The sequence below is a fragment of the Amphiura filiformis genome, chromosome 5 (assembly GCF_039555335.1).
Source record: "Amphiura filiformis chromosome 5, Afil_fr2py, whole genome shotgun sequence".
Classification (NCBI taxonomy): domain Eukaryota; kingdom Metazoa; phylum Echinodermata; class Ophiuroidea; order Amphilepidida; family Amphiuridae; genus Amphiura; species Amphiura filiformis.
Genome location: NC_092632.1, coordinates 33,349,712 through 33,469,315, shown reverse-complemented (window position 1 = coordinate 33,469,315; position 119,604 = coordinate 33,349,712). Strand labels below are relative to the sequence as shown.

The window sequence follows — 119,604 nt, the reverse complement described above, 5'->3', positions numbered from 1 at the left end:
AACTAATGTATAACTTATGTCAAATGTATTTACAAGAATCTACTTAGATTGTCGCAAATATCTGGCAGGAGAATCTTTGTGAGAAGGGATTCTTGGACTCTCATCGAATTTCTGACCTTGGAAATCACTAGCACTTGTCAGTTTTTCTATTTACTGATCTGTACATATCCTTTTTTGTTCAAATCAGATTATTATGGCAAAGGAGCTTCTTACAATGCATTGGCTGGCAAGGATTGTACCAGAGCAGTGGCTAAATGGTCATTGAAGGAAGAAGACATGACATCAGATGTGGTAAGGAACTGTTCCTAAAGTGATGTCAGTTCACAATGTGAAGTGGTCGCACTTGAACTCAGAACCAAGCTAAGAAATTGAGGGAATTGGGGCCAGGATAAAATGTGACACTGATTCACTAAATCTTTTTTTACTCTAACCAAGATATTTCTAATGTTCATTGGCTAACAAAAGGCTTTAAATAATTGTCCTCCTCCTTCTGATCAGTGTACTGCAAAACAAGTATAACTATTGAGTTCATCAACAGGGTTAACAAATGCAAAGGGTCATTTGTGAGATTGAACATGATAATCTAACAGGTTTTTGCCTTCATACCAATTTATGTCAACCCCAGAATGTGGCAATTGCAGTCCAAATTGAGATGTGGAAACCATGGAATTGCTTGATCTGATTCACTCATATCAAAGAAGGACAATGTTTTGAAAATGGAGTATTATTATTATTACTGGCTTTCTCAGTACCTTACTTGTTCACAAGGTCTGTAGGGGTACTAGTATTTAACTATTTTACTATCGGCGTGACCTTAACCTCAATGCATTAAGGTAGCTTTTAGCGTCCACAACCCTGGGGTCCATAACTATGCAGCATCTACAAGTGTTCTGATGCCTCTGACTCACCAAGAGTAAATGTCACATGGTTTGATCCAATCAGATCAAAGTCAGCAATTATGAAATAGCGATACAAATGAGCAAAAATAAGGGGCAAAAAAACAATAAAAAACATAAGAAAATGGACATATAAAAAGTTCATAACTTTGCAACCAAGTATGCTAGGGATAAATTCAACATCAGTAATTAAGCCCATATATCAAATCATATGTATCATTTGTCTCATTTAAATTTCACTCTCAACATGTCTGGTATATTGAATACAGTTTAAAACTTTGCAATCATTGTGTCTTGTTATCTTTATCTCTTTTACAGACTGGATTAACAGATGCAGATGTAAAAAGTCTAGACGAAATCTTTAATGATGTCTACAAAGCAAAATATCCAATTGTTGGACACATGGCTTTCAGTATAGTGCTGTGATGATGCTATTCCTTTACATAGAGATGGTGAACTATGACCTCCAGTAGCACATTCTCTTGAGTTGCCAAATATGATATGGGAACAAGCTTTGATGCACTCACCCCTTGCCTATGAAGGCCACTCAAAGATATTAGGCCCAAAGAATGACAAATTGCCCTGTGTGTATGATTCTATGGCAACTCCACCATCTTGGTTTGTCATACATGGAGACCGAAATAGTGTACCTCCTGCATTTATCAGCAGCACAAGCCTGATATGGAGCCATTACTTTTGTCTTTAAGCTTGAGCATTACAAAGGGTTGCGTGCATACAGTCTTTGGCACATGTTACACACAGATCACAAAATGAGCACACTACTTAAATCTACATTTACCAGGCAAATGGCTAAATAATCTGGAGGTGTATTATTTTAACCTCCATGAGCGACATGCAAATATGGCAGAGTTAGACTCTTTGGAGCTAATTTCTTTGAGGTCAATACATCTCGTCGATACCCTTTTTAGTTCTCAGTATATAAAAGTTATTTTATGTTTTTATACTGTACAGGTTGTATCAAAATGATTTGTTACCCATTAAGTTGTGATATTTATTGAAAAGCCTGCTTCTCCAAATGCAATATTTATAGATCATCATAAAATGACCTGTCATAATATTAATCTACAAATTAGGTGGGTGCATTATGTTGCATAAGCACTAGAAATTTTTGGGTAGCAATCATTTTGATACAGCCTGTGGTGGAGGTCGGCTATCTTAGTTTTAATTATAATATTTGAATCTGATGACTTTTTAAAGCAAGATGATTATTACATGTATTTGAAGCTCTGTTTTGCATCCTTTCACTGCCAATATTTGATGTTAGGCTTTAAAAAAAAACAAGTTTGTTTCCTGCAGGTGGCCTGAAAACCAAAATGCAAAATTCACTGTTTTCTTTTTTTTTTTTTCAAAGTCAGGATTTATGGTATGCCTCAAATCACAATAATATTTAATGTTAAATCAGTGCAGAGTATGAAAATAAAAGTTTTAGGAAAACTATAGATTAATTTTCGTGTTGTATTTATTGATTTCATATAGGTTGTAAAAAGGAAATGTACAAGAAAATTGTTGGCATTCATTTTTTTGCATGAAGATATAATTTTTTACAGGATTTCTCAAATAAAAAACAAAACAAAATAGGAAATACTAGTGGCCTAAGGGAAACAGTCTTGTCTTGTTTTTTTAAGCCTATACAGTATTTATGATCGGTTTGATAATTTGAAAGATAACCAATGAATATAATTTTTATTTCTCATTGTTTTTATACCAATCAAATTGTATTCCCAATGGCATTTTGTTATTACAATAATTATGCCATGCCATTAAAATTAACCATTTAAGTTATTAAGTAGGTGGAATGTTCAAATATTCTAGTTTGACTCTCCCCTAGATTCAATGTAATGTAATCTGATTAATATCGGAATGGTGCAATGAAAACCCTGATACACATGTATATGTCTGGTTCTGTCACACATGTATGAATGAGGGTAGCAGGGCTCAAAGAATATGTTACGATTTCTACTGGTTTTGTCTAAACTACCCCCGTAAAATTTGCAACACTCAATGGATGGGGCGATCTTTCCTAAGAAAAGTGGATAAAATAGCTCCCATGAAAATATGAATTCTTTGAGGCTTGGACAGTAGCACTAACACAGTAAATACTGTATGCGCTAAACTGAGGTCAACGTCTTGGTGCGCTGCGCAAACATTATTAATGAAACGATTATGGGGACACATGGGAAATTTATGCACTCAATTATGACATGATCTTGCTATGAACTGGCCTAGTGATGTTGTAATTCACAGTTGATGGCATGGTTATATTAAATATGCAGATGACATGGAGCAGACAAATGCTACACATGTTGTAATGTGATTTTAATGCAATCATAATTGACCAGTCCAGGGGTATCGCTTGTGTGATCCTAGTCACAGTGACTATAAGTCACAGACTTGTAATGCCTGATGATAAAAAGTATCTTAAGTATAAAATTAATGATATTGGTAGTATTTTAAATTGGAAAGTAGAGAGAGAGAATATACACCAATCCGATTTACGCCATTACTGCGGTGTCCCCGACGTAAAACTGTGGTGTCACAAGGTCGGGGTTTTTGTACATTGTACACAACAGTGATTTTCAATACGAACATGATATGATTGAACAAATTATATCTCCGCACTGGTACATCGGTGGTTCCGTCAATAGAGGGCCAAATACAGTGGCGCTTCTCGGATTGGTGTATAGGGAAAAGAACATTGTATGAAATACATGTATCAAGTTCGTAACATTCATAAGGTATTCAAGATAATAGTGATAGTCTTTCATTAAATTAGGAAGCCAGTTGTGTCTTATATTTTTAATATTAATAGCTTGTAATACGCGGAGTTAGGGTTTCTCTACCGGAAGTCAATTTGTGCCGAAATTCCTTCCCACAATGCAATATGCGTGTTGCATAACAAAGAATATTGATTAACCTCTGAACTGTATCTATTGTTATGCAAAATGCTTATTGCATTGTGGGAAGGAATTTCGGCACAAATTGACTTCCGGTAGAGAAACTCTAAATCCGCAATCCGCATATAAAATTACTTATAAGAGAAGATTTCTGTTCTGAATTGCCCTAGTGTGTTTACAAGGACCCTGTTTACACTCATTTGATTTTGACTACTTGGCTATCGAATTCAGTGAAATTCAGTACCAATAGTGGCAGGTATTTGATTACAACTTTCAAAGTTGCTATCATATGTTACTAATGAGCATCATTAGAATGACCCTCTTTTCAAATCTTTCTTTTAACGGAAAGACATTTGAGAGTAAGGTAGGCACATATCTGTTCCTGTATATGGTAGTGCCTCCAATTTGAATAGGACACATTAAGCCCCAATCCTTTAAAAGGATCAGTGTCAGACCAGTCCACAGAATAGAAATCTTTGCTCTCCAGATCACATGGCTTCAAGTGATTATGATGTATTATGCACAGTACTAATTCATAGATTAAATATTCATGTTTTATAAATGTATTTTTACAGTCATATTCCTCACAATTATATTTGTATTGTTGTATGTTTTACATGTACATGTATCTAAAGCAGGGTTTTAACCATTTAGTAAACACAACCCTATTTACTCCATTTTTCAAATCACTATCGTAAAGAAATTGTTTTGTACTTGCAAATTGCAATCATGCAAAATCTTGTCCGGCATGTTGAGCTTGTGACTCACATTTTGAGCTTGCCCCTCATTTTGAGTTTTTGACCCCATATTTTGAGTTTTCGACCCCATATTTTGAGTTTTCGACCCCATATTTTGAGTTTTTGACCCCATATTTTGAGTTTTTGACCCCATATTTTGAGCTTGTGATTCCATTTGGGATTATGACCAGGTTAGGAACTCCTGTTTTAGAGCATTTAGATGTTGTTGTTTTTGTTTGTTGTTGTTTTGTTTTTTATCAATTTCAGAACAAAATTGAAAATAATAAACATATTGCAATTTACTCTTATGTTTGACACACATGCTTTTTGAAGTCAATAATTTTGTTTTACATAATGAAAATTCAGTTTGTGTTTACAATTTAAGGTACAGGTGATTTTCAGGGTATTTCAGTATTTTTATGTCTCCACTGTGAGGCAAACTCTGGCTACTTTTTTTTGGTGTAATTGGGTAGCATTTTGGCCTTTTGGTATATCAATAACCCATTTTTCTAGGCCAATTTTGGTATATGGATGGGTGCTTTTTTCAAAATAATTTTGGAAAATATCCCAATTTTGCCTCAATCTAGTCAAAATTTATGAAATGTGCCCAAAATTGGGGGAACAATTTGTAAAAACTTGGATAGTTTGGGTTAAATTTGGCCAAACATTTGGACTTTTAGTATATTGATGGGTCTACTTTCAAATTCTTCAGCAGCACACCCTGAAACCAAATTTGAGTAACCAATGGGTGAAGGGGTGGAGGAAAGGGTCATGAATATGTCAAGTGACCAGAGTCAATTTTATAATCCCCATCTTGGGTTGAAAGGTTTTATGACCCCCTGAAACTGAAATTTAAACATATTTTCCTGCAGTGAAATAAAATTGTGGCAAATTATAGATTGCAGAGCTAAGAAAATTGTCAAAATGTGAGCTAAAGAGCTGCAATTTTTGGAGTGAAGCAAAAAAGAACTGCATGGAGCATTCCAAATCTGCAGGTCTTTGGCGAACCTTAAATCGCTGCACATACCAGTACCGGGGATACCAGTGCCACTTTTACAGGTAAGTTGCCCCACAGCCCCCATATCGTTCCCACATTGGAAGACCCAAAAACAAATACCCAAGCGGTCAAGAAATGTGTTATATACTATATATGGGCTAAAACTGAAAGAAAAAGCTAAAAAAGAGGAATTCAGCTTAAAAGAGTACACCCTGAATTTACCAGAATGTAATTTAAATTTCACTAAACGTTTTGCTAGGAAAGTTTTTGTACATAAACATTGTAGCCAGAGGTTTCCAGTGGTATAAAAATCTCAAATTTTTTTGCAGAAAAGTGCGGGGGGATGATGCTGTGGATTACAAAATGCCTGGGGGGGCACTTAACACAAATGACCATACGGGTATGCACCCCCGGAAAGACCCCCCTTTTTAAATTTCGCAGCTCTGAAAGACCCCCTATATTCGACCAAAATAGAGCTCCGAAAGACCCTTGATTTTGATCATTTCAGCCCTAAAGACCCCAAAATTGCTCATTCCTCATATTTCTGTTTTTTCAGGCGCTTTTCAACCAAAAATCCAAGAAAGGCCCTGAGAGAAAGACCCTTGATTTTGACTGTTCGCAGTTCCAAAAGTCCCCATTTTACTTGTTTGCAGCCCGGTTCGCAGCATCACCCCCTTTTAGGGGCTGTGTAATAAATTATGAGCCCTGGGGGCGGGTAAAATCTGGGGGGGCAAGCAAAGTTTGGCAAGGCGAGAGGGGGGCAAGCGGCTTCTGGTTTAGGAAAAATGGAAACGCTTAAATATTAAATTTTCCTGCTCGCTGCGCTCGCAACATGTAGGCCTAGGCTTATATAGACCATTTAAAGATTTTTGGCGAGCTATCTAGAAATTTTAACCCGGGGGGGGGGGGAGGCTCATAATTATTGCACAGCCCCTTACCCCGTCCTCTCCCCCCACTCCGGCCCAAAGGCCCACCCCCTCAAAATTCCGGGAACATACCCACCAAAAATTTTGATGTGCCCCCGGAAATGCCATTTGAAGCAATAACAAAAAAAAACTCCCTATCTCCTCAAAGTTTTAGGCCTACTCCCCATTCCAGAAAAATACAACTAATTTTTTTGGTTTAAAAAAATATTATCCTGTTTTGCAAGATGAAACATGTATACGGTAAAATCCTAATCCTTTAGTTAGTCCTAACTGGCAATGAAAATAAAGTTTCAATAACAGTGGTCAATTTTTGGAAATAAGGGCCAAAAACATGCATTTTGACGGCGTTTTCGACCTTTTTCGTATCATGCCCCAAGACTAATTTCAAGTTATGCATTCTAATTTTTGGAAAACACATTTTACAATATTTTTCATAACCAATTAGCAAAAACAACATATAATATTAAAATTATGAGCTAACTCAAGATTTTGAATGCTTAGACTTGTGTCAAGTCTTACAATTTTGTGACTACAAATTAGTCCTGTATTTTGTTTCTGGAATGGGCCCGGGGAATGGGGCCGGGGTGGGGAGTAGGCCTATATATGTGGCCTCGATTTTTGTGGTGAACTTTTTAAATATTGTATAAAAAGCTGAAAGTTGTAGGCCTATTACAATGTGGCAAAATAATAATATGCCTAATAATAACTAACAATAAAACAAAAAACATTGTTGCCTGAAAACCAAAATACCAAAGTTAAATTGCCGTAAAAAATTGGCTAGAAAATGTTTTTCCTGGTTTTCTCACCCCGCCCCCCAAAAAAAAAAACCCAAGTGCGGTAAAATTGCTCAAGAAATCATGCTATAAAATATTCTGTGATTTTAATATTTTTGATTACCAGGCCATTTGCAAATGGTGTCATGTCAGTGCGAAGTATAGCTAAGTATACACAATTCTGTACACGTGTGATTTTAATGCATGTGTGGCACAAACTTTGCAGCAGGTTGAGCATGTTGAGTTAGTAGCAGCAGCAGGTTAACACGAACAGAATTGTTTCCGGTTTTTGCCATGCTGGCACTTGGCAATTACGTCTTGCGCGATACCTCCCTCTGCATGGTGAGCGCATAGCGTGCACAACAAAATTGCAGAAATCACCGAACTGTTGCCATTTGGCGTAAAAGGGACAGGAAAAGGGAGTGTTCAGAAATAACTTGGTTGGGGCTGGCTAGGAGTCATAAAATTTCTGAATAGGGAGGGTGGTTAAAGATACTCCACACTGTCAGAGATATAATTATGTAGTGCTAATAATGGTCTTGCTTGTCTTGAGCTATGTGTCAGTAACTTCTGGTCTGATCACTAAAATCTTCAATATTTTTGTTCTTCTCTACTGTTACATTTTACAATGATACATGTACAGATTATTATCACTATGTTGTCACCATTTAAATTATGCTAGGGTCGGTCAATAAGTTTGTAGAACAAGGTAGGGCCTACTTAAAAGAGTACTTACCAAATTCTTTTGATCTCACTCCTGAACTCGCTCTTGATATTATGAAGGCATGACTTAAAATTCTGAAATAGGTTTCGCTATTAATTGGAAGCCATGCCTGGCCCACAATAAGCCAAATCGGCATTGGAAGTTTGCAATGCATTGTAGGACAGTTTTTGCAGTTTTGGGACACTTTGTCCTTTGACCTTTCAGAAAATTCTGAAATATTGGGTTTTTGTATATATGTACAAAATATAAGCTAAAATGTTCTACAATAATTAAAACAAATATAAACAATATAAGTATTTTATAAAATAATTATTTAGTATTTTTATTGATCAACATTACGACAATAATAAGAAAATTAATAATAATTATGTCAATATTCCCGATATGTCAGAGGTCAAAGTGTCCCAAAACTGCTCTCAAAAACTGGAAGTTAGAATGGCGATTGGGCTTATGGTTATCTGACCCCTCTGTCGTGAATGGCATCATGACAAACCGTATAAGAATAGAGTAGGCCTACATGACACAATCCGTGAACAGTCCCATGCATTTCTACCACCAACCTTCTTCATTTGATGGCTTGCCTCTGATTTAGTGACCCGAGTGCTAGTGATGATCTTCTTAAGGGTGGGAGATCCAGGTGTATGGACTCATAGTAATGTATGTCTTATCACCTTTTGCTACTATACAGATGAAAATTGTCTCAGGTCCTCCTAGAGGTGTGGACTGTGGACCTGATTTAATGCATGGACCCCCATTCCAAATGTTAATGGATATGTTGAAAACACTTAACATCGGAGATGTCATATTTTGTGATCTTTTTATGGCTATCTCATCTTTCTATTTGGTTCTTTATGCCTACCAGCAAGTCTCATTTGGACGTTGATCTTCAAGGACTCATTCCATCCTCGAACTCGAAGGACCATTTTGTTGCTGTTGAATTGCAATGACTTCATCACCATTTACAGGCAGCATGTACTAGTACATTGAGTTATTACCTCCGTCGGGTCTAGTACTGGTATATTCAAGGAGGTTGGGCTTCATCCACAGGGTGTCCTATAGGGCCTATATGCAAAAATCGAATATTTTTTGCAGTAATGTTTTGAAGGAACAAATTTTTAAATTAGATCAAATTCATTACATGTAGGGCCTATAAGTAACATGTTGTTCTACGAACTTTTTGACCGTACGATTTCATTGCACATGAATACAAGTTTTAGTATGTTTCCTATGGTCCTGATGTAGAATGCATGGTAGGCCTACGCGGTACATTGTAATGGGCATGTGGGGGGGGGGTCAAAATAGTTTTGTACCTCATAGGCCTATGAAGCTGAAAGGGGTCAAAAAGTTTTAGGTCCATTAAGAGGGTGGTCAAAAATGGTTTGGGCCCGGGGGGTTCTTCGAAAAATTTTGTACGGGGGTGTGCCACGCAGACTTTCGGGTGCTGACTTTCTCTATACCTACTTTTTGCTGTTTTTGCTTCCCATCAGTATACCAATTTTCAAGAAAAAACACCCAAAAAGCACCCAAATTTGCCATAATTGGGCGTTTTAAGGGCACTTTTGCCAAAATGCGCCCAATTAGGCGCATTGGTCTCCACTGAAAACCCACCCATCGATATACCAAAATCGCTGAAAAGGTAGGCCCTACCCCAAAACCGTGGCACATCCCCGTATACCTTCAACCAGGAAGAACCCCCCGGGGGTTTGGGGTTCACGAAGGGGGTTAAAAAAATTGAACCTGAAAAATATATTTTCCAGTCGCCACCAAAATATTTCTACTCCCTAAACTGCAACTTGACAAGGTTGCTAATTAATAAGGGAGTTTGAATACTTTTTGTTCAATTAGGGTAGCTGCAGGTAATATGGGACAGCAGGTAATATGGGACACCTGTTTTCATTTTAACAAAAAGTAGCTTAGAGAAGGTACACACTTTAAGTTGATTTGTTAAGTGTTTAGAGACATCAATTGTGCTTCTAGAAATGCAGTTTTGGAGTCTGTGTATCAAACTCTTGGAAATCAATGCCAAAAAGAGTGAAATTGCCCAAAAATTTACGTCGTTTTTTTGGCCTGATATAATCAATGACGCCACATTTTATGATTGTGTATCCAAATAGGCTACTCTGGTACTGAGGGTGCATTTGTCACTTTTTATGATCTTTAGGTGACGGGTTAAGCTTATCAGCAGGTAAAATTCCACTGAAAAGTGGCACTTTCCTTTTATAAATGATTATTTTCTCTGATTTTCAGCTGAATGGGTGCAGGTAATATGGGACACATAGGAAATGGTGTGCATTGTCAATGCGAAAAGCAAAACTATTTAGAAAATTGAATTTTCTTGTTGAAATTTGCATTTAACATTCAAAATCATGTAACAAAAATGTTTTTAGAACAAAAGAGTGATTTTCTGAACATTTTGATTTTCACCATAGAGATAACACAGTGTCCCATATTACCTGCACATGCAGGTAATATGGGACACTTGACGATGACGTCATTTTGACGTCATAGCGTCCAAACAAACATAAAAACAAGATAACTTTGCCTGTTTTATTAATCTTAAAGGACAGGTTGTTCATCATAACAATCTCTTTTGGGCACTGATGATATCTTCTATAGTTTTTATGCACATAAGCTAAACGTCCTTAATGGTCCCATATTACCTGCAGGTACCCTATTTTAAAGAAGCTTTGCCAGAGCCCGAGAAGACAGGTTAATATTTTTTTTCTTCAACCTATTTAAACCCCAAAGAGTGTTAAATTGAAATTGGACTACGCAGGGGGCCCGGGCAGGGGGAGCCCCCGTAAAAGTTTGCAGTGTCGAGTTTTATCGTGCTTGTGTACTTTCGGTAACAAATTAAATTTCAGAGGGAGTAGTGGATGCTAATAGCAAAGCTAACTTCGACCTTACAGAAATTCCCGACCAATCACGTTGGCCGTCTTTTAGCATAGTAGGCGTGTGCAAGTGTTTTGCTTCGGGTAAGTGAATGTCAGATTTTCTGGAAATTTGTATATCTTTTAAGAATTAAAAGCGTTTTTAATAACATAAAATAACCGTGTAATATTCACACATAATTTATTTTATTCCTACGTTGTTTCACAATTTACGAAGGATCCCGTACGCGAGCCACCAGTTTATGTGTCGGGTTACGTACTGTATGTCGACTGTGCTGTGTATTGCATTTGCATGTATTGCGAGACTGAACAGCAGTGTAGTAATTCAGTCACTGTCTCAATGCCAATGGTCTAGCATGATAGTTCTATGTACATCATAGACATCGCTGACATGACATGTACGTATGCATCTAAAACATGCACTGCTACTAGTCGATAATCTTGTCATGTACATACGTCATGTACGTACAGTCAGTTTGTTTAAAAATCATACACAATACAGTTATTAAAACAGGTGCACAACTGCCACAAGTTATAGTATTTTTACTCAAAAACTATACTCAGTAGTGTCTGTAATTTATAGCAAAACCTTACCATTTCTCACCCTGGCTGTCCCTGATGTGGCAGATGAGATGGTAGTGACATCAATGCGTATCGCGTTGATGCGTATCGCTAGTACAAGGAACTTATACGATGTCCTCATTCACAAACTGATACTATCTGTCCATCGTATAAGGTTATTACCGCACGGCAACTCGTTGAAGGAATATTACACAGTCAAGAATAGGCTCCATAATTTTTTTGTTCTGATCTCTCCCAGTCTCCCAAAACATCAAAACATCAAAAGCATTGTTTTTTTGTACAGTTACTTACTTAAGACTGTCCTTTTTCATATAACGCAGACAAAGTAGGGCCAACTTGCCTAGAAATGGTCAAATTTTGGCAAGAAATATCTCTGTGTAATCCTATGTAAGTCCCATATCACATCGTTAATATCGGCGATCGAGGTTTTTTTTCTTCTGAAGTTTGGTTGGTACCCACCAGCGCGTCATGCATGTGACGTGACACAGCTAAAATAATCGACCGGGAATCAGGGATCGTTAAACGTCAACGAATTTCAAAACAGAGAAAGCAGTAAACTTACTGGCGAGCGGTCCGAATTTTGAGCCATACAAGTTTACGTGGTGAACTAGCGTATCGCGTTGAAGCAGTTGTTTAGCGTGCACATCTAATCTATACCGTACGATATACGGTGCCTTTGTTTGTTACCCAGGTTGGTCTGTGAGGAACACATGCTAATCCATGGAAAACCATGGACCGTTCCAAGCTCATACAAATGCACAACAAGCCTGAATAGCCAGTGTAGGCTAATATATGCATGATGGCCTACAATGGCCTAGATAGCTTTGATAAACAAAGCAAGAAATGGAAGAAAATAGCTAGGAAAAATAGAAAAGAAAGAAGGCCACTCCCAAACACAATTGTACAATTTTACTCTTAGCCCTTACTTCGTGAGAAAGGAAACTGGAATTCCAATCTCAGGCCCCGATGCAAAGGCTTAATTTGAATGAACACAAGCGATTTGAAGATGCACCAAATGAAATGCGCACAGACGGACGCGGACTGACTGGGTGAAAGATGGTCTATAGACTAGATTTGTTTAGTAATCCGAATAAGCAGTCCCAGAACAAATTATTCATTTGCTGCGACATGATCGTGTTCTCGGCCTAAACCAGTTGCAGTCTAATTCTACCTAAAAGCGGGCCATGTTATTTCTATAGATCTGCTGCGCATTCAAATTGCATTGTATTGCATCGTAATTTCATTTGTGTCCATGCTTATTATGTTTACACAACATGAACTCACATGTTTTCAAGCAAATTCGCCGATAATAGACAATCAAAAGCGATCGGAATGTTACAAAAGTACAGATCGCGTTCAGCTTACTTCATATGAGATGATCTTTGGAAATATACGGCATAAATTTGTCATGGTGCTTGCCATGCAGTAAAATACTAAAATGTTGCGGCAATTCATGATTGACAACTAAAAATCGGCGTGTCGTTCGTATCCTCGGCTGTCAATTTCTTATCCACTCACTAGTCCTCACAAAAGCTTTGTGTTGATTACGTAATGTATGGCAAATTGCAATAAGTACAATGAAATAATGAGTAGGGCGGGCTCCGGGGCGGGTTTCTTCTTCGTCTTACGTAACAGTATTGTTCTCCAAAAAAACCGGAAGCTTGTTGTCTGGCGCTCTAGCTGAAATACAGCAAGATATTAATGTACATAGTAAATGTAAACCTGTATTTTAGCTAGAGTAGCTCGAGCTAGCTTAAACTGTTTCTGTTTGTAATTTTGATGGCAAACTGGACAACAGACACATGGAAACACTTCACAGCTTTTTAATCCCCTGTTCATCATGTTCATGCGCGTGAATCACTCTATGAGCTATGTGGACCATCCTTCTGATACTTGAGTGGAACTTTGGATAACTGGAACTGTTTTGACAGGTCTTTTGTCTACATCTCAGTTTGTAAACAGACAAGGAATAAGATTGACAAAATTGTCATCGCAAAATAGGAAAGTAACAGGGGTTATATATACTTGGTCTAGTAGTTTTAAGTTAATTGTTTACTTTATTACTTCCGTGGTCCATGTATGCGCTGGTGATCGGCAGTCGCGTAGAAGTGACAAGATCTCAGAACTGCCCTTTTATGCGTCGACGACCTATGGATCAACTGTCTTGTTGTCAAGACCGTTGATCAGCCAATCCGCTTGATTGTTAGTCTCCTCTGTGTTTACGCTTATGTACCGTACGCTGCCGTGGCACTCCACTTTAATACCACCTTTTTCTTCATTGAGTAAACTTAACCCTAACCGAACCAAAAAACCTCAATTTAAAAAGCATCTGCAAGTGCGGGTATCCCCCACGTCATCATGCGAACAGTCATATGGGCACAGAAAGCTTGGCCGGCCAAGGTAGACACCTGCGCAGGGTTATAGCTAGCCCAAGTTGAGTGCCGGCTAATTTTACTATCTAATTAGAGGGCTGGCTTGGGGCACAATCTTTTTAGCGAACACAAGGGATCGGGGAATAGGCTAGGGCCCCCCAAATTTTTTTTGGTTTTTTACTCTTTTTATGATGAATAAAACATTTGTGGCTATAACCCTACACCTGCGGCAAGGTATGGCCGTGCACATGTCTGGTATCCGAGGAATGCCTGTAAGTTTGTCTAACTTGAAACAGTAGCTTGCCCGCTTGTCACAGGCTATCAAAGGTGGTGTATCTGTAGCGTGCGATCCAGTGTGAAATGACTGCAGTCACTGCACCCTACTGAAAAGTTAACCAAATTGTAAAACCTAATTACCATGTGTTTGTCATTGGATTTATGTGTTGCAGAAATCAAATTAGTGTGTTGTTGTCAAATAAAAATGTCCCTTTCTCATTTCTGTCATTGCAGGTTCTGGAACTAACAACTGAATCATCATGGTTGCGGGAGTCGATCTATACGAGCCCCAATTTTTGGCTCTCTTTGTTTTTGGTGGATTTGTCATCTTATCTACCATAGTGTACCTTGTATCTGCATTTAGCATGCAGGAAAAATCATACGAAGATGCTATAGCAGAGCAACGGGCCCGTATGGAGAAAGAACAACAGCTTAATGTCAAGGATGGCTCTAAACCAAGGAAGAAGTACCCTAGAAAAAAGAAAGATCGTGAGAGGACTGAGAACCATCAAGCCCATGCTCCACCACCACCAGAGGAGATATTGCCACCAGAAAAAGTTGAGGAAGAGGTACATGTAGAGGAAGCCCCACCAGCTCGTCCGCCACCTAAGGCAAAATCGCCAAAATCCAAGAAGGAGAAAAAGAAGGAGAACAAAGAGGCTGCTGCCGCAAACAAAGCCCAGGAGTCACCAAAGGCACCACCGCCAGTGGAAGAGGTGATAGTACCCAAAGTACAGCAGGAGGTAAAGTCGGCACCACCACCCAAACCAGCCAAAGAGAAGCGTCAGAAGGTTGTGGAGGAGCCAATTCTGATCCAGAAAGAGATGACATCTCATGCCGCACCCCCACCCCGTGTAGAGCAGGTACACCATCAGAAAGAGGAGCCAACATCATCGCCTAATAAGGCCAAGAAGAACAAAGGCACTGCATCTGGTGACACAGGTGAGTATCTTCATTATGATGAGTAAATTATTATTCCATTCTTCATGTTTATGGTCATTGGTGCAGCCAGCTTTTGAGACTGAGATTTAAAAAAAAAAGTTGCCTCAAAAAAAAAAAATTAAAATGATTTTGGGAAAAAAACTTACATATGACATGTCAGTAAAGCAAAAAAGACCCCCCAAAAGTGCTTTTTTTAGGTCACAAGCATAATCTTAATAAAATACCAATTCTTAGTTCAATAAATTTTGTGATGCCAAGTATTATTTGGAATTATACCAAACCTCTTTGAGCTAGTAATCTGGTTAAACGGGTTGTTTTGTCCTCATAGGCTGTTTCTATGGGGTTACAAGCTGTCCTCATTTTGCGACATTTCTACATATCGTCAGCCTGCTACGCTAAATGCCTAAGTCATTCTTACATGTTTCTCATTATTTGCAATTTTGATTTTCTGAGTAATAAACCCATAATTCATCAAATTTCAAATTCCAGCCGCATTTTTCATTAACTTGTGGAATACATCTCTCTTGATGTATTCCATGAAGAATGCGGCTGGAAATTGGATGAATTATGGGTTCATTACTCAGAAAATTTAAATTGCAAATGAGAAACATGTAAAAATGACTTAGCAGGCTGACAATATGTTTCAGTAGAAGAGTTATCAAGTTTCAAATGGTGATCTGATATATACATAAAATGTGTATGTATGTCTTGTGGATACTGAATAAAGCCTTAATAAAGCCCTAAGGCTTCACACTTGATTCTAAGCTTCCAATTGCCCACATTTGATATTCACAGTTTCACACCCATGTTTGAATTACTTTTTCATAAATTAAAATGAAAACATGTTTTTGTGGTTAAAATAAAACACCCAAATTTGTGCATTTTTAAAACATTTTACACCCACTGGAACAATACATGCCTCCTTTCTGTATCGGCTAATTTGTCATAAGACTGCTTTTAATTCCGCATTTTGACTATAATGAGAACTTGGGAAATTGATGAATAGATCCATTGAAAAATTAACTTGTTTGTTTTCTGAAAAAAATTGTATAAATTATGGGAAACCACTATGTTCAGTATTCCAAATTTAATAACTACAATGTTGTAAGCTTTAGTAACAAAATGAGGGGGTCAACTGAATTCCTGATAAAAAGGGTGTCTGGCTAAAAAGCATAGGGGAAAATAAACAGGGTGGGGGTTTGACCCCGACAAACAGTGCTAAAACTCTGAATCAATCACAATGTGCTTTGACCCCTGCCATCTATCTGCCATTCTTAGTCAGTGGGAGTGGTCTAGTTCGTAGACACATTTCTGATTGGACAATCGCATGATTTGGGTGCCGTCTATCAGGCCGTAGAGCGACCCCACGTCATCATGCGTCTTGATAATGCGTAACACAGCGTGTAGGTGTGTGCGTATGTATCGCGCTGGATGCGTAGACTAGTGCGAAATCTGTGAGCGCTTAGCAATCTGCGCAACAGAATACGTGAAGTTGTAAACAAGTTTCGTTCATTTATAATGAGGGAGTTTTATGACGGTAACTTAATTTTTGCTTTAAAAAATTGTTTATAGTTATTAAAATAATATTTAACTGACTAAGAATGAGAATAAGCGATAGAATTTTATTTTGCCTATCCTCTACCTATGATAGGCGACAGGCAGGTCCAATATTTTTATCGTAGTGGATACTGGCTACGCCGGCATCCCATACTCAAAATTTTGGACCTGCCTGTCGTCTATCACACGGTAGAGGATAGGCAAAATAAAAATTCCTATCGCTTATTCTCTAACTATGTGATGCGACCAACGATAGGTGTACTGAAGACTCTATGAGAGATGCATTTATGTGTGAGAGGATCTGCATGAGAGGCATGAAAATGTGATAAAATTGCAACCAAAAATAACGTGCGCACAGCCGCACACACCCTGCAGGAACCAGCTTGTTATCAGATTCTGGTAAAATGTCATAAATACAGCAAATTCAGAATATATTAATTATTATATGATATTGATAATCCAGCAAAAAGCCCTTGATACATGAATCCTATTATTTTATTGCAACAAAAACAAAACATTTACCATTACCAATTAATTTCTTAACTCATTTTACAAATCATAATGTGAATGAAGGATGATTCATTGCTTTTGAAGCCCGATATAGATCATTCACAACCACCGTTTACGTCAGCAAACAAGTTTGTGTTGTTTTGTCTCGACTACCACTTCCCATTGACTCTATCCTGCTTGCGGTTTTACCCCCTACATGTACATGTATACCCATATGAGGAAAATCCCTTTTTAGATTTATAACAAGTGCATTCATTGATGCGTCATTACTACATGGCAGGGAAACACTAGCCACACACATGTGGGATGACTGGCCAAGTACAAGTTAGTGAATATAGTATCTCCACTTACAGTTTCATATCTAATTATCGCGGATTCTAATGATTTCCTGATTACTTCCCAAACACTGTAAAAACAAATTATTTTTGTCAATATACAGGTAGGCAGAAGTCCACTGTTTTACATGGTATTTTGAATAGCATGTACACCTGTAAACAACAGGTTAAGATTGGAGTGTTGTCACAAGAGTTGTCATAATACTTGTGACTTGTGACCCACATGAGTGATATTCAGTGACTTGACCCCATTGAATATAAAAATGACTTGAGTGAGTTGACTTCACTTTCAGAGCTAAAAATCAGGCCAAATGACTCAACATGAATTTTTGGTGATTTGTTACAACCCTACAACCCTGGGTGCTGAAGGGTAAAAATTAACCTTTCGAATACGGGTGCATCTTCTGTATCCTGCAGTCAAAGGTCATTTGGTGTCATCGATACACTTGTGGGGTTCTTTATCAATGTAAATTATCTTATTTTAGGTCAAACATGCTTAAAAATAAAAAAGAGTGTTGCCAAAATGAAAGCAGGCAACACTTGCGAATGCGACCTGCAGATCTCCTTGTCTCACAACTATTGTGAACTTCAATTGATAGTTTCTTTGAAATTGTAAAGTACATGCCAAGTGCAATATTAATTCAAGATTGCATCACCTAAATATGAAGACATTCAGTGTTGAATTAGTTTTATCTTGCTGAACTACAAACTGTGTTACATACATGTATACAACTTTATACAATGGAAGCGTACAATCCGTACGTACGATGATCATGTCCATGTTATTCATCATCACTAATTTACATGTACTTTTTATTTGAACAATTGTTCAAATAAAATAGTACATGTAAATTAGTGATGATTATAAAATGCATTTAGCAATATTACCATATGTGACCATCCACCACGAAATGGTAGTAAAGTCGGCTGTGAGTCATTTTCTGTGATTATTGCAGATTTTGAAAGAATGCACTTTCAGCTTTAAAATGACACCTCAACCAGCTTCATCCGACATCTGGAAGTGAAGTTATGGTTCATCAAAGGTCAAATTCCTACTATATTTTACATAGAAATCCACATACTGTTTTTGATTGTATCTCAAAATGGAAAATGCCGACTTTACGACCAGTTTGTGGTGGATGGGCACATATTTATTTTGCTGCCTTTGTGAAGGAAAAAGAGATTGATTTTAAATTGTCTTTTTTGTTCCTGTTTTGTTTTGTGTTGTTTCGTTTCCTTCTTTTTGGACACAACATTTTATCATAGGTTATACATAGCCCGGGATACATAGTGCCTATGTACACTGTGCAAAATGTGTGTTGATGCATACATTTAGGCCTACATGTACATGTACAAACACACACAAAAATGTCTCTATGTATATCAAGCAGTGTCTCTATGTATAAATGAAAGTGAATTCACCATGGCAAAAAGGGAAGTATGTTATTAGGCAGTATTATCTAGTACAACTTTGAAAGGAAGTGCAAGTTGCCTGCTTGGCCAACCTTCCGACCAACTGACTGAGTTCCACTCATGTGGAACCAGCACCAAGTCATCAAGAAAGTGGTTCATGGGATAACACATGCTGTAGTTATTTTTTAGGGACTGACTAGTTTAAATTACGGTGAAAGGAATTCTAAATATTTCAGGCACACAAATTTTGAAAAGTTTTGTGGTCCAGCATTTTCCTCAATTTATATATTTTTGATAAAAAATTTCATGCTCCCCTTTATCCTGAAAAAAACAATCATGAATTCACCTTCCCAATGAATTTCCCCATAGTATTGATGGATTCCTTTAATATAAGACAAGCCAATGATTTATTTTGAATTTATGAACCTTTTTAAATTTTAATCATGATTCTGCATTTAACAACATTTGCATATAATGTAGGTACATGTAGACGATATAGGCCTGTACTTTACCAAATGGGTGTACAAGACAAATTCATCGTTGGAAACAATGTTTGTATGATGTTGTTAACTTCCTACAAGATTATAACTTCCTTTATATTCAGTAATACAATGCGGTAGGTGTCCTAAAGGTCATGAAGAGGCCAGGCTATTTCCACCAGGAAAGTTAATGCTAATTATTGCAGACATAATTAGGCTTTGTAGGCTTACTCTGTCTCGCCATGCAAATTTGTCTGTTTAAAATAAATGAACAATAAATAAATTATAAGAAAAGTACTAGGTGTTATGATGTTTTTATGTATTGAAAAATATCAGTGTTTTTCCAACATTGATTTATCAATGTTTTTAATCTATTACATTGACAACATTGAAATCATCAACTTGCCAATATTCTCAACATAATATAAGAAGGGAATTAAATAGTACTTCATACTTAAAACAAATGTTATGGGTAACGGTATGTAATTGCTAAAAGTGACTGGTGGTACATGATTGGTATAGCTTCTAAGTTAAGATTTCAAATAATTTTATATTTCAAAAAGTTGACTTTGCTCTTTAATTAGTCAATGGTAATGGCCAATGTTTTTGTTGAATATACCTTGCATGTACACTACAGTATTTATCAAAGAGTTCTTAAATTTGGTGCATTATCTTAGAAATGTGAGATTTATCCCTGTCCTATGTAGGGGGGTCACACTATTTTGTAATCAATGCTTTATCTCCTTGGTTTAAAGCTTTTCTGAAAGTGCTTACAAAACTAAACTCATAGCAATTTAAATGGTGAAAATCGGTCAAAGCGTTTTTAAGTTATTACAGTTTTAAGGTTCCCAAAAATGCCGATTTTCTGCCCAAATCGGTGAAAAACACCCAAATTTAACGAAGTGGCAACTTTGATATAGAATAAAAACTTAAATATGAGTTTCTAAGATCCAAATTCAGTATAATTATACTGTATCCATTAATATTAAAGAATTAAAATAATAACAGGCATGATATATTATGGCCCATTCCATGTCAACTCCAGGGATGTGCACCGCAGCACCTCTTCAATTTTTTTCTTTTTCTGTGTGGTGGTAGATATTGATGAGAAAGTAAAATCCTGAAAATTTGAACTTCATACTCCATTTCGTTTTCCCTTGGCATCAATTTGAAATTTAGGGGTCAGCGTAAAAATGTGTCATAGCCTTGAAAAGCAGCGTTGGAGGTCCATAAATGTATAAAGGAACCCTTTAAAACTTTGAAAAGTATGTATCCTGGGGTACTTTTTGGTGTAGAATTCAAATCTGCTATCAGAAAACTTGTAACTCCTTTACTTTAAAAGATATAGGGACTTGATGGCTTCAACACATTAGTAAGGTTTGCCTTCTCCATAGAGTTGTACATGAAATCATTATACATGCAAAATCAAAAATGTGTACAACTCTATGGAGAAGGCAAACCTTACTAATGTGTTGAAGCCATCAAGAACTCAAAGCCAATATCTCTCAGAAATGTTGTCCAAGAACATATCTTCAACATACCTGAAGTTGATGGTGGGGCAAATTGTCTGACATTGGTTTTCAGGGGGGTAAAAATGTAAAAAAGTGGTTTTGCATGGGTAATATCTCAGCTAAATGTATTCTAATATGCTCAATATTGGATAAGAGTAATGTCCTACCAAAGGGCTCTGACTGGCCAAAAATTGACGCTAAAATTATTTTTACTTTTGGAGTTCTGACCCCCCAAAGTTGGTCCTGGTTGGACGAAGTTGCATTTTGAGGGCCCTATATCTTTTTAAGTAAAGGAGTTACAAGTTTTCTGATAGCAGATTTGAATTCTACACCAAAAAGTACCCCAGGATACATACTTTTCACAGTTTTAAAGGGTTCCTTTATACATTTATGGACCTCCAAACATCGTCTTTTCGCGTTGACACACATTTTTTACGCTGACCCCCTAAATTTCAAATTGATGCCACGGGAAAACGAAATGGAGTATGAAGCTCAAATTTTCAGGATTTTACTTTCTCATCAATATCTACCACCACACAGAAAAAGACAAAAATTGAAGAGGTGCTGCGGTGCACATCCCTGGAGTTGACATGGAATGGGCCTTATGCAGTTTCTGAAATAAGACCTGGAAAATGGGCAAAATGGCAAAAATCGAGGACCGTCGAAAAGTAGCATGCCATAGAGATATTCCCCATAGAAAACACACACGTTTTTACAGGCAAATTGATAAAAAACCACAATATTCAATTTGTTATAACTTCGGAACGGTTTAAAAAAAAAAAAAGAAAGTTATATCCAAAGAAAGCATTTTTATTCAATATCTAGAAATACCACCTAAGAAATTGATAGCATACTTTCCTCATTGTAGGGTAACTTGATTTTCCTAATGACCAAAATGAAAATTTCAATTTTGGTAGGATTTTCCCCATAGAAAACACACACGTTTTTATCTAGGGAAATCGACCAAAAAAAAGGTACCATTTTCAATTTGTTATAACTTTTGAGCCATTTATTGTAGAAAAGAGAAAGTTATATCCCAGGAAAGCAATTGTATTCAATATTAAGAAAAAGCATGCAAGAAATTCATTGCATATGTTCCTCACTATAGGGTAACTTGATTTCCCAACAACTAAACTAAAATATTTTCTGCGGATATGACATTTCACCAAACAAAACACAACAGAAGCAAAAATGTGTCAAAAGCCATTGCAGAAAAAATACATTTCAAAACTTTCCATGACTGTAAAAAACAAGATTTAACATGTTTGTACATTGGTGAGTTGAAATAGGAAAGAAGGGCCTTTTAGAATGAATAAAATCAGTAATTCTGATCAATTCAAAATCAGCACTTTTGGGCTCCGAGTCAAATTTCTGTGCTGTGACGACACAAATTAGGCTAAAGTGTGACCTCCCTACGTATAAGTATGGAACTTTAATTATCAACTGATATTCTTTTATATAAATTTGTTGTTCTTAAATGTGAGAAATACTTACAATACAGTTAAAATTACAACTGGGCTTATACCCGAGTGCACCCTTGTGCCCAGAATGTTTTGAAAAATAGGGGAGTGGTTAGGGGTGGTGCAATAATTATGTGTACCCCGGGTGGTGAATTATAGGGGGGCAAAGATTTTTGGCAGGCCAAAAGGGGGGCAAGCATTTTTGGCAAGTCAAAGGGGGTCAAGCAATTTTGGCAGGTCGAAAGGGGGGCAAGCAATTTTTGGCACAGATATTTTGGGTACCATTTTATATTACGCCCTAAAAAGGCGTATAAAAACGTTAGGAACATGTTCAAATATGCAAAATTTCCTGCTCGCTGCGCTAGCATTTATATGATAAGACAATTTAAGGTTTTAAATTCGGGTTCCCCAAAATCTTGCATGTGTAAGGGGGGCAAAGATTTTTGGCACATCAAAGGGGGGGTGCAAAGGTTTTTGGCACATCGAAGGGGGGGCAAGATTTTTGGCACGGCCAAAGGGAGGCAAGCGATTTTGGCAGACCATTTTGAGAATTCACCACCCGGGGTACACATAATTATTGCACCACCCCTTACGGTATGTCTTGACAATTTGAAATGTATGACTAAAAAGTAAAAATGTTATTTTTTTTAGGTATTTGGAATATGATCAAATCATAACACCCAAAAGCATGGGAAACTTTGACAAAAATAGGATTTTATAGCACCAAACAAGAACATAATTTGTAAACACTGACCTCTCGCATCCTGTTATTGTAAAATAATGAAATAGTCAAATACAAATTTGTTTCCTGAAAAATTGAAATTTTATCACAAATTTAAAAGATATACAGTAACTCAAGTTTTCTTCATTTAATTTGAATTGCCCATGTGTGCACTGTGCAGGAAATTGTAATTTCTTCTTGTGTGTGGTCGCGTATTGATGAAATTGCTATCATTTAATTGTAAACAAGACCAAAAGTAAACAATAAAATTTCACATGTACACTGTTGGGAAAAGTACCCAAATGATGTCTCAGGAGAAATGTATTTTTTTTTAAAATTCAATTGATGTTCAGAAATTTCCAGTGTCTCAATCAGTATAGCGGCGCGCTTAGCGAGGGGAATCCTGCCTTCTTTCTGTGTGAAAACATGGTAGGGTATTTCAATATGAGCCCTTTAGTACATTTTAGCTAGCTATGAGATGATCAGGGATAATAGTGCCCCTTTTAGTATATGTACTTAGGTGATTGCACTAAATTGATTATGATTAAGACCCTGGTCAGATCCCGGGGGTCAGATGTACATAATTGCATCATCCTACCATCGTTTTCTTTACCATGGTCCGACTATAGTTGACTAAACTATGTACGGTCAAACGACAGTGTACTATAGTCGGGTAGTGGTTACTAAGAGCTTGTTTCACAATGAAATGCATGATCGGATGACGTATTGGGAGGGTCACACGGTTGGTTGGTTTGTACTAACTATAATCCGACCACAGTGTTACGAGTCGTACTTGACTCAAGGCCAAAATCACCTTTTACCCGAACTCACACGAATGCACAACACAAATACACTGTTTATTTAAGCTAACAAAATCTAAGTCTTTAATTGAAAACAGGGTATGATTGGTACATATAATAACAATATCGCATATACAATAAAATCACACAATGACAGTTTTACTCTATGACTACTTAACCAGCTGTCTTCTTGTTGGTGATCCTAGAGTTCTTGCAATGTTCTGGACGACTGATGTAATATATCCTTATTCGCTTGTCCTCACGAAGTCCAGTGTACACTTGCGCTTATAAATCCTTATGTATAAAATCCTCATACTGAAAATGATGATGCTTTCTCCAATCTCCTTTGCGCTGTTATCTCCACAAATATATCTCCTTGCGCTGCTTTCTCCAAAAATGGTGTTTCTTTCACCAATCACTCTTTCTCCAGGGAACAGGTTTCTTTAACACAGCTCCACTGTTTTTTGACAGATGCGTGGCCTTCACAAACCCAGCAAACTCCAGCAATTTGACAGAAGAACTTTTAATCCTTTGATGAGGAAGAGCACTTTTGTGTGCTCGCTGTATTCTTCGTTGCTGTATTAAAATTAGCTCAATTATTGGCTATATAAACTGGTTAAAATGTACTTCCTTTTTGAAGCACGAAGACCATCACACACATGTGGAGTTTTCAATCTCCCATGGCATTCTGTAAAGTCCCAACAAAAGCCTTCAGCATTTTATATCAGTACTCATGCAAAAAACCCATCATCTATTAATAAACCATTACTTCAATCACATTTTCACAACATTGCTGCAATCTTGGGATTTCCCAAGATTAATTATACACATTCACATTACATCACTTCCTGGGGGTTTTTCCTGATGGTGCAACAATGAACTGGGGCTTTCCAAGTTCCAAACATAGATCTGACTTTGTTTACAATAATTTGGGGGAATTCCAAAATACAAGGGGGTTTCCCATCTCATGAAATACTTTCAGCTTGTAAACAAAGTTAGATAATTAAATTAAATCAAATTACTCAGGGCACATCACAACAGTAACTTGGACCCCGACTTGGACACTAACGCTAATTTAAATTAGCATCATTAGGGAAAGATGGTTGGACTATAGTCTACACTAGCCTACCTGTACCATGGTCTGACTAGATTCTGACCATCTTTACTTGGTAAAAACATGCACGTCTGACCGGGGTCTTAATTACTAGCAAGTAGCAAGTCAGTCCCAATCTGAATTTTTTTTCTTCTAAATTGTATAAGAAAATGGAAAAATAAACAGCCAAGACAGCTCATAATATAAAAAGTAACCCTTGCTTGACGAATTATTCACGAAGCATAGATCCCAGACAGAAATATCTTGCTTTTACATGTTTGATACGACCATGCTTTGAAAAAGGCTAATACTACCACCAAGGATCCCTACAACAGTCTCTTGCACAGTCTACATCAGCGAGAATCCATGCTTCCTGAGCAGTGATAAGAGTATATGGTGGATAAGAGGTTGATTTCCCTCGATATTATCTAGCAAGTTGCTCAAGGCATCATCAGGGCTGTCTCTTTGGCACCTCGATGTATGTACATGTATGTATAGAAGATTTAAAGGGAAGATGCTACATTGTACATACGTAGTATTATACTCTATGTAATATTGTGGTTATTGCCTCTATCGTGTGAGCTTGAAATTGCAACACTAGGTCAGGATGACAATTCTTTGGTAAATTGAAATATTGATCCATCATATAAATGTGTACTATATATCAATATACCAGTTGTGATACAACCTTCATGACAATTATGATACTGTATCTTTAGATTAATAGTTTTGATCTTTTTAGGTGTCAGTTTTGTACAATTGTTTATTAATTAATGCTTGTCTATATATATTTCAAAAGAAAATCCATGCAAACAACTCCATCAAATAATAACAAAAATCCCGACTGTACTTTTACTGTATAAACAAACATCTAATGTCTCATATATTTGATTGCTTGCTGTCATGAGATCCTTGTTGAGTGGGCGACGAGGAAACTTATTTCAGCATGAGGAGGAGGAGAAAAAAATGCAGATGTTTAATTTGATCTAGAATCTAATCGTTTGACTGAAGAACATACAAGCATGACATTTAACTAGTTATACATGTAGATGCCATTTGATAAATAAGATCTGGGACAACGATATATGATGCACCATACTATTTTTTATCAAAATACTTTAGAAATTAGCAAAAATGTGTGGCAGCATTCTGCTTCTTGTGTTATTGCATCATACCTGAGTCTGTGGTTAAATGCCATATTCACCTGTGACCTGCATATTTTTGGGAAATCAAGGACAAGGTGCATGTTTTGGCTTCCAAAATCATGTTTTGGCTTACAAAATCATGTTTTCCTCCTGTGCTTACCATAATGTATGATTTCTGTCAAATTTTTATTTTGTTATTCCCAATATCTGCTAGCGATTTTAAGCCAAAATAATGAGGTAAATTGAAAGAGACTCCACTGGCTAATTTGGGAGTTTAACATGAAGTTCTAATAGTAGGCATGTCCACTAAAAATTGAAGTACTTTTAAATTGATTCAGACCTAACTTATTGGATGGGAATTGATGAAAGAAACATTTTGGCGTTTAAATAATCTTAATCGGACGTTTCATTCCAGAGATATGGCCTTTCGAGTGTCACGGTTTTATATAGGACTGCTAGAACATGTTAAAAAGTTAAAGTCCAAAAAGGAATACTAACAGAAAGTGCAACTTTAAGGTACTTTTTCTTAATGTATTTATTAACTATCTTATCTGGAACATTATATTTGCTTATAACAACATGAAAATAAGATCATCCTGAAAATTTAATCGATTTTGTTGACATACAACAAAACTATAAGACCTCAAAACCCATGGTTTGTTTGTTGAAACCTCAAGCATGATCATAGATGGCACCATGGAAAATATCTCCATAGAGGAGATGAACAATAAGTGCATTATTTCAAATGAAAAGCGGTAGTCTTAAACATTGTTCAATCTTTTAAGGTCAGCACATTTTATCTTCAAAAATTATTATATTTCATCATGGCATAAGTTTGGTAACATTAATCACTACCAATTTTGAGAAATTTGCTCCAACTCAAAGGTTATCTTTACTACATTGAGCAATACACTGTGTGCATGGAAGCCATGATGGTCCCCGGTTTTTATACTCCCTATGAAATGGACATGGTAGTGAGAAGTGCACGGGAAGTGCATGATTTGAGATGGGCATGTAGGCTTAAATATTCTTAAATTTCTTAACATCCTACACATTTTGTCTTCATAAATAGTTAAATTTTATGAGTATGTAAGTTTGCTTGTCTGATTCACTCCAAATTCGGAGATAATTGCGTTTGAACACCTGATGCACGGAATGGTGTCACTTCAACCTGTTGTAGTTCTCATCTCATTAAATTTTTCATTAAAAAAGTTGATCTCTTCATGCAGGAAGGTCCTCTCTATTTACTGACCAAACAGGAAAAAGTTTGGTGAATGTTTTCTGGTGGAATCAGGAATTTCTTGAAACACCCTGATATAGGCCTACATTTGGATCAAAACAAGTATGTACGCCATTTAACATGCCTGGGATTTCTTGTATCGATCAGTTTCTCCATAGACAATACGTGTGTGAGTGCACGCACACAGTAAATGAAAAATCGTTCTAGTGGAAACTGTATTGAGAGTGGGCATCCCTACTAATAGGGATTTAATGTCAAAGTAAGAATATTATGGTCAAAAATGCTCTTTTATCCTACAAACACAACACATTTGGCTGACTCCATCAAGTAGAAGTTAGCATGGTTAGGACATATCATGAAATCATGTATAAACGTAAATATTCCAAAAATCATGTATGAAAATTAAAAAGAACAAAAAACAAATTCACTAGATTCAAAAGATCATACATTGTGGGAAATATGCGAAAGTATTTGAAAGATGGTTCCACCTGCCCAGGAAACAATCCAAATGTATTCATTCAAGTCTGTAGGCTTATTGTCCTATGGAAGCATGGTGGCCCAATGGTTAGGGTGCGAGATTCATAATCGAAAGGTTGCGGGTTCGAGCCCCCCTTGAGCAAGATAGCTTAATTCCCAATTGCTTCACTCCACCCAGGTGTCAAATGGGGAGCTGCTGGGGGTAATCACAATCTAAGTCGCTGAGAGTACCTGCGCATCAGTTGCGGACTTGGTGAAGCGGAAATGATTCTGAGATATCCTAAGTGTGCTGATAATTAGGTCATGCCTAGCTGAAGCGCACATTAAATCAAACAACATTTATTTTGTAATTTTTTTGTCCCAACTCCCAACATACCTGACAAAAAAAACACCTTTTAAGCCCTTATTTTAAAAAGATGACCAAATTTTAAAATAGGAGTTTAGGATAGAGCTGTTTCATTTGGCAAAACAGACTAATATTTTTCTTAATCCCAAAAACTGGAATTGGGTATTTACTGTGGCAACGCTGACCAATGCGAGTGTATAGCACGTGGTGACCACCTCGACTTGCCTATTAATGGAAGAATATATTTCACCTCATGAAAATATTCTTTCCATTGTACTCATTAACATTCAATATTTGTATACTAAGTTGATCAATATGCCCCACATGTTCTCTGAAGTCGACCTGTTTGATGTGTGCATGGATCATTGAACTCTTTCAATCATACCTAGGATAAATTTGACCAAGGCCACCTAAAATCTCTTCAAAAGCATTCATGCACAGGTACTTGAACTATATTGAAAATGCATACCATCCCACGCAAAATCAATGCGATGACCTCACCGCAGTTACCTTGTGAACTCTAATTCGCAGTTACGACAATGGAGAGCGATTAGATACTTTGTATTTATGTATCATTGGAGCATAAATTTGTGACTTCAGTGATTACTTCAGTAACGATCAACTATGCAAACTTGTGGAACAAGCCTCTGCTCTGAACAAGGCCATAAGATCTGTTTTGCCAATGTGTCCTAGCTGCCTACTCACATTTTTTATGATAAAAGTTCACATCTTTGCACTTTGCTTGAACATGCATTTTTTATACATACTTCTGCCTTGAAAGTTAATGCACAGCCCACACATTTATCCAATCTTAAATGTTCACCAACTGGTACATATGTGTATCAAAGTTTACGCATGGCCCACACATAAATTTCAAAATATCTTAAATATTCAGCAGACGATTGTACATACCAAACAGTATTATTGTAAAGTGTATAATACATGTAACCACTTGACTTGACACAAAATAAGTAGTGTATGTGTGTAATTTTAATAGTTAAGTTTTAACTATTTTTTCCCCATTTTCTGGTGGAAGACGCAACTTGATAGAACTTTTTAAATAAATATTCTACACATTCTGATGGAAATCAAGGAAAATGAGCAAGGATTTCAACAAAATTATCAACTGATTCAATTTTAATTTAGTTTCAACAAGATGAAGCATACATTGCATTTTGTACATTATAAAAAAGAAATTAAAATGAAATGAAACCCACTCATTACTGTTGCATGTTACTTGTATGTCTCAATTCCCCTACATGTATTTGTTTATTAGGTTGCCAGACCAAGTAACTTCATATTGTTTTGGGGCCACTATCTGCACATAGTCCCCATGTACCCCACTATCCACTTTGTCTTCTACATGTATGATCTGTTGACCATCTACACATATGTGATGTCAGACAAATAGAAAAGTTTCAGGTGTCAAGTTCATTATATGTGCCATTTATTTTGTACCTTTCAGATGGAACAAGTGTTCGCAGTCTAATTGCTGGATTGAGATCTGCCAAGCTGAGTGACGGAGATGTACAGAAAATTGTGGAGATACTTCATCAAAAACACCCAGGAAGTACGCAGGCTGAGGATTGGATTAAGGTACTTACTGAATTTTATTTACCAACTTACGTACATTTAAAAAAAAGCATAGAGAATTTTAGAGAAACAGAGACAGTATGCGCTTAATCGAAAATACTGCGGATAATGTGATTCAAATCAATGCAGGAAATGCAACTGAACACAATTTCCATCCCACATTTCCCTGTTAAAGTTACAGCATATATGTTTATGCTGCTGAAATTAATGAACCAACGCTGCTGAAATTGACGAACCAATTGCAGAAATCGAATTGCGAGTACCGCAACCACTCCGGTATAAGCCCACCCCCCTAGATGGCAGATTTCACTTCAAAAATGGGGGGGGGGGGACTTATAACTGGGGAGGGGCTAGTACTTGAATTTAGAAATAAGAAAAATCATCCCCATTTGTATATGCCCAATGTACCAGTAATTTCTATCATCTATGTTAATTTCTTAAAATTCTAAGTGTGGAATGTTAATTATCAACTGATATTTTTTAATATTTGTTCTGAGAGAAAAGCATTGATTTCATTTAAGGGGTGGGGTATGAACGTTTGGACAGTATTTATTGTGGGACATTAGAGCACATCAGACATATCAAATTGCAATCTGAATACGAAGAATGTCCTTCTGATATCAAATAATTTTGATTTTTTGAAATTCGCAATGTAATACACATTGTATGGCAAATCATTAAAAATTGATATTTTTGATATTTAACAGCACTCGAAGTAAACTTAATAAATCTAATGATTTATACTTAAAGTGTATGTAGGTGGGATGATCAATTGAAAATTTTGACCTTTATATTGAAGATATGGATTTTTTCCCAAAACACCAACAAAAAATTGGGTCTTTTTGGGAAAAAAATCCATATCTTCAATATGAAAGGTTAAAATTTTCAATTGATCGTCGGCTTTTCCTCCCAGCTACATACACTTTAAGAATATATCATTAGATTTATAAAATTTGCTTCGAGGAATGATATATATCAAAAATGTGAAAAATATCAAATTTTAATAATTTGTCATAAAATTTTTATTATATCGTGAATTTCAAAAAATGAAAATTATTTGATATCACAAAGACATTCTTCGTATTCAGAATGCAATTCGATATGTCTGATGTGCTCTCATGTCCCACAAAAAATACTGTAGAAACGCTCATTCCAGATCCCTTAAGAACTTGGCCAAAATTTAGTACTGGGCTTATAGCCGATGCACCAAGGCATTAGCCAGAGGGGTGTCCAGGTGTCATTTGGACGCCCTGTTTTCAATTTGGACACCCTAAAATTCTGATTTTTATAATGGAGTGAATAGGAATTGGACACCCTGATTTTGTAGAATAAGGTATTTTTGACCATTTTGGACACCCTAAAGACGCCCCTCTGGCTAATGCCTTGCTATGCACCCTTGTTCCCAGAATGTTTTGAAAAATAGGGGGTGGGCTTATACCTGAAGGTGGGTTTATACCCGGGTGGTTATGGTAATTGATGATTTTATGCATGTACATGTATACTGCAGTTTAACATAAATAAAAGGCATATTTTGAATATACCAAAATATGACGTTTCCCTATAGTCAAATTTTTTTTTAAAACAGCGACCATGCTTTTTCAGATTTTTGGGTCGGTTGATAAGGGCAAGTCAACTTATTTTTTTAAGCCTTATGATGCATCATGTAATGCCTTGCTTTAATAATGTATCATTTATTATTTTGTGAAGGACTCTGTGGTGCTTTGTAGATCACTATACAATGTCAGCATTTTAAAGCAATAATAACAACAACAATCACTAAGCACTTACTGTCAATTTAACTAATTAACTGTACATTATAACCAGAATAATCATGATAATGGGGATGATACTGCTGTTCAGTCTTAATACGTATGACAATGATCTTTAGGTAACACTGAAGGGCAACTCACATTTCAACTGCTCAGAGCCAGAAGTGGGTAAGTGCAAAGGCAGCTATTGCACGTACCCACTTCGATTTATAAGACTGAAGTTTTGGGATCTTTTAAAAATATTTTTCACCCCTTGCAGACCCCTACCAGCTCAAATCAAGCTTGTCTGACATGTTCACTGTACACAAGTCATATACAATGTATGCATTGATGCACATGTAACAACATTCTTTTCCCCATTGTGATTCTTGGTTATGTTTCTGCACATTAACTTTATAAATGATAGCTCACACTCAATCCCTCTAATAATTAGGCCTATACATGTATCTCACATTTTGTACCTCTCGTGTGAAAAATGCCACGTTACTACTCTAGCACAATATGCAGCTAGCTCTGACAGCCCTGAAGCACCACTTGTGTCTAGTCAATGTTGTGTTGTCTTTGCCATAGATGTTTATACTTACAATGCACAGTACATTGGGATGGCCAGTGACACTTGTTGCCACAGTCTCCAATTCCATCTTTGGTTTCCTCTTCTACATGTAAGCAACATTTTTGATATGAAACATTAGTGATTAGAACAAGGCAATTTTAAACATGTGGGAACATGCAGATCTATAACAGGCTGTTCATGTTCATTTTCTTCAAATTATAACTTAATTATTATAAATTTTGTCTTCATAAAAGACTACTCAATTAACAGAAGCATTATTCTACAAAGTTTCTGCTGTTATTAATCAAACACCTGTTCAGTATCTGAATGAGACTTATTAAAGTCACACAGCTACTACCCCAAAGACCTGCAAATGAGGACAGGCAACTTCTTGCAATCTAATCAAGGACCCACTTGATTTTTTACTATCCAACTGAGAGATGGATGGCCCTGCAACTGCAAATGAGACATGGTCTTATGTAATACGCTGTTTGCAATTGCTGATATGGAAAAGGAACCATGGATATCCATGGTTCATGGGTGTCCTCTGGATAAAACCAAACACCCATTCCTGAGTGTCCCCTGTTATCAAGCCAAATTTTGTGGGTATGTCGGCTGTCCTCGTTTGTGTAGAGCAAAATCAGGTGTATTACCTCGTTTCATAAAATAAACACACACACCTACACAACAAATTCCAGGAAAGAAAGGGTGGCTAACACCTGTATCATTCTTGCTTTGACCTATAACCTACAGCAAAATGTGATACTGTGAGTTGCACATTAATCAGGAAGAGGCCAACTACAGTACACAGAATAAGGCAATAGAAACAAAGCCAAGAGGAGAGGAATACTGACAGCAGTGTGAAAAATAAATTATACCTTGTTTGAAACATCCCATGCATGTCGTGCAAAGGTTCAAACGATTTGTGCATGTAAAAAAAATCCATAGAAACTTAAAATTACAGCCAAGGTATAACACCTGAGCAATAAGTGCTATGCATATTAATGTTGACTAGAATATGCCATTTTTAGACACAAATACCACTGTTTGTCAGGGGGTCAAACCCCCACTCTTTTTATTTTCACCCACGCTTTTTATCAAAAATTGAACCCTCGCCCTTTTGTGACCAAAGCTTATAACATTGTTTATCAAATTCGGAAGACTGAACATCAGCGCTACATGGCAGTTTCATAGTCAATTGAAAACATCAAATTAATTTCTGAAATTTTTATTTGAAATTTATGAACAAAATATAATTTTTTTGAAGAGATCATCAAATTACTTTATTATAATATTTTTTAAATTGGTAGCTTTACCCACATGTTTTATATTGCTCCCACGTTTTTTAAAAACCCACCCTTTATACAGCAAAATTTTAACGCCCACCTTTTTTACCAATTTTTGGAATTCCAATCCCCGGCCCCTCACGATTTAGAAAGCGCGCCGGACAAACAATGCACACACACACACACGCCCCTACATTAGGGAGAGGGGGCAGGGGCAGATAATTATTGCACAGCCTCTTACTATTTGAGAACAAACTACTAAATAAAATAAATGTAGATATTTATATAGCGCTTTTATGCTGTAAACAGCCTCAAAGCGCTTTACATTTATTCCGCCATCATTAGAATATGTCGGAACCACGTTTGCAGCCTACAAGTGGCGCAGGGTCCATCAGTACAACGACTGTGACTACCCTTAACAGCTTCCCATTGCACCTGGGTAGGGTGAGTCAAGCGAGGCAAAGCGCCTTGCCCAAGGGCGCAACACGGTGGTGGGACGGGGAATCAAACCCACGCACGTCGAGCAAGCTCTCGGATTATGAGTCCAAGGCCGTAACCACTGAGCCACCGTGCCCTAAACTGAAAGTGTGTAAATGAAAGTGTGTAAATATTAAATGGGAATCTGAAATATTTTTTGTTTTAGTACATGTTTTGCCACTCCATAGCCCCCACCACAACAAAAAAAACCCCAGACACCACAACAACTTGCCTTTCATCGCGCCTGCCATTGGATATTGTAGGTATGTGGACTCACAGATCCTGGATCTGTGTTGGGTTGGACTTCAAATAGAAAATTTTTTGAAAACCCTTGTCAAGTCTCAAGAGCTAAAATTAAAGTATTGAAACTAGCATAATACCACAGCTACCGAAGAAAACATAGCATGTTCATGTTGCATGATGTGACCTAAAGCCTGATTTCTAACTCAACATGCTGAGTTGGCTTCCTGTTTCAATGAAACGAGCTGTTTCAACTCTGCTGCTGGTCTGCTTCGTAAATGAAATGAGCACACACTCAAAACAAGCTATTTTCGTGACTACCTTGTTTTCCATGAATAGACAAAAATCTATTCATCATAACTTTTATGATTTTTGTTAGGCTACCATGCATACAATGTACATAATACATAGGCCTACATTCATGATCACATAATTTAATTTCACAAAAACTTGGCAGTAAAATTGCTTGCCAAATAGGTTGTTTTTGTTACCTTTCTGAGAATTTTACATTTAGAAAACATAAATCTGTCAAGCTAATGGTACATGTACTTACATTGCATGATCTCATGATATTTTGTACTTTACTGTACCTAAAGTATAAGGGAATTGATTTCTGAATAAATATTATATATTCTAAGTCAAAAAGTAGCACATGGATTTATAAACTAATTATTACATAAAACTAATAAAGAAATTTCAAGTTGCTCTAATATACCAAACAAAAAGCTCAACTTATTCTGCAAATGGGGTTTCTGCAATGCATGCAGTATGTTCTACTGAATGCCTGTGCAGAAGCATCAGTAAATTATAATAATAAATTTATTAAAATGAAGATAAGCTTAAATTCCGGAGCTCATAATCTGAAATATTCTTCTCGAAAGGTTAGGGATTGTAAATTGTACAGCTCTGCACCTCTATGGATGACTGGAATACTTGCCTGTACAAGCTTTCTATTTCCTTCATTCATGCTATAATGGTGGCAATTCCCTCATTTTGAATTTAAGCGTCGTTTGGAAAGGACTTCCCCAGGGACGATATTAAACCATGCCTTTCTATATCTATGGATAATTTTGTACAATATCATAAATTTGATAAAATGTTACCAATTAATTACAGTAAGAATTCTGTACATTAGTGCAAGTACTTGTCAACGTCTTTGATATGACGCTTTATAAAAGTCTTTTTTTATTTAAATTTAAAGAATGAAAACTAATTTATGTGTGTAATCTTGATGCTGTGCATGGTACATACATATTGTAGGCAAATTTTGAAAACCATGTTTGGCTCGCTTCCTGCAACTCCATGATCATGAGACGTCATGATAGCAGTCAATGTAGTCTGTTTCCAGGGTATATGATGCATGCATGAGATTCAAGGATCAATATGATCCATCCATGGATTATTGAAATTGCATCTTCATCACTCAAACACATAAATGTCTCTAGCTTATTTACAATGTATTAAATCCACTGCAGGTCTACATGGTGGATAATAAATGAAAACTTGTTCTCATAGATTTTAACCTTAAAAGAGGAAGTTATTTGGTAGTCTGATAATAATAAGTGGTGGTACAATGTACTAATATGCTTTAAAAATGGATATTTTGGAGCACTACAATGTGCATGTACTACAGAGTTCTGTAAAAATAAAGTTATCTAGGGGAAAATTGTCTTTTGTATAATAAGTGATGCAGCACATCAAGGGGGGGGGGGGCTTTGTAGGTGAAGTCAATTTAGAATTAAGTATTTCTGCTTTGAAATCATTTTCTTAAATTGATCAAGGCATTAATATTCTTTTAGAGAAAAAGCATCCCAAATTCTTATTATTTCCCTATTTTTCTGTTTATTTTAATCTATATCTTGACACTTTGCCGCAAAGTCTCTCCCCTTTTGATGTGCTGCCAGACGTTGTATTCTAGAACCAATGAATGAAGTAATGTCAATTGGGGCATAACCTCGAAAAGGATGTTATTCCCAGCGACTTTTTTAAAACACCTATTTTGACAATTTGAATTGAGCAAGATACTTATGACAAGTTAAGTAGGATAGTAGAACCTTAACTGTTCAAAGTTCCCTGAACTGCCCTGGGTTTCCAGGAACCTAACATGATGTTACTTAACTTGCTCAGTATGTCATCATCGAATATGATCGAGGAACCCAAGGAAGACCTCAGTGTGATTTTTTTTGCTCACAGGCTTCTTTTGCATGTTATACTTTATTGTATTATTAGTAATAGTAGTAGTATCAAAGCACATTAAAGCAAAATGAGTCAACTGTTTTAACAATCATGATATGAAAATTCAGCCACAACCAGGCATGAGAATTTTCAGTTTAAAAACTGAATTCAGTTTTTTTTATAGTCAAAATTTCCGCAACTTTATTTAATTTCAGCCTGTTTTTGGTACTTTTTGCCAAATTTCACGCGCATTTTCAGTTTTTTTGTGGAAAGTGCAGTCTCATGCCTGCACAACCAGGCCTGTACGCAGGGGGGTGCGACGCATAAAAGTATACAAAAAGTCCCAAAATGTCAGAATTTGCGAGCAAAAAAAATCAGGTGTTTTACGCTGTTTTGGACAAAAAAGGTCAAAATTTTGTCAACTTTTCACAAAATCGGGCCCTCCCCCCTGGAAAAAGGTCCACCTTTTCAAAATCAACACCCCCCCAAATGAAATCCTGCATACGAGTTGCACAACAAGTGCAATTTATGCAGTTTCTTTTGTTTTCTATTTTCAACTCTCTGAATCTTCATACAATCATTCATTGACGACTGAAGCCTTATACAACTTCAGAAAGTTGTGTACAGAAAAGTCAACAATCAACATACATGTAGGTGAACAGGTGACATTCAACTTTTGGCCACAAGTCAATTCTTTTAGATACCCCAAAATAATATGCAACTTGTTTTAATTTGTAAAATATGTTATAGTAACACCAAAATAATTTCATTGTAATTATTAAATTATTATTATTTTGTATGTTTTCTATTGTTCAGGCAAACCAGAGGTCAGACCCAATTGCCGGCCTCAAGAAACAATTGCAGGAAAAAGAACAGGCTTTGCACAATGGTAAGTGAAAACAATATCAATGGAAGGTTTTGTAAAAGTTGAAATTTTTTGTGCTACATTTATTTTCAGACATTTTCATTCCAAGCAACTACCATGAAAATAACAATGCCCAATAAATTCTGTTTTGTGTATAGGTCATTGTTAAGAAAATTAATATCACAAATTCAAAAGAGCAACTGAAACTGTTAAATTTAGCAAAGCATGAAAATAATAATTACTGTATTTTGTGAAAGTTCATTTTTGGTAGAAATAAATTCTGATTTGCTTAATTTCCTAATGATTGATAAAACCATGTCAACTGTTAAATATCATCATGTTTTAAATCTCATATAGCTTGCAGCGGGAAGTAAGACCTTTTCAGTGCTTTTAAAAGAGAGCTTCTGAATCGTTCATCTCACACTCGGGAGTATAATTCATAGCCAAGTCTCCTCCATACTGTTAACAGTGCATAATTTGTAATGTATTCCAGACAACTTTCCTTTAAAAAATAACTTAATTTGAAAATAAGCAGGAAAGCATTTGTAGCCCAACTGCTATAATTTGCAAAAAACCAGCTCTTGACTTACACATCTGTGCATGTGATGAATACCAGGCTCACCTTCCCTCCCAATATTAGAGACATTGTATTTTGTTCTCCCAGAAATTCTGTTGGCCCAGTCATCAGCCCAGAAGGTGAAGGAGATTCGTGCCGAGCTGGTCCAGGAGAAGTCGCGTGGCAACCAGATTGAAGACCATTACAAGAAGAAGGTGGAAGCACAACAAAGAGATGTAGATGCGATGCATATTAGGATGAGACAGGTGGGGTATTTGCACTTCTTTCACTAATTATAAGTTCATAAACTCTGTACTAAATATTGTTTTTTAAATTTGAAATTGATCAAATCATTAATTGTAATTTGAAAGAGGAATATTCACACACGTGAGCACATCCCCTGTAAACACTGTCTCAACCGAGGACAATTATTGATCAAGCGCGAATAAAAACACACAGTTCGAGTTTTTTACCAGTTTACCGCCTAACTCTGTGAAAGTTTGACAATTATTGGCCAACCAGGGACATAACCACACAGTTCCAAGTGTTTTACCACCTGATTAGTGACTTTTTGCCAAGTTTGTGTTCACACAGTGACTTTTTGCCAATTAGTAATTTACCCCCTAGAGGTTGTAAAACATTAATTTTGGCATATTTTGAAGGGGTTGTACGCTGTGAAAGTTTACAACTGGGGATGACCCCCGGTTGTCTTGAAGTCATTGAATGCCTCCCATACCCACCCACCGAACACATACAAATTTGGAAGAAATTATAGTCCACATGACACCAACATAGGTAAAGAAAGTGTATAACCTAGTTATCTCCTTTGTTGCAGACCCACGAAGCCCATGCCCATGAAAATCAAGCGCTACAGTCTCGCGTTAAGCAGCTACAAGGCATCAATAATGAAGCTAACATAGAGGCCGTCAAACAGCTCCAAGAGGAAAATGCCAGGCTAAAGACAGAAGCTAATCATGCGGCACAACAGTAAGTATACGTTTGACTTACATGTATTGCCTCAGTAATTAAATGATTTTGCGTAGACAAAACAATTTAGTCATCAGTGATAAGTACTTGGTGAGATAATTTGAGATAATTATTTGGATTAGCTCATTCAGACAGGGAGCACTTTGATTTCTTAAGTGTCTGTCTGGTTGTCGTAATAGTCTATAGTAGGAGGTCTTTATTTAATCCACATTAACATTTGTTGCTGTGTTTATGAACTATGGGGTAGTATACTTGTGCAATAAATATATCTTGCAAGTTAATCAAAAGGCAGCTATCCAAATATTTGTAACAACAAATATAAATAAGTTCATAATTCACACTTGTTGTTTTTCATGTTTCTTATCAATTGCTTAAGGGATCTGGAATGAGCGTTTTGAGCGCTTCGACAGTATTTTTTGACGGACATGAGAGCACATCAGACATATCGAATTGCATTCTGAATACGAAGAATGTCTTTCTGATATCAAATAATTTTCATTTTTGAAATTCACAATATAATACAAATTTTATGACAAATGATTAAAATTTGATATTTTTCACATTTTTGATATATAACAGTCCTCGAAGTAAATTTTATAAATCTAATGATATATTCTTAAAGTGTATGTAGTGGGAGGAAAAGCCGACAATCAATTGAAAATTTTGACCTTTCATATTGAAAATATGGATTTTTTCCCCCAAAAGACCTAATTGTTTTGGGGAAAAATCCATATCTTCAATAATGAAGGTCAAAATTTTCAATTGATCGTCAGCTTTTCATCCCACCTACATACACTTTAAGTATAAATCATCAGATTTATAAAGTTTACTTCGAGTACTGTTAACTATCAAAAATATCAATTTTTAATCATTTGCCATAAAATGTGTATTACATTGCGAATTTCAAAAAATCAAAAATTATTTGATATCAGAAGGACATTCTTCGTATTCAGAATATGTCTGATAATTCGATATGTCTGATAAGCTCTAATGTCCCACAATAAATACTGTCCAAACGTTCATACCCCATCCCTTAAGGTAGTATACTTGTGTTTTAATTTAAACATGTTGTAAACCCAGCAAGCTAAAAAAGATCAAAAGTAAGCTATTCAATTGTTTTTTGTTTACTTTTTTTCTTTTTGAAATTGTATTTATTTCTTATTTCTTCTTGGGAAAAAATATGTAATTATAATTCACACTGGTTTTTTTCTGTTGCAATGCTTGGGGGTAGTATACTTATAATAATAAACATGTTGTATACCTGCCAAGCGAATTCAAATTCTGCAAAAAATGTGTTAATCACAGTTCTTGTGTGTGTTTTTCATATTGAAATTGTGTAATTAATGTCTTATTGGTGGAAAACAATTAACAATTCTACATGAAAATATTCTGAGTGAAGGTGATGTGACAATATTTTAAGCCCCTTTTTGTCCTGTTGTCAATGTGAAACTTGATTCCCAGATGAGTTATCAAATAAAAAACAAAATAATGGTAATGAAAATTATGACAAAAGTGAACTTACCATTTCGCATCACTAGGGTTACAATAAATGTATAGCTTTCAATCTATCTACTCTGACATTAAAATGTTGCAACATTTTGTATGTGAGTGCACATTAGTAAACTCTTATTCTTGATTGATCTGTCAACAGTTTCTCTTCAATCATACTTAAAAATATACCCAGTGGGAAAAAAGACAAGAGGCCTTATCACAGGGATACTTAAACTATAAGATGTAATCATATCTAATGACCAAAGAAAATTAGGTCACTTGCCTTTTTATGTCTGAGATCATCTCACATAATGGGTTTTGACAAGTGATATTTTTACTACACTAATACCAATTTTTCATCACTGCTAATAAATTGAAATTAAATCACCTGCGCATTTGTTAGCTTTTGTTTATATTTCTGGGTACATCTTTGAAAGTGGATAATTTAATTTTGATTAAAATGGTAAAATAAACAAAAAAATGTCTTGTATATTATTAGGAAAGAGCAGATTATGGGTGCTGAGTTGGGACGTTTACAAAATGAACTGCAGAAGATGCAGGGACAAATGGCAGCAAAGGATGCCCACGTGAGACAAAGCGATGAGATACGCCGCAACCTGGAGGCCAAGACAGCACAGTATGAGCAGCAGATCAAACAGGCAGGATCGGTATGTCATTCCACGTCTCTCTCTAATTACACCACTAGTTTAGTCTGGTGTTTCTTTACAACAATCACTGGGAAGGAAATATACATCTAGGTATATAATATTGCAGTTAATTTTAACAAGATTTATGACAAAATTTACTGGGAACAGAATGATGCTTTGCTGTTTCTGTAGCAGTAAGAAATCAATGGTAAGTGATTTTGTTGTGTCTTTGTGGAAATTGAGATAGATTGTGATATACATTGTATGACTGGAGGCCCCACTTTGAAGTCATTTAGTGTAATGTATAGGTATGTATTTGTGCATTATTGTATATATGTATGTGAATCATGAACAAGTGTATATATTATATATGCTTTGAGTTGCTAATCTATTATATGTCAGCTGAGTTATTGCAAGGATGAAATATATGGACTGATATTACTGATGAATTTTTCAGTTATCCTCTAAGAAGTTCGGAGCATATTGTGAACCAAAAATACATTTTTTATAAAATATGATATATGTATGTGCATCATAACAAATATATAATTTTTGTTATTTAATATTCCAGCGTGAAAATGAAAATGCCTTATCCAAGCGTCTGAGTGAAGTGAGTGAAGAGCTTCGTAAGGCGGAATCTCGATCTTTGACATTAGCCCACGATCTGGAGCAGTCCAACAAAACGCTGAGTGCGATTACACAAGAAAGAGATGGCATCACACAACAGATTCAAGAATTTCTTAAAAAGGAGGCACAAAGTAAAAATGCTGTATCCTCATTGGAGGTCAAGTTAAAGGTAATATTTATGTGTGCTCTGTTATTAATCAATTCTTTCATGAACAGCTGAATGTACAAGGGAAATCTAGTCCGAATTGAAGGCAATTTTACAGAGCACTGCGTATTAGTGATTGTTGTAGCAATATATTTGAAGTTTATACTTAGGTGGAAAAGAATGTCTCTATTGGTCAAGCCATCTCGATTCTCAGAACAACTTCATAATTAAGTTTTTCTCTGCAACAAATTATTTTCTTTATAAACAAAATTATTATACTCCTTATGTAGAAAGTGATTTTACCATTTACCTTAAAAATGTGAAGGAAGAAGACATTGTCATTATGATTTTTTAGTGCTATTTTTTATAAACAAGCAGAACTATGCCCAAATCCACTGTTGCTTCTGATCATCAAATATCATCGTCTCCGTCACATACTGCATATCTCCAAAGGCTGCCTTGTATAAATTTTAAGCCTCCACCGCGAGACATACTGTTTTTGCACTCTCTGAGCTTCTGAGCTTCCATACCTCCGGATCCTGTATGCTGTATCTCGTGAATGGATAGGCGGATTGACTTCAAATTTTCAGGATATGTGAGCCATGGTCAGAAACTTTTTTGGATGGTGTTCAAGGTCATATATACTGAGGTCAAAGGTCATTTGAGGTCAATTCCTAGTTTCTAGTTTTTATTAGCTCATTTTTGGCTCTGAGCGGAGCTAGAAGGGCCTACGTCATAGAAAGCATTAGAGAGCTAATTCGGGTGTCGGCTTTTATGCTAAGGATGTTTGTCTGAGTGATATGATGTCTTGAAATTTGTTTCTAAATGTTGCTTATTTATTTTTTAATCGATTGCACTCCAGGTGGATTTCAAATACTTTCGATAAAAGATGATTTTTTGCTAAAAAAGCCACGATGAACGAGTTGTTTTGTGGTACCCCGTGTGTGCTAGAGATTATTTTGGTCTGTGTAATTTAAGTGACGGAAACCAACGGAGGTTAATTTCTTAGGATTCAGTTCAGATTCAGAAGTTATTTACGATTTCATAACTTTTCTTAACTATTTTTTTACAATTTAAATAAAGAAATAGTTGAGGAATGCCAAAAAATGGCCAAGAACATGTCTGAATCTTGAATAAATCTGAACTAATGAGTCGGGTAAATGAATTTCCTAGTGGACTATTTTTCCTTGCGCAAGTGCACATATTTTTGTGACCTCCATTTTTGTGCAAAACACGGACCGAAAGCGGGACCGAAAGTCACGTAGTCATGCAAAATGTTCGTATTTCATCACACTCTTTGTAGTTTTGTTAGAATATAGTTAAAAACAGTCAATTTAATCATATTGTGGACATGATTCTGAGGAAAAATTATATTTTCAATGAGACTTTATTTTACCTCTCTTCGCAAAATTGAATAATTTTCGTATTTTTACATAGCAAAAACAGTCTAAATAAATGATGTTCCACTTTGCACAACAATTTTATACTTTAGAATATCAAAGATTGATATGTTTTCTTCTGAAAAATAACTTGGTTTTTAGGCCAGGCCTTCTTAAGAAATTCAAGACCACGGTTTATTTGATCTATGTTACGTCGATGGACCCGATCTCGCCATGATTTTACTGCAACTTGCTTGTTTACAACCAGGAGGTCATGACCTTTCGGCGTATTGATCGATTCTGATCTGTTCTGATTGGATGGTCTCAACTCTCAAGGTCGTCACAGTTATGAATGAACAATTCACAAAGTCACAGGGGGGGTGACAGTAATAGAAAAGTTCAAATAATGTTAGATAATGAACATAAATAATGTACATAATAATTATTGAATTCAAATGTGACTGAAATTAGTGGTTTCAGAAATCATTGGTTGCAAAGTTTCTTGTGCAATATTAAACATGAGCTAAATTTTGAGAGAAATCAAAAGGAATGGCAAGGGATCAATGACAGCAGGAAATCACTTTCTAATCAGAAAAAAAATACAAAGATCAATTATTTGACCCGATGGCTGCTTTCGAAATTAGTAACAACTGTCGAGGCCTATGGGCAATAAACTTGGTAGGCATGGTAGGTAGAGTCAACATTTGGAGTCAAATTTTTGGAAGGTCATTTCGGGGTCACCAGGGGTCATCTGAGGTCAAATTAGTAAAACCTGTCATTTGGTCTTGAAACTTGGTGGGTACAGTCAACATTTATAGCCAAATTTTAGGAAGGTATTTTCGGCGTCACTAGAGGTCATCTCAGGTCAAGTTAGTAAAAACTATTGGATGGGCGTGAAACTTGGTGGATACAGTCAACATTGAGTCAAATTTTGGAAGGTCATTTCAGGGTCACCAAGGGTCATCTGAGGTCAAATTCGTAAAAACTGTCATATGGGCATGAAACTTGGTAGGTGCAGTCAACATTTATAGCCAAATTTTGGGAAAGTCATTTCGGGGTCACCAGAGGTCATCTGAGGTCAAATTAGTAAAAACTGTCGGATGGGCATGAAACTTAATGGGTATATAGTCAAGTTTTGGAAGGTCATTACGGGATCACCAGGGGTATGAGGTCAAATTAGTAAAAACTGTTGTATGGGCATGAAATTTGGTGGGTACAGGCAACATTTAGAGCCCAATTTTGGAGGGTCATTTCAAGGTCACCTGAGGTCATCCAGGAGTCATTTGAGGTCAAATTAGTAAAAATCTCTTATATGGGCATGAAACTTGGTAGGTACAGTCAACATTTTCCCTTGGGATAGGCCTACTATTTTAGTCCCAAGTTGTAGTGACATCACTCTGTATATTTAACATACCGAATTTTACAAATTACTCTTATCATACAATGTATTCTTCATGCACATTAGTACCCCCCCCCTCCCCCATCATGTGGTCCCCCTCCCACATACCCGAAGGGGGTTATCAAAATTAGATGAATCGCTTTTTATATTATGCATTATATATATCAATTTCAGTCATGTAGGCCATGTTATTAGGCCAAAATAAAACTTTGAAGAATGTCTCTCGTGTACAAAAGTATGGGAAACTGAACATTTAAAACCACCTTTTTAGGATGAAGGAAGCATTTTTTCAAAAAAGTCTAAAACATGTTTTTATGTCAAAAATGGTCTCTTTTGAAATTGGTGGGTACAGTCAACATTTAGAACCTAATTTTGGAGGGTCACCTGAGGTCATCCAGGGGTCATTTGAGGTCAAATTAGTAAAACTCTTATATGGACATGAAACTTGGTAGGTACAGTCAACATTTTCCCTTGGGATAGGCCTACTATTTTAGTCCCAATTTGTAGTGACATCACTCTGCATGTTTAACATATTACTCTTATCAAACAATGTGTTCTTCATGCAAGATTAGTACCCCCTCGCCATGTGGCCCCCTACCACATACCCAAGGGGGGTGGGGTCAAAATGTGAGGAATCATTGTTTTTATATTATGCGCATTATATATATTAATTTCAGTCATGTAGGCCATGTTATTAGGCCAAAATAAAACTATGAAGAATGTCTCTCGTGTACAAAAGTATGGGAAACTGAACATTTAAAACCACCTTTTTAGGATGAAGGAAGCATGTTTTCAAAAAAGTCTAAAACAGGTTTTTAAGTCAAAAATGGTCTCTTTTGCCGTGCTGACCGTCAAGGCACAGGATGTGGTGCTGGTTGGTGGGGTAGTGGAGGCAGTGGATGCCAAGCACAAAAAATTATTGCCTTATTGCTCTGCTTCACATCAACATCAGCCATATTGGTCATGTAATAAAGCCAAAAAAACATTTTTAAGAGTGTCTTTTGTGCATAAAACTAGAAACTTTAAAGCATGTTTTTGAAGAAGGAAGCACTTTTTATTAAAAGTGAAGAACAAGCCAGGAGTTTTGAAATGTTCTTTTACCCTCTGAAATGGCCTTTCCTGTGCTTACATGTAGCAAGTTTTTTGGTCAGCCTGTGACATCTCTGACTGTTGTATAAGTCTGAAACTTGGAGGGTAGTCACCAATTAGAGCCAAAACCTGATTCAGATGAACGCTTTTCTTGACATAGGCCTATTTTGATACATTTGGAATATTTCCAACCCATTTGGACCCTTTTCCATCCAATTCCACCCGTTTCAATCCATGTGGCTAAATAATAATTCCCAAAATTGATTGATGTATCATTGTATGCTCTGCAAATGAGATAGCTACCAACCGACCAGATGTACCCATTGAATGTATGTGATATGTCACATATATGTCACATATACTCGAATGATTTCACCTGTTGCACATTCGACTTTCACTGTCACCAAAAAGCACAGAGCCACAGCGCCATTGGTGCTCTTGTTATTGTCATCTAACTGTGATGAGATACACTGTAAAATTAACTTTTTATATTTGAAGTATTATCACAATATTACAATCTCAGGTCCATTCATAAAAGAAAAAAGCATGCTGAAATATAAAATAAAATGAAATACAACACTGATGATAAAATCACACAAGATATGAAAGTATGTGATGTGACTTTTTTTATGAGTCTTAATGTCAAAAATATTCACATTCATTTTTTTGCATCAGAAATTTTGAAAATTGAACTTCTTTTTTGCAAATAACTCAAAATCAAGACAAAATTGGAAATTTGCGTAATGAGTTGTTATGAATATTAACTCAATACATTCAATTTATTTGAATGATATTTTTTATCTGTTCATTGCAACCACTTACTACAATTTAAAGTTACTAAAATATTTTCTACTCTTGTCAAGGTTGAAAATTGTGTTACCATTATTAATGCTTCGGTAGTTTAATTGCCCATATACATATTGTTATTCTTTCTTTTTTTTTCTTTTTTTCAATAATCTTCTTACAGGAGTCAACTGCTCAAAAGCAAAATCTGGAAGGACGTGTCAGGACTGCGGAAACCAAACTCAGTGAAGAAGAAAAACTTAGATTGAAAAAAGCAGAGGAACTGCAGGTACTTGGTTATATTTTGACATATTAATCACCTTGGACTGAAAAACGAACTAAGCTTGGAATAATAGCCAGTTTAAATTTAATTGTTTTTTGACCATGACCTGGATGTACTCCAAACAATCTGTATTTTAACTGGTGAAAGAGAGACTGTGTGTTTAATCCATAAGATGATGAAATGAGATCTACAACAATGTAATTTGCAACAACAACATAAAATGAAAACACTTCCTGTTGCATTCTTTATTACTCCAATCACAGTGAAATATTTACATTTTCTAACACCAGGTTAAGTTAATATTAAGATCATGTTAACTGTTCTTTTATTAGAGCTATGCAATTCATGAGAATTTACAGATACTGTAAAAATGGTAATTTATGTGCAATTTTTGTGCATTGCCGACTGTGTCACAATGTTTTTTTAGTTTTCTTAGATTGCACATTTTCAATTTCATGGTAGCTGTGTTAGAATTTCAACCTGTTATCTTAGGTCTTTTGCAATGTAGTACTTCTTCCTTGTTCCATCGCTCAGTTGTCGGACTTTGTCTGACGTTATACAGAGTTATATAATATCATGTTATCTATTGTGTGTATCATTTTCTTTGTTGTAGACATTACAAGGTGACAGAGCCAAATTAGAGTCACAAGTACAACAATTAAATAAGAAGGTTGAGGAACAAGTGCAGAAATCCAGCGCTCCTAATGGGGACCTGACAGACCAGGGATCAAAATCAAAAGAAAAGATGATATTAGTAACAGAACATGAACAGATGTAAGTATCCCATTTCAGTTTGCGTGCCACTGGTCCCCACCCATAACCAGGGACAAGCGATTTGCGCGGAACTTTCTTTCCGCGCAATTTAGGAATACATGATTTGCACTGAAAAAAAAAGTTCTGCGCAATTCCGCGCAATTTACTATTTTTTTCCGCGCAAATCGCCTGTCCCTGCCCATAACAGAACTGACAACCAACGACTCTCCACTGCAGAACAAACCTGTGCTCCCATTTCCAGGCAAGGGAGTGGATCGTCGCAATTAAGCTCAACTAGTTATCTTTATTAACCCTAACTGCCCTGATTGCTACATAGCCCTACATGTTGGGTGCCTTCCCTTCAGCGGACGAGGGCAGGCAGCACATTGGGCACCTAGGACCAAACCTGTTTCAGGGTGTTACTGTTGAATATTTCTCCAGCCGTTCATTTATCTGATGGGGAAATAATTAACTGTCATTAGAACAAATAATGTTGAAAGAAAATAAACCAATGTAAGTGATAATAATTAATAATAGTAATCTTAATCATCTAGTTATTTTGATTCAGTGCTTGTAAGACTAATTGTTCATACTAATGTAGTTACTGATGTCACATTTCTCTCTCCACTAGGCTTGGTGATAAAGCAAAAACAATAGATGCACTTCAAAAGCAACTAGAAACTAGCAAATCTGAAGCAGACAAGCTAAAGAAAGATGCAGAAAAGCAGATGAAAAAGAACAATGTAAGTTATCCATTGAAATAAAAATGATCTAAATGAATGAAGGCTTATCAAAGTTGGTACAGTGAATATGTAATCTGTTTCATATAAAATGCATAGAATATGGGTGGTTTGAAAGAACAAAACTAAATGTACTTGAATGATGTGCAAATAGAATATGTACTGTTGTATTTTGTAATCATCTTGCTAATTCCAACGCAATTAAATCACATCCTAGTCATTGTAGTGCATCATGGATCACAAACCACTTATCGTCATGTGACTACAATTTGACATTTCTAGTATTAGCGCTCATTTGTCAGTGGTGGTATAAATATTTCTGTAATTAATCAGTTTTATTAACTAATCCAGGAGAATTATTGACTTGTACAGAAATATATCAATGGCAAATGTTTGCTTTTCTTTCACTTTTATAAGATGTCATCAGTTGAGCCTCAAACAATCAGTCAAACTAGATATGACTGTTTAAATATGTCAAAGTTAATTAAAAGTAGTACCAGTCAACATATTAAGCAAAGTTTCAGGCTGTAAAATAATTGTACCCTACAGTAAATAAATGGAGATATACTTTTGATCATATTCATGTCATTGCTTACCACTTTTTTTAACCCCTCTGTCATTTGTATTGCTGTCTTCATATTGACCATAACAAGACATGTCCCATATATGTCACCTTTTGTCTGTCCCAATCTCTTACTCTAATCTAATGCTACACCCACCTGTTTGCTGTGATTAACCTAGGCACTACTTAATACCCCCCATTTATAGATCTGCATTAGGTTTCCTTAGCTGTAACTGTAGGTGCAACTCTCTAATCTTTAGAAATTCAATCTAATACTGGAGATGGAACTAGAACCACACTTTGCTACCTTGTGCCCGATAATAATATTAATTACCACTACAGTTTGTCCACTTTCCATCAGGGGTCGATGCTTTGCATCTTACGCACTGCGTGTTTAAAAAAATGTGACGCATAAAAAGCGTGGTGCGCTCGGCAAGCACAAATCGCTCAGCAGTTGGCGCGCCAATGAAGAATTTACGCATTGCACTGAACCTCATACCTCCAGTTTCCGAGGTCTATTTACTTTGTACATCTGAGTGGACGAACTATAATCGTCCGAGTATATTGTCGAAAAATTACATTTTTTTTTAATTTTATTTTTCTGATTTGGAGTGTCCCTGGACCTAGTTCCACCCCCTCCCCCCATTTTTTCACCTAAAAAGGGTGGGGCGTTACTTGGATGAATACAGTAATCTGGATTCCAGTATGTGTTTTAATTTCAAAATAATGTTTGTATTACTAGATCAATTACATACATCAAAAACAAGAATTTGTATTTTTTAAGTTAATTCAAAAGTAAAATAGTAAAAGTCTAGCCACTACATTGCACCATTCCACACAAAGTTTGTTGTTTGTTGAACATTGCATGTTACAATGAAAACCACACTCTTCTTGTAACTAGGACTTACGGGAGAAAAAATTGGAAAGCGATGGAAGCACTATCAGCAACGGAAAAAGTGTTATGGACAAAGTTGACAAAGCAGTCAAGAGTGTCAAGGTACTTGTTAAGACTTAGTGAATAACTATATATTTGATATTTGTGTTGTGAAATCCATTTTACTACAATATTTATTTTACCAATATATATATAACATTCTTTTATATACTCTTCAAACCTTTATGTGAGCCCTAGATTTATTATTTGGCATGTAATTATAATGTTGAGTCCAAATTTGTCTATAATTAGAAAGCAATTCAAAAGCATGTCTTTTCCAGATTGAACTTGTCAGTCAACAATACAACAATTCATCCAACCACTGCTGCTTACTGGTTAGTGTCCAACTATGCAAGCATATTGTATACTCAGAACAAGCTATTAAAGTGAGATAGTCTGTAGTACTCAGACCACTTGCTTAAGGAGCAGATTAAAAGGCTATTGAAAATAAATTGTGTTTATTGTCAGAATGTATCACAGCTTAAAAGACATTATATCACTGTGTACAAAATTTCTAATCCTTTATGATTTTATTCTGTCATACATTACTAGTTTAATTTTCCCCCAGTTTTGCTATACCATACACTATAGTTTGTGATTAATTTGCTTGATTGATTTGTATAATTTATCATTTCAATTAATCATTTCAATTATTATTTGCATTAACTAGTGCACCTGCGGCTATGAGAGCCCAGATGCTGTGAGAGCACTGGCATGATAGCGATACTGTTTGACCCCAGATGACCTTTGAACTTGGATGACCTATTTTCATGCTCCCTCAGTCATACAAAGGATTCCACCTATCAAGTTTAAGCCGAATAGGGCAAAGTTAAAATTTAGCCCCTACATGACCTTTGACCTCAATTTTGTTTAGCGCATATAATATTCCCCTCGTATCAAGGATTGCACCCACCAAGTTTGAACCCGATAGGACAAAGTCTGAAATCCATGACCTTTGACCTTTGACCTCGGATGACCTCCATATAATGTTTTTCATGCTCCCCTCATACGAAGGTTTCGACCCACCAAATTTGAGCCAGATCGGGCAAAGTTTGAAATTTGACCCCTCCGTAATGACCTTTGACCTCGATTTTATTTCAACCCATATAATGTTTTTCATGCTCCCCTCATACGGCGGATTCCACCCACCAAGTTTGAGCCCGATCGGACAAAGTTTGAAATTTGACCCCTCAGTAATGACCTTTGACCTCGATCGACCTCGATTTTATTTCGGGCATATCTTCCCCGCGTATCAAGGATCCCACCCACCAAGTTTGGGCTCAATCGGACAAAGTTTGAAATTTTGACCTTTGACCTTGACCTCCGATGACCTTTAAAACCACATGGGCAACATGCTTTTCCCAATACCTATCAATATCCCAAATTTCGGTCGATGCGCGGAAGCCAAGCGATAGCCGGACAGACAGATAGACAGAGACCGCTTATTATTTTAGTAGTACTAGTGCACCTGCAGCTGTGAGAGCCCTGACATGATAGCAATACTGTTTGACCCCAGATGACCTATGACCTGCGTGCAATTTTTTTCATGCTCCCCTCATACGAAGGATTCCACCTATCAAGTTTAAGCCCAATAGGGCAAAGTTGAAATTTAGCCCCTACATGACCTTTGACCTTGGTTGACCTCAATTTTGTTTTGCGCATATATTCCACTCGTATCAAGGATCCCACCCACCAAGTTTGAGCCCGATAGGACAAAGTTTGAAATCCATGACCTTTGACCTCGGATGACCTCCATATAATCTTTTTCATGCTCCCCTCATACAAAGGTTTCGACCCACCAAGTTTGAGCCCGATCGGACAAAGTTTGAAATTTCACCCCTCCGTAATGACCTTTGACCTCGGTCGACCTCGATTTTATTTCGTGCATTATATTCCCCACGTATCAAGGATCCCACCCACCAAGTTTGGGCCCGATCGGACAAAGTTTGAAATTTTGACCTTTGACCTTGACCTCCGATGACCTTTAAAACCACATGGTCAACATGCTTTTCCCAATACCTATCCATATCCGAAATTTCGGCTTGATGCGTCGAAGCGCGACGAAACGCATAACCGGACAGACAGACAGACAGAGACCGCTTATTATTTTAGTAGTACTAGTGCACCTGCGGCTGTGAGAGCGCTGATGCTGTGAGAGCACTGGCATGATAGCGATACTGTTTAACCCCAGATGCCTTATGGCCTCGTGTAATTTTTTTTCATGCTCCCTCATACGAAGGATTCCACCTATCAAGTTTAAGCCCAATAGGGCAAAGTTTAAATTTAGCCCCTACATGACCTTTGACCTCGGTTGACCTCAATTTTGTTTTATGCATATATTCCCCTCGATCAAGGATTCCACTCACCAAGTTTGAGCCCGAAAGGACAAAGTTTGAAATCCATGACCTTTGACCTCGGATGACCTCCATATACCTTTGATAACTGCGTCTAGCACGGGAGAGCGCCGAGCAGGTTTGAGCCCGATTGGACAAAGTTTGAAATTTTACCCCTCCGTAATGACCTTTGACCTCGGTTGACCTCAATTTTGTTTTGCGCATATATTCCCCTCGTATCAAGGATTCCACCCACCAAGTTTGAGCGTGATAGGACAAAGTTTGAAATCCATGACCTTTGACCTTTGACCTCGGATGACCTCCATATAATGTTTTTCATGCTCCCCTCATGCGAAGGTTTCGACCCACCAAGTTTGAGCCCGATCGGGCAAAGTTAGAAATTTGACCCCTCCGTAATGACCTTTGACCTCGGTTGACCTTGATTTTATTTCGCGCATTACATTCCCCTCCTATCAAGGATTCCACCCACCAAGTTTGGGCCCGATCGGAGAAAGTTTGAAATTTTGACCTTTGACCTTGACCTCCGATGACCTTCAAAACCACATGGCCAACATGCTTTTCCCAATACCTATCTATATCCAAAATTTCAGCACGATGCAAGTCAAGTGCGGCGTAAACGCATAGCCGGACAGACAGACAGACAGACAGACAGATAGATACACAGATAGAGACCGCTTATTATTTTATTAGTACTAGTGCACCTGCAGCTGCGAGAGCCCTGATGCTGTGAGAGCATTGGCATGATAGTGATACTGTTTGACCCCAGATGACCTTTGACCTCGGATGACCTCTGTGTAATTTTTTTTCATGCCCCCTCATACAAAGGATTCCACCTATCAAGTTTAAGGCCAATAGGGCAAAGTTTAAATGTAGCCCCTACATGACCTTTGACCTTGGTTGACCTCAATTTTGTTTTATGATATATTCCCTCGTATCAAGGATTCCACCCACCAAGTTTGAGCCCGATCGACAAAGTTTGAAATCCATGACCTTTGACCTCGGATGACCTCCATATAATGTTTTGTATGCTCCCCTCATACAAAGGTTTCGACCCACCAAGTTTGAGCCAGATCGGACAAAGTTTGAAATGTGACCCCTCCGTAATGACCTTTGACCTCGGTTGACCTCGATTTTATTTCGCGTATATATTCCCCTCGTATCAAGGATTCCACCCACCAAGTTTGGGCCCGATCGGACAAAGTTTGAAATTTTGACCTTTGACCTTGACCTCCGATGACCTTCAAAACCACATGGCCAACATGCTTTTCCCAATACCTATCTATATCCAAAATTTCAGCACGATGCGTCAAGTGCGTGCTAAACGCATAGCCGGACAGACAGACAGACAGATAGATAGATAGACAGATAGACAGATAGAGACCGCTTATTATTTTATTAGTATAGAAGATATTTTGCATGCTTGGCATGATGCATTATGTTATTAGTACTAATGATTAAGGCATCTTTCTTGTGTGAATTTGTAATGGTGACCAAAAATTGGGGGTGTTTGTAGAATATTAGGCCTAGGGTTTTGACCTATATAAAAAGTACTCATAAATTTATGGAACCATTTAATTAAAAGATATAATACCATGTACAGACTTCAAAACCTTAGATTAAACTGACTTTTTTATGCCAGTTGATGCATATTTGTTTGTAAACTTTTCAAATTGCTAATTATATCAAAAACCTAATCCAAATTTGGTTGAGAACTTCCCCTGTAAATATGTGTAGTGAAAGTAAGAGTGAACCAACTGGCAATCGGCATCCGTTGGGGTAAACAGAAGGTCGTCACAGCAACATCAACAGTGTAGAAAATGGGGTCAGGTAGACTATGAAACATCCGCAATGAGAACTGCTTGATTGGACTAGAATTATTGTATGAATTTTTGGTCAAGTAACATTTGAATATTAGATTTGTTATTTTGGAATCCAAAATATTAGGTTACAGAATTTAATTCAATATCTATTAACTTCTGACCTGCAAACAGATGCCTTGAATAACAACATACTCATCACACCCTTATGATTAGCTAACATTTTCACCTCTTTCTATAAAACACAAAGAATTTTTTCTATTTCATTCTGTACTTCCCTATTTTATATCATTTTCATAATTTACTTCCTATATAATTTATTCTTCTGTTATTCTACTTTTTTGACTTTGCTATGATATATATATTGTATGTTAATGTTTCATACATATATATTCATCTGTATAAACATATGTTTACCTTATGTCGTGTATGCCTTATGTCGTGTATGCCATATGTTTATGCATAATTATGTTGTGTTGGTATATGCTATAATATACTGGGCTATTCAAAATCCATTTGAAATCTAATACTCCCATTGTGTGAGATTAATGTCATGTCTTCATAGGAGTGTATGGATTTCAACTGGAGTAGCTCTGTGTGTTTGATGTGTATGCTTTGTGTTCTTGTATAATGGCACATGTACAATGTGTTGTGCATATTCTGTGTTGGTACATGTATACATATGTGCTGGTACATGCAAGCTTGCTCAATTTTGCCTGCCATTTATCCAGTCATTTTTTTTCATGCATATTCATCACATTTCTCCCACCTGTTCATTCGTTATCTGTTGCACATAGTGTCTTGACATATAAGTTGTGGCATTTTGTTAGATCCAGTATATACAATCATCATAAATCATCCTAATTTCAATTCAAAGTAAAACGAGATCCACATAGTTTTGTTACATAACAATAAATTGGTTTCCTGTCCTTGTTAGGAACAAGGTAACATTAGGATATAGGTAATAAGCTACAAATTTAGGAATGCCTTCTGTGCTTCACTGGCATATAAATGGAAGTGGGCAATTTAAGAAAAAATGCTGAAGTATAACTTGAGTAAAAAATTTTAACCTGTATAATAACACAAAACTAACTATAAGTTGGCAAGCATGTGTTGTTGTAGTAATGGTTGCAGTGTTCTAAATCTCCCATTCAAGGCCAATATGCTCATATTATAAACATGCCGCATACATTTGCCCATTTATCCATGAAACATACAAACTTTGCCGTAGGAAGTGAGGAGTTACAGGGATATAAGTTAATTAAGCAGTACTAAGATGTACTAAGATATAGTATAGTCATCACGTGTCACGACAAGGTCATATCCAAGAAAGAGTTAGCAAGTAATGTTTAGACCATTTTTAATTTTGGTAAATTTCTAGTGGCAGTTTGCAGAGTAGTTTTACTGTATAAAGTAGTGTGTTTGTTAAAAGGGGTTATGACCCACAACTTTCACTGTCACAATAAGATAATAAAAAGTTTGTCACTGATAAGTGAGTATTTGCATATTTCAAATAAAAAAAAATAAAAAAATAGGTAAAGTGAAAATAAAAGTGTAAATGTTGGTATGATGTAAAGATGAAGTAATGAACACTCATTCTTCAGTTCCTATAGACATGATAAATGGGGGCTGTGTTTGTAATGATGAGTTAGTAAATGGACACCTCATTAGTCATTATGATTGTACATGTGACTTTCAACTGAAGGGTATCCTCTCATTTAGTAGAACAAAGATGTATTTCACATGGCTGCCTTGTGATGGATTACGGTATCACAGATTAAATGTGTGTCTCATGAATCAGTGGGCTTGTGAAGTTATTCATCAGATAACTGTAATAAAATTCAGAGATAAAAAATAGTTTGCATCTGACAATCAACTCTTCAACTTATTGGGCAATTTCTGTTGAAATCCATACACTCCCTATGGAAGATATGACCATATTCTCCCACACAGCCACACAGGGGTGTAGATTTCAAATGGAGTCACTCAGTTGTGTAGTAAGGTAATATTTTCCATAGGTGTATAGATTTCAACTGGAATAGCCTATGTCTGCCAGCCATATAGAAAAAAATGCAGAAAGATTCATAAAAAATACAAATGCTGTCAATTTGGGTTTCTGTTTTCATTTTGATAACAGCAAATGATAATTGTACATGTGATGTAGCTGAACAAGTTTGTTTGTTGTTCTGTGCAGAGGCATGCTTGGGTCCTGATGGGACAACAAAAGAGGATATTCAAATGTTAACCCCCCCCCCCCCAAAATGGGGGAAAATTTATCCATGCACAGAGTGGAAAAGTTAACAATCACATTGTGTATTAAATTTAAACTGGTTTTACTCCCATGGTACTATTGAGGAGATATCAATAAGTAACAACATCCCTCATGTGCTCAGTCATATTTTTTAAAGTTAATTTGAAGGAAGGCTCTCCTAATGGGTAATTATGTACTCGGGTACCCGATTGAATTTCCAAGTGGGAATCTGGGTACCCAAAAAAACACACACACACAAAATAATAAAATTAGAATTATTATTTTTTTATTGTTTTTTTAGGGGGGGGGGGGAGAAAAGAAGTTATAGATCGGTTACTGAAATTCTGACCCATGTAGACCAAGGACGGGTAGGAACTCTGGTAACCGGGAATTGGTGAGAGCCTTAATTTGAAGAGCATTACACTTACAATTTTCTGTTATTCTGTACATAATTATTCTTACAATGGCACCCAGTAATGTTGCAGTGTTTTTGTGCACAATGTTGCCATATTTGATGTTCTGCACCAGGTGCATGTATGTAATCAACAACACTGGCTCCTCATATTTAAACTTGTAAGCATGTTGCAAGGTTGCTTAATATTGATATGTGTTGGTAAGTTGGCTGGATTTGTAATCAACTTGCTATATCATTAACAAACTTTCCATTTGTGCTATTTTTACAGGATGGCATCCAGGCAGATCTGGTACAAGAGCAACAATTAGCAAAGGCATCCTTACAGAGGATATTCCCTGCAGTTCAAATAGATAATAAATTGGTAAGGAAAAAATTTGTCTTCATGTAGGCTAACCCTGCATATATGCTCGTAAATTAAAATTATACTGAATCAGTACTTCGTGTGACTAGTAATATTGATCTAAGATGTGCAATTTTTCAGTTGAACGTAATTAAAAACATGAATCTTGTCAAGATGTCACTGGTATTGCATTGCAACTTTCAAATTCAGGTGCTTGAATATCAGGCCTTCATCTTATTAAAAAAATGACTTGCAATCAAGTTGAGTTATGCCTGAGATCTTAAAACCACCTAGTAAAATCCTGTTATATTTTACCACTTTTCCACAGAGTCACAAAGATTGGGTGGCACAGTTTGAAAAGTCAGCAGCACAAGTTCTTAAAGAAGTATCATCGTCTTCACAAGTAAAGGTAAGGTGGTGTACAGTGAAATATCTTGGTACCTTCAAATGATTGACTACTTACTGTGCTTCAACATGCTGTGCAAATTACTGATGGAGCATCCCATGATGCTTTGCAGTGTATCAGCGTGATCTATAGCAAATGCATACAAAAAATAAGAGCCATTTAAGTATTGAGAGCTATGGACTGTTTCACAATAGTTTAGGATCATACTTTTTCAAACAAAAGTTTAAGCACCCCTGATTTAAGCAAGTAATTGAAAGATGAAGCGATGGATTTTGTGTACACACTATAGTACAATGTAGTTCTATTATGATACAGTAAAGCATGATGGGATAGACCTATCAGCTGCTGTGTTTATTGATCAAAATAATTATGCTGCTATTCTTGTATCAAATCAGGTCAACGAATTGTCTTCCAAACTGTCCACAGTAGAGGAGGAAAAAGAGAAACTTTCAACTCAGTGTCAACATTACCAATCTGTACTTTCTGAAACAGTAAGTGGGAGCATTTATTATTATTTCAGTTACATTATATAGAGTTTACTGTTATTATTTATACGGGTCATAATGGGCGAATATTATTCAGTTTTTGTTATTGTGCTATAAGTAGGGATGACCAATGAACCATCAACTTGATTAGAACACTCCCATAGACATGCAGGGAGCTCAACTGTGCACTGCTTGCACAGACATTTCTAAATTGAGCTCATTCTTTTATTTTTCATAATTTTTCTGTAAAAATTGGAGATGTTAATGCCAATTATGTTTTGTAACTATCCTGCAAATTACAGCATCATAACTTATTTGGTTTTTCTGTAAGTGTGAGTCAAAATTGGTCAATCGCCACAGTGCGCTTAATTGCCAGTGGCCCAGTGCAGCACTGCTCAGAATGGCACAAAATATTCAGATGAAAAAGATCAGGTGAACACCTTGACCTACTGAGCTGTAATTTGGCAGAGTTGTTGTTATTACCTCTATCATACCCTCTGTAAAAAGGAAAAAAAAAATGGACAAGTAGATCTCGAGTTAAAAATTAAATCACCAGCTTCCCTTTGGAATTTCCAAACACCTTTCGAATCATCTTAAATAGACACCTTTCTGAACACAAATGTGAAGTTTCATGCTCATTTGTTGTATTATTCACCTGATCTCAACCCTAAACATTTTCTTATATTTATACCATCTGCACTGACTTGCTGCTATACACGCACAGGAGCTGTACTTTTAAAATACGCGCCTAATCAATAATGAGTCTTTCACTCCATTGTTAAAGTACTGTGCTCTCTGTAGCATATGGGGTGACCAGGCCCTGGATGTGATGGTTTTGTAGCACATGACAGTATTCATTCAAGCCTATCAAGGTCTGTTATTAGCCACTTGCTGAATGGCTGGGCATTATCAGCTATCAAAGAGATACCTTATGCTGCTGCCAATCACAATAGAGGTTAAACATTTTGTTAAAACCCCAGAAGTGATATCAGGACAAAGCTGTGCATGTTGGTACTTGATTGTTTGGATTCCTATGTTGAAAATCCCTTGTAGTACATTAGTATTTTTCTTATGTGTAGTGTATATTGTTGTGGAAAAAGTTCACCTGGACTTTTGATTTTGTGCCACTTTGGCCATTATGGATGATTTTTGGCAAATGTTTTCTAAAAGCATGATTTCAGTGCCTCGGTTTGAAGAAATACTTAATGCTATTGACTAGTAAAGTGCCATTTCATAAGAAACCCTTTGATACTTTCACAATATGCTTGTTTCATGTTTGCATATATATTAAAATAAAGAAATATAAAAGGTAAATATATGCTTATACCAATTTTGCTCACATTGCTATATTTAGACTTTGTCAATTTATTTCGTTCCAATGACCGGTCAGAATGGGAAACTTTGAAAATTCATAATTCGAAAAGTTTTTGACCGATTTTGACCATTTAACCACCAAAATACTTCTGTTGATGAGTTCTTTCCAGAAAACAATCTTTTGTAGCAAAAGGGGCAACATGAAATTATGATGGTCATCCCTACTATAAGTCCCATAAGCTCGCGTAAGTTCACATAAGCATGCGCCAGTTATGCATTCTGTAGAGCTGTATCACTAATGCTGAAATGGTTTGCTGGGTGTCACAAGTTTCTATGATCAGCCTCATGGGTATTGCTCTGTATGTACACAATTTCCCAAATCACATAATGTTACTTTTGTTGCAGGAAGGAGTAATCCCGCAACGTCACATTCCCTTGGGTTGTTTTTTTTTCAAGTTGGGTTGTGTGCCAGTCGGAATTTGTGTTTATTTGTTGTCTTGTTTAATTGTAACACTTAAGGTTGGTTAACTATTCTTTCCTTTCTAATTATTATATTCTGCTACTTATTGTAGAGAGCAATCATTCCCAATTGTGTTTATATGTTGATGTGTTTATATATCCCCATTACTCATGCTTGTATAATGATGGGGAAACAATTAAATAAATATCTCCTGTACTTGGGTACTTGTGGAATATTTGTTTGTGTGATGTGTGATCGACTGCCTACATTAGTACCCAGTTTCAAACACCATTTATCAGTGGGAGCTGGTGGCCTAATGGTGATCAGAAGGTTGTGAGTTTGAATCCTGTAACGGCACATTCCCTTCTTGTTATTTTTTCCAAGTTTGGTTCTGTGCCAGTCGGTATTTGTGTTTGTTTAAATGTAACACTGTGGGTTGGTTTACTGTTCTTTCTTTCTCAGGAAGGAGTACTCAATAAATTACAAAGCAGTGTAGAATCCGAAGCCAAGAAATGGCAGGAGAAATTGAAACTCACAGAAAACAGTTTAGCACAGGTAAAAACCATAAAGCTCTTGCTGGGGTGTATATTATTTAACATTTGTGATGCATCTTAAGTCCTATTTTAAGTCCAAACGCATTGTAAATCTAACATGAAAATCCTATGGAAGATATACCATGTGTTTGGGATCTACGATGTGTTTCTGACTTGTGATGTATTGTAAGTGTTAGTGAAATCCACCCTGATTATTTCAACATGTCTGTGAAATAAGTTATGAAGCAACTAAGAGTATTGCATTGTGTTAAGAGATGAAATATGGCCGTACCTAATAAACTAGGCTCCATTTTAGTCCAGAGACATGCAGGTATATTATGTACAAATTGGTTTACCTAACAGCTCCAAGGGTCACATTGATGAAAGTAGTTTGTGCTTTTTCATTAAATAGCTCATGTAATTTCTGGAAGTGTTCATATTCCTATCATCTGGTTTTCTTGTGTTCTTGTACCTGTGAAATTTGACAAATGTTTGGCCTATACCATGTAAATTCACTTTGCCATTTTTGTTCTTTCGTCTTTCCTCACATGGTCAAAAAGAGAAAATGCTTTTTGTCGTTCAGTTTTGTTCTTATGTTTTTCCTAACACTGTAAAAAAGAGAATATACCTTCTGTCATTCAGTTTCGTTCTTACGTCTTTCCTCACAGTCAAAAAGAGAAAACACTTTTTGTCATTCAGTTTCGTTCATATGTGTTTCCTTACACAGTCAAAAAGAGGCAATACTTTTTGTCGTTCAGTTTTGTTAAATTATGTCTTTCCGCACAGTCAAAAAGAGAAAACACTTTTTGTCATTCAGTTTTGTTCATGTCTTTACACAGTCAAAAAGAGAAAATACCCTTTGTCGTTCAGTTTTGTTAAATTATGTCTTTCCTCACACAGTCAAAAAGAGAAAGTACCTTTTGTCATTCAGTTTTGTTTTGTTCATATGTTTTTCCTCTCATGGTCAAAAAGAAAGAAAAAATACCCGTGGTGATTCAGTTTTGTCTTTCCTTAAACAGTAAAAAAAAACACCTTTTCTCATTCAGTTTTGTTCTTATGTCTTTCCTCACACAGTCAAAAAGAGAAAATGCTACATTAAAAGAAGATTTAAAGAAAAAGGGTGGCAATGAAAAGGTAAGGATTTGAATTATTTTATCAAATAAAAGAACCAGTTCAAAATATATATATAGTGTAATAAGAGAAGTTGTGAATTGTACTGATATTGGAAACAAGCACATGTCCAACAAAATTATTGTATCTGTATTCTGTCGGCCAGACATCTGGGCTATTGCTCCATTTATCACCCTTACTCCCCAGATCTGCAGTGCTGCTGGAGTGAAACTTTGCATTGGAGTGCATATTTTTTGTTCATTCTTTTCGGTTTGATACAAGGGATTAACATTTTTTTGATCAGAAATTATGAGAATATCAAACTATACATTGGTTTGTTTCAAGTTCAGTAGTGACATCAATGCTCGTTTGCAGTTGCACCACAAGCATGCCAACAAACCGCCCTTGTATGCGTGCATGTACACTCTGCATGTTTAACTTTACACCCGCGATTCGATACTGTGGAAAGGGAATTTAACTTTACACCTGCAATTCGATACTGTGGAAAGGGAAATACGCACATACGTCAATGCTGAACTTGAGATGAATCATATTATAGACAATATGTTACAAGTTGGAACTTTTTTAGGACAAGATGAGGTTACTGTTTCAAATTCTGTTCACTTTCCTACTTACAGCAATAGTAATCTTTCACTCCAGTGTCAGAGGGAGGTTGAGGTTGGGTGAATATCCAGGGAGTAGTCAAGCTATGACAACAATCCAACCAATAGAATAGGATTTTACCAATACCATGTTTATTACTCTTCAGTTGCCAAAAACAAACAATAAACAAACCAAAAAAGCTTCCACACTATGTAAAGTCAAAGTATTACCAGCATGTATACTCTCCTGTCAAAAGATAAGCAAAATGTTATTAATTAGCAAAATCATGAAATTTACTTGCAGAAGGTCAATCATTTTATGCATACTTTATTCCCCCAGGCTGTAGAAGAGAATCAAAGACTAACTAAAGAGTTAGCTGCTGCCAAAGCCAGAGCAGTAGAGCAAGAGAAGGCCCATGCAGCTGCCGCCAAGGAATATGACACTTCCTGCAAAGAACTTGCTGGAGTCAAGCAGCAACTAACACAACTACAGAAGGCATTAGAAGCAGCAACTCAGAAAGCTGAGAAAGAAAACAGTGCTGGCAATGCAGAGGTTTTTGTGGTAAGGAGATTTTACGCATAATCAAGAGAAATCTTTGGAGTAATTGTTGTCAACATGGTGAAATAAAAACAAATATTTTATGTTTATATTGAGGAAATAAAGCAACTATTTGGTGCTGGCTGCAGGCCTATCTCCTCTCACCCTCCTGGTTTTGGGTGATAGGCCAGTACCTTGGGGAAAATAATTTGCCTTATTTCCTCTCTAATAATGTACTTATAAATACTGCACAAGAAAATGAACCTATATTAACTGGGAAAGTGAGTTGCTTTCATCTGCTGATGCCCTCCTGATTTTGCAGGTAAACAAGTGATCCCAGGGTCAATTTTCATATCTGGATTTTCTTTTCTTTTCAGCTTAAAAAGCAACTAGTAGCAGAACAAGCAAAAGTGAAACAATTAAGCGGAGATCTTGACAAAGCCAAACAAGCATCTGCAGCAAATGAAAAAGAAGCCAATGCCAAGAAAGGGAAAGAAGCAGAGATCCATAAAGACATGGAGAGTACCAAGAAGGCCTTAGCAGAGACAACGCAGAAGCTAGACAAACTTCAAAATGACATGGGGTCACAAATCAAAGGTCTGCAAAGTGAGCTGGAGAAGACAAAGACAGAGAAAGCAGAACTAGAGAAATCATCAGGGCAACTCAAGGAGAAAGACCAGAAATTGGAGGAGAAAGATAAGGTTGGTTTATGCCAGGGTTGAAAAACTGGTTTTATGTGTACGCCAGATGCAGGTCATATCAGTCACAATGCAGAAAGATAGGTAATCATGGATAAAAAAAAAGATATTGAATCCAAAATTTGAGGACAGTGACTAGTTTTATAATTACACAATTAACTGAAATCAGTTTGTAAATGTACTAGTTACCATGGAAGATAGGCACTTTTTTGCCATGTGTCAGCGTGTACACTGCATAAATGCACAAGTGATTTTATGGATGGCTGTTTGAATGACATGGAAAGCTATGAGACCCTCCTTTTACTAGCCAAGCCACGTAGCGTTTTGTGATGATTCTTTGCTCGTAATATCGCATGTTCTTTGACATGATATACAGCTTGTGCACATCAGCAATTGCCACATTTTGCTGGTAGCAAGTATATATGGAAAAGATATGAACAGTAAATTGGAGATTTGATAGCTAAGAAAAGTGAACCAATTTGCATCATCAATGCTAAATTTATTTTGATCAGTGAGCCGTGTTTGGAGTCAATCTTAACTTATTTTTTCTGGGAAACTTTGAAAGTTTCTTGAAAAATAAGTTGATAGAAAGTTGCCACCACTAGCCTAAACATCTTGTGCTGGCTGGTCACATGGTCCCTTTTCGTCAAGGGTCGCGCTGGTGCGCGTCTGCGCGTCAGGGACGCGCGGAACTGTTGTTGGGACGCAATAAAATTAACCTTAAGCTTACCTAATCGTTAGACAAGAATATCTCAGGCGCACAGAAAATCAGGCATGTAAAACCTTATGGACAGGGCACAAAACAAATGCGATCATTTCAGACAGAATGTCAAAAATAAATGCTCCAAGAACTATATCAGATCGTTCACTCTGAATACCAATCTGTTGAAACATTGTGCAAGTCAAGGCTCTGCGAATGAAATAGTGTGACAATTGACTCCACTTGCGAAAGAATCTCTCCCTTGTATAAACTGTCAGTGGGGGATTTCCCCGATCATGCATTAATGTTTACTACTGATGATCGTTTTATCGGGAGTTTTATACCATAGTAAATCATCATTTAACTAATTTTCATGTCATGCTAAGTAAAAATGGAGTTTCTTCAACAAAAAAAAGTCAACTTTGTATTCTTTATTGATGGCAATATAGGATAAAATTGCAGTGAATTAGCGGCACATGGTAAGATTTGGGGTGTTGAATTCTGCACCTTTTACATTAAAATACACATAAACATAGTCACGTCGTGTGATCATAATTTTTCAGAACTTTGCCAGTTTTGAAGGGGTTGATTCAGGTTTAGGAGGTGAAAGGTCAGAATTAGGGTTAGGACTACGTTTTCGATAATTAAGGGTTGGCGTTCTGACTAAATAAAAAGCTCCACTAACAATAACATTTATACATGATGGACAAATATGACTGGATTGTAAAAAACAACCCCTGAACAAGGACTGGATTGTAAAAAACAACCCCTAGTTTTTGGGTTTGCACTCCCATATTTTGGATTTTCTTGAAGTTCAGAGGTTGTGCAATTATGAGGGTAAAATTGGGGGGGCAAGAATTTGTTGGCAGCCGGGGGGGGGGGGGCAATTTTTGGCAAGTGTTAATGCTCGAAACAAACTTGAGAAATAGTAGGCTTTATATGGAAACTTTTACATTTTCCTGCTTGCGACGAATACAATTTTTAGCAGGCCGGGTGCAAGCAATATTTACCTTTTTTAGCCGTTTGGAAATTTTACCCCTGGGAGGCTCATAATTATTGCACGCTGTATTTTGTTGATGTAAAATGCATAATACAACCCCATGTCCAGCATATCATAACCTCTAATATTAGTGGGTGATGTTTCCATAGTTGGACTCGGACCCCTTAAAATTCCCATTGGACCCCTTAAATTTGACTTTTGGAGGGCTGAATGAGTCCAACAAAAATCACTCGGACCCCTTAAATTTTGAAGCCAGCGCTACCCCTGCTTTTCGTATATATGTTGTGGGAAATTTAAAGTAGAAAACAGTAAGTAAATGTTTATGTCAAGTGAGTTTGATTGGATTCCCTAAACTTTTGTGTAGAAGAAGCAGAGTTTATTTTCCACCTACAATTTTGAAATTCAACTGGCAAAATGCTGAGTGCTAAAATAAAATTTGTGTTGTGTAGAAAAGATGCAAGAAAATATCTGAGATGTCCCCTGTTGATAGCAGTGTGTTTTCAAGTATCAAGTTTCCCCCCTTTTCTCTTCATAGGAGCTGACAACCATGAAGGCGGCACTTGCAAAAGAGAAAGGTCTGACCAAAGACTTGGGTACAGCAGCAGGCAAACTTCAAGCAGCACTCAAGAAAATGCAGCAGGCATTGATGGAAGAGAAACAAACCACTGCCAAACTCAAGGCAGCTCAAGTTGCCCCTAAGGAAGTGGTAGGTGCAACAACTTCATTGTCATTTGTCATGTTATGTTGCTGATTACATATGGCTATTCCAGTTACAATCCATAGCCCCTTAATAGAAGACATGCTCTTAATCTTTCGAACAGGGAGTATGGATTTAAAACGGGGTTACCCGAATAGGTGACTTCATTTGAAATCTACAAACCCTATGTGGGAGATTTAAGGTCATGTCTTCAATACAGGGTGTATGGATTTCAACTGGAATAGCCATTAAAATTGAGGATCCAGATGAAACAAAGTTTGAATAAACAAACAGCCATTGAACTATTTGTTGTTTGTATTGCATAGTTTGTATTGAAAATTAATGCAATATTTGAGGTTACGCCACCCAGCATGATATAAAAGATGCTTTGTGCTTTATCTGCAATAAGATGAAGTTATACTTGTTGTTGTGATTAAGCCTGTAATAATGGAAGCATCATGATAAGCCCAGTGCAGTAGTATGGATGAAAACAGTTCATACGAGGATTGGTCAAAAAGTTTCCGCAGCTATTCTTTGTCTCCACTCAAGCGTGACTTTGATGAAATTATGATAATAACAAGAATATATGCACATTTGTGACGTGTCATGTCAAAAGGAGACACTTTTGGGCAGGATCGTAAATGGAAAAATAGCCAAAAATCTGCCTGGGGGAGATTTTTTCACAATTTGGGTTTGTTGCGAATTTGTGATATTATTAATGTTTAAAATATTGTCTGATAGTTTCAAACCGGAATATAACTGGCATCTTGGATTTTTTGAGACATTTTTCTAGGTAATTCCTATTCTCAACATTGTCGATAATATTTTTAAAGGCCGATATCTCAGTTTCCAATTTTATAATACCATAACTTACGAACTCAATATCTTCGCTTAGAAACAGTGTTTACTCTCTCTGGAAATTGGGTGCGCCAAATGAAACATTTTCTTCCCAAATTGGCCCAATTTTGGCTCAGTAATTCCCCAAATTAACTAATTGTAATACAGCATTGCAAATTTGTGTGCGCCAAAAATTATTTTCACTGTGCCAAAATTGAGACATACGACCTCTGAGTAAACACTGCTTAGGAATGTCCGATTTCATTGGGGGAAACGGTATTGTGGAACAAAATATCTCTATATTTAAGATGTGTAAAAACCTCAAAATTGATAACCTGCCCAAAAGTGTCTCCTTTTGACATGACATGTCACATTTGTCTTTCAAAACACATATACTAGTGATGTTTTATATTTGATTACAAATAGCATTAGCATGTCAATATCCTATGGACACCACCTAATGAAGAAATTTACAAACCAAATTAAGGCTTATATTTCTAAAAAATTCTACATATATCTAAATATATCCAGAATAAAAAGTATAATATGATGCTGTGGTTTACCCTATACTCTTTTATATGGGTAATTTATGAAGCATTTCTAATAGGGATCATGTCAAATGTCTTTTTTTTATTTAAAAGCTTATCACCCATTGTTCTTTAAATAAGAAGAGACAGCAATTATTAATAATAACATGAAATTGAATAAACAGACCTAATAAACACTACCTAATTCTATTCAAAAGGGCAATCCCAAGAATATCTCAAAAATGATTTACCTAATGAACCTTTTACTTCAGATGTTAAGTTTGATTAACAGTATGTAACAACCTATTGTTTTCTTTTCATATATTGGTTAAGATATTTTAGCTTGCTACAAGCAAGTGAAATAAATAAAAAGTGACTCAAGGGTGACACCATTTGAAAAATCTATTTAGTCAATGTAACAGCTGGGAATTGGCCAGCGAAGTGTTACGTGTAATCCGATTATCACTAGGTCAACTGGCTTTTGAGTTAAGGACCATGATCAAAATGATCACAACACAAAGTCTATGGCATGTACTACAAATTCCAAAAGGTGTGTGATCCAGTTACCAGGGAGTTAGTAACCACTTCGCTGGCAAAACAATGACCACTCATGGTTCACACATGCCAGTATGTGAAAATGGCATTTTTAATCATTTCGTACTAAAACAAGACTTCCTGGAAATTTATGGTGAGTTTAAACTTACAGTCATATCTTAAACAATATATGGGACACAAAATCATGATGTTGTTTTCCTTTAACCAGCGTAGACATAGTACCAGTGTATATAGAGAGACCCTGCTTTGAATAAGAAAGTCGTACTTCAAAAGTTTTCCTTAATGGGTAAGGAATTAAGTATAGAAAATAAAACAGGTACACCATCTACGCATGTGCAGATTTTAATTTTGATTTCAACAATTTAATCATTATACTGACTACCAATCATCATATTTTTCTTTGTTTTATTTTGGAGATACTTTCGCTTCTTTTCGATAACAATTGCTCTCATTTCTCATAATTGTCAGACAATTTTTGTTAACCTTCAAGCCCTACTTTTGATGAAATTCAAAGATGGCTTCCCTCCTCAGTGTATGGATACATGTTGTCTAAAAAAAATTCAAAAGTGTAAACTCATTTCTTTATCTAATAAAGTAGACTTGTAAACCTTGTGGATACTACAGGTCTTTACTACAATTCAAATTTTCTGCAAATCTTGTCAATTTGTAGTGTATATATATATATTAAAGGTTTTATGCTTTAATATATCATTACATAATGAAGTGTACTCTGAAATTAATTAATGTCTGCTTTGAAAGACAAAGGTATGTACCTTTATTATCAGAAGCAAATTTCATCAAAGTCACGCTTGAGTGGATATATAAAGAACAGTTCCAGAAACTTTTTGTCCAACCTTTGTATTATGTAAGTAAACAAATCGGGTATTTTGCTGAAAAATCAACAAGCCTAAATACTGATCATTTGAATATAATAGAATCCAAGTAAATGTTTATATTTTTTGCTATGTGCACCTGCTGATGCAAACCCAGCATTTCTGTTTGATCAAATAAATGATTTGCTCGCATATATTACATATCAAAAGAGTCAAAAGAATGATGCTCATTTCTTCAATTTTGGTTTGAAATATTTTCAATTCTTATGTTTGGTTTATATGATACTATAGCCTGCCGTGCCAATGCGTCATAATGTTCCACACTGTTCCTTGATGCTACACACCTTCACAATATTTTCTTTTACACCCATACGTTCATTAATTATTCATTACTAATATTATATATATATACCACTATATGCTACTTAACTATACTATGCATGTCGTGAGTGTTGCTGCAGAATGAAATTGTCACTAAAAGTGTAGTCACCAGGCATCTATAATAGCATGTAGCACTAATCAATGTAAATATTATAACAAAAATCATTACCCAATGCATTTATTTTGTGATATTTTATCCCAATACTATTCCATAATGTGCTGATGGTGGTCTAGACAACTCTGGCATTGTGATGATTGAAACCCAAACAAATAAAAACCCCAGTCGTGTAAAATCAAATTCTTCCTGGGAAGTATACTTGCTATCAGTTTGAAGGGAAATGACTGCAGGCTACATTGCATAATGATTACCAGAAATCAAGTTCTGCAATTGACACCATGTGGACATTGATTACACAAAACCAACTTGTGCAATATGATTATGAAATATGTGGATGTCGCTTTATAGCAAATTTCTTCAAATCTGAATTTCTTATTCTATAACCAGTCATTCTTGAAGGAATTGCACAGAGCATTCGTATTTTATCACAGTGCACAAAAAAATCCTTGCAATGCATGTACACAAATTTCACAATTAAATGGTTAATGGCCTGAGCTGTTAATTTCACAAGTAACAGCTCAGTAGTACACAACACATTTCTAGTTGTATAATATTGATGCTCTAAATATAATTTTGCCATTTCCTTAACATAAAACAACAAGAAATATAGTAACAAGTTGTTGTGTCTCTTGTACCTGATAAAATCATTCATTTCATCCACATAATAGTGGTATAAAGTAAACATCACGTTGCACATTTCTATTCATAAACTCCCTCCTCTCTGTGTGGTGTATAAATGTCAAGATCAGTATGTTGTCTTTGACTAATCGTCTCAAATTAACAAGAGGTAGATTGCACTGTAGTGGGCATCCCTTTAGTGTGGTTCATAGTAACTCATTGGTACAAGCAGTGCTCGTAACACTTGCTAATAAATAGAATACAAATTTCGCATTGGCAGTGTCATTATTTAGAATTTAAATAAATTAGCTTCTCATCCGTTAGATTTTGATGATGTTGACCGTTGACAATTAATTTGGCCTTTGACCCTCCAGCAACAGCCACCAGCAGAGAAAAATTCTTCCCTGACCGATAGTCAAGTTGAGCTGCAACTAGCTGAAGCTGCTGATGAGGAGGTATTGGATTGGATGCTAATACATTCTGTCTTTTGTGTTCTTGCTTTCAATGGCACACATTTGAAATGGGCTATTACATATGAAATCCATACACCCCCTATGGAAGATATGACCTTGATCTATCACACAGGGAGTGTGACTCTCAAATGGGGTTACCTGAATGGGTGACTCCATTCTAAATCTACACTCCCTGTGTGGGAGATTTAAGGTCAGGTCTGCCCTACAGGGTGTGTGGATTTCAACTGGAATAGTCCAACGCGCACACTTGAGTCATGTCTGTGCTATAACATAGTCTAGAGGATATGCTGTAGCCCCAATTTTTTTCTTGTAACTTGTAGTTGAAGAGTATTATATACCTAAATGTTATATTTACATGTTATACTTTCATAAGACACTTGCAAAATCATTTTAATGTAAGATAATGCAAGAAAGAAACAAAAGTATTGTTATAACACAGACATGGCCGACATGGCGTAAAGCACCCCCGCCCCCACTCCTGATTAACATAGCATCATATCAAATGTATCATTAACAGTATAATAATAGGCATAGCATTGAAAAAAAGCTGCAGTGATAAAAATAAAGTTTATAAAAATAAGACTATATAATGTTTGAAATAGCATGACTACTCATTCTGGAAAAGATTGTTTATTGTGTTATTATTCATAATACAGATGTTTTAATTCTAGGGAGAAGAAATGCCAGTTCATTTCTTGACAATTTAGATTATTTATCATGATTTGCATTTTATTTAATTTTACAAATTACTAAGAAATGTTTTTAGCTCACATACAAATCAGCTTTGTTTATCATAATAATCATATTAAAAGCCTGACATTGTAAATTTTTAGACTATTTAAAACATCAGAAGTGTCAATTACCTAAATTTAGCATACTCCAGCTGAATGTATCAGTTCATACTTGTGTCATGTTGTAATTTCTTTTCTTTTTTCATCAGGCATGTTACTGTTTTATCCTCAACTTGCACCCCATCTAGCTTGCTTTGCACATTATATTCTACATGAATTGCTGAAGTTAAAGTAGTTGTATTTGCTTTACAAATATGGTTATGACATGTTACTAATATCCATTAATTTATAGTCATTGTTAAGTGACCTGACAGCAGGCAGGGCCTCAAATTTTGATTCTTTGCACTGAATTTTTTTTAATTAGAAATATATGCGTTTTCTACAGCATTTGTGGAATATAACTTCCAAGAATTAATTTTTCATATTCATTCTCTGTAAATTGTAATCGACATTTCGCTACAAGTTCCGTACTCTTAAAGGGCAGGTCTATAGCAAAAACAAGTTTATCTCTATTCGAAGAGAATAATTATTACATTACAAGTTGACACTTGTTGCAATTTTTGTGTGCGTATTTCTCCTGAAAAAGGAGAAATTGTGTGGGTAAAGTTCAGCCTCGTGCGTGTTCTTCCCCCGTTTGAAGCGTCGTGTTCTCCCCCGTTTGACTGATGACGTAGGTAAATGAAGCGGGCACTTTATCGTGCTCTCATCATACAATCACAATCACTTTGACAAGTTTGACATTAGCAACAATGAGTTGTACTATCACTTACCATAACAATGCTGCATAACAATATGCACGCTATTGTTCTCTTTCGGGAACAAAGCCCACACAGTAATTGTTACTATGTGTTTGCTTTGTAATATTTCATCCAACTGAAACTATAGCATTGCAATATACAGGGAAATCAGATGCATGAGTTTGTGGACTAACACGGTTTATATGCTAGTCTCAGATGAAATTCTAAGCTCAAATTATGTATCTATTTTTTAGGTCTAATATTTCTCATGATATTGATATACATATGAATTGTAATATCACAATTGTCTAATATATAAAAAAGAAGCGACTGGTTTTATCCATATGTTTAAAAACCATGAAATTTGTAATACTTAATTTGGATTTTTTTTCTGCAACAGTATAGGTTCTGTCCATTGCGGCGTTTATAGTCCCTTTTCTCACAGCGGCACATCTCATTTCATGACGTCACCGGTTTTCTAGGCCAAATCTGTCTCGTTCGAACGAACTCACCGCTTAAGTTGGTTTTTGAGGAATATTAATTTTAAACGTCTTATTTTCTCAAAAAAGGAGTCATTTTCATTGTCCTCATAATATTAGCTTGCCAATGATATGATGTTGTTTTCGCTATAGACCTGCCCTTTAAGAGGGAAAATGCTAAATATGTTATACAACTCATGAGAGACCCAGCAAAATGAAGCTCAATGTTGCTATATCACTTACCAATGCTTATGAGCCAAGTCATAACACAAAGCCTTGTGCAGTTATGCTAACAAATGACTAGTTTTTGTATCCTTATGTATGGTTAGTTGTAGGTACATCTGTAGCAAAAGCCATCAAATATATCGTGCACGGTCAATTGGCTTTGATTAATATTTGTGGTGTGCAAGCTTAGCTTATGTGTATTGTTGTATGTTGTCTGAGATAATATTCATCTCATTTTGTACAGTGCAGTAGGTTAAAGGTGGTTGGTCCAAGTAAAAATGTTTATCACAGTGGCCCTAGAACAGCACATGACTTCTGGGATGTGTACCCCCAAACTACCATGTTTTTGCTCATGCTGCCTAAACTAATCATATTTCAGACCTAAACTTGCACTAAGGTTATGAGATAAATATGAGCTTTTGCCAGATACCAAAATCAGCATTTGGAATGGGTTCAAGTGGTGGAATGCGGGCCACCCACCTTTAACTTACATGCCCTGTAACATGCACCCATGTACTAATATATATACTAACACTGTTTTCTAACATTTTTGTACTGACGAGGTGTGTAACTTTTCAACAGAAAGCAATGCTATAATCAATTTTGTCATTTGAATACCTGCTATCAAGGCTCTAAGGCTTTTGGATGCCATAAGAATTCCAAGATCATCTGAAGTATAATTTCTGCAATTATGTATTTTTCTGATCATACATTTTTTTTTTCTTTCTCTTCCCACTAGGCTCCTAAAGCTGAGGTTAAAGCAGAGGTTAAAGCAGAAGCTAAGGCAGAAGAGAAAGCAGAAGTTGGTGGATCAGCAGTATAGCATCCGTCAACCATTACACAGTGACTACCAACCTACATACACACATACATAACCTATACATTGTAACATCAAGAAATTGTAAAAGTATGTAGCTCCCACCTAGCTCTTGTGGCCTACACTTTTTATATTACACATTCCATTCAGAGACTATTTCATCTTTATCATTAATCGTAAATACATATAGGACAGAAATCTGCTTAGGCTAGATGATTCATTTGAAGGTGAAGATATAGGGTTTAAATGTATAATGCAGTGTGTGTTTGCAATTCAAAATCAGCATTGTTTTGTAATCAGGAAAAATGGTACCATTTCTTGAGTTTGGTCACCATGTTACATTACCTCTACAGAGTTTGGGTGTATATTCGTAAGACAGTTTAAGAATTAGCCAAGTGTAGACTTTGTTGAGGTATTATACATCATTTGGAATATAGTTGTATAATCACTCCATGAAGTCTTTCCGCTTGGCTAGACGTGCATGCTTTTATCAGGAAACCAATATTGGTGATTTAAATATCAACTCAAACATGTTAGGTCATACCGTATTCAACCTAATTAGCACCCGGGCGCTTGAGTCCGTCATTTTCAGGGACGCGCAATATTAAACTTACAAAATGAATGTTACAAGTGAATTTGCATGCATAAACATTCAAAATAAAGTGTGTCTGATCAAGTCAAAATCAGCATAATCCTAAACTGGAATGTTAAGAAGGTAATTTTATTTAGATATTTGATGGAATTAAGCTGTACAGGTGCATTGAAAGGGGGCATATAGACAGTCCTATGTCACTTGAAAAAAATTGTAGGGGTGCTTATTAGGGTAGGGACGCAAGTTAGGTTGAATAAGGTACTCAAGAAAGAAATTATCACAATGAATGATGAGTTTATAACAAAGATATTCAGTTTGGAGTGGCAATGGCTAAAAGATCTTTTTGTAATAACACCTGTGCATTTGTACCTATATAAAGTGGTGGCAAGTTTTTTGTTTGTGGAATTGGAAGTGTAAACTGACAACACAAAAAATGCAATTTTGCAAAATTGAACCAATTTTCACTGAAAATATAAAATGCCCAAGCAGACCCCATCATTTATTGATATTTTCTGCAATTCCTTTACTTACTTGGCCATTGGTATTCTTTTGGGCTCAACGATACACAGAAACATCTGCAGAGGTGCCATTTTGTTTGGTTACATCTTGGCGCAGGCATTGCCAGAGGGTTGACAAAATTCTCTAGAATTTAGGAATTTTTTAGAAAACTTGGTGCTCCAACCTGTAGCTTTGTGAAATGATGAACTCTTAATGACTTACATAGGCTGAGTGTTTTACATGTATTTTGTACTTTCTTTCAAATAAGGATCTGGTAAACCTGTAATGTACTTATTGAAATATTGTGAAACACTCTCAGAGAAACATTTGCTATATATACGTCACATTGGATGTCCTATGCCAGTCATATACTTGTGTGAAATTGCAGTAACACTTACTCCAACTAAATGAGTCTGAACCTGAAACTTTCATGTCCCTCACATAGTATTGAGTGAAATTTTCAAATAATTTTTGCTACATCATAGTAATATAGAGTTGATCAATAATAAAAAATATGTTGGTGTGAAACATCACATAGAATAATACTTTTTTTCAATGAATTGTTGCCTGCATGCGAAACTGAAATTGATTTCGGTTCCTGCATATGCAACCAAAGGTTACATTTTTTTAATGAATTTTGTGTCGTACACATCCCGACCTAACCATCAGCAGATGTCAGTAAGACAGACAATATGGGACCATTCCAATTGAAATCCTTACATCCCCTATGAAAGACATTACCTTAATTTCCCACATAGGGAGTGTACATTTCAAATGTAGTCGCCCATTCAGGTAACCCCTTTTGACTTTCACACTCCCTGTGTGGGAGATTAAGGTAATGTCTTCCATATGGGGTGTGTGGATTTCAGACAGAATATCCCATTATTGATATACAACTTGCTCTATTCCAAAATAGTAATTGGTATGTTAGTCTCTTCCTCCATCCAAGTCATTTTCTTTTTTCCTTTAATATGACTATTACAGTATGTTTATGATGTATAATCTTTTCAAATTACTACTTAACCATTAATGTACTAGAGTATGTGTGCTATGTGGTGTTGTATGCTTGTATGGAATAATATATCACTCTAAGAATGCAATCTATATGTGTCGCAGAATGCATAAGTCTAGTGAATTTTGGGCAGCCTTTGTCGGCCCTCTATCAAGATGATGTTAAAGTCCATCAATTGGACTACATAATGCAAAGTCTGATATGAAGGAAAAGGAATATTGTAAAAAGTGGAAATTTTTGTGCTATGTTTATTTTCGTGTTCCAAGCATCTGTGAAAATAACAACAACTGGTCAATATTCCTTTTATAGATAGATACAGTGCAATCAGCGCTTGAAATAAGCAGGAGCAAGGGGTCAATTTACCCCTGCTAAAAGGCAAATGCCCCTGGTTCTGAAACAGAACTGTGTGTATTTGTATAGACCAGTGGCAATATTTACACAAAAACACCCAAAATTGCTCCTGGGTCTGAAATCCTTATTTCAAGCCCTGAGTTTAATGTATTCTAAAAAACAACTGGAACAGTTACAAATTGGCAAAGCAGAGAAAAAATTAATCCCATAAAAATATCCACTTGAGCAGTTTCTGCATCATTTATACTAGCCTGTCAACCTGCTTCAGTTTGCTTCTTACAATGTATTTTAAGACTTTATTGATTACATTCTTAGAGTGTACCACCCTGAAGACGGCTGTGGTTCAACAAGTGAGGGTTTTTTAAAATTTGGTATCAGACATTCTCGTTCTGTGCTACGTGAATAATCATCTAGATGGAAACATTTCAGAGCGTAATAAGGGTTTTTTTTATGTAGTGTAGTAAAGCAAACAAAATCATGAGATTGTAATTTATGTATTTGACAAAATATTGACTTCCCTATTAGAAATGTCCAAATATGATGGACAACGTTTCAAAGACAAACAGATCGTAATTGTGTAAGAATGTCTTCCGAAACAATTTTAGTACAGATATATAATGCGTGGTATTTATATGCTTCTTCAGCTTTTGTTATTTCAATAGATTAGGCCATATAAAATTAATTTTTTGGTTCTTGTCCGGAGGATTTACAGGAATTGACGAGGGTGGGAGGTTTTTGCCCTTTTGTAATCTTTTTCTATGCATTTATGGAAAATGATAAGGTACTCTAATTCGAATGTTCTGAGGGAGAATACTATAAAAAACTTGTTTAAAATGATTCATGTTGCTCAATTAATTTTTATATTACATACTGAATTGCTAGAGTTTTAAAATCAAAAGTTATGCTTGAAAATTGAAAAAATAATAATAATATGGGCCCACTCCAGAAAATGATGCAGGTGGGAACAGAACCAAAATATTAATATTATAGAGCCTTATAGATGCACTCCTTGCCAATTAGTTAGTCTCAATTATTATTTGCAGGTCAAACTTGCTATTATTTTTATTTGAATGATATCTGTACAGTAGACTATATGTTGTTGATTTTTTTCTCCTTATTTTTTCTAGACATTTAGAATCCATTGCATAAAACTTATTTGTATCAATTTTTTGTTGCTTTAAAAAAAAAGACAACTGAATGACACTTTGTGAGGTGGAATAGAAAATGAAAATTGGTGGTGTAGATTGTTGATTTAATATATACGAAATGGCGAATAGTTGTATTGGAGTGTAAGATACGATTCAGGGCTTTAGAAAGTGCTTTTCATGCTTGATTTTCTTCTTCTTAACATGCAAATTTTATTCAATCCAAATTTATACTGCATCATTTATTTGCACTGTAGAAATTTAGTATGCTTTTAAAAATTATGTACTGGTGCCCATCTTGTACAGATATAGATAGGCCTATATATCCTCAATCAGCATTTTGTATGGAGTGAATTTGTTGCATAGGCAGTGGATAGCAGTGCTAAAATGGAATACATGACTATCCAGAAGCATTGAGTGCGAGAATTTCTCTGTACTAAGCTGGCTGATTATGCACCTGTCATTAGTGTGAAGGGAATTGGTAATCAAGTGAAGGCATTCAAGGTATTTGGTTGTGGTGGTGGTGGGAATTATATTACACTTCATAATTTATTTATATTCAGGGATGTGTTTTGCAAGTTTTATTTCCTTTAAATACCGTAAGACCGTACTTGCTTAGGAGTCTTAAGCCAATAAATACCAAGTGAGCTTGAGAAGTTCAATAGTATATGAAATATGAATGAATAGCATCCTTGTAAATTAAGATTAATTTTCATTGTAGTATTTATGAATTAACTTAGGTCACATTCAAATGTGGCTGTAAAATGAATTTTGTATCCCAGTGATTGGTTGAGAAGTCAAAACTGCTAGGCAGGTAGGGAGTATGTGTATGTATGTAAGAGAAAATAGTGTCAAACTTAAAGTAATATTGTAACATTTGCAGAGCTGAGAATGCCCTTTATTAATTTTTTTCCTTCAAAATAACAAGATTTTTACCCATTTTCATGAAGTCTAGTGAATTTTAAAACATACCCTGTCAAAATCAAGGCATTAGGTGCTGTATTTGTGACAAAATCTGAGATTTCTAATACAGAACACAAGATTCAATTCATATGATCGAAATATTAATCGGAAGTGTCTCGTTGCATGCATGTATCTCTGTGATGTCAACTGGGAGCCAATCAACCTCAATTGACTGATATAAGCATTGAGGCTGGAATGAAATACAAATTTTTGTATCTTTAACCTATTAAATTAATAGGGCACATATCCGATATTTTATGGAAAAAATGGAATGTTACAATATTGCTTTATCCAGCTTTGCAATGTTCTCATCAAAATATAGCAATAGTAATACTAATAATCAAATTATAAAGACTTCTCAATCAGAATTGCAATTATATCTGCATTGATTTACACATGTCAGAGCAATGGACATTGCTTTTATTTGTCTTGGTTTTTTTTTAGTGATATTTTGTGTCGGTTATGCACCACAGCTGTCTTCAATCCTGTTGTAATAAGGCAGTAAGGTTGGGAAATGTCTACCAGCTTCATTCTGATTAATATTATACATACAATGAATTTATTGATGTCAGTGCTTCACTGTGTTGGCCATTTTATCACAATGAACTGAATAAAATATTCTGCTGCAAAGATTATTTGCTTTATTGTCAGTTTTATTTCTGTTGTAAAGTTTCCTCATCAATTGTAACATTGGCACACACATTGGGCTGTTCCAGTTGAAATCTATGCACCCCTATAGAAGACATGACCTTAATCTCTCACACAGGGAGCTTGAATTTCAAATGGGATTACCTGAATGGGTGACCCCATTTGAAATATACACCCCTGTGTTGAAGATAAGGTCATGTCTTCCATAGTTGTGTATGGATTTCAACTGGAATAGCCCATTTCACGATGGTAAATAAAATTCATAAAAAAAGAAAATCTCCAATACTTTGAGTGGCCATAAGTCGGAGCACAATTAACTTGAACGTGAACATTGATCTTTATCAATGTTCAGAGAATTTTATCAGCTGCAGTTTTATACCACACCTGTGTAAAATGAAATCATAAGACATTGACAATTACATTTTCGAATGCATACCTTTTAAAACATGTTGCACTCCCCTGGAGTGAATGCTGACCACAGTGTGCCATCGATCTCTGGCTGGCTGCAGTATATTCAAACTGGACAGTACCATGATTGATACCTATTTATGTGTTATCCAATGATGCAGCAATTTTTTTAATCAACCAAACTACATTTATTTCTTGATTATATCGATACTATTTTGCATAAGTTTAGTATTATACCACACCTAAAAGTTAATTATGCTAAAGTTTTGGCCACTAAAAGTATTGGGTTTTTTGTATTTAGTCTGACATCTTTGCAGGTTTTCTATTGCAACAGACTTCACAATTTCAGTTCTCTGCAAGCTACAGGGACATTCAGTTCACATCCTGGATTTTCTGCTCAATGATTAGCTTTTTTCAGGACTTTGTTCTCTTATGTTTTCTGCAGCGAAAAGTATGCTGGTGGAAAATCAGTCTTTTGGTCTGTTGCTACAGAAAATGGCCCACAAGACGTCAGACACAACATCAAAATGATATAACTGAACAGTTGTCCATAATGTTATGAGAAGATACAATGTCAATGTCCTCCACTTGGTTATTCTCCCCAAGAAACAAAAAGGATAATTAGCTTAGCAAAATACTTAAAGGAGTCATTTACAATATCATATTTCACTGTGTAAGTGTAATGCAAGTGGCCTCAACTGCACTCTTCAAATTAAATGTTTACAAGACCAAGATGAAGCAACAATTGCATTTAAGTATTATGTTGATCATCATGAAAATAGGTAAGTTGAGAGTCTAGGGTTTTGGGGTTCCAGTCAAAAATAGTGTTCAATGGTTTTGCATATTTACGCCATTGGCCTCAGTGGACGAGATCGTGCCACAAGCAGTGCAAAAGACCAGGTCATAGTCGGATATTGATTTTAGTTGCAGCAGATGCAGTGGTTTATTTTCTGCCAGTGTCTTGACACAGCAGCTAAAACGATTCTTCTGTAGAAAACATTGAGAAGGAGGACAAGGCTCTGCACCAAGCTAATCACTTGAGCAGAACATCACGGCCAAGAACCAAAAGCCACTGCAGACAACTAAAAACACAGCGTCTGTTGCAGCATAAAATCACCCGCAAAACGTCTTACTATACTATGAGCTGGCTTTATGCTAGTAAAAGGTCTAAAAGCACCTCATTCATAGGTAAGTACATGATCATTTCTGCTAAAATAAATGATCACTTGACAGTTTCCAATGAAGGATCATGCCGCAATTTATCAACATCACTGATATATTTCCATAAAGGATCACACACCATTTCAGTTATCAGTGCCTCTGCTCATATCTTTTTCAATATCAGTATCACTTCTATGGCTGCAAGAATCATGATCATGTATGTTGACAAAAATAGATTAAGACACCTTTCCAGATTACAAGCTCACACCCATTAAAATGTATTGATGTCACTGTTATGACAAGATGCATGATAATGCCTCTTACTAGTTGTTCAAAATGAACCATGCTCTTTTGCACTGCTCACACCCTATTTCAGTTTATCAATACCACTGCTATAATGTTCTTGATATGTCACTCAATGTGGAGCACCAGCTGTGTGGGGTAAATGTCTTCTATCTTTAGTAGCATTTTTCTTTCGTTTCTGCATCAGGTATTTCTCCACTTTGCCACTCTTCTTGAGCTGTTTGTACTTTTCTGCAAGCTCCATCTTCTTTTGTTCCGCTGAGAAGTAAATAAAAGTGTAAAAGGTCATTTAGTGAAATCTGGTGTGTTCTTCATCGCTGCATGTATTCAAAACAACTACAATAATACACAAATCATTTTGTCAGTCGAGACTGATGAAATCATGCTTTTCAGAGCTAAGAAATGTAAATCAAATTCACTACACAAAATATTTGTTATATTTAAAACCAGAGGGCAATTATTAGAAACAATTCATAAGTACTTCTGATGTTTCAATTTGTGTTGACACAAACCAAACAAGATTTATCCTTATGGATTACAAAGGCTGTATTCTGACGGATTTTAAAACACCAATAATGAATAGCGAAATTCTGTACTTCTGTCACACTACAATAACCTGATTCCGAAAGGTGCAGGAACAGGAAAATTCTCTAATTACCTAAATTTGTCATGCTCAAAATGTTCCCATTTATAATTCTAATATAGCCATAATCTTAATGCAGTGTCCTCACAATAATTTGGTTGATTTTGTGTCTGGTAGGATGATAGAATATGTGTGAGAAATGTTATATTCTTACAAATCTTACAATACAGTAAACACTTACATTTCTTGAGGAAGAATGGTTTCTTTCCCTGCTTAACCAATTCCCTCTCCTGTTTCTTATGTTCCCTCTCCGCAATCTTGCTTTTATCTTTCCTGTCTTTAGCTGTTTCCTGCTGATCCTATGGGAAGAAATATGCATGTTTCTAGTCATTTATAGAGTACAAAACACAATGCTAGGTATGACTGGCACATTGTATGACTATTGTGTAGGCTGTACCTATATAGACCTTTTTCTGATGACGTCACCTAATCGATATTGGGGTCTGAGATGTAAACAAACAACACATGCGTTTCTCACATGTCCACGATGTAAAAGCACTAAATACTGCATATTTTCTCCTCTATTTTGTCATATTTCACTTTAGCTTCCATAAAATAATTGTTTAAACGGGAACTGTATACTAGTTACCTCTGTTCCAGTTTGTTTTGATGCCATAAAATACAAAAGATACGGAAAAACCGCAATGCTATTTAAAATTCAATCTTTGTTTTGTTTCACAATTTTGTTTACTTTTTACACCGTGGCAAACTAAACGCGTTCTGAGAGCTGGCACTTCCTTGCAGGAGGTCTAGCGTGGCGCAATGTTGATCGCGCGCGCCGGCGCGGTATTTGCGTTTGGGTGCTGATGACTCGAATGTTGGACCCCAATATCGATTGATTTGTGACGTCTGAGAAAAAGGTCTATACAAAAGGAATTATATTTGAGGTGGAAATTGTATCCTAAATATTATAGCATGTTTCAAAAAGGCTGTGAATACTCGGGCAGCAAGCTTGAAGCATGATTAGATTCTTTCTAGAGTCTGTGGCCTGATTGAGGGGAACTAGTGAGATCATTTATGCATTTTTCCCAAATAGCAAGATGCACACACAATGGGACCATGATTGAAACAGCTTGTGGTAGTGCACTGTGTCATGTTGGCTCCAATCTCTTGAACTAACTGGGGGCCATTACGATCTTTTGCTTCATCTTTCATGACATAGAAATCATTGATAAAAATGTCAGTATAATAACAGTCAATGTCTGTGCTCACGATACTAAGTTGGTTGTGGACAACTAAGGGAACCTATCATTTCTTCACAAGTTTCATGTCCATTTTGATGTTGGGAGCACATGTTCCCTAGTACAAGACTTTGTTTCATCTTGTTGTGTGATCAGGTTAATCCTGCTGTTTCCCTCTTATCATGTACCCCTACAAGAGTGCCCTGTTTTGACGTTTGCATGGTTGTCACATTTACTTACCATCCTTTGTATTAAACTTTTCAGCTGCTCTTTTCTGTGAAGGTCTTTGGTTTTCTTCATTTCTTTTTCTATTTGCTGAAAAGAAATAAGTGAGAAAATAAGAAACAACTAATAAATAAGTTTATTGTCATCTGCACCTTTAACACACAAGCTACTAAAATCCTATCACGTTTGATCAAAGATCACAAGCTACTAAAATCCTATCACGTTTGATCAAAGATTTTACATTTTTGTTTTTATAATATTTTCAAGTTATATGTAGTTTATAAAGTTTTTGAATGTTTTTATAGAAACAAAATCATAAGAGTCCAACCTCCCTTATCCTGACGTCATTTATACAGATCTCTCTGATATTTGCATGATCATCATCATGTTTTTACATGATTTGACACCTTAATTTCATGCTCTGAAGCATTAAGGACTATGTTGCATACAACACTATAACCATCTTTCTAAGTAACTCTGCTCTTAATTACCCCATATTGAGTAATCTTTTGTTGCCCCAAATTTAGCACTTTGGACATTCAATACAAAATTACATGCAGAATTACGCAGAATTCACTATCCAAATTTTTCACTTACCAAGGCAATGCTTGGTCATATCATGGCCAGATAAAAGAGCTTGGACTGCAATATGTTAGATGAGAAAATGTTTTTAAAAAGACTGCTTACCTGTCTTTCTCGTTGCCTAATATTCTTAATGAAACTATAATTTGAAGAAAATGACTCCTCATGGAACTCTCCAGATAAATCATCAAAACGTGGATCTCTATTAATCTGAAAGTAATTACAATATTAAAGCATATATTTACAAGTTATTCCTCACTCAGCTCATGTATCAATAGAGGATCTGTATATCTACCTGAGGGTGCCACTTGATTTTTCCTAAGAAACCCTAAACATGGATCCGAAACTACAGATTTGAAAAAAAAGGCAAAAACTGTCAAATCAAGCCGTTTTTTTAGGTAAAAAAATCCGAAAAATGGGTAGGGGTTTCAGAGGTCCAGTCAAAATGTAATTTGAGTACCCCCCAGATTTCTCCGCCTCCCCATGTCATCATTTAGTTTAGTTAATTAGGCATGAATTTTGTGAAATACCAATACACTCAAAGATCCTGTTTGTACCGTGTGATGAGATTAGGTATCTTAGGGAATGTTCATAATTACTTTGGTGGGGTCAGAGAATATGTAAGGGTCTGAATTTTTTTAGCAGAGAAAGAGGTCAAATTTTTTTAACAGTCCAAAGGGGTGGGGGAGTCTCATTTTTTTGAGTATATATTAATATTATTGGAGTCAACCCCACCTTATCTGACTGAGATACTAGTCCAGTAGAGTATTTTGGCCCATGTTAAAAAATGGACATTTTTGAGTGCTTTGCACACATTTGTCCCATACTATCATCGTAAGGACAAATTGTTGGTGGTTCATGGTAGGTTTCATATGAAATGCCAATCCCTTTATTAAAAGTACACGTACATGCCTGGTTCAAAAATGTTTGGTTAACGGTATTTATGTTTTATAAAATGTTAATCAGAGAACAAATTGCTTTGAGTTATTTAGGAGGGTAAATGTATAATTCATTTAATTGACTTGTCATTATTTTAATTACATGCAACTCCATGAAAGTACACACCAGGTTCCCTAATGTCATTAACTTTATAGTATTATGTTTAAACAATGTTAATCAGAATGTAAGAAACGAATACAAATGCACACAGGTGCCTAAAATTGCACGAAATTAATTTCTGTAAAATGGAATGATAATTTAAAAAAATGTTTTAACAACTCGATGAAAGTACAGAGCTAGTTTTCTGATATTAAGTTTAGGGTTGGGATTTTCGGTAATTTCGCGTGCCGGTACCCGTTTATTTTTCGGTAGTACCGGGTACCAAATTGCAACAAAAAAAATATAAAAAATATGAAAATTGATATTTTGTATTCATGTCATACTCTATTAATGATATGAAAATGCATTCAAATTCAATGCATTTTGATAAATATCAATTTTCATATTAAAAACACAAAACATCATGCAATTTTTTTAATTTTTTTATAAGTCAACCATGAATGATCCTAGCATATAGAACTAGGTTTTTTTTTTGGAATTTCGGGTATCCGGGCATGGATTTCCTGCCCGGGTACTAGGCTACCCGGGCGGGACTCGAATTCCCGGGACTCAGTCCCTACCTTAATCAAGTTACATGGTATAATGTTTAAAAAATGTTAATCATGAAAATGAATAACACATAAAAAACTCTGTATTAAATGTTGCATGAAATGCATGCGTGTCCCTAATATCTCTTTAAAATGTCGCAAAGTGACGTAAATTCTCTAAATGTGATAAGATTTCTGCAATTTAAGGGAGGCAAAGGCGCATAAGTTGCCGGCAAATTGTATAAAATTCATCATAGTTTCATTAAAAAATTTCATTAAAAAAGATTAAACAGTGAACTAAATGAACTAAGGTGTTTATTTTCTACAAGCAATATATATTATACGTTTAATATCCAAATGATTTGATGTGTTCGCCATTAAGGGTAGACTAGGTATTAGTCGAAGCAGACAAAAAAAATAATAGATTTTCATTATCTAAATCAATATATTATTGAAAAATAACACTTTGATGTTCATTCTATAAATCATATACTTTAAAAACTTTGCTTGATTTATTGTCGTTAATGAGTTATGTGCGTTTTACAAAAGCTATGTTGTTTCAGCCCTCTTCACAACATAACTCAAGAACCACAGGACCTAAAAAAGTATATCTATGATATTTGAATTCTTCTACCTGCTCGCTAAGAATGGATCAATGTAATTTTTGCCAAAGCTCACTGCCATTCGCAAGATGCTGTGAACTACCAAATCGCAACCGTTTAAAAAAAATTGCTAACCATAAGTGTTTAGGAGTGTTTATGTGTTTAGTTTAGCATTGAAACTGTTTAATTTAGTATTAAAGGGGCATTTCGTGATCCACAGCCTCATCCCCCACTTTTCTCAAAAAAAGTTGAGATTTTTATATCACTGGAAACCTCTGGCTACATAATGTTTATGTACAAAATATTTCTTGCAGATTAATTCGCTTTTGCAAAGATATCGTGAAATTTGAATTTCGTTCTGGTGCACCAGAACGAAATTACAACGATTGTCTATGGAGCAGTGTAATACACATAATCATGCATAACTCGCAAACGCAAAATCAGAATCAACTGAAATTTTGGGAATAGGCTTTTTTCGTGGATATGTACTGAAAAATGTCATAAAAAGAGGATGCTAGGATCACGAAATACTCCTTTAACCTCTATACCTTGACCGTGTAGACACCAAGAAAGGTTTAAACCGGCTGATGGGACAAACATTTTTTTTTACTAATTATCATGATTAAGCAGTGCTATTATTCACTGATCACTGTTGCTTTTTACTGTTATCCCCAGTGGCATATATAAACAGTGATGAAAATGTTTGTGGTGGCCATAGTTTTTGGCCTGTTTTACTGGGACAATTGTGCAGTTTTCCACTTAGCCCACTATTTTTGCCCCAGATTAAGGTGTTTAACGGTCTAAAAAAGAAGATGCACAGGGCAATTCTGGTCAATTTCTATCCCTTAATTAGATAGAGTTGGCTAGTCCATTAAAGCTGGTTAGTCCAGGTCCACTGGCCCCTACACCTGTCGCGGATTTTCTCATCCAGAGGCTTTCCTCCACGAGTGACCAAAAAATGGGCAGATATGGCGTTGCCAGAGACATTGTGAGGCAATGTTTACTTGCATTTTGCCATAAATGAATGTGTGACGGATCAGCACAACTGTACTTTTTTGCATATAGGATTAGGATTTTCTGATTCGATCATTCTTAATTTGTGGAGGAACTTCTTTAATTTCCTGGTCATTTTTCTGGCTGAAACTAGTATAGAAGTTAATTAAGCACAGATTTTCAATTCTCAGTGCTAGGAGGAACATTTAAATACCCCTGGGCCGATAGCCTAGCATCTATACAATATCTACTATACATTATTCCCGACCTACAGTGGCAGGGAGGTTTTAAATATTTTCCGTAAGGGGGATCAGTAATTTATTTGACAGGCAAGTGCCTGATTCTTCCCCCTTCCCACAAAGTATTTATGAGCATTCCCTTAGTCTTAACATTTTAATGAGTAAAACAATCACCTTAACATCTTTTACAGTAACAAATGTCTTACCTTTTTCTTGGTTTGGAAAACATCTCTAAATCTAGATACAGGTTTCTTTGATGAAATTTCTTGTGGTCTGAAAAAAAAAATCACATAAATATGCAAATGAACTACTTACAATACCCACATCTGATGGCAGGGACTGTCTTTTGGAATTTGCAGGAGAGTATTAAATAGCTCTTCTGGAGCATTCAAGGAGAGCGGATTAGAGCATTTACAATAGAATGTAAAGAGAGAATGGTCAACTAAGGAGAGCTAAAAATCACTCTCCTATTTCATATTTAAGGAGAGCAGTAGAGAGTGATTGCTCTTGCTCTCCTCAAAAGGCAGTCCCTGTGATGATGACACACAGCCAGAGCAATATTTGCCCTCAACACATCAAGTTTCATGACAATTGGTCATTGCTTTGTAGTAAAGACAATGTCATGTAATTTTTAACAAACAAACTATTAAACAGAGAGACACAATGATTCAATGAGCTAAAATCGCAGCTAAAAATGCAGCGGACCAAAGATACTTTTCCAGTTTCTTCATTTGGGATGTCTATGATGTATATTTTGTACCTTTTAGTTTTAGAATGTTGGGAGTGTGTATTTTGACTTAAGTACCAAACATTGTGGTGACCATATAGATCTGTGTTGAAAAAAGTCAATACCTATTATTCTTTTGTGTTGTTTCATTGTTTGTTTCTTGTTTGTTAGATGTGTACCATCTTTTTCACAAATCTCTTTAACACTATGCCTTTAGCAATGTTTTCAGAAAGGAATCAGTTGAATTCTATTTCAACTTTTATAATAATTTTCTTTTCAGTATTGTTTAGTGTGATGTGGTCACTCGTGCTGTGATCAAGCAAAATCAGTTGGAAGTAGGAAATATCAATTTTGAGATATAGCAAAATATTTCCTTTGTTTCCAATCGTTTGGAAAACTCTTTAACTGCTCATATCTGTTAAACTGGTTGTCCAATTTCAATGGGGGTTTCTTCCATGCTTTTCTGCAAAATGTAGCTTTGCAAATGCTTTTTACAATCCTATAACACTCTAAAAATTGAATATGTCTGACTTCATGCTGATTTTGCTTCATCACACCACATTTTAGTTTGATATTGCACCAATTGTATGGTGAAAATAAACTGAAACTGAAATTTGTTTATCAGGTAATGCGACAAGGCAAGTCAAGAAACAACTACCAGGGTTGTAACCACGCCGGTCGGCGGGGTCGGGGCCGACCGGCACGGACCGGCACTCAAAAAAAAAAAAATTTAAATTTTTTCCCCCACAAATGATTTATTCATCATGAAGAGTAAAAAACCAAAAAAAAAATTTGGGGGTATACCCCTTTCCTATTCCCCGATCCCTCATGTTCGCTAAAAAGATTGTGCCCCGAGCCAGCACTCTAATTTGATAGTACAAACGCACCAATGGTGCTGTAGCTCATTTCCCTAATTAAATATGCAAATTAGTTAATTAATATGCTTAAGGGGGTACTACACCCCTGGCCAATTTTGTGCCTATTTTTGCATTTTCTCAAAATTATAGCGCATTGGTGACAAGTAAGATATGAATATTATAGGGGCAAGGACTACAACTACTGCACTGAAAATTCAGCAACTCAAGTCAAGTAGTTATTGATTTATTGATCAAATATTGGTTTTCCCTCATTTTTGACTGTAACTCCACAACTGTTGTATGTGCTGAAATAAAATTTCCAGTGCAGTAGTTGTAGTCCTTGCCCCTATAATATACATATCTTACTTGTCACCAATACGCTTATAATTTTTGAGAAAATGCAAAAATAGGCACAAAATTTGGCAAGGGTGTAGTACCCCCTTAACATTTGAGTATTTTTTGTTTATATCAATTACTAATTTGTACCAAGTTTTAAATTTCTATGATCTTCACACAAAAACCGATTACACCTGTCTCACCTTAATATAAAGCAGGGCCAAAATTTTACGAGCTGCATAGTCAATAAGATAACAATAATGTTAATTGGACCACTAAGTACTTATCTTGGAGACAAACAACTGGGTGAGAAGAAAAACAAGAAACAATTGAATACCTGAGTGGAAGAAGGGCCCAACTCCAATTTTTTACAAAAATGAGTTAGACCCAGCATTTTATTGCCAACAGACTGTTCTTCCTTGTGTGTGAAAGATGAGCCAAAATCCACTCTCTAAATAATCTTCCACGTACACTTAATCATGCTTTTTATGGAAGAAAGGCCCAACTCCATGGAGTTGGGCCTTTCTTCCACTAATATTGGGTTAAAGTGGAATTTTTTTTCATCCATGAAAACTGCTTTTCACTTCAATAAACTTTCTTGCTAACATATTACATGTCCAACTAATGGATAATTATCAAATTTCTGTAGCTATTTATAACACATCTGCTTACAGAACTGGCACTTACAGTATATTAGTGGAAGAAGGGCCCAACTCCAGCTCAGATAAGACCTGTACCATTGCCATGGAAACATCATATATAATTTCGAATGTATGTAATACTGTATATTCATGTGTTAAAGGTCCCCTGAAGATGACAACATTCTGTCTATAAAACTTTTTAAAATATTAAGTTTTTTCTTAATATCTCAAAAACAGTTTTTATGGAGTTGGGCCCTTCTTCCACTCAGGTATTCAATTATATTGAGGGTTTAGAGGACCATACACTGCAAACCCAAAGTGCCTATATTTCAGCAGATCCTCTAAAATTGGTTTGGCAGTAACAATGAGGGATTAATTACTAAATATAGGCACAAATTTAGACCACTATTTGGGGAGTATACAATCCAGAAGATCAGACCTCAAATGTAGTCTGATAAATAGACTCAAAATTAGACACTACTAAGCCCAAAACAGCATAGGGTGCATTTTACACATGGGTGGTTCTGGGATAAGAAGCAAACATGGGTAACATTGTGGGCTCTTATAAATCATTGCAAAGGAGCAATTTCCAGTTCAGTGAATTGCTAGCAAACAATAAGCATGGATTTCAATGGTGATGTTATTACTGTCTGTTCAATTAGCTTAGATTCTCGTATTTTTAAGATATTTGAGAAAATAAAGAATTTTGGTCAAAGTCATCAAAGAAAAGTGTTAGCACAGCCTTAGACCCAATGTGATTTTAACTTTTCAAATTCCAAAGTTCAATTTAAAACCCCATTTCTTTTCAATTTTGCCTCATTTTAGGCAGTTACTTGGGTCCACCAAAAGGGTTCGCGACCTTTTCACAAATCGAGTGGGACGGTCCATTCTCAACTTAGTGCATAGACCCTAATCCAATTTAGCAAAACAATCTGTCTACCAATCTGTCCTGTCATTTCAATTGAATACCTGAGTGGAAGAATGTCCCAACTCCATCAAAACTGTTTTTGAGATATTAAGGGCTGGGGTATGAACGTTTGGACAGTATTTATTTTGGGACATTAGAGCACATCAGACATATCGAATTGCATTCTGAATATGAAGAATGTCATTCTGATATCAAATAATTTTGATTTTTTGAAATTCGCAATTTAATACACATTTTATGGCAAATCATTAAAATTGATATTTTTTATATTTAACAGTACTTGAAGTAAACTGTATAAATCTGATGATTTATACTTAAAGTGTATGTAGGTGGGATGAAAAGCCCGACGATCAATTGAAAATTTTGACCTTTCAGTATTGAAGATATGGATTTTTTCCTAAAACACCAAAAAAAAATTAGGTCTTTTGGGGAAAAAATCCATATCTTCAATATGAAAGGTCAAAATTTTCAATTGACCGTCGGCTTTTCCTCCCTGCTACATACACTTTAAGAATATATCATTAGATTTATATAATTTACTTCGAGGACTGTTATATATCAAAAATTTGAAAAATATCAATTTTTATAATTTGTCATAAAATTTGTATTATATTGTGATTTAAAAAAAATGAAAATTATTTGATATCAGAAAGACATGCTTCGTATTCAGAATGCAATTCGATAGGTCTGAGGTGCTCTCATGTCCCACAAAAAATACTGTCGAAACGCAATAAACGCTCATTTTGGATCCCTTAAGAAAAAACTTAATATTTGGAAAAGTTTTATAGACAGAATATTTTCATCTTCAGGGGACCTTTAATACATGAACACACAATATTACATACATTCGAAATTATATATGTTTCCATGGCAACGGTACAGGTCTTAATACGAGCTGGAGTTGGGCCCTTCTTCCACTAATATACTGAAAGTGCCAGTTCCGTGTTATAAATAGCTACAGAAATCAGGTAATCACCGTTAGTTGCACAAGTAGAACTCATTTAATATGTTAGCAAGGAAGTTTATAGTAGTGAAAAGCAGATTTCATGGATGAACAAAATTCCTCTTTAACCCTATATTTGTGGAAGAAGGGCCCAACTCCACGGAGTTGGGCCTTTCTTCCATGAAAACCATGATTAAGTGTACATGGAAGACTATTTAGAGAGTGGATTTTGGCTCATCTTTCACACATAAGGAAGAACAGTCTGCTGGCAATAAAATGCTGGGTCTAACTCATTTTGGTAAAAAATTGGAGTTGGGCCCTTCTTCCACTCAGGTATTCAATAATTGTAATACCGTTCCGGTTATTGGGTAGGATCTATAGGTGACAATGGTTCACCGGTTTTTGTTGCACGAAATTATATGCGCGATTACGTTTTATGCATAACATTATGATTATGCTGAGCATTATTTTGTTCCTAAATAATGACAATAAAATTATGGATTTCGTTCTTATTTCAACTGGTTTACAATGTAAATTGAGTTTTGTTTAACATGTTTAATACCATCATTCCTTTCCAAGAATATCAGCATTCGCTTGACATTTTCATATACAGTGACTTTACAAGAATTGTTTTCTGTAACCTCATTGTTTTAAATAATATTTTCTTGTACAACAGTTCTTTTGTTTCCAAATGTCCTTCACATAGTTTGTATTCAACAAACAAAACGAAAAAAAAAAAAAAAAAAAAAAATTGTAGTTTTATAATAGGCCTAGGCCTACACCTTCACAGACCCACACAATAAATAAATAAATAAATAAATAAATAAATAAATAAATAAATAAATAAATAAATAAATAAATAAATAAATAAATAAATAAATAAATAAATAAATAAATAAATAAATAAATAAACAAACAAACAAACAAACAAACAAACAAACAAACAGTAAGGAATGTATTTATATAAGCTGGGCCTATTCTGGAAACCCTTTTTATAATAACGTAATGTTTCAACAGTGGGGTTTCAACACAAATTAGGCCTACTGACAAATATAGCTATCTGGACAATACTTCCTGATGCGGATGGTCGAATAAATACTATCTCAAAGCATCTAATTATTATGACTTTCGTCCGATTGCACTAAATGGATTGATTCAAAAAAGTTTATGGTACCCGATGTTCTACGGCTTTTTATAAAAATATCGCGGGAAAAGACCAAAATTGAAAAGAAATGGGGTTTCAAATTGAACTTTAGAATTTGAAAAGTATAAATCATGTTGGGTCTAAGGCTGTGCTAACACTTTTCTTTGATGACTTTGACCACAATGTTTTATTTTTTCAAATATCTTAAAAATACAAGAATCTAAGCTAATTGAACAGACAGTAATAGTATTATTTGAGCAGTAATTTTACATATATAGTTGTACAACAATCAACATTGAATAATAGTTAGTGATCTTCAGAAAAAGTGTATAACAAACCAATTGGGAGGGAGCTAGCAGACCATGAATGTGTCTATAATAATTGTTTCCATAAGTAATTTTGTCCAGTATCAGTTTAACAAAGGCTAATACTCTAGATTCATATCTAATCTCCAATACTAGAAGTTTTGCTGAATTTAGACGTTCTGGGTTTGCAGTGATAGCTGCTCCATATATAGACATTTGGGTAATTTCTGCATTCTATATTGTACACATTTTACACCTGGCAGCTATTGCAGATAGGGTTTTCTTGCCCTAAACCCCTAATGTGTACTTTATCTCTTATACAAAATTGTAAAAACACATCTAGGTAGGGTTTATGCAATAGCTGTCAAGTGCTTTATTTTTAAGATTATGTATAGGGTAGCTATTGCAGATACGACCTTCTCGATATCATTACTTTCACAACATGTTTGCCTGATCTAATTAAGTGTATTTAATTAGCTCTCAGTTTATTTGCTCAGTATTTTATGACTGCTAAGCCTTTATAGTTGTTTACTGGTCCCCCAAAAACCTCCCAATTGGAAAAATTACACATTATTAGCACATAGCAGCACCATTGAGTTATTAGTTAGCCTTGGTGCAATATCTATGGACTTGCAAAATGTATGGCAAGCAACACTGAAAAGCAAACATTGAAGCCGCACTGAAGCAATTAAAACTCAACATCTCTTTTACAAAATCGCCAGATCAAGGAGTTTGAACAGTGTTTGTAATATGATCAGCACCACAAACAGTCTGTAAAGGAGACTATTCTATGAAATCTGGTAAAATTTTCGTAAGAAAATGCTCCAAAAATCACACTTTCCGTCCGAATTTTCCTAGCTAATTAAGTAACAATCATGAACGATCATGCAAAGATTGCTCCCTCAAATTAGCAGCTCCATTGGTCAAACGATGTAGCAAGAGAAAGTAAAAAACATACAGAAATATGGACTACACCTATAGCTACATTTGCGAGCAAATGAGCTAAAAATTAGCCGGCACTCAACTTGGTCTAGCTACAACCCTGACAACTACACATGTACCATACTCAATGCCACTTTATGTCTAATACCGTACAGTATCAACAAAGTTCAATACATATAAATTACATAATTTATACTGCTGATTAAATACAGATAATAATAGATAAAACAGTTTTATCACTATCAGTTCACTTATTTGCAAACGCATTGATAACATAGTATAGTGATATGATCTTCATCGGGGGTCCATATTCCATTGTTATGATATGTACTATATAATATTACAAATGATGACTCATCCACGTTAGTGTCAGATGTCTGTCCAGCAAGTTTCAGTAGGTCGTTGGGGATAATCCAAGGGGCTGTGCTAATCAAGGTTTACATACGTTTGCATTAAAAATTGATAGTAGAGAACGGCCTAGCTCTAAGACGGGTGCACCAAACACCAAATCACTATGAAAATTTGTGTTTTGTTCACATTAGTACTAGTACGTTTATGCCTCACTAGTAATGTGGCAAGTCAAGAAGCTGGTCCAATAGTAGATACAACCTTTGGTCCTGTTGAAGGAGTTTATTTAAATTCAGACGGAGCCCAAGCATTTTATGGTGTTCCATTTGCTGCTCCTCCTGTAGGAGATTTAAGATGGAAGGCACCACAAGATCCAGTACCATGGGCACCAGAGGTACGTCTAGCAACGGAGAATCCACCTGGCTGCCCACAGATATGTGAAGGTGTAAACCCACTGCCCATTGATTGTCCAGCCAAGGTATGTGGGAGGCCATTCCATACTAAATGTAGAGTATGAGCAAAATTACAATGATACATTACGAAATATTGCCTACACAATATTTTGTTAGAAATGTAATTAAATAAGTGTACTAAAAATTATAGAAATATATATGGAAATGTAGAAAGATTAAAACCAAAATCATGGTTATTTTTAGATAAACCATCTATATACCAATTTTCACCATGATGTGGCAGTGACGTACACACATACACGTTTAAAGATGCCACATAGATGTGTGCGAGAAAAAGCTGCCTCAATGTGTTGATGTCACTGCCACATCAGGTGAAAATGGTACGGATTCTATAAACTTCTTTGCAACTTTGTAAAAGCAGCTTGCATTCCTTCTTTGCTGTCTGCCCACAATACCAAAGGCTCGCTATATCAAAGGTTTGCTACATGTATGTTAATTATAATAAGGTTCCTTATGTCGAGTATGAAATAACTTGAGCTACATGTAGGTTTAGGGTTATAGGGCTAGGTTTATGGTTACTTAAGTTAGGGTTAGAGTAAGGGTTAAGGTTATGGTTAACCTTATTTCATATTCCACATAGCGAACCTTCCACAGAGTTAACTTAATAACAGCTTGTAACCCCTTTTTTCTTGCAAATAATTCACATACAGACATCAGAAGATTGCCTCTATCTGAATATCTTTACTCCACTGGAAGCTTCTCCTGCATCTAGACTTCCTGTACTGGTCTTCATTCATGGTGGCTCTTACTATGTCAATTCGGCAGCATCTCCTCTTTTGATGGCCGATATCTGGCAGCGATGACATCAAGTGTTGTAGTTGTCCCAAACTATAGATTAGGTAGGATTATAGGACCATTATCTGATCATATGGTGGTATACATGCCAAGAGGGCAGATAATTTGATCATTTGATGTTTTTAGCTGCAATTAGCAGCTCATTAAATCATCATGTCTCTCTGTTATTCCCATGTTACATTTACATTTCAAATATTTTCTTTACTACAAAGCAATGACTGATTTTCATGAAAATTGATATGTAGCTAGTATTGGGGCAAGTATTGTCCATGCTGTGTGCTGTCATCAAATATGCATATTCAATAGCTCATTTGCATATTTTTTTGTATGATAATAGCAAAAAGGGTAATATCTATTACCCCAAGACAGAGAAACTGAAAACACTCGGACGCAAAATTTTTGTTGTTGTTGTGTCCAATACAAAACCAACAGTGAATAAATCACCACCAAATCACGCCCGAAACCCGCGAAGGCGGCAAATCCCATTGGTTCCCGGGTCGAGCCAAACAATACAAATTTATCTGCATGACAATGATTGACATCTGACCCGGTAAACAATAACATGGATTGGTCCATTTCTCAGCAAGGGTAAATTGAGTTTAACTTGTTGCACTGTGTTAAACTTTATTAAGTAGAAAACAATCAATTTGCATCAAACATGGTACATGTATGTACGTACTGTTTGGGACAAATATTGCTCATACTTTAACTTACTGTGTGTCATCATCATGAAATGTACATATTAAGTAGCTGTTTTGGCTTGCATATTTGGTTTTACTTGCTAACACTGAGCTATAGACCCTATCGAATACTACGTCACTCGTCATCATTTAAATAAAATTCTGTCCACCATAAGGTACCACAGGGCAATTCGCACGTTAATACAATAAAACATGTGATAGGTATGAATGGTTTTGGAATCGTTTAGACACCTGTCCCTCTGTCACTTAAAACTTAGAACCAACGTGGCTGCCATTTCAATTGTTATACCGTTCCGCTTGAGTTTATTCGATACGGTCTATAAGATCAATTTTGATATATAATTTGATCGATTCAGCCCATATTTATTGGTCGAGCTATGAGTTTTAAAATATTGGATGAGACATTGTCGAGTCCAATATTTTAAAACTCAAAGCTCGAACAATAAATATTGGGTGTAAAGTATGAAATTTTATCATTATTTTGTGTTGAATCCAATATTTTCACACTTGGATTCATCAAAACATAATAATTACAAAACTTGGATTCATGCTCGATTACTAGCATTTGACCCATAAGTACGTAGGTTTATACTGGTTTAATATTTTGTCTAAATTATTATGAGCATGAATTTTATAAACTGCAAAGCAAAAGTTGCTGATGATACGTATATAATATATAATTCCTTTTTCTTCTTTCATTAAGGTGCTCTTGGTTTCCTGGTACTGAATACTAATCAGTCATCTCACGACAACTACCTCGGTTATGGATTCCAAGATCAACGTCATGCATTGAAGTTTGTACAAAGCAATATTGAAAACTTTGGAGGTGATCCTGGAAAGGTATAAATTTGTGATACATTTGAAAAATTCTTTAACAAATATTAATGCTTAATAATAAAAATGGGCTTTGGTTTCTGTCCGCTCCCAGTCAAATAAAAAAATCACAAAAAAATCCTACTGTTTTAGGCAAAACATGCTTAATTTTAGGCACCCCCTAGGAAAGATTCCTGGTGTGGCCACTGCTTATGAATCAGTTAATGGCTTTAATTGCTTGGATGTAGTACATGTAATAGGAATAACCAAGTGATTTTACAACCCTATGTTTATCTTTGAAATTCTGCAGAACATCTTTAGAAATACTTAATATTGCAATATAATGGAAACTTGGGTATTTCAACACAATTAATTACCTGTAATATGTCGTTGTAATTTGAGGTCCTAAGAGTCACCTAATTACTGTGTTTCAAGGTAAATTTTAAGATTCTTGAAATTTACTGACAATATCAATACATTACAAGAGTACAATGTTAATTTTAGCATTAAAGAAAACTTAAAAAGTAGTCTTTTTGTTTTTCTTTGTTTTGACTTTTTTTTTAAATTACAAACTTTTTTCTGATATTTGTTAAAAGGTAACCCTGGCTGGAAGTAGTGCCGGTGCTGAATGTGTAGCCCTTCATCTCACTCAGATTCAAAGTGCTGACTTATTCCATCAGGCAATTTTACAAAGTGCAGCAATAACATCTCCCAAAGCTTCCATAGATAAAGGACACACATTGGCCAGGTTGGTTGCAGGATACCTCGACTGTGACCATGCAGATATAGAATGCTTAAGGTCAAAATCAGCAGACGACATTGTCTCAGCTCAGACATATGCAACAGAAAAGATATTCCAATTTATAGATAATCTCTTCTTGTATTTTCAACCCTGGGGACCTGTGATAGACAGAAATGAACCCAGCGTATTAGAGCGATTTGCTGTGGGTGATTTCCAGAAGAAGCCTGTGATCCTAGGAGGTGTATCAGAAGAAGGTAGATGGTCCGTGTATAGTGCCTTTACTACTGAGCTACCTAAAATAGCTACGCTGCCATTGTACCTGCTTCTATTTGGCGGCAAAAACACTTTCAAAGTTTATTTGAAGTACCCCATAAATGAATACTCTGACGTAAGAGATACTTTATCTCAGGTAATGGGTGATTACGTATGGACATGCTCTATCCGCAAAGCAACTCGGGATATTAAATCCCATGAAACAATACCTATCTACCATTATGTATTCGATCATGCAATCAATAACTCGGCTGTTTGGGATTTTGTTGAGGACTGGTGTAAAGACTACTCATGTCATGACTCTGACTTGTTCTTCCTATTTTATACCCTCCCTTTGGAAGGCTTCTACTATACTGATGAAGAGAAAGACTTAGCCAAAAGATTGATACGGTTCTGGGGTAATTTTATTCATACTGGAAATCCTAACATAGATGACTGGAGGAATGATATCGCTCCAGTGTTTCAATCTTCGCAAACCTCATCCATTGTGCAACATCTGGACACTTCAAGGAAACAGTTGTCTGTCAATGATATCTTGCATCGATCAAAACGTACAGTAACAAGAGATTGGCCTGCATATCAACCCAGCACTGGTTGGCCAAGTATGTGGTTTAAAACACCTGCAAGCGATATTTTGTTCAGATATAAAGCAAAGGACTGTAATTTCTGGGACAAAATAGGTTACAATACATATGAAATTTAGGAATCTAATCAAACTCTATAAATTATGAAGTTCATATGTGCTGATGATTAACAATTTCTTAAAGTTTAAACTGACGTTTAGCACAACAAAATCAACATACTTTGAATTTTTGATGTGTGACACACATCTTCATCAAGAAAAAATTAAATCGGAAAAAATCAAATTGAAAATAAACTAAATCGCGATCAAAGACTGGAGTGTGCCATCCTTATACAACATCCTCATTTAACTAAAACTCGCCAATGGTCAACAAAAGGGTAAGTCCAACACAACATTATAGGATGGGTCATACATCCTATGGGCAAAGTTACTTGAATTTGTTGTGCTGAAAGTCAATTTAAACTTTGAGAAATTATACAAACCTAATCTTTACAAATGTTGCAATAAGTACATGATTTATCATTAAAATGGTAATCAAAAATCGCAATGAATATGTTCACAATGTTTTATCCGAATGACAGGCACATGTATGAGAGTGAATGAATTATATGACATCAATTTTCTCCTGTGGATTAATGCTGCTTTCTTTTAGGTAGTGTATAGGTCACCCCGGTCATCCGGGTACTTATTTTACATGACGCTACAGTCGGCTACACTTACACTTTTCAACCCACAATAGATCGTGCAGCTGAGCGACTACTTGAAGACTTGTAGCAGAGCTCATTCAGTTGTTTACGTTCTGTTTTGACCTCGAATCGAGCAAATTTCTCGGCCGATTTCGGTAAAATAAAGGTTAAATACTTTGCGAAAATTGCATTTTATGTGAAGCTGAACACATGAACATGTAGAGGAGAGTCTTTATTTTTGTTGTTGGCTGGAGGCCCCATGTCGAGAAGTAAATAGAAATGGTAGTATTTTGGCCGATTTGAAAAGGGACAAACCACAGAAAACTACAAATTTGACTTCTGAATCGGATTTGTTGTCAACGGAGGTCAACGGCTTGTGACGTCACTCCGGGGTCACCTATAAACTGGTAGCAAAAAGTAATTTCTTAACCTATTTTAATGATACCGTTACAATTGGTATACAAGTCCTATATTTACCCATAGGATGCGGAATATATTTTTCATTAATTCTGGAGTAAATTTATTCACACTGGGAATTCTAATATGAAAGGCTGGAGAAATGATATTGCTCCAGTGTTTCAATCTTCGCAAACCTTGCTGATTAGAGGTGAATACAAATGTATGTCAATGATCTTGCATTGCCTAATGCATGACCTAAGAGAATGGGGCCGCTTCTACCAACATACCAAGCCTGATGAAAAGTGATTATTGTACATATAAGTTTCTGTTTTAGCTATTATCCAGAAAAGCAAATCTGCAAATGCACATTTGATGACAACACACAACATGAGCAATACTTGCACCGGTCCAACACTACCTACAAATCAACTTTCATGAAAATCAGTCATTGCTTTGTACGAGTAAAGAAAATGTTTGTTACTTACAAACATATCCATTATGAACGAACTATACAATGCAAATGAACTACTTGAAAGGACTTTTAAAAAGTTTCTTACTCCCTATAAATCTAGATTTACTGGTAGCAAGCTGTAACAGAATCCTCAACTGCATTCATGTGTAATATTGTATCAAATACAATGACATCAAGGGATTTATAACAGGGAAAGAGGAAAACAAATTTGAAGTGTGTTCTTTAAAAATTTATTCATGAACACAAGTTCCTACCCATACACTTTTGGTTGATTTTACCTGACAGTCAAAGTCAGGTTTGGTGCAGAGAATTCATAATTAAATGTAAATTCATAATTAGGTATAACTGTTTGGACCAGACATTTCATGCTTGTATGTCAAAAGCCACAGTATGTCAAAAGCCACAATATGCCTATAAAGCAACTTGATAAATATTGTGATATTGTGTCAAATCTTTGATGTTCTTTCCCTGGGAGAAATCATCCTAAGACTTAAAAAAAGATTTTTTCCTGTACATACATGTAGATGGCCTGGAAACCAAACAAAACAGTAAATGCATTTTGTTATTTTTATTTTTTCAGTTAGGATGTATGGCAAAATTTATATATATGCCTCAAATCTCAAATATTTAATATCAAATCAGAGCTGAGTTGGTTAGATATGAAATAACACACAAAATGAGCATGACCTAAAGGAAACAAACTTGTTTTTTTTTTGCCTTAGGCGGAAGAGAGTGATAGGAATTAAGTGAGGAATTAAGTGAGAAACTTGCCAACTCTGTGAATGCTATGCATATGTTACACATTCTTTTCCATTCAGACCAAATTCAGCAATAATGAAATTCAGTTATAGGCAAAAATAAAATAAGGAGCAGAAATCAATAAAAAAAACATGCAAAAACGGACCTATAAAAAGTTCACAACTTTGCAACCAAGTCTGCCAGGGATTTCAACATCAGTAAGCGTAGGTACTGAAGGATAACAGCGCAATTTTCAAAATGTCCAACTTTGGTTTGAGTGGATCAGGGTGTCACATTTGTGGATTATTGTTACCTATTTTTATTGGCTCTCTTAAAGCTCCTCTTCTGCATTCCTTGAGGTGCACTTTGTTTTGTTGATTTGCTACCAAACAGTGCTTCATTGTACCTATAATGGGTAAGCAATTTTATGGATATTATCAGAAATCAGATAAAATACTGTCAAGATACAGACAGAAAGCATATAGAGTATATGATTCCAGGCAATAACAAAAATATAAGAAAGAAAACTTACTAATTGCAATACAATATCTTTGACACAATCATGGGAAAATCATGCAAAGACCACCCACCAGCTTTCACAAGGTAATGTGAGATATTGTTCAAATCAGGCCTTTGATCACTCAATGACATCTTACTCATAAGTCATCAGGTCTGTTACAGTAGACAAGAGGGTGTGGCACACACCCAAAATTGACAAAAAGTGTCAACTTTTCAGGGGGATGATAAAATGTACCAAGAATATCCAAATCCTGTACCTCATGTAACAGCAGAGTTAGTTTTGTATTCAGTTTTTAACACAGTAAAGTAATCATAGACATTAAAAGAAGATTGGAGAGCTGCGAGATGTGGTTCCTTAGAAGAATGATGAAGATCCCGTGGACTGATAAAGTGTCTAATGACGATGTCCTAAGTAGAGCAAATGTGAACAGGAAGCTGTTACTTGAAATCAGAGTTAAGCAGCTCAAATTCCTTGGTCATATCCTCAGAAAGGATGGTTTCGAGAACCTAGTATTGACAGGAAGAATAGAAGGAACAAGGAGCAGAGGCAGGAAGAGAGTGATGTGGTTATCAAATCTGAAAGACTGGCTAAAAGAAAGGGAGCTGAACATAAAGCGACAGAGCTTCTGGAGATGGCTTATAACAGGGAATTGTGGCACGACATGATCACCAACGTCTTAGGATATGGCACCTAGAGAGAGAGAGAGAGAAAGTAATCATACTTACACTTTGGAACCAACACGGTCTTGTAACTCTTGCAACTCTTCAAAAGGAACCTCTGACAACTCTGTGGAGCAAAAATATATTCAAATGCATTCATTCTACAAAGTTGTTATGTGATCTAAGTTATGTTTGTGTATGTTGTACTTTAAGCCTAGTGCAGTCAGTAACTTTAACACATCAAGGCTGGAAGAAGTAGGTAAGTGTAGTGGTTCTGTTCACACTATGCACCACTGAGTTCATGGGTTCAAGTCCCTGCAGTTCCCAGATGATTTTACGTGCATTTGGTTTCCAGTCCATATGCTCACAGTCCGGGTGCCACATCGCTCGCATGCTGAGCGGACGTGCCTCTCGGGTGCTCTCAATATTTCATTGCATTTTCATTGCTTTTCATCATCAGAAATCTTGTATCTTGGTTCAATACTAGTTTCCAGTGGATGTTTTCTCCATCAGACCTTATGTGTCAAATTCTGCTGTGATATTTCCGTTTTTTTCTTGGCTTTTAAACCTGGATGTTTTTACGACGTCACATCACCATTTTGGAGCCTGAGGAATTCGGAAGCCTGTTGTGTGATTTACGTGTGCACTACTGTGGCAACGGAAAGTTATCAAGTGATACACACAGGGGAACCAGGTCAAGTCACGCAAGTAGAAAAACTGATCTGCTTACTGCCATCCATATACAATCCTCACATAATCTTATTATATATATGTTGAACTGTAAATTTACCAGTTTCTCAGTGATTATGCTCAAATAATCTCCACTTTACTTGACTTTTAAAATTTTGCCGCCTTACGCTCACATGGTCAAAATGGCGGCTTAAACATTCATTTTGTTGTGTATGCATACAGGTGTCACCAAACTATTCTATTTATACCATCACATCATGAGTTGTAATGCATTATAACCATTTATTTTCTGTACCCTACTTGGTATTATTTGATTTAATGAGTTAATACCAAGTGGTTCATGAACTCAGCCAACTTTAACTTCTCACCAAGGGGTGAAGGACCATTGTAGGAGTCATTTATAAAACTCCTTGGTTTAGTTACTTTAGTACGCATACTGGTGTGTTGAAATTTTTCATGTATCTTGTTACCCATCACTAGAATATTGCATCATGGAGCTCACTTTAAAGTGTGCTCTTTACTTAGTGATTTTATGTACTTTGTGAGACGGTGTGAAACGTCGTTTGTACCTGAAAATCAAAATGACACGAAACAAACCAAGCTTCCAAAAGATGAGATGGAAAGCTATCCCTATCTTGCCATTGCTCGACCCCTTGAAATTCCTTAGCGTCGATATTTAGTCAAGCACAAACCAAATTGCTTTCTCAGAAATGGCCTGCTCCAAAATCAGAGTGAAAGTGCCTCCCCAAACAGCTCATTTTTCTTGTGCTATTCTTAAGCGCCAAGTTGAGTTGAATCCCGGTCCCCAAAGTGTCACTCAATATCCATGTGGGGTATGTATTAAGGAAGTTAGAGATGAGCACAAAAGGGATTTTCTGTGACAAATGCTCTATTTGGTACCATACAGAATGCACAGGAATGTCAGAGTACATGTATAATACTTACTGTAAAAACTCAAACCTATCTTGGATCTGCCTTAACTGCGGCTTTCCAAATGTATCCACTGGTATCTTTGATAGCACACTGTTAAGTACCTCAAATTCTTTTGAGCTACTTGAAGACGACATATCAAATGTCGGCAACATCTCTCAAAATGAGATTCCGTTCAATCCAACCCAAACCTCAACTCCCGACAAAAATAAAGAGAACTCAAACAAGAGAGACCATAAAACAAAAAAGAAAACCAAACGCCTAAAAGCCATGATAATAAACTGTGATGGCCTACATTGGGAGAAAAGAAAAACGCCTTCCATGCCACAGTAAATGAACTCAAACCTGATATAATAATTGGATGCGAATCCAAATTGGACCCCACTATGCCAACCTACTCAATATTCCCAGAAACGTACAATATTATGCGTAAAGATAGGAACCAACATGGAGGAGGTGTATTTCTTGCAACCCATGAAAACCTCCTAGCAAATGATCAAATTGACTTTGACACATCATGTGAGATTGCCTGGTCTACATTACAAATTTCAGGTGCTGGCTCTCTCCACATTGGTAGTTTTTACCGCCCCCCAAATCCGGGTCTGAGCCATTTGATCTGCTCGAAGACAGTGTAAATAAAGTCCTAAATTCACACAAACAAAAGAAAAACTCAGACAACATAATACTCTGCGGCGATTTCAATCTCCCTGATATGGATTGGAAAAATGTTATAGTCAAACCTGAGAGTAAACAAAAGAGTCTTCACAATAAAGCCTTGGATATTTTTGGGGACATGGGACTCATTCAGCTTGTGACTGTCGTCACCAGACCAGTGTCCCAAAATACCTTGGACCTTATCTTCACCAATAACCCAAACATCATATCAAATATAAAAACTCATTCTGGGATCTGTGACCATGATATTGTCACTTGTGACATTGATCTGTCACCAAAGTCCAAGCGTAAACCACCTAGAAAAATCTATCACTACCAAAAGGCTGATACAGATTCTCTGAAGAAATCACTTGAGAAAGAAACAGCCGATTTCTTCAAAAACCACCCAGACAGAAATTCTGTTGAGACAAATTGGTGCAACTTCAAGGAAATAGTACACACACATATGGAGAAATTTATCCCACATAAAATGTCCAAAACAAAGCATTCCTACCCATGGATCAACCAATACATCATCAGACAGATGAGAAGAAGAGATAGTCTTTACCACAAGGCTAAAAGAGCTGATCAACCACGCAAATCAAAAATCTGGAGTGCGATAAAAAGCAGCGAAACCTTGTTACAAAGCTTCTTAGAGAAAGCCATGAGTCGATAAGCTCAATGTACTGGGCCCAAGCCTTGACACAAATCCAAAGCGTTTTTGGTCCTATGTTCGCTCTCTAAGAAAAGAATCTCTTGGTATACCACCTCTCACTACTGAAAACAAAACCCACACCACTGATAAGGATATTGCTGAAGCACTAAATGATCAATTCACATCTGTGTTTACAAAGGAAAATGTAGAACTCATACCTGATAAAGGAGTATCACCATACAATGCTATATCTGACCTTGTTGTTGATTTGGATGGAGTCATAAAGCAATTACAACAACTGAATGGAAATAAAGCAGGAGGACCTGACAATATCCCAGCTAAGTTTCTTCAAATTTACGCTTGTGAGTTGGCTCCAATGCTGCATTTCATCTTCCAGCAATCATATGATTCTAGCTCTCTGCCTTCTGACTGGAAAAAGGCTTTGGTCAGTGGTGTTTTTAAAAAAGGCTCAAAGTCATCTCCGGCAAATTATAGACCTATTAGTCTCACCTGCATTACATGTAAAATCATGGAACATATAATACTCTCTCATACAGCAAAACATCTAGCTAAAAATAAGATCATCATTGATGAGCAACATGGATTCCGTGAAAAATTATCTTGTGAGACCCAATTAATTCAAGCAACCCAGGATTGGTCCGAGGTTCTAAATCGTGGTGGTCAAACAGATGTACTACTCTTAGACTTTAGCAAGGCTTTTGATAAAGTCCCTCACCAGCGCTTGTCTACAAAACTCAGTCATTATGGCATACGGGTAAAACCCTTGGATGGATCCAAGACTTCCTGTCTGGGAGAGAACAGAGCGTAGTTGTCAACGGCACGCAATCCCGATGGAGTCCAGTCCTGTCCGAGTCCCCAGGGCTCGGTCCTAGGACCCACCTTGTTTTCAATATACATAAACGACATTGTGACTGATGTGAAATGTACCCTGCGTTTATTCGCTGACGATTCAATTTTATACACGGAGGTTAAAAACAGAGCCGACCAAATCAAACTTCAAGATGACCTTCACAGAGTTTTCAAGTGGGCGAAAAATGGCAAATGTCCTTCAACGCCAGCAAATGTCAAAAACTCACAATTACCCGCAAGACCAAACCTCACACTTTCACATACAAAGTCGACAACCATCATATTGAATCCACCGCAAACCACAAATACTTGGGAGTAAACATCAGTAGTAACTTGGACTGGAAACAACACATTCAAAACATCACCTCCAGTGCTCGGAGTACCCTAGCCGTCCTTAGAAGAAATATTTCATCCTGCCCGCCTGATGTCAAATCACGGGCCTACCAAGCCTTAGTTCGTCCAAAACTCGAATACTCTTCAGCTGCTTGGAACCCCCACCAACAAGATCAGGTGAACAGGATTGAAGCTATTCAGAGGCAAGCGGCGAGATTCGTCAGTAACAACTATGAAAGAACAGCCAGCGTCACTGATATGCTAAAAATCCTGGAGTGGGAATCCTCGCCACACGGAGGCTGCTCAACCAGTGCTCGATGTTCTACAAGATCCATTTTAGCCTGGTGAACATACCATTTCCATCTTGTGTCATACCAGCTACCCGTCAAGGAAGAGCAAACAATATCTTGAGCTACAATAACATCCAATCCCGTGTGAACACGCATAAGTATTCATTTTTTGTTCGGACCATACCCATCTGGAACCGTCTACCAACAACAGTGGTTCAAGCATCCTCTATAAAGCAGTTTCAGACGCTGGCCCTTCCAGTGCTGAGGGAGATGCAACCCACCCCCACCCACCAGAAGCTGTAGGCAGCCATGGTTTTTTACTTGCACCAATGTAATTTTTGAGCACCCGAGGCACTTCTGCACAGCACATTCTCCAAGGACAAGCGTCAGCTTACTTATGGAGTATTCATCTCAAGACTCAAGACTCAAGACTCAAGACTCAAGACTCAAGACTCACTTTTGCAGGGTGTTTACTGGATTCTCCAGTTTCCTCTTTCATCTGAAACTGGGCTTTCTTGCCTAAGTATATTGATCTGCCTTGTCTCCCATAATGAATATGATAAATAAATGTATTGGAAAATAGTACTAATGGTCTGAATAACCGATAAGCACCATTAAATTCAAGCTTGAAAGTATATCTGTAGCGATAATAATAATAATAATAATAAAATTGCATCCCTTAAAGCGCGCCACAGGTCGATATGCTGAGTGTGACAGACAACATGCCTGGGCTGATCCCCCCGGCTGATCCCCTGCTCTTTACGAAAAGGCCTGCAACTTTTATATGCCCAGATATTGTTTGTCTGGTACACTGGACCACCATGTTATGTGACTCTCCGAACCATGGCACACCATGCACCGGTGTTTGCATGTTAGGGCCACAATGAGTGGGACAGAGGAGAAATGAGAAAGTGATACATACCTTTTCTGATAGAATCCTGATGTTTTCAGTTTATCGCCATGGTGATAGGGGATGAAAGAAGAAGAAAAAAAAACCAGTGATTGTTACTTTGACAAAGTCACATTTCTGCAATGTCTATGAGACTGAAGGATAAAGCACCAATGCTTCATCCTCCAATACTGTAACTCCAAAATTGTGAGCAGTGTGGTCCAGCTGGTCAGGATTTTGATTATGGTGCAAATGGTCCTGGGTTCAATTCCCGGTAAAATAATATGAAATTTGAATTGTTGGATAGATGCAGTCATTGCAGTGAATGACAAAGTCTTTACACTCTACCTTGGCATCAAGAGAAAACAGTGTCTGACACTGAATGATTCACCCTGGATAACTAAGATGTATTTTTCCAGATTAGAGCCCATGTTAACCCTAACACCCAAAAACCTTACAAAATCTTACGATGAAAAATTCTGCCCATGCATGAATCCCAGGGTCTGCGATGACGCAACCACCCTAAGTGTTATATGCGCACAGAATTGCTGGCCGGGCAGCAATAACCCGTGTAGCTACCGGTCCGTGATCGTGTGGTTGGCATGCGAGGGGTCAAAGGTTCGAATCCCGGGGGTGCCAATTCAAAAAAATTTCTTCTCCTTGACTTTTTCGGATCTTTTTTGACTTCCGATCCCAAAAAGCAGGGTCCAGTGTTAGGGTTAATAAGAAGTACGCCTACAAAATAAAATGTCAAATTCTAAATCATCTGATATCAAGTAGTCAAAAACATCGTGATTTTCCCATAATGTTTTGAGCCTGGGATTTGTGGTTACCGACTGGCAGTGATAATACTATGATTTAGTATATTACACTGGTGAGCCTAATATACACAAGCGATGCATTACAATGTATTCTATCATTATAGCCAGAATTCAGAATATTAACTTCTATCGTGCATTATTAAATTGCTACATTTTTCATGCCTTTTTAGAAATGGATTCTTCTTGATATCGACTTGATACACTTGAATCCCTGAAATAATGCAACTTACCATTTTTTCTTTCGTCTCACTGTCCTCCTCAGAGTGTTGCTCTGATGAAGAGTCATCTTCAGCACTGGAACTGCTAGAATTAGATAAGTCGTCTTGCTTCATGGCCTAAAAATAACAAAAACCCATTATTAAAGCAATATTGTAACCCTGGGATTGTACATTTGTCAAGGCGGACACTCTCAAAATTTCAGTTATCAATGACCTGGATTGAGGATAGACATTCAACAGTAGTTCGTCATCAGTCTTACTTGAGAAGTCTATAGCTACACATTTGATGCATTTGAAGCTACATGGGGATACATTATAGTTTACAGACATTTTTGCAATGCAAGCTATAAAATATTCTGTTGGATGTTTAAATTTGGATTCATGACTTAATGTTGATGAGTCAACTGTATCTTTTAGAGCTGTCTTTACTTCTGAACTTCCACTGCTTTACACAGCATCATGCTTCATCAATTTCTACTAGATTTCAATAGCTTGGGACTTGACTCTAGCCTTGAATACAAACCTACCAGTGAGCAATTTGAAAGCTAGACTTCTCAAGTGCATAACAGCAACTAGACTGACAATCCTTTATTTATATATTGTGTTTGATTGACCTCGGATGACCCTAGATCATCCACCCAGCTGAAGGCCAAAGGTTTTGGCCGCAACGTTGGTGATTCCATCTAACCAAAGTGAGTTTTTCTGGCTGACAAGATTCAATTTTACACAATTTATATATTGTGAACATTATTCAATTTTGAACATGCTAACTTTGTATACTCATAGAGTCTACAATATTCATAGATATGGCCCTTTAAAATGTTAACATATCAGCTGAGGGTACTATTTGATGGATTCAGGTATTTGTTTTGTGATTGACTTAATCATTTGCGCGCCAGAATCATTCAAATATATGACATACCTCGTGACAATTGACATGCCAAAATAAGCCGTTTTCGGCAAATAAATTGATTTGAAAAATCATTACTCTTGATAGGAAGGTGCTACAGTGATGGTTGACCTACCAGTCTATGCAGTATTGAATGGGCTTTCATTTGATACCTAACTTTGTTCATTTTTACTAAGGGAAAGACTTGAAAAATGTTTCCCAGACCCCTTAAAATTTGGATGTGTGTAAAAATTCCAGCCATTTATAAAAATCGGGATTACAAGAAAACTACAAGAGCTATAGGCTTGAAAAACTAATCAGTTATGCACAGTATAAGTTCCTACTTGGGTATAACATTAATATCTTTACATTCCTTCTCAATTTTCTTTTCTAATTTTTTATCAATTTGTGACATCTGTAAATTACGTAAAATTTGGCATTTCAAAAATCACAAAAAAAAAAATATGAGGGCGACATGTTTAAAAACTAATCAGTTATTCCCATGATACAGTACTACAGGGATATAGTACCAAACTTGTGCCAAAATGCATATTTTTGGAGTTCTAATTTTTTTATCAAATTGACTCGCCACCCCATTTTTGAGCAAAATCGGGAACAATTAGTACCTGTAATAATGCGCAATCATGTGACCTATATTCAATGTGTGTGCACCAATCAGATATCAGACTTGCACTACAACATGATGTGAGCCTTGCAGAGCCTTTATAAGTGTACCAATAGGGTCAGTCCATGTCAAAACAGACTGAGTGTACACCCACCCTCTTGGATTATGCTCTCCTTTGGCTCAGGGGTACCTTTCATAGACCCCTAGGTGAGGTCACAAGAAAAAAATTCAAATTCAATTTCGTTTCCGAATGGCGGGCCATCAAAGTTTGGCGACCTTGACCAAAATTGGGAATTTAAGGTGTCCAAATGACAAAGCGCTCTCTTTGAGAGGCATTTTCTTCTTAATTAAATCAGTTGTGACCCTCTTTTTGAATGTGGTAACTCACTGGCTGTGTCTGAAATGCCTAATGCCAAAAAAAGATTGATTTCGAATTTCGTTGGGATTTCAGAGGGGTCAAAATCAGCACTTCATACTGTTCAATCAAATTATCTTTGATTTTGAAGGACCCATGATAATGCCACAGTGCACTTATAGGTCCTAATTATGTTCAGAATGGATTAACCATGTGCCAATGTCTATGAGCAATTAAAAAAAGAGAAATTTCTAGACCCCTACAGAATTTTAGGCCCCCTAAAGTGGTTCAGCCACAAATGGCGCTTAAAATCGGCAAAATTTGACACCTAATAACTTTAGGTGTACACCAGATATGAATTTCTAGTCTTTTGCATCTGAAAGAATGTAGTCTTATGTTACTACTAACATAAGATTTGTTTTGTATTTTTGTGTTTTGATACTTTCAAAAGGTCGTTGACCTATGAACATTTTTCGTCATAGCGCCCTCCTGAAAGGTCTGACACATAACAAACTATACATTTTTGGAATCCTCATGACCATACGAGTAATTTGATATATTACTTGACATAATTGGGAGCATTCTGAAAATTTGACCTCCATAACCTGTACTTTGCATGTGCATCGTTGCCAGGAAGTGCATTTTTGACCCCCTTAAAAATCCATACAGAGGATTAGAGAGTAGTTTTTTCTTATTACTTGACTCAAGAGCAACTTGAAATATCAGGATAAATAATACAAATGGCTATAAAGTGATCAAAAATATAAAAAAATATCATACTAAAATTGGCATTTTGTACCGTATCCTGTATGCATGGTATGTTAGGCAAAAATGACTATTTTTGAAAGCGTCAACTTAATACTAAACCACAAAAAATACAAAACAAATCTTATGTTCCTAGTAACATTAAACTACATTCTTTCAGATGCAAAAGACTAGAAATTCATATCTGGTGTACACCTAAAGTTATTAGGGGTCAAAATTTGCCGACTTTAGGTGCCATTTGTGGCTGAACCACTTTAGGGGTGGCCTAAAATTCTGTAGGGGTCTAGAAATTTCTCTTTTTTTTGAATTGCTCATAGACATTGGCATATGGTTAATCCATTCTGAACATAATTAGGATCTATAAGTGCACTGTGACATTATCATGGGTCCTTCAAAATCAAGATAATTTGATTGAACAGTACGAAGTGCTGATTTTGACCCCATTACTCGTTGACTGCCGATAAAACGCCCAATAAAGACTTAGTCACCGGACCGCGCCGGCCAGTTAAAGTACGTGCCCTATCACACCACTCCACACCATACATAAATTCTCCCATTCACATTTCCCAAATATGAAATTAAAAAAAGTCAAATTTTAATTTACTTCTTTTAAAGTTTGGCAGAGGCGGGGTTCGAACTCACGGCGCAACGCTTAGTACTCTATGAGCCTAGCGCCTTAGACCACTCGGCCACTTGTCTTGTTGTTATTCATTTGAAACTTATTTAAAAATATAATCGCTACCACGTGACAAGCAAAGACAGAAAAATTATATTTTGGAATTTTATCATTAATGTGTATTATAATAGAGCTACCATTATTTATGTTGTTGAATTCTCAAGCGCATCATTTCGAATTGGGTTTTTATTCCTAAAGCCCGATACTGACTCCACCTGTACATTTTAATTTCATCGCTGGATGCTGAGATGTTTGAAAAGCATCGCAGCATCGCATACCGCTGCGAAGTGGAGTCAGGATCGGGCTTAATTCGAACCACCAGCATCCATGGTTCGATGTAGAGAGTCTTTCCTTCAGAGGAAATATTGCAATTACACACCTTATTGCCTTTTAACAATAACCAATGACACTAGCACGTAATTCCAGTCAAGCACCAATCTTTAATCCTATTGTTGAAGAGGATAATAAGCTTATACTTATGTATAGCATTCGTAAAAAGCTTAAGTCTTTGTTTGCTTTGGTTAAGTCCTGTTCAAGTGGTGGATTAACCAACAATTAACAATGAGAGTACATTCCTGAACCTCGTTCAGTTGGCGATGATTTGAAGTGACCGCCAATTATGACCATTTGATATTTAATAGGGGCCTACCAGCAATGTGGAAAAAAAAGAAATAATGTAGTGCCAAAATAATGTACCCTTTTACGGAAGGAGCAAAGTTTAACAAGCTATAACTCTGCTCCTGCAGAACGAAAGTCAGCGGCGAATGTCAGGGTATTATTTCCCAGTCTTGAAAAAAATTGCAGGCAGAGGTGGGAATCGATCTCGGTACCTCCCGGTTAAAAAGCACTGTGCAAAACCACTAAGCCAACTAAATATCTGTCGTGAGATGCTTGACATTAATCTTTGATATTGCTAATGGAACAAATCGCGAATTAAATCAGTAATAAAAGAAGTAGATTCTTATTTAGCGCCAAATTGGATAAAAGGGGAAATATTTGTCCCTGCTCTAAAGAAAATATAGGTTAGAAAATTATCAAATAAATTTAAATTAAAAATTGAGACTTTATATTTATTTATTTCACAAAGGCGGCATTTTCACAGACAAACACTGTATACGCTAAAAACTCGACCCTCATTACTAGATGATGGCATAGCTCAGTGTTAGAGCATCAGACTGGTAATGTCAATATCGTTGGTTCGAATCCGCCTGCCAGCAATGGTTATTATGATTTTAATGCTACGCTACAATTTGTTCAATTTTTTTTCATTTAATTTATTTATTCATTCATTCATTCATTCATTCATTCATTCATTCATTCATTCATTCATTCATTTATTTATTTAAATAATTTGATATATTTGAAAGGGGTATTTGAGCAATTTGAAATTTTTACCCCGTATAATCCTATGGGGTCATTTTGAACCCACCCCCTCCCAAATTGCCAAAACCTATGAGTTTAAATCATACATAATGATCAGTATGTCAATCATGAGTGAACACCGGTTGGTCACTGCATTTATTTGGGAATGGGTAGGCACTGCAGCTTGATTCACCATCCACAACATGATAATGTGCGCACATGCTACATTATATACACTTGTAGGCCTATGTTGTTGTTGGTGTATAAGTAATGGGCCTTGCAATTGAAATGCCTCAAGCTTGTAATCCGATATGCAGATTATCTATTTGTTTTCATGAATTGGAAGACATTCTTTGATGTATTACTGAGCTCAATGATCTGAAATTACTGGAGTGTGAGGTCAGCATAGTATTTTATTAACAGAAAGTATAGAGGCCCTGCATGAAATTATCGATTGGCTCCAAACAAAGGATTTGAGCCGGTGTCCTTCACCGTAGTTATGGCGGAGTGCAGTCCATTCAATCAAATGTTGTCATCAACCTATTTGATTGCAATCATGCTTTTGTTGAATGCATTTGAGTAGTCCGCCATATTTACGGGATGATATGTCACATGCAAGGCCTCTATTCTCCAAATTCATTTCCTAATGTATGTGAGAATGATACAATAATGACATGATGAACATAGTCATTGATGCATCAGTTTTAAAATAGACTAGGCGGTTACCATATTTGGCGGTTCTCGGCTGGGCGCGATTACCAGGCTGATGGTGACATGTCCATATGACAGTTTTTTTACTAATTTGACCTCAGATGACCCCTGGCGACCCCAAAATGACCTTCCAAAAATTTGGCTCTAAATGTTGACTGTACCCACCAAGTTTCATGCCCATACGACAGTTTTTAGTAATTTGACCTCAGATGACCCCTGGGTGACCTTGGATGACCCCAAAATAATCTAAACTTATAACTCTAAATGTTGACTGTACCCACCAAGTTTCATGCCCATATATGAGTTTATACTAATTTCACCTCAGATGACCCGTGGTGACCTTGGATGACCCCAAAATGACCTTCAAAAAATGTTGTTTTAAATGTTGACTGTATCTACCAAGTTTCATGCCCATACGACACTTTTTAGTAATTTGACCTCAGATGACCCCTGGGAGCGGACCCCGGTGGCAGATGACTTTAAAACGAACATAAACATCTTCTTGACAGGACAGAACTACACCCACCCACCGAGTTTGAGCCCGCCCCGAGGACCTAGTTTCATGCCCATATGGCAGTTTTTAGTCATTTGACCTCAAATGACCCCTTGGAGGGGGCCCCGGGGTCGGATGACTTAACGAACATAAACATCTTCTTGCCAGGACAGAACTACACCCACCCACCGAGTTTGAGTCCCGTGGACCTAGTTTCATGCCCATATGGCAGTTTTTAGTCATTTGACCTCAAATGACCCCTTGGAGGGGCCCCGGGTCGGATGACTTAACGAACATAAACTTCTTCTTGCCAGGACAGAACTACACCCACCCACCGAGTTTGAGCCCGTGCACGACCCTCGACGGCCTCACATTAGCAGTCACAGACAAAACCTAAATCTACAGAATATATCCATTACTCGTCTCGAAAGAGCTCAAAATAAATAACTTAGAAAATGTTCTTGATGTCCTTTAACATGTTTCCATAGTTAACCATCGTTAGCCATGGATATCTATGCTGTAGAACTGACCGGTGACTAAGTCCGATTTATTGGGACGTTTATCGACCATCAACGAGTAATGCCCTCTGAAATCCCAACGAAATTCCGAAATCTATCTTTTTTGGCATTAGGTATTTCAGACACAGCCAGTGAGTGACCACATTCAAAAAGCGGATCACAACTGATTCAATTAAGAAGAAAGTGCCCCTCAAAGAGAGCACTTTGTCATTTGGACCCCTTAAATTCACAATTTTGGTTGAGGTCGCCAAACTTTGATTGCCCGCCATTCGCAAACGAAATGGAATTTGAATTTTTTTTTGTGACCTCACCTAGGGATCCATGAAAGGTAAGCCAAAGGAGAGCAAAATCCAAGAGGGTGGGTGTACACTCAATCTGTTTCGACATGGACTGACCCAATAGAGTTCAAATATGTTGTGATGATGTTGTCACTTATGGATCTCATATTTTTATTTCCGTCAAAAGCATATGCCTCTACAGTGGGGCTGCTAAGAATACGCAATTGCGTTATTTTTGGCTCCAATTGCGTTTTTGACTTTTTTTTTTTTTGCGATTTTTAATTTTTTTTTTTTCGGATTTTGATAGTCCTTGGACCTAACATCAAGTGCTACCATCATTTAAAAAAAAAAATTAAAAAAAAAAATTGGAAAAAAGATACAAAAAAATTACAAGTTTGTATCCAAATCTATAACAAATTACCGAGTTGCAAAACTTTTCGGGATAAAAACTCGAACGGTGGTGATGCAACTGCAAATTTCACTTTTGCAAACCTAATCATTCACCGAGTTACGCTGCATATTCACCTCATTTTTTTCAATCTTAGTGATTAAAGTCTTATTAGTACCTGTAATATTGCGCAATCATGTGACCTATATTCAATGTGTGTGCACCAATCTGATGTCAGCCTTGCAGAGCCTTTATAAGTGTGCCAATAGAGTTCAAATATGTTGTGATGATGTTGTCACTTATGGATCTCATATTTTTATTTCCGTCAAAAGCATATGCCTCTACTGTAATGCTCATATCAGGAAAACAATGATAGATTGTGCATTTCTGACTTCAGAAATGAATTCTGCACAAAATTTCAGTCTAGAAAACATATTTAAAACAATATTTTTTGAAACTTTATATTTTGCCATTTTTGGCAGTCAAACCTGCTTCAAATCTGAAACCGTGTCATATCTAGATTTGTATCAATTTTAATGGCCATTTAATCTAATGATATTAGTTTTATGAGTGTAGATTAGTGGCTAGACATGGGATTGATGGCATCATATCCCACAATGCAAATTGATCTAAGTGCCCTTCTGAGTGTAGGTGGTGATTGCATTGGGCAAAATATCATTAAAACTCCCACTGCATGATGGGTAGGTGTATTATATATTACAATTTCCCCAACATATTTGCCTGGCCTAATTGATTGTATTTAATAGCTCTCATTTTATTTACTCACAGAATATTAGTCAAAGACATAACAGAGCGTGTACTCAATTGAAAAATCAGGAACAATTATATACAGTGTTTCTAAATCAATGGTATAGTTTTACAGTTTCTCTCTACTAAAAGAAACTTTAACCATTAAAACCAATTAACAAACATAACGTCAAAAGTAAAACATAATCCGATATAATTTTTCTATTGAACAAACTTTAACAAAAACGTCACACAATGATACCAACTCTATTACATTTATTCCTGTTTATAAATAATAGCGACTACAAACACAATTATTGAGAAATAATTTTTTACAATAAAGGAAGGACGGACTGACGGACGGAAGGACGGATCTTCAGACGGAAGCGTTCTTATAATCTTTACTCTATTTCATAGCGTACGATAATTATGTTCAAATGATTATCCCAACAAACACAAAATGTTTTTGACATCATTTGGTAAAGGTTGCCAGAAAATGTTTAAATGTCGGGTTGTATAAAGGGTATATAAAGGGAAGTCTTATAAAACTTATTCATAAGTTAAATAAAACTTTTTCATAAGATTCAAAAACATTTTTGATAACTTACTGCAAATATTCTCAAACATATCATTATTTAAGTGGTGACAAAATATTTGGCAAAAAATGTTTGCAGAAAATATTTGTCAATTACATTTTGAAAACATTTAAAAAATATTTTTGTAGTGTGTTTCCATTCAAAAATGTTTTCATGACCTTTATTTAACCCAACATTTAATGTTATTAAAACGTTTTTACCAAAACCAAAACCTAAAAATATAGACCTAACCTGTTTAAATCGTTTTGAAAACATTTTGTGTTTGCCGGGATGGCATTTCAGACCTTCACATTAAAATGTAGATTACTTGGTAGCTTTATATTATAAATGGTCAATGATTTAAGGGGTACTACACCCCAATTTTGCATTTTTCTCAAAAATTATAGCGCATTGGGGACAAGTAAGATATGTATATTATAGGGCAAGGACTACAACTACTGCACTGGAAATTTTATTTCAGCACAGACAACAGTTGTGGAGTTACAGTCAAAAATGAGGAAAACCAATATTTGATCAATAAATCAATAACTACTTGCTTTGAGTTGCTGAATTTTCAGTACAGTAGTTGTAGTCCTTGCCCCTATAATATAGGCCTACATATCTTACTTGTCACCAATGTGCTATAATTTTTGAGAAAAATGCAAAAATAGGCACAAAATTGGACAGGGGTGTAGTACCCCCTTAACATAAAAGTTATTAATTATTATTACCATTATTTATAACATTGTGATGATTTTTCATTATTATTATCAATTTTCAATTAATTTCAAATTGTAATATTTTATATTTATTTAACTTTTATTCCATGCAGATTTATGAGCACACGTTAAACTTGGTCAAATTCGCCAAGTGGTCCTCTGGGGATAATTGCCTATCGATTGGATTGGATATAAACGTATTGGTGATGTCATAAGCTTAACTTTGGTGGACAATTAAATAACCATTGATTGACAAGGTTACCCCTGCGTGCCTTAGCCGCTTGTATATTTCATTTTCACGTGCTCCAATATTGTTGTTGTGCCTCCAGGGCTATAGCTAAAATAATAATTTCTTGATCATGAGAGTATGAATGTACTGCGTGCACTGCGTAATGTCGAAAGTTTAGTGGAATGACTACCCAAAGCGCGTAAGTGGTAGGCGTTGTACGCCGACGCAATTGTCACTGTGTGCCTATTGAGCTCTCATGATCGAGAAACTATTATTTTAGCTATATAGTCACCAGTGGCGTACATGTAGCCCGAGGTACTCACACCTCTGTCACTACGATTTCCACTGTCCTTCTCTGTACGAAGGTCTGAGACTCCTGAGCATATCTGGTCCAGGGTACACATAAAATACCACTTTTTGTCATAAGTACCACTTCCTACCATCATGACCATTACTCACGTGAAGATGAGACTTAAACAAAACATATATTTGGTGCATGTTCGTAAATTTTGAGCACATTTGAGGATGTAAAAGACCAGCCTTGTGACTGTTATCGTCGCCGTGTTTTGAATTCTTCCTATAAATAGATGCCGTCAGTGTGACGTGACGTGAGTTCATGGGTGCCCCGTTTTTACGTACGTAGGGCATTCATGGCCCTAGTGAGGAAGGAACAGGGCCATGATGTTTCGGGGTAGCGACATGAAACCTCCCTATCATCATCATGCCTATTTGACAACTCATCAGTCTTGTATTAAACTCTTGAATTTTATTAAAAATAAAGGTATTCTTCATTATTATTGTTTTCATGTAAAAACCGGAATTAAAAAATATTGAGCGCGTCCTCCTCAGCAAATGTTACAACATTACTGTGTTGCAATACGGCTTTAATTTAATAAAGAAACACACTATACATAACTTTAAGCTTACTTACGGAGCTTGCTTGACACCACGCCAATTACATGAATTACCAATATGTAGCGGATGTAAATATTGCGCAATCACACGCCTGTAAACTTTGACCTCAAAGCCAAAAAGTGTGATTTACTCTATACTTTTACTTCAAAATTTAATATTTATCAATCTGTTTTAATTTAAATGTAAAAGTTCATTCATCACAAACCCGATTACAAAGAAAAAACTGAAATTGTCAGGAAAATGGTAAAAAATGAATAGAGACATGCTTAAATTAGCGAGGGGAGACTGGTTGTAAATAATAAATTAAGAAAAAAAAAGGCGACAAAAATTTTGCGCGGATGAAATTGAAGTTGAACTCTCAATAAGTTAATAACAGATCGGAACTTTTTACCCAGATATTTATTAAGGACAACAATACCACGTCGTCAACTGCATTCAAATCGAAACATTTCGCCTGCTCCGGAGGGCAGCTTTCTAAAGTTTTAATTGATTTTAACTGTTAAGCTTACTTAAAACTCATGAAACTATACATGCATGATTATGACATCTAGTAAAGTTAAGCTTTACCTCATGACCTTTACTTTACTTTACTGATGATACTGAACTACGTTGAACTACATTGAATCAGTTTGAATAGTTTCATTCTATTAGCTACTGGTATCAAGCAAATCACACATACCAAAAACTGCCTGATCATCATCATGCCAAAATCATCAGCAAAGAGGAACAACAAGACTGGCAGAAAACAGAAACCAGCACCTGGCATAATTCCGAAACCACCACAGAAACCAGCACCTGCATACATACGATTCAGTAACAAGGTGCGTCCAAAGCTTAAAGAGGAGAATCCGAACCTACCCTTTGGTGCTCTCAGCAAACTTGTTGGAGTCAAATGGCATGCACTTCATACTGATGAAAAGAAGAAATATTATTCAGAGTATGAAAAGGACTTGAAAAAGTACAAAGAACAAGAACAACAGTTGAAAGAATTGGATGATGCGCGTATTAGGCAAGAAAATGATGCTTTTGAATCTATTCAACTTGGCAGAAATATGTATGCTAATCCAGAACAACCTGCCAACAATGCAGCACAATGGTTACCATTGATACAAGGTGCTTCTGGTAGTGCCATGGACAATCCAAGCCTGCATTATATGGGCATGCCATACCACACACCACCTTTTACTCCATCGCCAGTCTCCTTACAAACAAGCAACCTGGAACATGTGAACTATCATGGATATACACCACCCAGCATGCCCATTGATGATGAGCGTGTGGTTGTCTCTGAACCAGCAAATCAGCGCCAGCCGCAAACCGGACCGGTTCCAACTGGCATCTTTATCAGCGACTATCATCATGAATTGCTAGCTGCTTCCACAAAATTGACATCAGATGTTGGAGAACATTGACTGACAACATGTTGAGTACATGTACGTACATGTACTAAGAGTATAGTAAAAAAGCAATATTGTAACATTTGCTGGAGGACGACCTCAATTTTTTCAAACTGCTGATTTTTACCCAACCAACATACATGTACATTGTACTCTGCAAGTCAAGGTCTTCTGTGCTGAATTTGTGACAAATCCAAGATTTTTAATACAATCATGGGATAGTGACACAGCGCTTAAAGCCATATTATAACATTTGCTGAGGAAGACGCCTCACTGAATTTTAAAATTCCTTTTTACACGATTAAATTGTACTTTATTAAACCAATATACCCTGCAAAATCAAGACTCTAGGTGTTGTAGTTTTGTCAAAATCCGAGATTTTGAATAAAACGCCGGATTCGGGCGCTTTATTATTACGATGGAATTATTAGTCGAACGCATACACGATGTTCATAACACGCAGTACGTTACACGGACGGTGATGATATACACAACAAAGGGTCGTACCACAACATGACCGAAGGAGTGGTACGATTGGCGACATGTGCGCTGGTAGTAAATTCCAATTTTCTTTGCTTTGCCGTAGTTGTTCGTGCTCAAAAATAAAAGGGATATATCTGACAGTAAGAGCTAACAATACATTTTATGGCAAAAAAATGCTAATCTATTTTATTTGAAAATGTTATAATATGGCAAATTCATACGATCAAAAATACATCAATTAATGTTTAACATAGTAGCTGAAAAGCCCGGGCTGAAAATTCTCTGCTCATCTGAACCATTCATTGTCATATACAATGCTGAGGGCACTACATGTAATTTAGAACCTGTCTGATCAGTTTGTAAATGCTTTGATGTGGCGAGTGTAAATCCTGGTGGACATGTTGTAAAAT

The 119,604-nt window shown here is 36.2% G+C and overlaps 3 protein-coding genes and 1 non-coding gene across 7 annotated transcripts in view; 3 read left to right on the top strand and 1 right to left on the bottom strand.

The window, feature by feature from the left end:
• Positions 1 to 3,514, top strand: part of LOC140153008 (uncharacterized) — a 9,088-nt gene extending 5,574 nt beyond the window's left edge. The window contains exons 3-4 of the mRNA XM_072175582.1: positions 188 to 291; positions 1,215 to 3,514. Coding sequence (XP_072031683.1) covers positions 188 to 291; positions 1,215 to 1,322 — 212 coding nt within the window. The 3' untranslated portion in view covers positions 1,323 to 3,514. The remainder of the gene's footprint in view (positions 1 to 187; positions 292 to 1,214) is intronic.
• Positions 3,515 to 10,840: 7,326 nt separating this feature from the next.
• On the top strand, positions 10,841 to 77,756 carry LOC140153006 (ribosome-binding protein 1-like). Of its 3 annotated transcripts, XM_072175577.1 has the most exons (22): positions 10,841 to 10,943; positions 14,324 to 15,031; positions 29,584 to 29,714; positions 37,028 to 37,100; positions 37,741 to 37,898; positions 38,468 to 38,619; positions 40,610 to 40,778; positions 41,329 to 41,553; positions 46,364 to 46,468; positions 47,076 to 47,236; positions 47,847 to 47,958; positions 49,419 to 49,514; positions 56,557 to 56,649; positions 56,957 to 57,037; positions 57,430 to 57,525; positions 59,756 to 59,848; positions 60,901 to 60,960; positions 61,879 to 62,100; positions 62,454 to 62,777; positions 65,010 to 65,180; positions 69,415 to 69,495; positions 72,485 to 77,756. In XM_072175577.1, the coding sequence occupies exons 2-22, from the start codon at positions 14,350 to 14,352 to the stop codon at positions 72,566 to 72,568; spliced, it is 3,369 nt and encodes a 1,122-aa protein (XP_072031678.1). In that variant the 5' UTR covers positions 10,841 to 10,943; positions 14,324 to 14,349; the 3' UTR covers positions 72,569 to 77,756. The 3 variants fall into 3 exon arrangements, with proteins under 3 accessions (XP_072031678.1, XP_072031680.1, XP_072031679.1); XM_072175579.1 differs by lacking the exon at positions 49,419 to 49,514; XM_072175578.1 differs by lacking the exon at positions 69,415 to 69,495.
• Positions 41,170 to 41,239, top strand: LOC140153880 (small nucleolar RNA SNORD61). Its single transcript, XR_011859212.1, has one exon. It is a non-coding gene; the product is annotated as a small nucleolar RNA SNORD61 (small nucleolar RNA).
• Positions 77,538 to 117,401, bottom strand: LOC140153007 (ribosomal RNA processing protein 36 homolog). 2 transcript variants are annotated; one of them, XM_072175580.1, is made up of 10 exons: positions 117,331 to 117,401; positions 107,082 to 107,186; positions 106,064 to 106,079; positions 100,786 to 100,846; positions 99,854 to 99,946; positions 85,901 to 85,967; positions 82,380 to 82,484; positions 81,708 to 81,782; positions 80,468 to 80,585; positions 77,538 to 79,901 (listed from the first exon to the last, which is right to left on the bottom strand). In XM_072175580.1, exons 2-10 carry the CDS (start codon positions 107,181 to 107,183, stop codon positions 79,756 to 79,758), a joined length of 783 nt encoding a protein of 260 aa, XP_072031681.1. In that variant the 5' UTR covers positions 107,184 to 107,186; positions 117,331 to 117,401; the 3' UTR covers positions 77,538 to 79,755. The 2 variants fall into 2 exon arrangements, with proteins under 2 accessions (XP_072031681.1, XP_072031682.1); XM_072175581.1 differs by having other exon boundaries at positions 117,327 to 117,380.
• Between the last annotated feature and the right edge of the window lie 2,203 nt (positions 117,402 to 119,604).

Excerpts from the sequence above, each read along its gene's own strand:
- LOC140153007 (XM_072175580.1), bottom strand. The coding sequence starts at position 107,183 with ATGAAGCAAGACGACTTATCTAATTCTAGCAGTTCCAGTGCTGAAGAT. Across the intron at positions 80,586-81,707 it reads AAAGTTTAATACAAAGGATG|GATCAGCAGGAAACAGCTAA; the intron begins GTAAGTAAATGT and ends TTCTTCCCATAG. Across the intron at positions 79,902-80,467 it reads ACCATTCTTCCTCAAGAAAT|CGGAACAAAAGAAGATGGAG; the intron begins GTAAGTGTTTAC and ends TTTACTTCTCAG.
- LOC140153006 (XM_072175577.1), top strand. The coding sequence starts at position 14,350 with ATGGTTGCGGGAGTCGATCTATACGAGCCCCAATTTTTGGCTCTCTTT. Across the intron at positions 41,554-46,363 it reads CATTGGAGGTCAAGTTAAAG|GAGTCAACTGCTCAAAAGCA; the intron begins GTAATATTTATG and ends ATCTTCTTACAG. Across the intron at positions 69,496-72,484 it reads CTGAAGCTGCTGATGAGGAG|GCTCCTAAAGCTGAGGTTAA; the intron begins GTATTGGATTGG and ends TCTTCCCACTAG.